This window comes from Staurois parvus, unplaced genomic scaffold (assembly GCF_062004578.1).
Source record: "Staurois parvus isolate SC_StPar_1 unplaced genomic scaffold, SC_StPar_1.0 ptg001018l, whole genome shotgun sequence".
In the NCBI taxonomy this organism is placed as follows: domain Eukaryota; kingdom Metazoa; phylum Chordata; class Amphibia; order Anura; family Ranidae; genus Staurois; species Staurois parvus.
In genome coordinates, this window is record NW_028318814.1 from 972 (window position 1) to 145,150 (window position 144,179).

Sequence of the window (144,179 nt, forward strand, 5' to 3'; positions counted from 1 at the left end):
GCCTCAAAAAATACCGTCACTGACTGCAATAGTGGGTCTCGCTTCTCTCAGACGGTGGGCCCAGTCTTGGGGACCCCCCTGTAGTAGGGAAATAATGAACCCTACCCTCACTGATTCGGAGGAAAAGGTCTGAGGCTGGAGGTCAAAGTATAACTGACAGGAGTTACGAAAGGCCCTGAATCTACTTCGGTCTCCGGAAAAACGTTCCGGTGTGGGGACACGGGGTTCTGGTGCGGGTAACAACCCCGGAGTCTTCCTAATGGGTTCCCTAGACCCCCTGGTAGGGGTAGCTAAGGTCTGCGTGCGTCTGTCCAATACCGTATAACCTTCCTGTAGGCCCCTAATTCCCAGTGTAAGGGTCTCCATCTGTTGACAGATGTCGTCCAGAGGGGAAGTTCCCCTTCCAGGCTCAGTCATGGCCGCAAGGTACTGTCAGGCTCCGCCCAACGGGATCTCTAGTGGTCCACGGCACGGGGTTTCCCAGGACGCGGAGTCTAAGTCCCAGTCTGCCTTTTCACCAGGGCCCCTGATGGTGGGGATGGACATGGTGCAAGACTGAAACCAGGTCGCGTCCCTGGGCACCCCTGGCGGTGGCAGAGGGGTCCCGCTGAGGGTATGTGCCCGGGTAGAGCCTGCTGTGAAGGGGATGACAGATCCCGATCCGAGCGGGATGGATGGGATGACAGATCCTGATCCGAGCGGGATGGATGGGCAGCTATCAGGAGTAGGCGAGGTCAGACTAGCCGGGTCGGTATTGTGCGGGCAGCGTGGTACGGGGGGAGTAAGCGGAGAATAGTCGGGGTCACAAGCCAGGTTCAGCAGGTAGCGGGCAGCGTGGTGCAGGAGGTCAGGCAGAAGGATGTTCAGGGACGAGCCGGGGTCAGAGCAGGAGAAGGTCAGCATAAACAGGACAGGCAGAGTTTGGCAACAAGGAGCGTACTTACAGGAACGAGACCTTGCGGCAACTTGGAGATGCACAGGCAGCTTTAAATAGAGCGCCCTGCTCTCCCATTGGTGCGGCCGCGATCACTACTGCGCATGCGCGGCCGCCCCGATCGCCGAGGATTCTGCGCTCGCCGGCTGGGACGGATCGGCGGTCTGCGCATGCGCGCGCCGCCGAGGACCCGGGATCCCTGACACAATGTATAATAGGATGTATATAATGATACAATGTATAATAAGATGTATATAATGATAGAATGTATATAATGATACAATGTATAATGGAATGTATATAATGATACAATGTATAATAGGATGTACATAATGATACAATGTAAAATGGAATGTATAGAATGGTGTGTGTGTGTGTGTGTGTGTGTATATATTGAAATATATTTTTAAATATATTGAATACGACCAAAATTGTAGCATTTAAAATATATGGCAATATATTTGGGAAAAAAATTAATTTCAAATATATTTTTCTTCTATATGGGAAAGAGCAACAAGTGAAAGGAATAGCATGTGCAGGGCCGTGGATAAGGGGGTACCACTAGTCCTCCTGTACGGGGCCCCGGCCAGCATGGGGGCCCAGGCAGCTGGGCGAAAGTGTGGGAAGGCACAGCCAAACAACTAGCATTTTCAGAAAGAGGTCAGCAACAGCAGCCCCTGTCTGACGACAGGTTCCCTTTAAAGCCTCCTCCCATATTCTCGCCTTTAGCACCGTGAATTTTGAAAGCAGATTTTGGAAATATGGTTTAATGTCGACGAATTTTAAGGACATTATAAAGATTGATGCTGTGGGAAGGAAAAAAAAAGATGATTTTTCTTTTCATGTTTACAATGCTTCCCGAAATACCATCCCTATTCGTCGCTTTTATGTTACTCAGCGCCGACTGGTAATATATATATATACGCGATGTGAGACGTGGTTTAATGGCGGCGTTATTTTGTCTCGCGTGACGCACGAGCCACAGTAAAGGCAAAGTCAGCTAAGACCGGGAAACTGATTGCGTGGCAATGAAATCGTGAAGTGTTTTAATCAACATTTTTATTGGTAATTCTTTTTATTATGATGATGTGATGATTTTTCTCACTCGCTGCCTTAAAATGAACATATTGAGATGTAAGGAACGGCGATTAAAGTTGCCTTGTTTCATTGTTAATTGCATCATACGCAAAATGCTTCATATCATAAAGTAAAAATTGGCGCTTTTTTTGTGAAAATGTAATTTTGTTTTTCTTTTTGAAAATTTGTTGTAATTTTTTTTTTTTTTTTTTTTTTTTATGAAACGTTGAATGATTCTAAACACTGTACTAATAATGAGTTTCCCCTGCAGTAAAGGGATGTGTCTTTTAGGACAGATATAATGTATTCATTAATGAATCATTCAAGGATCATGTATGAATTAAAGATCGAGTCCATGGAGAATGGAGATATACCAACTTAATCCTCCGATCCCCTCCATAAAAGACCAATTCATGTAGCTCCTGACCCCCCTTCCCCCACCGTCTAGCAGTCTTGTGCCGTGGACTGTTCCTGACATTATAGGACCCATAGACCTGTTGTGTACATGAGGATGTAAAGAACAGTCCACCCCTGGAAGGAGGGGAGCACTGTTTTCTGGTTGAGTAAAGGATCGGGTGAGTATACAGAGTTCTCCTCTTCCCTGGATGAAACAAGTGGTTGACCCGTGCAGTGCAGGCACAGCCCCACTGCATGGGAACCCTTTTTTTTCGCATGGAGTTGGGCTTTAAATGGCAACTGTACCTTCAGTACCAAATATGGGCTGATAGCCTGATATCATGTCCCCAGCATCCCTGTCACTTTGTTGGCCATATTAGTTCACGGATGTCACCAGCATCCCTGGCACTTTGTTGGCCATATTAGTTCAAGGATGTCACCAGCATCCCTGGTACTTTGTTGGCCATATTAGTTCAAGGATGTCACCAGCATCCCTGGCACTTTGTTGGCCATATTAGTTCAAGGATGTCACCAGCATCTCTGGCACTTTGTTGGCCATATGAAGTCAAAGATGTCATCAGCATCCCCGGAACTTTTTTGGCCATATTAGGTCAAAGATATCTTCAGCATCCCTGGCACTTTATTGGCCATATTAGTTCAAAGATGTCACCAGCATCCTTGGCACTCTTTTGGACATATAAGGTCAACGATATCACCAACATCTCTGGCACTTTGTTAGCCATATGAGGTCAAAGATGTCACCAGAATCCTCACCACTTTGTTGGCCATATAAGGTCAAAGATGTTGCCAACATCCCTGGCACTTTGTTGGCCATATGAGGTCAAAGATGTCACCAACATCCTCACCACTTTGTTGGCCATAAGCGGTCAAAGATGTCACCAACATCCCTGGCACTTTTTGGCCATTTGAGGTCTAATATGTCACCAACATCCTCAGAACTTTGTTAGTCATATGAGGTCAAACATGACGCAAACATCCCTGGCACTTTTTTGGTCATATGAGGTCAAAGATGTCGCCAACATCCTCAGCACTTTGTTGGCCTTATGAGGTCAAAGATGTCACCAGAATCCCTGGAACTTTGTTGGCCATATGAAGTCAAAGATGTCACCAACATCCTCGACACTTTGTTAGCCATATTAGGTCAAAGATGTCACCAGCATCACTGGAACTTTGTTGGCCATATGAGGTCAAAGATGTCACCAACATCCTTGCCACTTTGTTGGCCATATGAAGTCAAAGATGTCACCAACATCCCTGGCACTTTGTTGGCCATATGAGGTCTAATATGTCACAAACATCCTCAGAACTTTGTTAGTCATATGAGGTCAAAGATGACGCAAACATCCCTGGCACTTTTTTGGTCATATGAGGTCAAAGATGGCACCAACATCCTCGACACTTTGTTAGCCATATGAGGTCAAAGATGTCACCAGCATCCCTGGAACTTTGTTGGCCATATGAGGTCAAAGATGTCACCAACATCCTTGCCACTTTGTTGGCCATATGAAGTTAAAGATGTCACCAACATCCTCACCACTTTTTTGGCCATAGGAAGTCAAAGATGTCACCAGCATCCCTGGAACTTTGTTGGCCATATGAAGTCAAAGATGTCACCAACATCCCTGGAACTTTATTTTCCTGCATTCAATCCTAGCTCATTAAGAGGCCCTATATTACTTTTTTTTTTTTTTTTTTTTTTAATCTAAAGTTGATTGTAGCACAGCTCAGTTATATTTATTTCACCTTTGTATTTCACTGTTTGCCTGAAGTTCAGTTTGCAGGGCGCAGTTTACAATATTTACATATTTTTTATCCTTAGAAGAGCTTTTTTTCTGCCATCGGTAACTCTTTACAGCACGAAAGAAAAAAAAAAAGACAAAAAAAGTGTTTGTTGTGGCATTGCGGCGCTGTGTGACAGAGAGTAATGGGCTCGACCTTTAATTCATACATGATCCTGTCACACTGTAACAACAAAAGCATCTGGATAAAGGAGTAGGTCATCAGGACGCCCGGTGACAGACACAAAACTGGATGTCTACAAACTTCCAGGAAGACATCTGCCGTGCTGACGGTGGAAATTCTGCTATGCTGGCTTTGTAAATAATTAAAGCCGAACTCAAGACAGATGTACAAAACGTATTCCTTCATTCATTAACGTGTATCTAAATTCAATCACTGAAATCCGACGAAAGATTTTATATGTTAACAAAGTTCAAAAGTCATTTTCAATATTTGTAAATCTGTAGTTTTCATTAACCACTTCCAGTCCGGACACTAACCCCCCCCCCCCCCCCCCCCTTCCAGTCCGGACATTCCCCATCCCCCCCCTTCCAGTCCGGACATTCCCCATCCCCCCCCCTTCCAGTCCGGACATTCCCCCCCCCCCCCCCCTTCCAGTCCGGACATTCCCCCCCCCCCCCCTTCCAGTCCGGACACTTTCCCCCCCCCCCCCCCTTCCAGTCCGGACACTTTCCCCCCCCCCCCCCCTTCCAGTCCGGACACTTTTCCCCCTCCCCTTCCAGTCCGGACACTTTTCCCCCTCCCCCCTTCCAGTCCGGACACTTTTCCCCCTCCCCCCTTCCAGTCCGGACACTTTTCCCCCTCCCCCCTTCCAGTCCGGACACTTTTCCCCCTCCCCCCTTCCAGTCCGGACACTTTTCCCCCTCCCCCCTTCCAGTCCGGACACTTTTCCCCCTCCCCCCTTCCAGTCCGGACACTTTTCCCCCTCCCCCCTTCCAGTCCGGACACTTTTCCCCCTCCCCCCTTCCAGTCCGGACACTTTTCCCCCTCCCCCCTTCCAGTCCGGACACTTTTCCCCCTCCCCCCTTCCAGTCCGGACACTTTTCCCCCTCCCCCCTTCCAGTCCGGACACTTTCCCCCCCCCTCCCCCCTTCCAGTCCGGACACTTTTCCCCCTCCCCCCTTCCAGTCCGGACACTTTTCCCCCCTCCCCCCTTCCAGTCCGGACACTTTTCCCCCTCCCCCCTTCCAGTCCGGACACTTTTCCCCCTCCCCCCTTCCAGTCCGGACAATTTCCCCCCCCCCCCCCCCCCCCCTTCCAGTCCGGACACATTCACCCCCCTTCCTGTCCAGGCCAATTTTCAGCTTTCAGCGCTATCACACTTTGAATGACAATTGCGCGGTCATGCAACACTGTACCCATATTAATTTTTTTGCATTTTTTTGATCCATTATCCTCCCCAATCCACAGATCCAATCCATCCTGCGGGGATCGTCGGCTTGCTTTAAAACTTACCTTTTCGTGGAGCGGGTCCGGTGTCACTCCGTGCGATAGGTGTCACCCGGTGCGGAGCGCACCCCCCCCCGCACCTGCCTAGGGATGCCCCTCTATGTATTTTACTGTGTAGTCTCTTACTGTGCCCAAAGAATCCAATGCCTTTGCTGTCCCTAGCAGTTTCTTTTTCTTTTGTATCTACAGGATTTGGCACCAGGAAGCTTTTTTTTGGTATTTTTCTAAGTTTTGACACATTTCAACGTATTTTATTTGAAAAAGGTTTTAAATATTTTATTGTCTTGAAAAGAGATTGACTCATGCGTAATATACAAGCGAGGAGGGTGCCGCCATTCGGTGTCTTCGCCCTGAGCACTGGATGACCTTGTCCTGGTACCGCCTGCAGCTACAGAGGTCAATGAGGGACTGTTTGTTCAAAGTTTTACTGTTAGGATAGTTAGGTTACGGAAATACTTTAGTGTGCTCAGTCTGGGCGCAGGTTCACTTCAAGTTTTGGAGAGCGTGTGAAAGGGTTACAACCAGGGGTGGACTGACCATTCGGGCATTGCCCAAGGGCCCAGGGTCAGCAGGGGGCCCGGTGAGAGGCTCACTAAGCGGGCATCTGAGTATGCCCCCTGCCTGCAGACCCCCACAGCCACAGGTCAGGGTTGTGGGGAAGAGACCCTTGTCCCCATCAACATGGGGACAAGGTGCTTTGGAGGGGGGACCCCCCCCTCAAAACACCCCCCCCATGTAGAGGGCATGTGGCCAGGTATGGTTCAGGAGGGGGGGGCGCTCGCTCATCCCCCCCCCCCATTTCCTGACCTGTCTGGCTGCATGCTCTGATAAGGGTCTGGTATGGATCTTGGGGGGGGGGACCCCCACACCTTTTATTTTTACATTTTTGGCATGGGGGTTCCCCTCAAAACCCATACCAGACCTGTAGGGCTTGGTATGAATGGAGTGGGGACCCCACGACGTTGTTCTATTATTTTTAATGCCCTTTCTATGCAGCTGAGCTGCAATATGTAGGTGGGGTGTTGTGTGGGTGTGGCTTTGGCTTGAGTCTTTCACCTCTTTGCTGTGCTGCTGGAGTCAAATTGAAGAAGAGGAGACTGTGTGACTGGGGGACTGTGTGTTCAGGGGGACCGTGTTATTTGGGGGGACTGTGTGATTGGGGGTGATGTGTGATGGGGGACCTTTGATGTGATGGAGGAACCTCTTGTATGATGGGGAGCCGCTGATATGAAGGGGGACATCTAATGTAATGGGGGACTCTGACGTGAAGAGGGAACTCTGATGTGATAGGGGACCCCTGATGTGATAGGGGACCTCTGATGTGATGGGAGGACCTCTGACATGAAGAGGGAACTCTGATGTGATAGGGGACCTCTGATGTGATGGGAGGACCTCTGATGTGATAGGGGACCTCTGATGTGATAGGGGACCTCTGATGTGATAGGGGACCTCTGATGTGATAGGGGACCTCTGATGTGATGGGGGGACCTCTGATGTGATGGGGGGACCTCTGATGTGATGGGAGGACCTCTGATGTGATGGGAGGACCTCTGATGTGATGGGAGGACCTCTGATGTGATGGGAGGACCTCTGATGTGATGGGAGGACCTCTGATGTGATGGGAGGACCTCTGATGTGATGGGAGGACCTCTGATGTGATGGGAGGACCTCTGATGTGATGGGAGGACCTCTGACGTGAAGAGGGACATCTGATGTGATAGGGGACCTCTGATGTCTTGGGAGGACTTCTGACATGAAGAGGGACCTCTGATGTGATGAGGGACCTCTGATGTGATAAGGGACCTCTGATGTGATAAGGGACCTCTGATGTGATTGGAGGACCTCTGATGTAAAGAGCTCTGCTGTGATAGGGAGACTGCTGATGTGATGTAGACCTCTGATGGGAAGGAGGCTTCTGATTTGAAGGGGGGTCCTCTGATGTAAAGGGGAACCTCTAATGTGAATGGGGCTTCTGATTTGAAGGGGACCTCTGCTGTAAAAAGGAAACTCAGATGTGTAGGGAAGCTTCTTATATGAAGTTATTTTGTCAAGGTGATTGTGTGCATTGTCCCAGGCTCAGGAGTTGCATTTGTAGGCAGGAGTAGTCTACTTTCTCCACTGCAGGTGGCGCTCAAAGGCATCGGCATTGCAGGTGAGAAGAAATCAAGAGGAACATGGTTCCCCTATGGTTTCTAGGGTAACTAGGGAAGCTATCCGATTGGAAGCTACCTTCCCATGTGACTCTAGCAGCCATCTTGGGTCAGGCAGAACCAATTTAAGGTCCTGGCTCCCAGGTTTGGTGCACATTTCGGGTGTGGGTAGTGTAGGGACAGGTCACATGTCTGACAGGGACAGTGATTAGCGACAGAGAGAGGTTCCTGGTGAGTAGGGAAAGGATAGGGACACACATTCTACTTGGAGACCTCCCCACTTGAGTCTGGACTGGCCAGGCATTTGGCAGGATATGTTCCTTCTTGCAGAGCAGGCACCATCATGGCACTGCTAGGACCAGCATACTTTTAAAGAGTAACAGGACTGAAAAAAGTTTGAGAAAGGCAGATCTAAGGCACTGGCGTCTCTCAGGAGATTTGGAGTGAGATTTGTTGATGTCACTACTGTGCTGCTGATTGGTTTCCTTGTTGGAGATTTTGACATGAGGAAGCAAAGCCCTGCTTCTACCAAGCTGGCTGCCTCTATACAGAGACATAGTAACCCAGTAATAGGGAAAGGTCAGCTGCTGAGAGAGCACAGGAAAAATTTGTAACTCGTCCTCTGCCCTCTTTTTTTGGGGGGCACAGCCTCTAGAGTTCAGGTTCTCTTTAAGGGGGACACAAGGACTGGAAGGAAAGAACGAGCTCATAATACAGACAGCAAATGGAATCTGTAGACACAAATACAACACCTCCTGCGCTCAGGGACCCAGATCAGAAGAGGGCCGGTGGAACAATATATGAAAGTTCGTCCAAAACCGATCAAACACGAATCTGGGGAAGCTCGATACAAACTGTAGTGAAGAACAAAAACAAAGCGCACCGACCTTGCGCATTACCTCAGTAAGCAATCGCTACATTTATTGATTTAAGAAATATACTCACAAAAGTAGCAATATAAAAGGCAAAGAATCCAAAATCGAAGCACTGGATTAGGAGACACGTGCGAATCTCATTGAGAGGGGAGACCCTCATGGTAAAGCTGATACGTTTTCGAAGGGGGGTCCCTTCTTCCTCAGAGCTCTGGGGCAAGGGCAAGGTTGGTGCGCTCTGTTTTTGTTCTTCACTACAGCAAACGGAATCTAACAGACCCAGACAACGTGCGGGTGCACGAAACGCGTAAGGAGGAGCCAATAATGAGGTGACGTCACGCCGCCGGAGCAATGTGGCCATCTTTAACGTTGGATGGTTAGTTCATGCTGTTTATTCACTTATCCTATGTTTTTATACCTGGATGCCTTGCAAATACCTTTAATAAATGATCAAAATTACTACACTATGGGTGGGTATTTCTTTGCCTTGACTCCCTTGGGGAGTATTGATTTACAGACATCCACTATCCAGTCTCCAGAGAGGGAGTCTCTATTACACCCTGTGAGCTGCACCCTTCCATCCCTTAAGGGGAACTCTGGAAATTCCTGATTCATCATTTAAAGTCCCTTGATCCATCCATCCATCCATCATAAGAGGGAGTTTACTCTATACCTGACCCATTCCAGATGACAATTAGATGACATCAGGATATAATATTTAAAATGCGCATTATATTGCGCGTTCCGGTGAGTGCGCATATCTTCTATATCTGATTGCACAAGCACCGATTTCTGGATAACACAGGCAGGGGCGGACTGACAACTCATGGGGCCCCCGGGCAATAAGGGATCATGGGGCCCCTGTGTCCTTGCCCAAACTCAAAAAAAGCCTATGAAAAAGGTACCAGGGGCATCTCATGGGGCCCCCTACTAACCCTGGGCCCTCGGGCAGTGCCTGAGTTTCTAAATAGTCAGTCCGCCTCTGAACACAGGATACATATGAGCACCTAAAGTCACTTTATGAACTTTTTATATGTTTCATGATATTTATTACATAAGTTATATATGAGCATCTAAACTCATTTCATTAATTTTTTTATATGATTTATGATATTTATTTATACCTTTCACCGTTTCTTAACATTTTTAGCGCTGCGCACTCTTGTTTATATAGACTCAAAAAAAGTTTTGGCTGGAGTTCCACTTTAACAATAAAAAAAAAGTAATGTAAATTCACTAAAAATATAAGGAAATTTCTCTTTCTATCCATCAATTAACAGGCAAGCCTATTCTGTTGTGTGTATTCCCAGGAGAGAGCGGTCTATAGCCATCTCCAGTACATGCGCATATTTCCTGCGACTTTTGTATGCGGACAGTGAAAAGGCGGCTCGGGGAGCCAATGTCATTGTGTGTTTCTCTTCTCTCTAGGGCTCTGGGAGAGGACAGATAGAGGCTGCTCAGTATTTAACTTTCAGATAACCACACACAAAGTACATGCATTTCTCTCCCAGCTGCTGTAAGTTCAATCCACTTGTGCTGCGCGCACGTCGCTGTGCTCCACCAAATCTCCCGCTCTGCAGACCTCATTTACAAAATACAACAAAACTCCAATGTCACTAATTAAAAGGCGAAATACTCCACTGGTTCTGTTTTGTTCGGTATATGACAGCTCCCGAATAAAATGTCTTGTGATTTCCCCGTCTTTGAGAAATGCCTTCACTTCTTCAAGGAAGACGCTTGAACATTACTTGGATAATTCCAGGGACAATACGTACTAATGCGTCCGTAGGTTATCCTAATTAGAAAGACTTGTTTTCTGTTGTTCTATGAGCGTTCAATAGAATATTTGAGACAGCGTTCATCTGTTAAACTTAAAGGGCCAGTCCACCCAAAAGTGAGTCAGGTAGGATGGCTTCATGCACTCACAATTAACTGTGCCGGAGTTCAGTTGTCCCCATTCCTCATTCCCTTGTTGGACTGTACTCATACTGGGCTATAAGGAAGTGCTCCTGGACACACTTACATCATCACCTCTGCCAACCAGACTACTGCAATCTTCCATGTGGTCTCAGGCACGGTACACATACCTGTTCCTGGGCTTGGTTTGGAGCACTCACACTACACAAAGGAGCTGGACCAAGGAAATGGTTTGGAGCATATACACTACACTAATGAACCAGACCAAAAGGGGGACCAGTCCCTGGGCATGGTTTGGAGCACTCACACTACACAAACAAAGAGTACTAAGAGGGTGATTCGTGCCTGGGATTGGTTTGGAGCATCATCATCTCTGCCAACCAGACCACTGCAATCCCTGATCCACAAGTGAGCCGTGCCTGGGACCACCTCTTCCATGCGTTCTCAGGCACGGTACACATACCTGTTCCTGGGCACACTGTGGAGCACTCACACTACACAAAGGAGCTGGACCAAGGGGATGGTTTGGAGCACATACCCTACACTAATGAACCAGACCAAAAGGGTGACTAGTGCTTGGACTTGGTTTGGAGCACTCACATTATACAAAGGAGCTGGACCAAGGGGATGGTTTGGAGTACATACACTACACTAATGAACCAGACCAAAAGGGTGACCAGTGCTTGGACTTGGTTTGGAGCACTCACATTATACAAGGGATCTGGACCAAGGGGATGGTTTGGAGCACATACACTACACTAATGAACCAGACCAAAAGGGTGACCAGTGCTTGGACTTGGTTTGGAGCACTCACATTATACAAAGGAGCTGGACCAAGGAGATGGTTTGGAGCACATACACTACATTGGTGAACCAGACCAAAAGGGTGACCAGTGCCTGGGCATGTTTTGCAGCACTTACACTACAAAAAGAGTATCAAGAGGGTGATTCATGCCTGGGTTTGGATTGGAGCACTCACACTACACAAAGGAGCTGGAGCAAGGAGATGGTTTGGAGCACATACACTACACTACTGAACCAGACCAAAAGGGTGACCAGTGCCTGGGCATGGTTTGGAGCACTCACATTATACAAACAAAGAGTACTAAGAGGGTGATTCGTGCCTGGGATTGGTTTGGAGCATCATCATCTCTGCTAACCAGACTACTGTAATCCCTGATCCACAAGTGAGCCGTGCCTGGGACCACCTCTTCCACAAGGTCTCAGGCACGGTACACATACCTGTTCTTGGGCACACTGTGGAGCACTCACACTACACAAAGGAGCTGGACCAAGGGGATGGTTTGGAGTACATACACTATACTGGTGAACCAGACCAAAAGGGTGACCAGTGCCTGGGCAAGTTTTGCAGCACTTACACTACAAAAAGACTATCAAGAAGGTGATTCGTGCCTGGGTTTGGATTGGAGCACTCACACTACACAAAGGAGCTGGAGCAAGGAGATGGTTTGGAGCACATACACTACACTACTGAACCAGACCAAAAGGGTGACCAGTGCTTGGACTTGGTTTGGAGCACTCACATTATACAAAGGAGCTGGACCAACGGGAAGGTTTGGAGCACACACACTACACTGGTGAACCAGACCAAAAGGGTGACCAGTCCCTGGGCATGGTTTGGTGCACTCACACTACACAAAGGAGCTGGACCAAGGAGATGGTTTGGAGCACATACACTACACTAATGCACCAGACCAAAAGGGTGACCAGTGCCTGGGCATGGTTTGGAGCACTCACACTACACAAACAAAGAGTACTAAGAGGGTGATTCATGCTTGGGATTGGTTTGGAGCATCATCATCTCTGCCAACCAGACTACTGTAATCCCTGATCCACAAGTGAGCCGTGCCTGGGACCACCTCTTCCACAAGGTCTCAGGCACGATACACATACCTGTTCCTGGGCACACTGTGGAGCACTCACACTACACCAAGGAGCTGGACCAAGGAGATGGTTTGGAGCACATACACTACACTGGTGAACCAGACCAAAAGGGTGACCAGTCCCTGGGTATAGTTTGGAGCACTCACATTATACAAAGGAGCTGGACCAAGGAGATGGTTTGGAGCATATACACTACACTGGTGAACCAGACCAAAAGGGTGACCAGTGCTTGGACTTGGTTTGGAGCACTCACTTTATACAAAGGAGCTGGACCAAGGAGATGGTTTGGAGCACATACACTACACTAATGAACCAGACCAAAAGGGTGACCAGTCCTTGGGCATGGTTTGGAGCACTCACATTATACAAAGGAGCTGGACCAAGGAGATGGTTTGGAGCACATACGCTACACTGGTGAACCAGACCAAAAGGGTGACCAGTGCCTGGGCATGGTTTGGAGCACTCACACTACACAAAGAATACCAAGAGGGTGATTCGTGCCTGAGCTTGGTTTGGAGCACTTGCACTACACAAAGGAGCTGGACCAAGGGGATGGCGTGAAGCACATACACTACACTGGTGAACCAGACCAAAAGGGTGACCAGCGCCTGGGCTTGGTTTGGAGCACTCACACTACACAAACAAAGAGTACCAAGAGGGGGATTCGTGCCTGGGCTTGGTTTGGAGCACTCACACTACACAAACAAAGTGGACCAATAAGGTGAACCACGTGTCCAGGCATTGTTTGTAGCTCTCACACTACATAAGTGAAGTGGACCAACAGGGTGAACTGTGTCAGGATGTTGTTTGGAGCACTCACACTACACAAAGGAGCTGGACCAAGGGGATGGTTTGGAGCACATACACTACACTGGTGAACCAGACCAAAAGGGTGACCAGTGGCTGGGCATGGTTTGGAGCACTCACACTACACAAAGGAGCTGGACCAAGGGGATGGTTTGGAGCACATACACTACACTGGTGAACCAGACCAAAAGGGTGACCAGTGGCTGGGCATGGTTTGGAGCACTCACACTACACAAAGGAGCTGGACCAAGGGGATGGTTTGGAGCACATACACTACACTGGTGAACCAGACCAAAAGGGTAACCAGTGCCTGGGCATGGTTTGGAGCACTCACATTACACAAATAAAGAGTACCAAGAGGGTGATTCGTGCCTGGGATTGGTTTGGAGCACTCACACTACACAAATAAAGAGTACCAAGAGGGGGATTCGTGCCTGGGCTTGATTTGGAGCACTCACACTGTCAGGGATCCCCTCGATCCCCGCCGCGATGGTCCCGGCGCAGGCGCAGTATGCCGCCCTGTGCAGGGACTCGAGCACTGGGTCTGGGCCGGCCGCGGCGTTCGAGTTCGCGCATGCGCAGTAGAAGCCGCGGCCGCCCGCTGGGCACCAATGGCAGCGCAGGGCGGGATATTTAAACGACCCTGAGCTGTCATTCAGTGCCTTCTGGTCTTACCTGTATCCTGTATCCGTGAACCTGTGTATTGTAAGTTGCTGACCCGGATTGTACCTGACCTTGCTGTATTTCTCCTGCCCAGACCCTTGCTTTGCCTGACCTCTCTCCTGAATGCCCCCTATTGGATTTGACCTGCTGTTGCTGACCTGGCGTGTGACCCGACTATTCTATGCCCGCTGCCTTGTACCTTGCCGTCCTCTCTGTTACCGACCCGGCCCGTCTGACCTTGCTCATCCATCCATCCATCCCGTGCAGTGGGGTCTGCTGACCTCCTCATATCAGACTCTTCCCCGTGGGAGCCCTTGGCGCATACCACTACCACTGACGGACGCACCCAGTAGCCACGACCTGGTCTCAGGGGGCTCCAAGTCCATCCCCACCATCAGGGGCCCTGGTGAACAAGCACCCTGGGACTTAGACTCCGTGCGCTGGGGACGCCTACTCAGTGGAGTGCTAGTGGTACCGCCAGGCGGTCCCTTACAGTACCAGAAGGCCATGACTGAGTCTAGAGGAGGGCCCTCGCCGCTTGAGGAGATCTGCAGGCACCTGTCTAACTTGACGCAGGCCGTATCGGCCCTGCAGGACAGATGTCAGCAGATTGAGAATCACTTCCAGACCTGCACTATATCCGTTTCTGCCCCACAGGCCGCGGTCACCGCACCCCCGGCCGTAGCAGCCCCTGTACCGGTTTCTGGGGCATCCGCCCCACTCCCGGCGGCCGAACCCCGAGTACCCCTACCGGAACGGTTTCACGGGGACCGCACACGCTTCAGGTCATTCCGTGAGTCCTGTCTCCTCTATTTTGAGTTGCAACCACGAACCTTTGTGACTGAATCCGTGAAGGTGGGGTTCGTCATCTCCCTCCTGCAGGGTGAACCCCAAGACTGGGCCCATCGATTACGGGGAAAAAATGACCCTCACCTTAGCTCGGTTGACTTTTTTTTTGACGCAATGGCCATCCTATACGATGACCCACAGCGGGCAGCTTCTGCTGAAGCTACTTTGTACACGCTCCGGCAAGGCCGCCGAGCGGCGGAGGAGTACGCGTCTGAATTTAGGCGCTGGATGGGGGACACACGTTGGAACGAGTTTGCTCTCCTGCATCAGTTCCGTATAGGCCTATCAGAAGGCCTGAAAGATGAGCTCGCCCGGGTGGAGGTGCCTGAGACTTTAGAGGACTTAATTGTACTGACTATTAAGATTGACCGTAGACTGCGGGAACGCAGGTTGAGAGGTCCGGCCAGGGTCATGGAAATCCCTGGGGGCCATTTCAAGGGCCCAGTCAAGCACCTAGGCCAAACATCCAGAACCGGCCACCTGGAGATATCCCTGAACCTATGCAACTCGGCCTGGCGCGGCCTAAACTATCTCCAGAGGAACATCAGCGCAGACGATCCCAGAACCTGTGCCTCTACTGTGGTGAAGCTGGTCATATGGTACGATCCTGCCCGCAGAAACTGAGTAAGTGCACCTCTTCTTCCTTGTCCATTGGCAATGTTAGTCCATCCCAATACTTAGTGGTGCCCCTTTCCTTTCAGCTTCCGGAAAGGACCGTGGAAGTGTCGGCCATAGTTGATTCGGGGGCATGCAGCTGCTTCCTGGACATTAAGTTTGCTCACCAGCAGGGTATTCCTCTCCAATTGAAACAGAAGGGGTTCAATATTTATTTGGCTGACGGTTCCCGGATAAAATCAGGGGTGGTGAACCAGGAAACCCCCTCCATCGCCACTGTCATTGCCGGCCAGCACCAGGAACTGCTCCGCCTGGATGCTATAGCTTCACCCCTCTTCCCAGTCATTTTGGGGCTCCCATGGTTACGGGCCCATAACCCCCAAATTGACTGGGAGACCGGAGTAATTTCGTTCCCTTCTCCATACTGTCGGGTATACTGCCGCACTTCGGGCCCGGGGGTCCCCCAAATCCTCCTGTGCTCTGAGGGGGAAGCTGAATTAAAACAGGTAATCCCGGCAGCCTACCATGAGTTTCTAGATGTGTTCAGCAAGCGGGGAGCTGATACTCTACCCCCCCACCGCCCTTATGACTGTCCCGTTGACCTGTTACCCGGTTCAGAAATTCCTTTTGGGCGAATCTTCCCCCTTTCAGAGCTCGAATTGGGAGCCCTGAAGGAATATATCGAGGACAGCCTCCAGAAGGGGTTCATCCGCCCCTCCACTTCACCGGCGGGGGCGGGAATTTTCTTTGTTGAAAAAAAGGACAAAACCTTGAGGCCGTGTATCGATTACAGGGAGTTGAACAGGGTCACGATAAAGAACCGTTACCCACTGCCGTTAGTACCAGAATTGTTCCAAAGTTTAAAAACAGCAGTGGTTTTTACAAAGCTGGATTTGAGGGGAGCATACAACTTGGTTCGCATAAGGGAGGGGGACGAGTGGAAGACGGCCTTCCGCACCCGCTTCGGCCATTTTGAATATTTGGTCATGCCGTTCGGGTTGTGTAATGCTCTGGCCACGTTTCAACACTTTGTGAATGACATTTTTAGGGACTTCCTGGATGTCTTTGTTATCGTCTATCTAGACGACATTTTGATTTTCTCCCCTTCCTTGGGGAACACAGAATACATGTAGCGAGGGTATTGGGGCGATTGCGGCAGCATGGGTTGTACGCCAAGGCAGAGAAATGTTGTTTCGAACAATCCAGCATTACTTTCTTGGGCCTGATCATCTCCACCGCGGGGGTCGCGATGGATCCCCAGAAAGTCGCTGCAATACTGGATTGGCCTGAACCCACGGACAGGAAAGGCGTCCAACGGTTTATTGGTTTTGCAAATTTTTACCGAAAGTTCATCAAGAACTTCTCGGGTCTGGTCTCCCCCATTACTCAGCTAACCAAGCTGGGAACCCGGTTCAGATGGACACCTGAAGCTCAGAAAGCTTTTGAAGCCTTGAAGAAGTTGTTCACCTCGGCACCCATTTTGGGTCACCCAGACGCCGCCCTGCCCTACATCCCGGAAGTGGATGCATCGGAGAATGCGGTAGGTTCCATTCTCTCCCAGCGGAAGGGCACCAAGGAATTGCTCCATCCTGTAGCTTTCTTCTCACGGAAGCTTACCCCAGCAGAGAAGAATTATGATATCGGTGATCGAGAGCTACTGGCGATCAAAACGGCATTAGAGGAATGGAGGTACCTGCTGGAAGGTGCTATGCACCCCATCTTAATTTTTACTGATCGCAAAAACCTAGAATATCTGAGAACCGCCAAGCGTTTACGCCCGCGACAGGCAAGATGGGCACTATTCTTTTCTAGATTCAACTTCCACATTACGTACCGGCCTGGATCAAAGAACACTAAGCCAGATGCGTTATCACGTATGTACGAGGACGCCAAGGAGACCCCAGTACCCGACACCATCTTGTCCTCGGGAAACTTCTTGGCCCTTCAGTCGGACCTTCGTTCCAAGATAATGGAGGCATCCACAACCGTCTCTACCTCAGCCGGAGGGCTCCTCCAGAACAAGGGGGGACTCCTATGGAGGGAAGATCGGATTGTGGTGCCGGAGGAAGCCCGAACCCTGGTCTTGGGCCATTGCCATGACCACCCGATGGCGGGGCACTTTGGCCCGGAAAAGACCCTGGAACTTCTCCGACGCTCCTTCTGGTGGCCGGACATGGCTAAAGATTGTAAGGGCTATGTAAGGTCCTGTATCACCTGCCAAAAGAATAAGCCTTCCAGAAACAAAGTTTGGGGTCTGCTGCGACCCTTACCGATTCCTGAACGGCCTTGGCAAAAGATATCGTTAGACTTTATAGTCGAGCTTCCGCCATCACTAGACCACACAGCAATCCTGGTGGTCGTAGACCGCTTGTCCAAGATGGCCCACTTCATCCCGTTGAAGAAAACCCCCTCGGCAGCCGAGACTGCGCGAGTTTTCATTCGTGAGGTAGTAAGGCTGCATGGGGTCCCCGAAGACATTGTCTCAGACCGAGGAGTCCAGTTCACGTCGAGATTTTGGAGGGCACTGTGCAAAGCCCTGGACATCAAATTGTCCCTTTCCTCTGCATTCCACCCTCAAACTAACGGTCAAACCGAAAGGACCAATCAGACCCTGGAGCAATACTTGAGATGCTACACTTCATTTACTCAAGATGACTGGATGCCACTTCTCCCCCTAGCGGAATTCGCATACAACAATGCCCGTCACTCAGCGACGGGCCAGTCCCCGTTCTTTGCCAACTATGGGTTTCACCCTGTCTTCCTCCCGGATTTGGTCCCGGAATGCCCAGTACCAGCATCGCAAGACGTAGTAACGTTTTTCTCCACGAACAATAAGAAGCTTCAAGAGGCCATCAGTCGGGCCCAGGAAGACTACAGGAAGGCATTCAACAGGAAACGGAGGGGAGATCTTGTGTTGCGGCCTGGGGAGAAGGTTTGGCTAGCGACGTCCAATTTAAAGATGCTTTGTCCGTCGAAGAAATTGGGACCCAAGTTTATAGGCCCCTTCTGCATTAAACGGATGGTCAACGAAGCGGCCTACGAACTCGTCCTTCCTGACACACTCAAAATCCACCCAGTCTTCCATGTGTCTCTGCTGAAGCCAGTAATCCCAGATGCCTTCCCTGACCGAGAATCTAGACCCCCGGAAGCCATAACGGTCGAGGGTGAGGAGGAATTTGAGGTGGAATCAATCCTGAAGTGCCGAAGGAGGGGGGGCCAGGCCCAATTCCTAATCAAATGGAAGGGCTATGGCCCTGAGGACAATTCCTGGGAACCAGCCCAGAATGTCCATGCACCTAGACTTGTCCGGAGGTTCTTTCGCGATCACCCGTGGTGGAGAGATCGGGTGGGCATCCGGAGGTTGCCCGTAGGGGGGGGGCAATGTCAGGGATCCCCTCGATCCCCGCCGCGATGGTCCCGGCGCAGGCGCAGTATGCCGCCCTGTGCAGGGACTCGAGCACTGGGTCCGGGCCGGCCGCGGCGTTCGAGTTCGCGCATGCGCAGTAGAAGCCGCGGCCGCCTGCTGGGCACCAATGGCAGCGCAGGGCGGGATATTTAAACGACCCTGAGCTGTCATTCAGTGCCTTCTGGTCTTACCTGTATCCTGTATCCGTGAACCTGTGTATTGTAAGTTGCTGACCCGGATTGTACCTGACCTTGCTGTATTTCTCCTGCCCAGACCCTTGCTTTGCCTGACCTCTCTCCTGAATGCCCCCTATTGGATTTGACCTGCTGTTGCTGACCTGGCATGTGACCCGACTATTCTATGCCCGCTGCCTTGTACCTTGCCGTCCTCTCTGTTACCGACCCGGCCCGTCTGACCTTGCTCATCCATCCATCCATCCCGTGCAGTGGGGTCTGCTGACCTCCTCATATCAGACTCTTCCCCGTGGGAGCCCTTGGCGCATACCACTACCACTGACGGACGCACCCAGTAGCCACGACCTGGTCTCAGGGGGCTCCAAGTCCATCCCCACCATCAGGGGCCCTGGTGAACAAGCACCCTGGGACTTAGACTCCGTGCGCTGGGGACGCCTACTCAGTGGAGTGCTAGTGGTACCGCCAGGCGGTCCCTTACACACACTACACAAAGTGGACCAAGGGGGTGAACCATTCCTAGGCTTGGTTTAGAGCACTCACACCACACAAACGAAGTGGACCAATAAGGTGGACCAGTCCCTGGGCATTGTTTGGAGCACTCACACTACACAAACGAAGTGGACCAAGGGGATGAGCCACACCTAGGCATGGTTTGAAGCACATACACCACACAAACAAAGTGGACCAAGGGGGAGAACCGAGTCCAGGCATGGTTTGAAGCACTCACACTACACAAACAAAGCCGATGAGGGGAGTCTATAGTGCCCAGTCATGGTTTGGAGCACTCACACTACACATGTGAACTGGACAAGGAGGTCAAAGCACAGTTAAAATTGCCAGATTGAGTGCACCCAAATGCCCCTGATATTCCAAAAGCCAGCACCCCTGTTGAAATTTTCTAATCCCTCTTCCCAACTGGGATGTTTGGATATTCCAGCACGCTCAAGCCTCAAATTGGGTGAAAAGAATTAGAAGGGAGTTCTCCCATGGGTGAAGACCAAGCTGAAGCTGCTTCCTATGCTATTAACAGGGGCGGACTGACCATTTGGAAACTCGAGCACTGCCAGTAGGGGGCCCCATGAGATGCCCCTGGTACCTTTTTCATAGGCTTTTTTGAGTTTGGGCAAGGACACAGGGGCCCCATGATCCCCTATTGCCCGGGGGCCCCATGAGTTGTCAGTCCGCCCCTGGCTATTAAAGTGAAGGTAAAGTCAAAGATATTCACCTCTGCTCAAACAGTCCAGAGGTCCCTTGCTAGTACTCCCATCTTCTCCCTGGCTTCTCTCAGATCTTTGGCCAAGCTGGCCAGCAAGGGACAACGTCACTCCCTCACAGAAAACTGCAAACTGCTGGCATGTTTCTTTTATTGCAGAAGAGAAATCGCACGTCTCTTCTTCAATAAAGAGCTGATTGTTCGCAATTCTTCTTTTCACTTTAGTTCCGCTTTTGTACCCCACGTTCCTAAACAATAAACACCCGGCAGAGATTTTCTCTATTCATAACTAAAAGAATACTAGTTTTGAGTTTTGCCTACAGAGGCTGAAGCGTCGCGCTCACACAAGGCTCTGCCGTTTGCTTGTAATACACTTCAAAAGTTAAGAGCAGACTCTCCCGCAGTAAAACCACCATTAACATCCATCTTGGCGTTTCGCAATCACCTCCGCCTAGAGACGTGAATGCTGTTTTTCTTTTGTGTTCTTTGTAAAAAAAAGAATTGATTTCAATACAAACTAAATAGTCTTTTCAAAGCAAAATAAACAAAAAAAAAAAAAAGGAAGTGAAACCAAATAAGTCAGGGGAATGTTTTAGCAGTCAGAGCTCCCTAAATCAAATTTTGGTTCAAAGCTTGCGTATTGTCTGCAGTTCTGTTAATACGCGGGGGCACCTAGGGGAGTTGTCTTCGAGCGCAGTCAATCAAACGCGCATTTAGATCCTCCAACATCGCAGGTCATTCTGCAGGATCATCAGAAAATTCTGCAATCTGGGTTCTGACAGTCTAAAATATAAATGACAGTGATGACAGTCTTTTTCCAATATACAAGATTCCCCCAGCTGCCGTACTTTATGTTTTGCAAAAAAAAAAAAAAAAAACTGAACTGAACTAAACCGTGTTTTATTTTGTGTGACAAAACTTGAGCAAAGTTTGAAAGATCTCAATATTGTGTTCTAAGGTGGCAGTTTAGAATTAGGACAAAATTATTGTATTAACCCACATGGAAGAAAAATATATACGAAAGATATTTTAAAAATATTGTTCCCAAATATACTGTTATATATTTGAAATGCTACAATTTTGGCCATATTCAGTATATTTCAAAATATATTTCAATAAATATATATATATATATATATATATATATATATATATATAATGCATATTGAAATGCGTTTTTAAAAATACATTAATCTACATTTTTGGAATGCATTTACAAATATATGTTAAAATTATTTTTTTATATGTTAAAGAAAATCTGAAGAATATATGTTTAAAAATATATATTTTTAACCACTTCCTGACCGGTCATTGCATATAAACGGCCAGAAGGTGGCAGTGCAGGGTCGGGTGGCCGTCTATAAACGGCCTCCCCGCACCCAGGGAGCGCGCAGCACCGCGATTCGGTGCCCGCTGTGTCCGTCCGGACACAGTGAAACACCGATCGTCAGACGGGACCTCTGTACGAGGTCCCGATCATGTGATCACTGATTGGCCAATCAGTGATCACATGCAAAGTAGTAAGCAAGATGTCACTTGTGACATCATTGCTTACTACGTGTGAAATCTATGAATGATCACAGAGATCACATGGTACAAGGCTATTCACAGCAGCCTTGTACCATGTGACAAGCTGTGACCAATCACAGCTCACTCAGTACTTCTCAATGACTGCACACAGAGAGAAAGAGAAATGATTGCTTTTACATCCTATATGGGTGTAAAAGCAATCAGTATAAAAAAAAAACAAACAAATCATCACCCCCCACAAGTAGTACAGTGTCACCATACAGTGTCACTGTACTGCTAGGGTGACAGTATGTAAAAAAAAATAAATAAATAAAAAATAATAATATAAAAAAATAAAATAAAAATGTAAAAAAAATGTTTAAAAATTATAATTTTTGGTTATAAACTAATTTGGATTTTTTTTTTTTACTAAAAAGATAACGGAATACATTTTGGCAAAGATTTATGATGAAATATTATTTATTTGCAACATTTAAAAAAAAAACACTTTTTTTCAAAATTTTTGGACTTTTTCATTTACATAGCAAAAAAAATAAAAATCCCAGTGGTGAATAAATACCACCAGAATAAAGCTTTATCTCTGTCAAAAAAATGGTAAAAAAATTAATTTGGGTACAGTGTTGCATGACCGCGCAATTGTCATTCAAAGTGTGATAGCCCTGAAAGCTGAAAATTGCCCTGGTCAGGAAGGGGGTAAAAGTGTCCGGTCTGGAAGTGGTTAAAATATATTCTCCAGATTTTTTTTTAACATATAAAAAAAGTAATTTTAACATATATTTTTACATATATTTGTAAATGCATTCCAAAAATGTAGATTTGTATTTTTAAAGACACACAGTATATTTGAAATGTATTTTTTAAAATATTTTTCATATATTATGTAATAACGCATTTCAACATGAAATATATATATATAAATTGTAGCATTTCAAATATATGGCAATATATTTGGAAAGAATTTTTTTAAAATATATTTCAAATATATTTTTCTTCCATGTGGGAAAGAGCAACAAGTGAAAGGAATAGCATGTGCAGGGCAATGGATAAGGGGGTACCACCAGTCCTCCTGCACGGGGCCCAGGCCAGCATGGGGGCCCAGGCAGCTGGGCGAAAATGAGTATGATTGGCACGGTGGGGGGGTAATTACTGGAACCATTCCCCTGTGTGGTTCTCTCTGCAGCAGCTTCTTCTCCTCTCCCTCCCACTGGCTTTCAGCTGCCCCATACAGGGGATCATTTACAGGAATTGCTCCCCACCACCCCCCCCGCACCCATCACCCTCCCTGTGCACCATACAATTCCCCCTGCTGCCCAGGCCTCCCTGTGTGCCCCCACCCACACAGTGCTTCCGGCTTCCCTACTCTCCTTCCCAAGGACACCATAGGATCTGTCAGGATGGAAAGTGGGGGAAGGGTCCTGTAAATATGTCACATTTACCAGCCCCTTGCTTTCCTGAATGAACACAATAAGTGATCAGTACTGATCAATCACTGTGTCCATAACTGAAGCAGAGTGAACTGTGTTTGTTTTGGGGGGGGGGCCCTGTCAGGTTGCCTGTATGGGTCCCCATGGTTTCTAACAGCTGCCCTGAGCATGTGACCCACCCACCCCCGTCATAAACAGAGTTTTCCATAGGCATGAGCATGGGGTGTGTCGGGTGTGCCTGGGCACACCCTACTCACCCTTTAGGCTAGGTTCACATCTACGCGTTCCTGCGGGCCGCATTTTGCGTGGGGGCGAGAGCCCATTCATTTGAATGGACTCTTGTGCCCCGTGACACTCAGGGAAGAAGATGTGAACCTAGCCTAACGAAGCAAATTTCCCTCCTGCTTCAGTTTGTGAATGAACTGGAAGCCGCTCAGCACAGAGCACTTCCCATTCATTCACTTCCATGAACAGTGTGCACGAGGTCTAAGGTTCCATACACACTAGCAGAAAAAAAAATGTTTTTGACAAATTTTTGGGAGCAAAAAAAAATGCTAAACGCTACTAAAATGCTCCTAACCAGGGGCGGACTGACCATTCGGGTACTTGGGCACTGCCTGAGGGCCCGGGGTCAGTAGGGGGCCCCATGAGATGCCCCTAGTACCTTTCATAGGCTTTTTAGGGTGTGGTTTGAGTGTGGGTGAGGACACAGGGGCCCCATGATCCCCTATTGCCCGGGGGCCCCATGAGTTGTCAGTCTGCCCCTGCTCCTAACAGCTTTTTTCCCCTACATGTACTGTAAAAACGCTAATAAAACACTAACGCTCCTAAATGCTTCTAAACGCTACTAAAATGCTACTCAAACCTTGGCCATTCGTGTGTTCGGCGAGCGGGCTGTTCGCCAGCTGCGTGCCACAATGCACTGCGCCCTGACAGTGCATTGTGATTGGTCAGAGCAATGCATCAGACCACAGGTCAGGTGCAATGCTTTGGCCACTCAGCGCGCATGATGACGTCACAAGAGGGGGGCGGGGGTGACCCCCTTGTGACGTCATCACATTATTTCAGAATTGGCATCCCGGCGCAGCTGTCAGACGGCCCGGAGCTAAACATCAAGAGCGGAGCGGCTCTTTTTTTTTGCGGCGGTCATCGTGATTGACGTTGGATCTGCTTCGGGGGGGCATTTTTTTTAATTTTTAGTTTTAAATAAAGAACTTGTCAAAGACTGTCTACTGTCAATTTTTACACATTTTTTTTTTGTGAATGAGTAAAAGGTATTATATGTTCTGGATATGAGACGTTTCCAACAAATATGTTTAATCCTGTAGATGATGTCATCCACATGCAGAGTTCTTCTCTTTTCCCTGAGGAAGGAGTGGAATCACTCTGAAACGCATTGGAACATTTCTGCAGCTTTGTTACATCTATGATACCAATTTGTATCTTTTATGACCAGTCAAACAGTCATACTGGGTATCCTTATCATGTCATTTTCTGATTGTGATGCTTGTTTATGGCTCTGTATGATGTATTGTTTTGTATGTCTTTTTGTTATCACCTTTTTTGACAAATAAAATTTGTACTTTTTTAATACTTCTAGTACCTTCTAAACCTTTAAAGTCCCATTGTCAGGGGGTCTCTCCTTTTACCAATTGTTATATTGGGGATCTGGGGCGGACTGACCATTTGGAAACTCGGGCACTGTCTGAGGGCCCGGGGTCAGTAGGGGGCCCCATGAGATGCCCCTGGTACCTTTTTCATAGGCTTTTTTGAGTTTGGGCAAGGACACAGGGGCCCCATGATCCCCTATTGCCCGGGGGCCCCATGAGTTTTCAGTCCGCCCCTGTTGGGGACGTTGGCTTATAATCAGGAATTTTTCCCTTCTTTTCTTGCTTTGGTCTCTCCTTTTTCCATGTGTCCAAAGCAAATCCACAAAAGAACAGGACAACATAGCAGCTCCATGCAGATAACGTCCCAGCCCCAACCAAAAGATCATTTTAAACTCTTCACAAATGTGTGGCCTCCCGGTGTCTGGGCCTAGGTGCCTCCCGGCCGCACATTTGCGTTCTATTAAAAAAGAGCATATGTGTTGAGAGCGCGCGCCCTGCCCACTCCCAGTGCACACGTCCAGTACTCACGGAAAGGTCCCGATCTCCTCTTTCGATTGGGACCTTTCCCGATCATGTGACCGCCGTGCCTTCGTGTCACAGAGGTCACATGACCCTAAACCCCGCCCCGCCTCCTCGCTTCTGAAACCCTTAAAGGGTCGGGAGGCGCCGGCGTGAAGGGGTTAAAGGTTAGAGCAATGTGCCAATTATTCCCTCACCTGAAAAAAACACCTAAAGATTTGTTCAGTGTACAGTAATGCAGGCCATAGATGGGTCAAAAATCAGCCGATTTTTCGGCCAAAAAAAAAATTGGCCAATTTTCGCAACCCAATTTAGTGGGTTAATTGGTCAGTTGTTTTTCGGGGTTTTGCCACTTTTTTTTATCGGTAAAGTTGGAAAAAAATCGGCCAATGATGGGCAAATTGGCCAGTCGTTTTATCGATAAAAAATCTGCGCATGAGCCGTGACCCGCAAGAAAAAGAAGAAGAAGAAGAAGAAAAAGAAGAAGAATTCCAGTCTGCTATTATATTTTATATGCAAAGTATTGTGGTTGCAACAATGTATCCATTTGTATCCGAATAAAACATCTGTATCCGAAATGGATACAAATGGATACATTGTTGCAACTGCAATACTTTTTCATGTCAAATACAATAGCGGAGCTCTCTGCAAGGGACAGAAGCAGGGGCGGACTGACAACTCATGGGTCCCCCGGGCAATAGGGGATCATGGGGCCCCTGTGTCCTTGCCCAAACTCAAAAAAGCCTATGAAAAAGGTACTAGGGGCATCTCATGGGGTCCCCTACTGACCCCGGGCCCTCGGGCATGGCCCGAGTTTCCAAATGGTCAGTCCGCCCCTGGACAGAAGTAATAAAATGCCGGCCATAGACGGGACGAAAATCAGGTGATTTTTTTTACCATTGGTGGTAACATCAGCCGACTGAACGACCGATTTTTCTTTTTTTTAGACGGTTTTCGACCCGTCTATGGCCTGCATTACTGTATCACCACTGCCCTGATTATTGAATGGCAGGACTCCATGACGATCAGATGGCTCTGCATTCAGTTGAATCAGAAATTTGGCAAAAATGGATACCTACTGATTCAGTCATTACCGGTCCTTGATGGGAACTGAACCCAGGCCCCAACTGCTAACCACCGAGCCACCAAGCCATGTGCATCTAGGCGATTTCAAAGAAGCAAGGAGTGGAAATTCACCCTTGTGACAAGTATGTTCTCTGGGGGTTTCTATACCGTAAAGATTATACAGGTTTTTTTTTTTTTTTTTTTCTCCCAGGCTGTTAAAAAGAAAAAGTGAGAATAATGCCTGAACACATTATACTTTAAGGTATATTTTTAATTAAGGGGAAGAGCGCAATGCTGGGATAGAGCATCATAAAGCAGATAATTTTACAGCTGGATGGTCTCCCTCTGATGTACTTGAAAACCATTTTCAAGCGACATAAACTTTAACATACCGGTACATCTGCCTACCCACTAGATCCTACATGGAATTTAAAATTTAATTATATTAAAGTATTGTTACAGTGCGCATTGCAAGAATGTTAACCAAGTGGAAAGTTAACTAGTTGCGTGCGGCGCCAGCTCCCAGATTTCCTCGGCGCTGGAAAGGTCATCTTAGCAAATCATTTTCAGTTGGCGCTCGGTGTGAACCCGTCACTAAGTTAATTGTCCCACCGCTGTGTTTTGCCTGTAGAAAGAGCGAGGTGACATTTCTGCGAGCGGAAGATGCAAGTCCCTAATGAACTCTTTCGCTGCCATAGGGAAAGGGAATAACCATCGCTAGAGTAATCATCGTAACGCCACAGAGGTCTGATTATTAACAATATTATTAGCTGGCAGATTATTATGCCGGCAGATCATGCGGTGCCGGCTAATAAGGTCATTTCATTTATTTAGATGTATTTGTCAAGGCCAAAATTCAAAACTGATCACATGGCAATTAAACTGCAGATGATGCCCTTCATTTATACTTTTACAGGCTTATGAAATAAACATTTTCATAATGTCTGAAGGTGGCACATGCTTCGAAGAGACTAATCATTTTTTATGGGTTTCTCCCATTGCTTAGATCCATCTTGACCACCTGTAGCTTCAACATTTTCGTTTTCATGCTACTTTCAAGACTCCTGCCTTAGTTCAGGAGCCCAGATCCATCACTGGAGGCTTAGTGATGAATCTACCCCATAATGTTGAGGTACAGGAGGTTAGTTAAAAGGACAACCCTTTGAATCCTTTAAAACTGAGTAGCATATGTGTCTTGCTTGAAGCCCAGCTCAAAGGTTCTGTATCTAAAAGTCCAAGTTTATGTTTTTGCCCCTTTAAGTGTAGAATAAGGGTCCTATCTCTCCAAGTCCACACTTGGTGACTTGTCCCTCAAAGCCTAGATCGAGGGTTATGATTCTTGAAGCCCAGGTTAGGGTCTTGCCCTTAAAACCCAGATCATTGGTGACATCCTTTGAAGCACACCTGGGGGGCTTGTCCCTCAAAGTCTAGATCAAGGGTTACGACTCTTGAAGCCCAGGTTAGGGTCTTGCCCTTAAAACCCAGATCATTGGTGACATCCTTTGAAGCACACCTGGGGGGCTTGTCCCTCAAAGTCTAGATCAAGGGTTACGACTCTTGAAGCCCAGGTTAGGGTCTTGCCCTTAAAATCGAGATCAACGGTGACATGCTTTGAAGCACACCTGGGGGGCTTGTCCCTCAAAGTCTATATTGAGGGTTATGACTCTTGAAGCCCAGGTTAGGGTCTTGCCCTTAAAACCCAGATCAATGGTGACATCCTTTGAAGCACACCTGGGGGGCTTGTCCCTCAAAGTCTAGATCAAGGGTTATGACTCTTGAAGCCCAGGTTAGGGTCTTGCCCTTAAAACCCAGATCAATGGTGACATCCTTTGAAGCACACCTGGGGGGGCTTGTCCCTCAAAGTCTAGAACAAGGGTTACGACTCTTGAAGCCCAGGTTAGGGTCTTGCCCTTAAAACCCAGATCAATGGTGACATCCTTTGAAGCACACCTGGGGGGGCTTGTCCCTCAAAGTCTAGATCGAGGGTTATGACTCTTGAAGCCCAGGTTAGGGCCTTGCCCTTAAAATCGAGATCAATGGTGACATGCTGTGAAGCACACCTGGGGGGCTTGTCCCTCAAAGTCTAGATCAAGAGTCGTGTCTCTTAAAATTCAGCTCAAGGTTTTATCCCTCAAATCCCAAAGGTCCTTTCTCTTGAAGCTCAGTTTTTAATATTACTCCTCGAAGTTCAGATTGAGGGTCCTCGCCCTTGAGGCCTAGTTTAGAGTTTTTTGCCTCAAAGCCCTCATCTTGTAAAGCCCAACTGGGAGTCTTGTTCATCAAAGTCCAGATTAAAGGTACTTTCTCTCAAAGCTAAACCGTAGGTCTTGTCCTCCAAAGCACAAATGAAGGGTTTTGTCCGACTTCACTAACCTCGACTTGATGGCAATGCTCTTCAAACTTCAACTGGAGATAATATTACACATCACTTGCTAAGCTTATTATACTGCCCTTGAAAGGCCACTCTAAGTTATTGCCCATTATAGCCAAGCTTAAAGTGTTACTAAACACCGGACCCTGCATTCACTATATTCGCTCTCCCCGGACCCCGCAATCACTATATCCGCTCTCCCCGGACCCCACATTCACTATATCTGGTCTCCCCAGACCCGGCATTCTCTATATCCGCTCTCCCCGTACCGTGCATTCACTATATCCGCTCTCCCCGGACCGTGCATTCACTATATCTGCTCTCCCCGGACCCTGCATTCACTATATCCGATCTCCCCAGACCCTGCATTCACTATATCTGCTCTCCCCAGACTCTGCATTCACTATATCCGCTCTCCCCGGACCCTGCATTCACTATATCCGGTCTCCCCGGACCCTGCATTCACTATATCTGCTCTCCCCAGACTCCGCATTCACTATATCCGCTCTCCCCGGACCCTGCACTCACTATATCCGGTCTCCCCGGACCCTGCATTCACTATATCCGCTCTCCCCGGACCCTGCATTCACTATATCCGCTCTCCCCGGACCCCACATTCACTATATCTGGTCTCCCCAGACCCGGCATTCTCTATATCAGCTCTCCTCGGACCCTGCATTCACTATATCCGCTCTCCCCGTACCGTGCATTCACTATATCCGCTCTCCCCGGACCGTGCATTCACTATATCCGCTCTCCCCGGACCCTGCATTCACTATATCCGCTCTCCCCAGACCCGGCATTCCCTATATCCGCTCTCCCCGGACCGTGCATTCACTATATCCACTCTCCCTGGACCCTGCCTTCACTATATCCGGCCTCCCCAGACCCTGCATTCACTATATCTGCTCTCCCCAGACTCCGCATTCACTATATCCGCTCTCCCCGGACCGTGCATTCACTATATCCACTCTCCCTGGACCCTGCATTCACTATATCCGCTCTCCCCGGACCCTGCATTCACTATATCCGCTCTCCCCGGACCCTGCATTCACTATATCCGCTCTCCCCGGACCCTGCATTCACTATATCTGCTCTCCCCAGACTCCACATTCACTATATCCGGTCTCCCCGGACCCGGCATTCACTATATCCGCTCTCCCCGGACCCTGCATTCACTATATCTGCTATCCCCAGACCCCGCATTCACTATATCCACTCTCCCTGGACCCTGCATTCACTATATCCACTCTCCCCGGACCCTGCATTCACTATATCTGGCCTCCCCGGACCCTGCATCCACTATATCCGGTCTCCCCGGACCCCGCATTCACTATATACGCTCTCCCTGGACCCTGCATTCACTATATCCACTCTCCCCGGACCGTGCATTCACTATATCCACTCTCCCTGGACCCTGCATTCACTATATCCACTCTCCCCAGACCCTGCATTCACTATATCTGCTCTCCCCAGACTCCGCATTCACTATATCCGGTCTCGCCGGACCCGGCATTCACTATATCCGCTCTCCCCGGACCCTGCATTCACTATATCCGCTCTCCCTGGACCCTGCATTCACTATATCTGCTATCCCCAGACCCCGCATTCACTATATCCACTCTCCCTGGACCCTGCATTCACTATATCCACTCTCCCCAGACCCTGCATCCACTATATCCGGTCTCCCCGGACCCCGCATTCACTATATCCGCTCTCCCCGGACCCTGCATTCACTATATCCGCTCTCCCCGGACCCTGCATTCACTATATCCGCTCTCCCCGGACCCTGCATTCACTATATCTGGTCTCCCCGGACCCTGCATTCACTATATCTGGTCTCCCCGGACCCGGCATTCACTATATCCGCTCTCCCCGGACCCCCCATTCCCTATATCCGCTCTCCCCGGACCCTGCACTCACTATATCCACTCTCCCCGGACTTTGCATTCACTATATTTGCTCTCCATGGACCCTGCATTCACTATATCTGGTCCCCCAAGACCCCACATTCACTATATCCGCTCTCCCCGGACCCTGCATTCACTATATCCACTCTCCCTGGACCCTGCATTCACTATACAGTGCTGATTGGCCCTGTGCTGATCACACGCACCCTCCCAATAAAAAAAAAAAGCTCTCTAGCATTACACACCAAATTGAGCATGTGCATGTGACCACGGTTTCAGTCTATATCAGGTGGTCGTTTCAACAAGAAGAGGGGCAGAGAATTATTATTATTATTATACTTATACAGGATTTATGGCACCAACAGTCTGCTCAGCACTTTACAATATAACAGGAGACAATACAGCAACAATACAGTTCAATACAAGAGGGTTAGGAGGGCCCTGATCCTGGGAGCTTACAATCTAAGAGGGAGGGGCTAGTGGTACAAAAGGTAGTAACTGTGGGGGATGGACTGGTAGGAGGAGTAGAAGAATCCATTATTAGCTGAAGGTGGGATAGGCTTCCCTGAAGAGATCGGTTTTCAGAAATCGCCTAAAAGTGAGCAGAGTAGGCGATAGTCTGATAAATTGGGGTAGAGAGTTCCAGAGGATGGGGGAAGCTCTAGAGAAGTCCTGGAGATGAGCATGGGAGGAGACAAGGGAGCTAGAGAGCAGGAGGTTGTTCGAGGAGCGGAGAGTACGGTTTGGGAGAGAAGACAGGATCAAACAGCCTTTTTTTTTTTTACACAATGCGGAGGATTAACCCCTTAGGTTCCACAGTGAGTATAAGCGTGCTTTACTGCGCAGGTGTCAAACTGGCAGCCCCTCCAGCTGTTGCCAAACTACCAAGAGAGGCTGCGGGCTGCTTGATGATACGTAGAGCCTGACTCCCATTCCCAGGGATGTCCGGAGCTTTGAAGATGAGTGTCTTTCTCTCTATCGCCTAGGGCGGCATTTTTCAGGGGGGCAGCACCTCCTCCCAGAAGAAGGAATGAAAGAAGGGAACCAGGTAGTATCCAAGAGAGGCTGCGGGCTGCTTGATGATATGTAGAGCCCAGGGGCGGACTGACAACTCATGGGGCCCCGGGCAATAGGGGATCATGGGGCCCCTGTGTCCTTGCCCAAACTCAAAAAAGCCTATGAAAAAGGTACCAGGGGTATCTCATGGGGCCGCCTACTGACCCCGAGCCCTCGGGCAGTGCCCAATTTTCCAAATGGTCAGTCTGCCCCTGGTAGAGCCTGACTCCCGTTCCCAGGGATGTCCGGAGCTTTGAAGATGAGTGTCTTTCTCTATCGCCTAGGGTGGCATTTTTCAGGGGGACAGCACCTCCCCCCAGAAGAAGGGATGAAAGAAGGGAACCAGGTGGTAGAAGGCTTTCCCAAGTGGGGGGCAGGGGTGTTTTTGGTCAATCTCAGACTTGAGGGGGAGGGGGGTGTTGGTCGGTGTCCATTGGGGCAGACCATTTTTTGTGTTGCCTAGGCAAACACAAAACCCAAACACACCACTGGGCAAATGCCTTGTTGCCTTGTGGTAACACTTGAAGGGGGGGGGGGTGGGGGGGTAGTAGAAGGCTCTCCCGAGTGGGGGGTAGGGGTGTTGTTGGTCAATGTCAGACTTGAGGGGGGGGTGTTGGTCGGTGTCCATTGGGGCAGACGATTGTTGTGTTGCCTAGGCAAGCACAAAACCCAAACACACCACTGGGCAAATGCCTTGCTTGCCTTGTGGTAACACTTGAAGGGGGGGGAGGGGGGTAGTAGAAGGCTCTCCTGAGTGGGGGGCAGGGGTGTTGTTGGTCAATGTCAGACTTGAGGGGGGGGGGGTGTTGCTGGTCGTTGGTCAATGTCAGACTTGAGGGAGAGGGGGGGTGTTGGTCGGTGTCCATTAAGCAGACGATTTTTGTGTTGCCTAGGGCAGCACAAAACCCTAACACACCACTGGGCAAATGCCTTGCTTGCCTTGTGGTAACACTTGAAGGGGGGGGGGGATGGGGATGGGGGGAGGGGTGTTGTTGGTCAATGTCAGACTTGAGGGGGGGTGTTGGTCGGTGTCCATTGGGGCAGACGATTGTTGTGTTGCCTAGGCAAGCACAAAACCCAAACACACCACTGGGCAAATGCCTTGCTTGCCTTGTGGTAACACTTGAAGGGGGGGGAGGGGGGTAGTAGAAGGCTCTCCTGAGTGGGGGGCAGGGGTGTTGTTGGTCAATGTCAGACTTGAGGGGGGGGGGTGTTGCTGGTCGTTGGTCAATGTCAGACTTGAGGGAGAGGGGGCGTGTTGGTCGGTGTCCATTAAGCAGACGATTTTTGTGTTGCCTAGGGCAGCACAAAACCCTAACACACCACTGGGCAAATGCCTTGCTTGCCTTGTGGTAACACTTGAAGGGGGGGGGGGGATGGGGATGGGGGGAGGGGTGTTGTTGGTCAATGTCAGACTTGAGGGGGGGGTGTTGGTCGGTGTCCATTGGGGCAGACGATTGTTGTGTTGCCTAGGCAAGCACAAAACCCAAACACACCACTGGGCAAATGCCTTGCTTGCCTTGTGGTAACACTTGAAGGGGGGGGAGGGGGGTAGTAGAAGGCTCTCCCGAGTTGGGGGCAGGGGTGTTGTTGGTCAATGTCAGACTTGAGGGGGGGGGGGGTGTTGTTGGTTAATGTCAGACTTGAGGGGGGGGGGGTGTTGGTCGGTGTCCATTGGGGCAGACCATTTTTGTGTTGCCTAGGCAAACACACAACCCAAACACACCACTGGGCAAATGCCTTGCTTGCCTTGTGGTAACACTTGAAGTCCTGACAGCCCACATTAAGGTCGGGGCAAATAAGAATTAAAATTTTTTTTAAAAAAAAAAAAGAAAATAAAAGTAGAAACCGACGACAGCCACACAGGGTCCTGGCAATCTTCTTTTTTCTAAGGTCATTATTTTAGAAATCTTTTTCCACCTAACTCCGCCATTAAAACATCCAATTTATCATATCAGCGAGTTAATTTCGGTCCTACTGCGCACGGTGCCTTTAAGCTCATTAGTCAGTCCGTTGTTGCCTCAATCTTCTAATTTATAAGCAATTTTCTCCTGTTGCAGCTTCAGGAGATCAAGAGGTAAAGGGAATGAGGATTCGGGGCGAGCAATATTAGATTGCTTCTCGGCAGGATAGTGAAGGCATTAGCTATCAGAAATCATTATTATATATTCTCGTCAAAATATTAATTAAGCATACCAATGGGATTTCCTCATCACACTGTTCAAACAGGTGCTATTTACCAGCTAATTGTACATTACCATAACAAATGCTGTCTATTAAAGTGTTGCCAGTGGTTTGGCTGCTATATTAGCACCTGGTATTTTGATTAATCGTCGTCAGACGCGAAACGCTGCGAGTGCACCGGCTTTATTTGGCAGCTTTGTTGTTTTTTTTTTTATGAGTTTAGTGGTACATGCCCCAACATTGCTTATAGGAATAATTGGACAAGAGAGGAGATCTGCATTAAAAATACCGCCAGACTGGGCTTCAAAAAAAAAGATAATTGCTATAAAAAAAAAAAAATGCAGCCGGTACATTTTATTAAAAGGAATTCATCATTAGACAGAATTTAAAGTGGACCTTTACTCAGATGTTAACATACAGCTTTGTTTATTGGCCAGGATGAATACAAAGTATAATAGAAAACAGAAACACGTTCCCTTTCCCAGAGAAAATATGCTGCTCCAGATTGCCTCCTCCGGGCCTGGCCTTTAGTCATGTGACCTCTGTTTAAGGGGAGGAATCCTGATCCCCTCTCTCTTTAGCTACCATTAACTGACCAAAATTTTGGATATTTAGTTGTTTTTAGATGTAAAAATGTGAAGCTGCCAACAGGACTTAGAATCGCTTTGTAGGCAGGTGCAGTCTACAGTCTCCACTGCAGGGGGCACTAATCTATATTGCAGGAGGAATCTGAAGGAGATACCGGGTATGATGGGCGGCACGGTGGCTTAGTGGTTAGCACGTCTGCCTTGCAGTAAATGGGTCATGGGTTTGATTCTCGACCATGGTGCCTCCTGCATGGAGTTTGCATGTTTCCTCCGGGTACTCTGGTTTCCTCCCACACTCCAAAGACATGCTGGTAGGTTATTTGGATCCTGTCTAAATTGGCCCTAATATGTGTATGAATGTGAGTTAGGGACCTTAGATTGTACACCCCTTGAGGGTTAGGGACCTTAGATCGTACACCCCTTGAGGGTTAGGGACCTTAGATTGTACACACCTTGAGGGTTAGGGACCTTAGATTGTACGCCCCTTGAGGGTTAGGGACCTTAGATTGTACGCCCCTTGAGGGTTAGGGACCTTAGATTGTACACACCTTGAGGGTTAGGGACCTTAGATTGTACACACCTTGAGGGTTAGGGACCTTAGATTGTACACACCTTGAGGGTTAGGGACCTTAGATTGTACGCCCCTTGAGGGTTAGGGACCAATGTGAATGTTCAATATATATATATATGTGAAGTGCAGCACTTAAACTTAGAATTGCTTTATAGGCAGGTGCAGTCTACAGTCTCCACTGCAGGGGGCACTAATCTATATTGGAGGAGGAATATGAAGGAGATACCATGTATGACGGGCGGCGCAGTGGCTTAGCGGTTAGCATGTCTGCCTTGCAGTAAATGGGTCATGGGTTCGATTCTCGACCATGGTGCCTCCTGCATGGAGTTTGCATGTTCTCCCTGTGCTTGTGTGGGTTTCCTACCACACTCCAAAGACATGCTGGTAGGTTATTTGGATCTTGTCTAAATTGGCCCTAATATGTGTATGAATGTGAGTTAGGGACCTTAGCTTGTACACCCCTTGAGGGTTAGGGACTGATGTGAATGTTCAATATATATATATATGTAAAGTGCAGCACTTAAAATGATATATGAAATAGTCCACATAAATTAAATATATTATATGTCAACTGGATGTTGTTAGTCCATACGTGATAATCTGTGCAGGTATAGGTGAAATAACAGCAATGCTTCAGTGCTGGTACTCCAGAATAGTGGTGACCTATAAAGGATTTTAAAATGTCGCCTGTGAATAGAAAAAGATATGTTGTTTGTCACCATTGCGTGCGCAATTTTAAAGCTTGACATGTTTGGTATCTATTACTCGATGTCACATCATCTTTTATATTTTACAAAAAATTGGGTCATGTATTGTGTTCTATTGCACTACAATTCCTTCAATTTTTTTGCCCATAAAATTGCATTCAAAAAACCACTGAGCATATACCATGTGACATAAAAAAAATAGCAAAAACCACCAATTTATTCTTGAGGGCAGTAGTGGTGCTGCGCTAAATAATAATGATAAAAATATTCTCATATAGAACCAACTAATCAAAGGCACTAAATAAAGTTCATGAATAGACAATAAGTAAATGATATTCAAAGTTCAAAGGTGACTATAGTGCTCTGAAGGTGCCTGCTTCACTGGTAATCTGGTGCTTGTGCAAGTAATTGTGGAAAAATGGCGCACTCACCAGACGCGCAATTTGAATGCGCATGTAAATATATATCCAGATGTCCTCGGGATGGGCCAGGTGGTGGGGTATCTTCCCTCTGAAGGGTAGGTAGTATGTCAAAGGATTCCAGGGCCTTTAAGGGTTGAGTGGGTGCTGCTTCCTGGACAGGGGCGGACTGACCATTCGAGCACTCGGGCACTGCCCGAGGACCTGGGGTCAGTAGGGAGCCCCATGAAATGCCCCTGGTACCATTTATAGGCTTTTTTGTGTGTGCTTTGTGTGTGGGCAAGGACACAGGGGCCCAATGATCCCCTTTTGCCCGGGGGCCCCATGCGTTGTCAGTCTTGGATATACAGGAGATTCCCTCTCTGGGTACTGGGATGGATCTGTGTTCTTGAATGGGCGTCTGAAAATTAATACTCCGCCAGGGAGTTAAACAAGGAGATGCCCATAGTGTAGTAATGTATATATTCATTTATTAAGGGTTAAAAATACTCAGCATAAAAGTAAAACGATGCATCGGAAACAGATTAAAAGGATATGTCTTGACTAACCGTCCACATTCAAAGATGGCCGCCAGAGCTCCACGAGGCTCCGGCAGAGTGACGTCACAGCGTAATGCATTACGTGCGCACGCACGTCTGCAGTGGGGATGCCAATTAGCCTCTGCTTTAAAAAATGCATAATGTTTGGGGGTTCGCATGCATTTTATTGCAAAAAATGCTGATTTTACCATGTAAATAAAAAGTGTTAAGAGACGGCCTGGAGCTGAAGTGGATCTAGGATCTAGAGCCCGGATGTTTTTTATTTTTCTCTTTTAACTTCTCTAATGCCAGTTGGATGGCAGCTGAAATCCGAAACAGACACTTATGCAGGCCATGGACGGGTCGAAAATCGACCATTAAAAAAAAAAAACGAAAAATCGGTCATTCGATCAGCCGACGTAACCACCAACGATAAAAAAATCGGCCGATTTTCGTCCCGTCTATGGCCGGCATTTAATCCCATAATTACTTCTGTCCCTTGCAGAGATGGTGGAGCACACAGGGGAGCAATACCTAAGAAGAAGAAGAAAAGAAGAGGAAGAAAAGAAGAAGAAAAAGAAGTAGAAGAAGAAGAAAAAGAAGAGAAGAAGAAAAAGAAGAAGTAGAAAAAGAAGAAGAGGAAGAAGAAGAAGAAAAAGAAGAAGAAGAAGAAAAAAAGAAGAAGAAGTAAAAGAAGAAGAAGAAGAAGAAAAAGAAGAAGTAGAAAAAGAAGAAGAAGAAGCAGAAGAAAAAGAAGAAGAAGAAGAAAAGAAGAAGAAAAAGAAGAAGAAGAAAAAGAAGTAGAAGAAGAAGAAAAAGAAGAGAAGAAGGAAAAGAAGAAGTAGAAAAAGAAGAAGAAGCAGAAGAAAAAGAAGAAGAGGAAGAAGAAGAAAAAAAAGAAGAAGAAGAAGAAAAAAAGAAGAAGAAGTAAAAGAAGAAGAAGAAGAAGAAGAAGAAGAAAAAGAAGAAGTAGAAAAAGAAGAAGAAGAAGCAGAAGAAAAAGAAGAAGAGGAAGAAGAAGAAAAGAAGAAGAAAAAGAAGAAGAAGAAGAAAAAAAGAAGAAGAAAAGAAGAAGAAAAAGAAGAAGAAGAAGAAAAAAAGAAGAAGAAAAGAAGAAGAAAAAGAAGAAGAAGAAGAAGAAGAAAAAAGAAAAAGAAGGAGAAGAAGAAAAAAGAAAAAGAAGAAGAGAAGAAAAAAGAAAAAGAAGAAGGAAAAAGAAGAAGAAGAAGAAAAAGAAGAAGAAGAAGAAGAAGAAGAAGAAGAAGAAGAAGAAGAAGAAGAAGAAAAAGAAGAAGAAGAAGAAGAAGAAAAAGAAAACAAGAATTCCAGTCCGCTATTATATTTTATATGAAAAAGTCTTGCGGTTGCAACAAATGTATCCATTTGTATCCATTTCGGATACAGATGATTTTATCCAGATACAAATGGATACATTTGTTGCAACCGCAAGACTTTTTCATATAAAATATAATAGCGGACTGGAATTCTTCTTCTTTTTCTTCTTCTTTTTCTTCTCCTTCTTCTTCTCCTTCTTTTTCTCCTTCTTTTTCTTCTTCTTGCAGGTCACGGCTCATGCGCAGATTTTTTATCGGTAAAACGATCGGCTGATTTGCCCATCATTGCCGGGAAAATCGGCCGCAAATTTTCCAACATGCCTGATAAAAAAAATGTGCAAAAACCCCGAAAAACGGCCGACCAACTAACCCACTAACGGTGCGAAAATCGGCCGATATTTTTTTTCGTCTGAAAAATCAGCCAATTTTCGACCCGTCTATGGCCGGCATTTCCGCTACTCCATTTTTTTTTATCCTTCGGGCCCCAGTGGGAGCCAAGTTTTACTGCTTTTCACAGGACCGCCACGTATCATTTCTGTATTAACCCAAAATTCCTGTGAGAGCGCCATGACAGGCGCACAGTAATCACACGCAACGTGGCGTGACCCTATCAAGTCATCTTATCAGTGATTATCACCCTACAAGGCGCCATATGTTAATTGGGACAGAACACGTTTCCTAGAAAAAAAAAAAAAAAGGGAAAGCGTTGCTTTGGGGCACTGTGATTTGATTATCGCTCGCCTCTTGTCTGCATGGAGTCGGGAAAGCACTTGGAAACAATGCGCCGGGTCAAGGAGGAAGCAAGACAGACAGTGTAAGCTGCGCACACAACAGACACAAAATCAATTCTGATTCTCCCATACGCCTCCTTCCTGAACAACATTCCCATGGAGATCGCTGCCGCTACATTTTGAATAAAGATTATTTTTAACACTTGAATCAAATTCATCAACTTTGCACTTAGAGTATAACTCCTTTTCTTGAAAAAAAAAAATAAAAATAAAAAAAAAAACCTCTAGGTCAGACTTGTCAAACTCTGATGAAACAGTAGGCCACGGAATAAATCTTCATGGGGGGGAGGGGGGCCCACGTTATCTCTACTGAAGGCCACACCCATATGGAAGAAAAATATATTCAAAATATATATAGGATGAAAACGGCCTATATCCCCGTGCTCAAGAAATGGTGAAAATATTGGCAGACAAAATTAGAATAAAAATGATGAAACCAGTAATTAAATATTTGCTGCCGTGTTACATGACAAAAAAAAAATGTATAAACAGTGACTAAGAAAAGTACGCATCAACAGCGCTATGTCAAAAACACAACGTCCAATGGATATAAAAGAGTGGAAAAAAAAAACTTCCACCAAAAATAAATAAATATAAAATAAAATTAAATTAAAACTAAATTAAAATAAAATTATAATTATAATATACTCAGTTATATTTTAAATATATTGAAAAAAAATTATTCCCAAATATATTGCCAATATACAGTGGGGATCGAAAGTTTGGGCACCCCAGCTAAAAATTTGTATTAATGCGCATAAAGAGGCCAAGGAAAGATAGAAAAATCTCCAAAAGGCATCAAATTACAGATTAGACATTCTTATAATATGTCAACAAAAGTTAGAATGAGCAAAGGTACGTTTGGAGAAGAAGGGGCACAGAATTGAATGAAAAAAACCTCTGTCCAACTGTTAAGCATGGGGTTGCATCAATCATGCTTTGGGGTTGTGTTGCAGCCAGTGGCACAGGGAACATCTCACGAGTAGAAGAAAAATGGATTCAATAAAATTTCAGCAAATTTTGGATGGTAACTTGATGCCATCTGTGAAAAAGCTGAAGTTAAAGAGAGGATGACTTCTACAAATGGATGATCCTAAACACACCTCGAAATCCACGGGGGATTACATCAAGAGGCGTAAACTGAAGGTTTTTCCATGGCCTTCACAATCTCCTGACCTCAACATAATTGAAAATCTATGGATAGACCTTAAAAGAGCCGTGCGTGACAGACGGCCCAGAAATCTCAAAGAACTGGAAGACTTTTGTAAGGAAGAATGGGCAAAGATACCTCAAACAAGAATTGACTCTTGGCTGGCTACAAAAAGCGTTTACAAGCTGTGATACTTGCCAAAGGGGGCAGTACAAGATATTAACTCTGCAGGGGGCCCAAACTTTTGCAGACGCCATTTTTTTGTTTTCTGTTATTTTGAAAGTGTAAATGATGGAAATAAAATCTAACTTTTGTTGACATATTATAAGAATGTCTAATCTGTAATTTGATGCCTTTTGGAGATTTTTCCATCTTTCCTTGGCTTCTTTATGCACATTAAGCCAAATTTTTAGCTGGGGTGCCCAAACTTTCGATCCCCACTGTATTTGAAATGCTACAATTTTGTTGGCCCTATTCAATATATTTCAACATATATTTCAATAAATATATATATGTGTATATATATATATATATATATATATATATATATACTCTGCATGTTGACATGCATTTGTATTACAAAATGTATGAAAAATATTTTTAAAAATACATTTCAAATATATGGTATGACTTTAAAAATGCAAATCTACATTTTTGGAATGTACTTACAACTAAATGTAAGAATATATGTTACAATTACTTTTTCATATGTTGAGAAAAATCTGAAGAATATATTTCAAAAATATATATTTTTGAGAATATATTTTTTTTAAATTTCAACATGCAGTTTATATTTATATATATATATATATATATATATATAATTTATTTAACTATATTTTGAAATATATTGAATATGGCCAAAATTGTAGCATTTCAAATATATGGCAATATATTTGGGAAGAAATTTTTTTAAATATATTTCAAGTATATTTTTCTTCCATGTGGGCACCCACCTAATTCCAGAATAATATTATAATATTTGTATAATAACATGGGGCAGCACAGTGGTTAGCACTTCCGCCTGGCAGTACTCGGGTCCTTGGTTCGAATCCCAGCCACGGCACCGCCTGCCTGTAGTTTGCATGTTCTCCCTGTGCCTGCGTGGGCTTCCTCTGGGTTTCCTCCCACACTCCAAAGACATGCTGGTAGGTGAATTGGCTCCTGTCTAAATTGTCCCTAGTATGTGTATGTATGAATGTGAGTTAGGGACCTTAGATTGTACGCTCCTCGGGGGCGGGGACTGATATGAATGTACAATATGTATGTATATAAGTACCTGAAATAAATTAACCACTTTTACCCCCTTCATGACCGGGCCATTTTTTTTTTGCTGTTCGGCACTGCGCTACTTTAACTGTTAATTGCGTGGTCATGCAATGCTGTACGCAGAAAAAATTTCTATAATTTTTTCTTTTTTACACAAATCGAAAAGTATTGAAATGAAGAGTATTGCTATCCTTTGAGAAAGAATGTATGGGGTCAGCAGATGACCTGGACTTGGAACCATGGATGGAATTTTGGTCAACAACCGAGCTGGCAGGGCCATACTGTACTGTGATTGGTTGTCCATTTTTCCATAGGCACTAATGGAGAAGGTGAATAAGTAAAGAAAACGCAGAAAAAATTTCTATAATTTTTTTTTACATAAATCGAAAAGTATTGAAACGAAGAGTATTGCTATCCTTTGAGAAAGAACGTCCTGGACTTGGAACCATGGATGGAATTCTGGTCAACAACCGAGCTGGCAGGGCCATACTGTACTGTGATTGGTTGTCCATTTTTCCATAGGTACTAATGGAGAAGATGAACAAGTAAAGAAAACGCAGATTTTTTTTACACAAATCGAAAAGTATTGAAATGAAGAGTATTGCTATCCTTTGGGAAAGAATGTATGGGATCAGCAGATGACCTGGACTTGGAACCATGGTCCACTCTTGCCTGGATGGAACTCTGGTCAACAACCGAGCTGGCAGGGTCATACTGTACTGTGATTGGGTGTCCATTTTTCCATAGACACTAACGGAAAAGGTGAATAAGTAAAGAAAACGCAGACAAAATTTTTATAATTTCTTTTTTTTTTACACAAATTGAAAGTATTGAAATGAAGAATATTGCTATCCTTTGAGAAAGAACGTCCTGGACTTGGAACCATGGATGGAATTCCAGTCAACAACCGAGCTGGCTGGGCCATACTGTACTGTGATTGGGTGTCCATTTTTCCATAGGCACTAATGGAGAAGGTGAATAAGTAAAGAAAACGCAGACAAAATTGATAGAATATTTTTTTACACGAATCAAAAAGTATTGAAATGAAGAGTATTGCTATCCTTTGAGAAAGAATGTATGGGGTCAGCAGATGACCTGGACTTGGGACCATGGTCCACTCTTGCCTGGATGGAATTCTGCTCAACAACTGAGCTGGCTGGGCCATACTGTACTGTTATTGGGTGTCCATTTTTCCATAGACACTAACAAAAAAAGTGAATAAGTAAAGAAAACGCAGACAACATTTCCATAATTTTTTTTTTTTACACAAATTGAAAAGTATTGAAATGAAGAGTATTGCTATCGTTTGAGAAAGAATGTATGGGGTCAGCAGATGACCTGGACTTGGAGCCATGGATAAAATTCTGGTCAACAATGGAGCTGGCTGGGCCATACTGTACTGTGATTGGGTGTCCTTTTTTCCATAGGCACTAATGGAGAAGGCAAATAAGTAAAGAAAAAGGCACTAGGATAACAAAGTGCGGTGTTCTAAAATGTAATTCTGTGGCCATAATAACCAACGGAAACGGTGTCTCCCTGCAGGCTTCACAAATAGACGACTTTTCCGTAGTGTGGGAGAGGAGTGGAGCACCACCCAACTCAGCATAGGCCTCAGCTCATGGTCCAAGTCAACCATCGATCTGAGGTCTGTGGAGGAGTATCCATTACACTGGGGGATGGGAAGGGGGCCCATTAGGATTAAGGTCTTAATAAAAGTATTTTTATCCTTTAAGCAAGGTCCTTTCCCACAAGGCAAGAGTCAACCCATCGTCGTACGCCAAAACCACGACCCACAACAGACTATAAATGGATTAAATGTCATTTTATTTTTTTTTTCGTCTTCGGAAGAAAGCTTCGTGAATGAAATTAAACTGGCTCCAGAGGCCTGGACTTTCACTCTCTATTATAAAAGGACAAACAATTTTGTGTTGGCGTCCCAGAAGACGGCTAAAATTAGAGCGGTTTGAATGAAAGACTCAAAACAGTCCACCGGCTCGTTCCCATCATACATATGTACCAAGCTAGACAAAGGAGCGAACGCTCCGTCAGCCAAATCTCGGGGCCTCCTGACGCCGGCGAACAACAATTGGCTCGCTTCTCAGATCAATAACCCGCTTTATGCTTTGACCTCTTCGGTATATCCATTTTCATTAAGAAGGAAACCTTTTCTGCAAGGACGGTATCACTCGGGACATCCACAATTCCAGGATCACCATATGGTGACTATCTCAAAAAAAGCATGGGGGAACTCGAATGGTTTACCGGCTGAAAAAAAAAAAAACCTGTAATTGAAAAAGAAACTACTGTGTGTTCTTCTTAAAGGAAACCTCTCAGTCATTGGGAAGAAGGCAGCAGGGCGGGGCACGGAAGTCACCTTGTTGAAAATGGTTCACAGGTTCAATTTGGAGTAGAACTGGGGCCATGTCATGGGCATTCTAACATTTACATATTCATAATAGGCTCCTCCCATGACCTCCTGCTCTCTAGCTCCCTTGTCTTCTCCTCCCATGCTGGTCTCCAGGACTTCTCCAGAGCCTACCCCATCCTCTGGAATTCTCTACCCCAAGCTAACAGACTATCGCCTACTCTGCTCACTTTTAGGCGATCTCTGAAAACCTATCTCTTCAGGGAAGACTATCCTACCTTCAGCTAATAACCGAATCTTCTATTCCTCCTACCAGTCCATTCCCCGCAGTTATCACCTTTTATGCCACCAGCCCCTCCCTCTTAGATTGTAAGCTCCGAGGAGCAGGGCCCTCCTCTTTTCCCACTCCACTGGAACCTCTCCCTACCGCTAGTGCTGTCTCTGACACATGGGTATCCTGTCCCTACACTAGTCATGTCACCAATATTGTCTCCAAATATCACCCAAACCATACTCTCCGCACCTTGCATGACCTCCTACTCTCTAGCTCCCTTGTCTCCCCCTCCCATGCTGGTCTCCAGGACTTCTCCAGAGCCTCCCCCATCCTCTGGAACTCTCTACCCCAAGCTATCAGACTATCGCCTACTATGCCCACCTTTAGGCGATCTCTGAAAACCGATCTCTTCAGGGAAGACTATCCCACCTTCAGCTAATGACGGAATCTTCTATTCCTCCTACCAGTCCATCCCCCACAGTTTTACCTTTTGTACCACTAGCCCCTCCCTATTAGATTGTAAGCTCCCAGGGTCAGGGCCCACCTAACCCTCTTGTATTGAACTGTATTGTTGCTGTATTGTCTCCCTTTATATTGTAAAGCGCTGAGCAAATTGTTTGCGCTATATAAATCCTGTATAATAATAATAATAACAAGCAGTAAATGAGCTTTAAAACAAGACCTTATTGATCCCTGTTAGCAGTAAGTACTGTGGAGCAATTCATCCTAAAGTGAAGTCTTTTAGGTCCTGGCTCAGCAGTCAGCTTTCTTTCTTCTGCCTTTGCTGTAAAGATTAGAAGGCTGGCAGGCTTCAAAGTTTGCAAAGGGAAGGGTCAGGTTAGCTGAGATGCTGAGCCACTGCTGGGAGGGGGGAGCAGGGGAGAGCTGAGCTGCTGAGCCACTGCTGGGAGAGGGGAGCAGGGGAGAGCTGAGCTGCTGAGTCACTGCTGGGAGAGGGGAGCAGGGGAGAGCTGAGCTGCGGAGTCACTGCTGGGAGGGGGGTGCAAGGGGAGTTGAGCAGCTGAGTTACTGCTGGGAGAGGGTGCAAGGGGAGGTGAGCAGCTGGGTCACTGCTGGGAGGGGGGAGCAGGGGAGATCTGAGCTGCTGAGTCACTGATAAGAGTGAGGAATAAGGGGATCTGAACTGCTGAGTCGGTTCTAGCAGTGAAGAGCGGGCGGAGCTCAGCTGCTGAGTCGGTTCTGGCAGTGAAGAGCAGGGGGAGCTGAGCTGCAGAGTCGGTTCTAGCAGTGAAGAGCAGGGGGAGCTGAGCTGCCGAGTCGGTTCTAGCAGTGAAGAGCAGGAGGAGCTGAGCTGCTGAAAATGAAAGCGAACGTTTTTCTGCTTGAGGATACATTACTCCACAATGCCTACAGCTACAGAGGTCAGAGTGGACTTATTTTAAATCTAGAAACATTTTCAAAGCAAATAATGTATTGGAAAAAAAATCAATACTTCAAAGTAAACACATTACAGGAGAACCTAAAAAAAAAACTTGAAATCCTTTTAAAATGAACCCAATTTTACAACTTACTGAGGTTATCCTGAAAAACATCTTATGAATGCTAAACGACTTCCTAGGATCAGGATCATTACAGTAATCTGTCATTAATGGATTGTGCTTTAAATCCGTGAAATTATCTATGTAGCACATTACCGTCATTTATTTATAAAGCGCCCAATCTGCGGCGAAATATCCTGTGCGTGAAAGGCAGTAACAATTAACATACAAAAATATTAACAAACCGCTTTCAGAAATAAAAAAAAAAAAAAAAAAAAAGGACGGCACTCCAAGGAGATTACAATCAGATGGGAGAGAAAAAAAAAAAGACAAGGCGATGGTCGGAACGCGCCATCTATTTTGAGGGATAGAGGTTATCGCCTGTAAACGTGCGCTGTTGTCACTCTCTGCCTTGGCACGCTTTCAAAATTTTTAAATCTGCATATAAATTAAGCAAATTGCGATTTGGACCATTAATTTAGCGTGGGACGGGTAAATTGTCTCATTTCATTCTTAATGACAAAAGTCCTAAAATAGTGTGTATCTTCCTGGCTTGAATTTTTTTATTTTTTTTTATTTCATGAAATTTGAGAAAGTAACAGAAGGAAGCGATAAAGGATTTCTAAAGGGAAGAAAAATACAAAATAAAAAGACCACAAGTTGGGCGAACAAATGTTCAGTTTGCGTCTTTGGTTAGTAATCTACCGTGGTAATGAGTCTCGGGTTCACTTCCCACCATTGATACAACCACTGTACAGGATGACACAGTTTTAGATCCCTAGCACTCTCTATGACCAGTTTTTGGCCAATTAAAGGCATTTTTTTTTCATTTTGGATAGGGTAAAGGAGCCCTCCTACTGTGTGTGTATATATATATATATATATATATATATATATATATATATATTTTTTTTTTTTTTTTTTTTTTTTTTTTATTATTATTTTTTTTTTTATTCGTTTTCTTTTTTTCATTTTGGATAGGGTAAAGGAGCCCTCCTACTGTGTGTGTATATATATATATATATATATATATCATTTTTTTTACATTTTGGATAGGGTAAAGGAGCCCTCCTTTACCCTATCCAAAATGAAAAAAAATAAATAAATATATATATATATATATATATATATAGAAAGCAAAGATAAAAAGTGAGCGCTTTTCCAATAAGCAGCTATGCACTCAAAGCAACCAAAAAAAATTGAATAACAGAAAGAGCAGCGCTAGAATAGATGAAACATGATATGAATACATAATATTAAATGACCAATTTATTGGCTATAAATTAATTAAAAAAGTCATGAATCCAAGATTAAAAAAGTGTTAATATACAAGTGATAAAGTCCATAAAAGTGGCTATATGGTGAGCAAAATCCCCACTACTGCAGACCGGAGCCTGTGCCTTATAGTGATGGAAAAAATGCGCACTCACCGGACGTGCACTATAAAAGTGCAATATGAATGGGAAATCCTGGTGTCATTAAGTAGCCATCTGGGTCAGCGGATGGAAAGCCCCCTCACAGGATGGTAATGATCCAAGGATATAGGAAGGTAGTTATGCTCCTGGGGTGTCCAGAGTTCCCCTTTAGGAATGGAAGGGCGCTGCTGTCAGCAGATAAAGCAGGAAGCTCCCCCTCTGGATACGCTGATCGAAAGGGCGTCTGAAGAAATAATACTCCCCACAGGGGGTCAGAACAAAAAGATGCCCATAGTGTAGTAGGGTCAGATATATTTATTAATTAAGAGCAGGATGCATCCGAATGTTACAAGCAAAGCCAAAAAACAGTAAAGGACTAACAGTCCCTGAAAGGAAATGGCCGCCGGAGCTCCACGATGCTCCGACGGAGTGACGTCAACGGCGTGAGTCGGCTCCTCCTTACGCGTTACGTGCCAGGCACATCATCAGAGGGTGAGCCTGATTTCCCTTCACTTACTGTCCCATTCCCAAAACTGGAAGTGAGGGGAAAACCCTCCAAATTGAGAAAGGCCACCCTCTCCACTGATTGACAATGCTGCTGTCCAATGTTGGCTACGTTGTTCCTCCAGAGATACAATGGAGGGGTGGATGTAGCCATTGTAAGACAGGAGGTACTTATTGGCCGATCACCAGGTGAAAATAAAGGAATAAAAGCCTGAAAAAAAAAAATAAAATAATGCAGCCGCTACAACCAATCATTTGTAAGCGTTACAGTAATATATTACATTTTGATTTTTTGGGTTCAATTACCCTTTAACTGCTGCAGAGGGCCGGAGTCTACAAGCAGCAGGCTGAGCTCTATAATGCAGATTCCAAAAGATCTTTTTTTTGTTATTAAAAAAAATAAATAAATCCCCCTAAGCGACAGACAAAACCAGGTGATAGCTAATTAAAAAATTCTGGCTCTAATTAACAAATGGGACAAACACCGAGAACGCTGAAACCGCTAGTCTGGTAATCTGGGACGCTAGACGCTTCAGTGTTCAGCAGGGACCGGTGTACGTCAGTGGCTTCTCTCCCGCGTCGTATTGGCAGGAGTAACTCACCGGCGGTCTCAACGCCAAGCTGGAGTCAAGGCCACCAACGCAAAGGCTATACTCTGGAGAACATAATAAATATATAAATAATTAAATATAGGTTAATAAAAATGTTGGGTCAAAAAATAAATAAATAAATTATATATATATACACAGTATATATATATAATAAAATAAAATAATATTTTTTGACCCAATTTTTTCTGGCTGTTTCACCCCGTCTGGAGGTCTCAATGTCAGGCTAGAATAAAAAACGCACTAGCACGAAGGCTATGACCTGAATAATATACCATATAATCATAATAAATAGTAAATATAATAAATCATGTACTGTATACAATGTAAATATAATAAATCTATAAAATATAAAAAAAAGGAAATAATATTTTTTGGCCAAAAATTTTCTGGCTGTCCTTACTTTTCACCACGTACGGTGGTCTCAATGCCAGGCTAGAATAAAAAACACACTAGCACACAAAGCCACTAGCGCAAAGGCTATAACCTGAATAATATACCATATAATCATAATAAATAGTAAATAAAATAAATCATATATATACTGTATACAATTTAAATATAATAAATATATAAAATATAAAAAATAATAAATAAAACAATTATATTCAACCAAAATTGATCCTGGCTGTGCATACTTTTCACACTGCCTGACTGTCTCAATGCCAGGCTGGAATCAGAAGGCCCACTAGTGCAAAAGGCTATAACTTGGATAATATATCATTATTGACCAATATTTTTTCCTGGCTGTCTATACTTGTCTCACTGCCTGACTGCGTTAATGCCAGGCTGGAGTCACAAAGCCACCAGCGCAAAAAAGCGCAAAGGCTAATATAATAAATGTAATAATAATAATAATAATAATAATAAAAAATAATAAATAAATAAATAATAATAAATGTAATAATAATATAATAAATGTAATAATAATAATAATAATAATAATAATAATAAAAAATAATAAATAAATAAATAATAATAAATGTAATAATAATATAATAAATGTAATAATAGTAATAATAATAATAAAAAATAATAAATAAATAAATAATAAATGTAATAATAATAATATAATAAATGTAAATATACAAAAATGTAATAAATAAAATAATAATAGTAATCGAGCCAACTTTTTCCTGACTGTCTATACTTTTCTCACTACCTGTATGTCTTAATGCCAAGCTGGAGTCACAAAGCCACTAGTGCAAAAATGCCACGAGCGCAAAGGCTAATATAATAAATGCAATAATAATAACAATAATAATAATAAAAAAAAATAACAAATAATAATAATAAATATTAATAAATAATGTAATAATAATATAATAAATGTAAATATACAAAAATGTAATAAATAAAATAATAATAACTGAGCCAAATTTTTCCTGGCTGTCTATACTTTTCACACTACCTGTATGTCTTAATGCCAAGCTGGAGTCGCAAAGCCACTAGTGCAAAAATGCCACGAGCGCAAAGGCTAATATAATAAATGCAATAATAATTACAATAACAATAATAATAAAAATAAATAAATAATAATAATAAATAATAATAATAAATAATGTAATAATAATATAATAAATGTAAATATACAAAAATGTAATAAATAAAATAGTAATAATAATTGAGCCAACTTTTTCCTGACTGTCTATACTTTTCACACTACCTGTATGTCTCAATGCCAAGCTGGAGTCACAAAGCCACTAGTGCAAAAACGCCACGAGCGCAAAGGCTAATATAATAAATGTAATAATAATAATAACAATAATAATAAATAATACATAATAATAAATAATAATAAATAATGTAATAATATAATAAATGTAAATATACAAAAATGTAATAAATAAAATAATAATAACTGAGCCAACTTTTTCCTGGCTGTCTATACTTTTCACACTACCTGTATGTCTTAATGCCAAGCTGGAGTCACAAAGCCACTAGTGCAAAAACGCCACGAGCACAAAGGCTAATATAATAAATGCAATAATAATAACAACAATAATAATAATAAAAAATAATAAATAATAATAAATAATGTAATAATAATATAATAAATGTAAATATACAAAAATGTCTTAATGCCAAGCTGGAGTCACAAAGCCACTAGTGCAAAAACGCCACTAACACCAACGCTATAACCCTAATATAATAAATATAAAATATATAAAATATAATAAATAAAATAATAAAAATTTATGAAACTTTTTCTCGCACATTCTTTTTTTTTTTTTAGAATTAGTTTTTTTAGAATTTGTCTAATGACATTTGCACATGAGTAATCGATGGGGTTGATGTGAGCTGATGTATAACAATGCCGCCAATAGAAGAGATGGGATTCAACTTGCCAGCAACAAGGCAAAAGTGAAATATTAGCTTTGAGTCGAGTTGGCCTGGAAGTCGTTTTTGACTGCGAGAGGAAATGTCAGATTGGCAGCTCTGATCCCGGCAATGTGTGGAGTTTGGACGGTCTGCTATCCTCTAGTGGCCAATAATGCCGGAATTGGACGAGTAGATTCAGCGCTACGAACTGTGTATACATTCCATCACATTAATCCTACCCCTGTATTCGATGGAGCAGCGCATCGCCCTTACATATCTGTAGTTATTTAAAGCAGAACTCCAGAAAAAATGACAAGCCAAAAATAATTTGCCCATTAAAAGTAAAAAAAAAAATAAAAAAAAATTAAACCAGCTTTTGCTGCAAGAGTCACATTCCCCTGCAGTACTTATTGTTCTGCCACTAGATGTCCTTAGTCAGACGACCAGCATCTTTCAACCCACTCCGCCCCCAGCCGGTGACTGGACAGTGAAAGGAGAAGCAGCACATCAATGAGCTCATCTCTTCATCACTCTGCTCTCTCCTCCTATCAACGTGCTTTTGTCAGCACATGAAGTGATTGGCTCCTTGTGCTGCTTCTCTCTCTCCCACTTCAGCCCTGCTGTACAGCGATTGCAAGTGGCCTTATTCAGTTACTTACACTGCTCATATTTAAAGCTGATATCTGGCCACCCCTTCAGTCTTGCACAGATGTACCGGCTCCTCCCCTTCTGTCTTGCACAGGTGTTCAAGCTCCTCCCCTTCATTCTTGCACAGGTGTACCGGCTCCTCCCCTCCAGTCTTGCACAGGTGTACCGGCTCCTCCCCCTCAGTCTTACACAGGTGTACCGGCTCCTCCCCTTCAGTCTTGCACAGGTGTACTGGCTCCTCCCCTTCAGTCTTGCACAGGTGTATCGGCTCCTCCCCTTCAGTCTTGTACAGGTGTATTAGCTCCTCCCCTTCAGTCTTGCACAAGTGTACCAGCTCCTCCCCTTCAGTCTTGCACAGGTGTACCAGCTCCTCCCCTTCAGTCTTGCACAGGTGTACCAGCTCCTCCCCTTCAGTCTTGCACAGGTGTACCAGCTCCTCCCCTTCAGTCTTGCACAGGTGTACCAGCTCCTCCCCTTCAGTCTTGCACAGGTGTACCAGCTCCTCCCCTTCAGTCTTGCACAGGTGTACCAGCTCCTCCCCTTCAGTCTTGCACATATGTAGCGGCTCCTCCCCTTTAGTCTTGCACAGATGTCCTCTCCTGGACTGAAACAGCTTCCTCTGATGTCACTGCACACTGTGAGCGTCTCTCAATATGCATTGGAAGCTGCAGCAAGTCAGATAGAGCTCCGCCTCATTTCCTGGCTGGAGGAGGTCCATCACCTGAGGGCAGGCCGAGATTGGGACAAAAAAAAAAGCCCAGGCATTTTAGACTGAGCAGCCCCAATCCCAGGGACTCTTTCCTTGGAGCCTGGTGGCGGAATGCCAGGCCTGGTCGCAAAAATGACCTTTGTGTCCCTGGTGGTTCTGCCACTACTGTCAGTAGGTTTTGATTTTTAATTTAGTTTCTTTTATTATTTTTTACAATTTTGTATTATATAAGTTTTCATTTTTTTTTTTTTACATATTTTTTAGGAGCCCCTTTGGGGGGGTTTTGGTGGAAGGGAAAGAAAGAAAGAAAGCGAGAGAGAGAGAGAGAGAGAGAGAGAGAGAGGGAGAGAGAAAGAAAGAAAGAAAGAAAGAAAGAAAGAAAGAAAGAAAGAAAGAAAGAAAGAAAGAAAGAAAGAAAGAAAGAAAGAAAGAAAGAAAGAAAGAAAGAAAGAAAGAAAGAAAGAGAAAGAAAGAAAGAAAAAGAAAGAAAGCTGTGAAAAAGAGAAATGGAATGAAGGAAGAAAGAGAAAATGAAGATAAAGAGGAAATAAAAAAAAGAATAGAGGGGAAAGAGAGACAAAGGAGAGAAACATAGGGAAAGGAAAGGAAAGGGAAGGAAAGGGAAGGAAATTAAATGTGAAAGGAAATGGAAGGAAAGGAAAAGAAAGGGAAGGGAAAGGAAATGGAAGCAAAGGAAAGGAAAGGGAAGGAAATGAAAAGGAAAAGAAAACGAAAAAGAAAGGAAAGGAAAGATAAAAAAAGGGAAGGAAATGAAAACGGAAAGGAAAGGGAAGGAAAGAGAAGGAAATGAAATGTGAAAGGAAAGGGAAAGGAAATGGAAGGAAAGGAAAGGAAAGGAAAAGAAAAAGAAAGGAAAGGAATGGAAAGGGAAGGGAAAGGGAAGGGAAAGGGAAGAAAAGGGAAGGGAAGGAAAGGAAAGGAAAGGAAAGAGAAAGGAAAGGGAAAGGGAAAGGAAAGGAAAAGTGGGGGGAAGGAAAGGGAAAGAAAGAGGAAGGAAGAAAGCAAGCCTGGTCGCAACATTGACCTTTGTGACCCTGAAAGGAAAGTAAGAAAGAAAGAAAGAAAGAAAGAGGGGGGGGAGAGAAGACACAATACTTCCGGGGAGTGTGGGCGGGGCAGACACAGGAGGAACGAAGACTCGGTGATGAGATCTACAATACGGTTTGTAATAAAAACAGAAAGGTTTAATTTAAAACAAAAAATGAATTATCATGTTGATGGGGGGGGGGGATAGGAGAAAACACAGAAGGCGAAATATAAGCGGATTAGAAGCCCATTATTTGGGCTCTGGGGTCCAAAGTCGTATGACAAGTGGCACCCCAACTTTTCCAATGAGTACCATTAATTTCTGTACTACTTCAAGTCGCAGCGACTTGAAAGTAGTTCCTGCACTGCTTTGGTTCGACTTTCATGTGACTCGAAGGCCGTAGACTTCAATGTCGCACCTGAATATTATACCTCTTAGATTGTAAGCTCCCAGGATCAGGGACCCCCTAACCCTCTTGTATTGATCTGTATTGTCCCCCTTTATATTGTAAAGTGCTGACCAAACTGTATATATAAATCCTGTACAATAATAATAATTATACCTTCGACTTGCGTGCGACTTTGTACAGCAGAAACAATCATCCTTGCTCAAAGCCAAAGTCGCACTCATCCAAAGTCACATCAAGTCGCACTGTAAGCCCCCGGTCACATCGAGTGCGATTTGCATGCCAGGCGACTTGCGAGTCGCACCCTATTGGCCGCTATGAGAGCGGTCCTATCGGCGCGGTTCTGACTCGGTCGGAGCCGCACCGATTTCTAAAGTAGTGCCTGCGCTACTTTTGTTGCGATTTGCATAGACCTCTGTGTCAGATGTTTTGCAAATTGCGAGGAAAGCGGCAGGTCACCCGATTTTCACCGTAAGTCGCACGATTTAAAAATCGGCTTCGATGTGACTGGGGTGTAAAGTCGCAATGAAAATCGTGCAATTTTGAAGTCGCCCAAGTGCGAATGGCACCTTAAATTCAGCTTTATTTCTAGGAGGGGGAAACCAAAAAACAAAGTTTTATCATTTCTGAATTTGGAATTATTTATTGAACATGTTTACTGCATCAGCCTGTTACCCCCCCCAGTGAGCGTCGCGGGTATTTTTCTTTCCGATTACCCCTCTTGACAATGGCGCTGGCATCGAGAGGTCGCAGACGGGGGGCCAAGCGGAAGGTTCCCCTCCGGGGCCCCTCTGATAAATGATCCCCATATAGGGGCGGACTGACCATTCAAGGAGCATTCCGAGGGCCCGGGGTCAGTAGGGGGCCCCATGAGATGCCCCTGGTACCTTTCATTGGCTGTTTCATAGGCTTTTTTGGGTGTGGGTGAGGACACAGGGGCCCCATGATCCTCTATTGCCCGGGGGCCCCATGAGTTGTCAGTCCGCCCCTGTCCTCATTCATGTAATTATACCTTCACCTGTTAATCTGCAGCAAAGGTTTGGCTGGTGGAATGGCGGCGGCCCGTGTTGGCGAACGCATTACTCCACGCCTTTCGCCTGCAGACGCCGCCGCTAATCTCCAGACAGAGCGGGGGATGTGAGGTGCGACGGGGTTAATAACTTGGAAGGGGCAACCTTTTTACATGGTGTGAACCAATTCATGTGGGATTGTGGCCTGACCCCCCCGGGGCCCCGCCGCCTCGCCAGATACGTCCCGCGCTTAAAGGAGAATGCGACAAAAGATTAACCTGCAGGAAGGCTGCGAGTGATCGGCCTTAATCTCCGAACGCGTATTGTACTTCCGAATCGCAGCCATCGCTCCGCCGGCCCGGGATGGGCAGAGCCGCGCTTTAGTGGCGAAAATTGGAAACGCTAAAAGGAAAGAAAACGCAGAGAGAGGCGACTGAGATAGAAAGTTTGACCGAGATCGACACAAAGAAACAATGTATCGCACAGAAATCGGGGCGGGTTTAATAGGATGCAGGAGGAGATCGGTGTTCCAATCTCATCTGAGGAGTGAATTCTGATTGGTTGCTGTGAAAAGAGAGAGCAGAGCAGTGTGGGCCCATCAGGCTCCACCCACTACAGAACACTACAGGAAGGGGCGGAGACAAGACCAGTCCCCCTGCACAAGGAGAGAGAGCAGAGCTGTGGGAGGGGCTCATCAGGCTCCACCCACTACAGAACACTACAGGAGGGGGCGGAGACAAGATCAGTCCCCCTGCACAAGGAAAGAGAGCAGAGCTGTGGGAGGGTCCTGGCGGGCTCCACCCACTACAGAAAACTACAGGAGGGGGCGGAGACCAGACCAGTCACCCTGCACAAGGAGAGAGAGCAGAGCTGTGGGAGGGGCCCAGCAAGCTCCACCCACTACAGGCTGCCTGCACAAAACTACAGGAGGGGGCGGAGACAAGACCAGTCACCCTGCACAAGGAGAGAGCAGAGCTGTGGGAGGGGCCCATCAGGCTCCACCCACTACAGAAAACTACAGGAGGGGGTGGAGACAAGACCAGTCACCCTGCAAAATGAGAGAGAGCAGAGCTGTGGGAGGGGCCCGACAGGCTCCACCCACTACAGAAAACTATAGGAGGGGGTGGAGACAAGACCAGTCACCCTGCACAAGAAGAGAGCAGAGCTGTGGGAGGGTCCTGGCGGGGTCCACCCACTACAGAAAACTACAGGACTGGGTGGAGACAAGACCAGTCACCATGCACAAAGAGAGAGAGCAGAGCTGTGGGAGGGGCCCATCAGGCTCCACCCACTACAGAAAACTACAGGAGGGGGGCGGAGACCAGACCAGTCACCCTGCACAAGGAGAGAGAGCAGAGCTGTGGGAGGGTCCTGGCGGGCTCCACCCATTACAGAAAACTACAGGAGGGGGCGGAGATCAGACCAGTCCCCCTGCACAAGGAGAGGGGGCAGCAGTGAGCGGTCTTCATTCCAGGAAGTCACACGGAATGACGGCACAGATCCCCATCTTCGGGTGACTACACACGCATTGATATTTTTTATCCAATCGATGTCCAATTTGAACAAACCAATTGAATCGACCAAGACCTGGAAAGCCTCTCTTCCAACCATTTTAAACTGTGATCACATTCCATCAAACCGATTTTCTCAGCCAGGGTGGAATATTATCGATCATTTTGCATCCGAGATACTTTCTTCATGAAGACCATTGTATTTTGATCGATCAGATCATGTGATTATACAGTGGAAGCGCAAATGCGATCGATCACTTATGTTCATAAATCGGATCATAACTACCAATCGAAATCCACTCCCCGTGTGTGGCGTACGGGACGATCGGGTGGCCAGGAACAGACAATTATTCGGTTCAGGATAAGGATAGATCGGAGAAGGAAATAGACGAAATGTGTTTCACTTCAATTGGGTAATTACTTCCGTTTCGTTAAATTCGTTAAATTCATTTTCGGAATTTGTTTTGTTTATTCGTTTTCAGTTTCGATTCGAGTTCTCCGAATCAAATTCATTTTGACCGAATTCAGAAAATTTGAAGCGGCATTCGAAGTCGAATTTATTTACCTGATTCGGATGCGGCTGCCAACAGTTTTCACATCTGAGAATTGCGGTTCGGTGTGTTTACATTTCATATTCCGTCCTGAATGTGGATCAAATCTGAATCTCACTTCACATTTCGTGACGTCGGAGGATTCCGTTACATTGTTACTGTTGTGATGTGGAGTTCGGAAACATCCAAATATCGAAACATTTGACAGAATTCAGAACGAATCGCTCGTGACTAGAAGGAATCGATCATTTCTCGCCCAGAATAAAGCCGGACCTTTCATGTTGTAACATCGATCGAGCCTCCAGCAGACAGCAACAGTAGATCCCTTCCTTAACAATAGATCGACCCCAGGTGACAATAGACCCCCGTTCAGCAACAGTAGATCTTCCAGCAGCCAGCATCAATAAAGCCTCCAGCATACAGCAACAGTAGATCCCCCCCTTAACAATAGATCGACCCCATGTGACAATAGACCCCCAGTCATCAACAGTAGGTCTCCCAGCAGCCAGCAGCAATAGAGCCTCCAAAAGACAGCAACAGTAGATCCTTCCCTTTACAATAGATCCACCCCAGGCAACAATAGACCCCCCGGTCATTAACAGTAGATCTCCCAGCAGTCAGCATCAATAGATCCCTCCCAGCAACAATTGACCCCCCAACAACAATAGGCCCTCCTGCAACAATAGAGCCTCCAATCCCCCAGCAGTCAGTATCAATAGACCCTCCAGCTCACCCCAGCACCCCTTGCCATTAGATAGAGCTGGAGGTGCCGGAATGAACAGGAACGCACCAAAAACGCACAGAAATGTACCAAAAATGCACCGGAACACATGTTTCTATTTAAATTGAAGAAAAAAAGAGGGGGACAAATTAACTGGAATGTGTCAAAAATGCACCAAAAGTAGGTGATATGGGTGTCAATGTCATACTTCAGCGCTGGCAGTTCCGGTGCGTTCCGGTTGCAGAAAAAAAGTAGAACAGACGGCATTTTTCCTGCACAGAACTGTAACATCAAAAACGCACCGGAACGCACATGTCCCTATTTACATTGAAGAAAAAAAGAGAGGGGGAAAATTAAGTGAAATGCATAAAAAAACGCACTGGAAAATGCCAAAAACGCAACAAAAACACATTAAAAACGCGCATGCAAAAACGCGTCCGAAACGTATCTGGACTGAAAAAAAGAGGGGGAAAAATGGACTAGAACACATAAAAAACGCACTGGAATGCATAAAAAATGCACTGGAACGCACATGTCCCTATTTATATTGAAGAAAAAGGGGGAAAAATGAACTGGAATGCATAAAAAAACACACTAGAATATGCAAAAAACACACCAAAAACACGTCAAAAACGTGTGAGCAAAAACGCGTCCGGAACGCAGCTGGAGTGTGTTTCTATAGTCTGAACCGCCCCTAATATTTTGATGGCGAGTGATCAGTACCAGTCACTCACTGTGTTCATTCGCTAGTGAAGCCTAGTAAACTGTGTACCGATCACTCGATGTGTTCATTCGCCAGTGAAGCATAGTAAACTGTGTACCAATCGCTCACTGTATTCATTCGCTAGTGAAGCATAGTAACCGGTGTACCGATCACTCACTGTGTTCATTCGCTAGTGAAGCATAGTAACCGGTGTACCGATCACTCTCTGTGTTCATTCGCTAGTGAAGCATAGTAACCGGTGTGCCGATCACTCTCTGTGTTCATTCGCTAGTGAAGCATCGTAAACTGTGTACCGATCACTCACTGTGTTCATTCGCTAGTGAAGCATAGTAAGCAGTGTACCGATCTCTCGCTGTGTTCATTTGCTAGTGAATCCTAGTAAACTGTGTACCGATCACTCACTGTGTTCATTCAGGAAAGGAAGAGGCTGGCAAGTGTGATGTATTTATCGGACCCTTCCCCCACTCTCCATCCTGAAGATCCTATTGTGTGCTGGCAGCTACCTGTGGGAAAGAGGAGAGGGAAGACGGCAGCACTGTAGGGGTGGGGGGCACATGGGGGGTGCAGCAGAGGGGAAATGTATGGTGCACAGGGAGGGTGATGGGTGCAGTGGGGGCCAATTACTGTAACCGATCCCCTGTATGTCTCTCTCTGCAGCAGCTGAAAGCCAGCGAGAGGAAGAGGAGAAGAAGCCAGATTTCAGCTGCTGCAGAGAGAGCCATACAGGGGATCGGTTCCAGTAATAGCCTCGCCCCCACACCGTGCTGATCACCCTCCCCGCCCACATCCAAATCACCCAGCTGCCTGGGCCCCCCTGTTGGCCTGGGCCCCATACAGGAGGACCGGTGTCCCCTCCCCCCCCTTATCCACGCCCCCGGCCCTCAGTAACAACTGCAACCAGAAGAGTTTTTTACGTTTCTTTTTTGCACGCGAGGAAGATAACGGCGGGCACCGCGCAGGTTAAAAATGGCCGACCGGCTCACTTTAAAGTCCGCCTCCAGTCCTTCGCCAGCCTGCAGCAGCATCAATCTGCGCGTTCGGCACCGGAACAACGAAAGGTTAGATTTACAAATTTCTTCCTGGACAGAGTCGGCTTCTTAATTACCGCGAGTGCAAAGAATAAAAAAAAAATTAAAAATAAAATCTGCGGCACGTTTTAAATGCCACCTTGTTTAATTTTGTTACCGTGTTTAATACCATGAATAAATATGAGATTCCGCGCTCCGCGTTCATGACCTCTACTTTCTTCTAAGGAGTTTATTATTTTTACGGCCCTTCTGGTGCTTCGGAAACCTCTACGCCGAGCAAGAAGACGGAAAGGCTGCGGACCGCCGTTTTAATTCCCCCCGCCTTTTTTTTTTTTTCCACCAAACTATTTTTTTTTATTTTTTTATTTTTTTTTTTTTTATTAATATAATGTTATTAGGCGTTTTGCAACAATAAAATGTCTAAAAAAATAGCAGGGGATATGTATTTCCAATTCTCGCGCCAGTTTAACATTTGCCGTAATGTGGATGGCGTTCGCTCGCTTTTACAGACAAAAAGTTAGAGGATAAAATAGATGTCGTTAGGAAATATTGCGCCGGGATAACTGCGCAATACAACGCCACTTTGGGGGAACATTTAAAATGCTTTGATGGTCTTCAGAAACAGTTAAAAATGCAAAGCGACAATAAAATATTCATAATGATCAATATACAAAATAACACAAAAAAAAAATAAAAATGAAAACCGACAATAAAATAATCATACGAAATAACACAAAAAAAAAATAAATTAAATAAAATATCCTAAATATTTCCATAAATAACCCACCCTCTAAATATTTTTTTTTAGATCAGATTTTATTTTAAAATAATTTTTATATTTTATTATTATTCTATTACAGGAAATATTTAAATTTTAGCACCATTAAGACAAAAACCGCCACGCAGGGTGCAGTAATGTGGATGGCGTTCACTGTTATAGACAAAAAGTTAGAGGATAAAATGGATGTCGTTAGGAAATATTGTGCCGGGATAACTGCGCAATACAACGCCACTTTGGGGGAACATTTAAAATTCTTTGATGGTCTTCAGAAACAGTTAAAAACGCAAAGTGACAATAAAATATTCATAATGATCAATATCCGAAATAACACAAAAAAATTAAAAATGAAAAGCGACAATAAAATAATCATACGAAATAACACAAAAAAAAACTAAATTAAATAAAATACCCTAAATATTTCCATAAATAACCCACCCTCTAAATATTTTTTTTTTTAGATCAGATTTTGTTTTAAATGAATTTTTATATTTTATTATTATTATATTATTATACGCAGGGTGCAGTACAAAAACAAGAAATAGAATATTAATAATACATAATATTTAAACCAGAGTAAAAGAAAAAAAAATGCCACACTTGGAATATTTGTTAAATCAGACTTAAATGAAGACAAACCTACTTTGAGGGAACATTTAAAATTCTTTGATGGTCTTCAGAAATAGTTAAAAATGCAAAGCGAGAATAAAATAATCATAATGATCAATATACAAAATAACACAAAAAAACTAAAAATGCAAAGCGACAATAAAATAATCATACGAAATAACACCAAAAAAAACCTAAAAATGCAAAGCGACAATAAAACAATTATACGAAATAACACAAAAAAACCTAAATTAAATAAAATACCCTAAATATTTCCATAAATAACTCACCCTCTAAATATTTTTTTTTAGATCAGATTTTCTTTTAAATGAATTTTTATATTTTATTATTATTCTATTATTATTCGAAAGGTGTAGTACAAAAACAAGAAAAAGAATATCAATAATACATATTATTTAAACCAGAATAAAAAAAAAAAAATGCCACACTTGAAATATTTGTTAAATCGGACTTAAATTAAGACAAACCTACTTTGAGGGAACATTTAAAAATTCTTTGATGGTCTTCAGAAACAGTTAAAAATGCAAAGCGACAATAAAATAATCATAATGATCAATATACGAAATAACACAAATAAACTAAATTAAATAAAATACCCTAAATAGTTCCATAAATAACCCACCCTCTAAATATTTTTTTTAGATCATATTTTATTTTAAAATAATTTTTATATTTTATTATTATTCTATTACAGGAAATATTAAAATTTTAGCACCATTAAGACAAAAACCGCCACGCAGGGTGCAGTAATGTGGATGGCGTTCGCTTTAATAGACAAAAAGTTAGAGGATAAAATGGATGTTGTTAGGAAATATTGTGCCGGGATAACTGCGCAATACAACGCCACTTTGAGGGAACATTTAAAATTCTTTGATGGTCTTCAGAAATAGTTAAAAATGCAAAGCGACAATAAAATAATCATAATGATCAATATACCAAATAACAAAAAAAAACTAAAAATGCAAAGCGGCAATAAAATAATCATACAAAATAACACAAAAAAAACTAAAAATGCAAAGCGGCAATAAAATAATCATGCAAAATAACACAAAAAAACCTAAATTAAATAAAATACCCTAAATATTTCTATAAATAACCCACCCTGTAAATATTTTTTTTTTAGATCAGATTTTATTTTAAAATAATTTTTATATTTTATTATTATTCTATTACGAGAAAGGTTTATATTTTAACACCATTAAGACAAAAACCGCCACGCAGGGTGCAGTACAAAACAAGAAATAGAATGTCAATAATACATAATATTTAAAACAGAGTAAAAAAATTAATAAATATAAATAAATAATTAAAATAAATTAAGACAAACCTACTTTGAGGGAACATTTAAAATTCTTTGATGGTCTTCAGAAATAGTTAAAAATGCAAAGCGACAATAAAATATTCATAATGATCAATATAAGAAATAACACAAAAAAAACTAAAAATGCAAAGCGACAATAAAATAATCATATGAAATAACACAAAAAAGCCTAAATTAAATAAAATACCCTAAATATTTCCATAAATAACCCACCCTCTAAATATTTTTTTTTTTAGATCAGATTTTGTTTTAAATGAATTTTTATATTGTATTATTATTCTATTATTATACGCAGGGTGCAGTACAAAAACAAGAAATAGAATATCAATAATACATAATATTTAAACCAAGGTAAAAAAAAAAAAAATGCCACACTCGAAATATTTGTTAAATCAGACTTAAATTAAGACAAACCTACTTTGAGGGAACATTTAAAATTCTTTGATGGTCTTCAGAAATAGTTAAAAATGCAAAGCGACAATAAAATAATTATACGAAATAACACAAAAAAACCTAAATTAAATAAAATACCCTAAATATTTTCATAAATAACCCACCTTCTAAATATTTTTTTTTAGATCAGATTTTATTTTAAAATAACTTTTATATTTTATTATTATTCTATTTTGGGAAAGGTTTATATTTTAACACCATTAAGACAAAAACCGCCACGCAGGGTGCAGTCCAAAAACATGAAATAGAATATCAATAATACATATTATTTGAACCAGAGAAAAAGGAAAAAAATGCCACACTCAAAATATTTGTTAAATCAGACTTAAATTAAGACAAACCTACTTTGAGGGAACATTTAAAATTCTTTGATGGTAAAAATGCAAAGCAACAACAAAATAATTATAATGATCAATATACAAAATAACACAAAAAAACCCAAGTTAAATAAAATACCCTAAATATTTCCAGAAATAACCCACCATCTAAATATTTTTTTTTTAGATCAGATTTTATTTTAAAATAATTTTTATATTTTATTATTATTCTATTACAGGAAAGGTTTATATTTTAACACCATTAAGACAAAAACCGCCACGCAGGGTGCAGTAAAAAAACAAGAAATAGAATATCAATAATACATAATATTTAAACCAAAGTAAAAAAAAAAAAGATGCCACAATCGAAATATTTGTTAAATTGGACCTAAATTAAGACAAACCTACTTTGAGGGAACATTTAAAATTCTTTGATGGTCTTCAGTAACAGTTAAAAATGCAAAGCGACAATAAAATAATCATAATGATCAATATACAAAATAACACAAAAAAAAAACTAAATTAAATAAAATACCCTAAATAGTTCCTTAAATAACCCACCCTCTAAATATTTTTTTTTTTAGATCATATTTTATTTTAAAATAATTTTTATATTTTATTATTATTCTATTACAGGAAATATTTAAATTTTAGCACCCTTAAGACAAAACCTGCCAAGCAGCATGCAGTACAAAAACAAGAAATAAAATGTCAATAATACATATCATTTAAAACAGAGTTAAAAAAATGCCACACTCAAAATATTTGTTAAATCAGGCTTAAATTAAGACAAACCTCCACGCAGGGCGCAGTACAAAAACAAGAAATAGAATATCAATAATACATAATATTTAAACCAAAGTAAAAAAAAAAATGCCACACTCTAAATATTTGTTAAATCGGACTTAAATTAAGACAAACCTACTTTGAGGGAACATTTAAAATTTTTTGATGGTCTTCAGAAACAGTTAAAAATTCAAAGCGACAATAAAATATTCATAATGATCAATATACAAAATAACACACAAAAACTAAATTAAATTAAATACCCTAAATATTTCCATAAATAACCCACCCTCTAAAAAAAATTTTTTTAAATCAGATTTTATTTTAAAATAATTTTTATATTTTATTATTATTCTATTACAGGAAATGTTTATATTTTAACACCATTAAGACAAAAACCGCCACGCAGGGTGCAGTACAAAAACAAGAAATAGAATATCAATAATACATAATATTTAAACCAGAGTAAAAAAAAAATGCCACACTCAAAATTTTTGTTAAATCGGACTTAAATTAAGACAAACCTCCATGCAGGGTGCATATATATATACTTTTTTTATTTGCTTATGTATTTTTAAAAAATTTACATATATATATATATATATATATGTGCGTGTGTACAGTATATATATATATATATATATATATATATATATACATATATATATTTTATGTATATATATATATATACATATATATTTTTTTTTATATATATATACATATATATAAAAAAAAACTCACGTAAAAAAGTTTTATTGTTAAAACAATATGTCTAAAATAATAAAGGATGTGATTTAACAAATAATGGATATAAAAGTTGTATCTATTAGTAGCACCTGAAGTTCCGTGTTTTCCCTTTTTTGTTTGTTAATGTTTAGAGGGTTTTTTTCTAGGTATATTTCCTATGTATTTCTTTTTTTTTTTTTTATACTGGTTTAAATATTATGTACTATTAATATTCTTTTCTTGTATTTGCACCGTCGCCCTGCATGGCAGTTCATCTTAATGGTGTTAAAATATAAACATTTCCTGTAATAGAATAATAATAAAATATAAAAATTATTTTAAAATAAAATCTGATCTAAAAAAAATATATATATTTGAGGGCACTCCCACTTCCGACTTCCGCAGCGAAGTGACCCCGAAGTTCAGCCCCGCAGTCTCCTGGGAACGTTCACAGGTCCCAGGAGACTGCCGGACCAATCAGGGGGCGCGGCGTGACTCGTGCATGCGCAGTGGGCACCCGGCTGTCACACGTAGTAGAGATGCCGGCGCCGTGGAGGAGAGAAGAAGAGAAGGGACGGGTGAGAACATCGCTGGACCCCGGGACAGGTAAGTGCGCATTTATTAAAAAAGTTTTTGCAGCTGCTGACTTTTAACAAACACAAAGACAGCCGGAACTGCGCTTTAAGACGACCAATCAGGTTGGCACACTGCAGAAACGGATCCCAACGCAACACCTCGTAGGCGTGAACCTAGCTTGGCTCTACCTCCTCCCATCTCTTTAGCCTCCCCATCGGTCAATGAGACCACCGATTACATGGAGGACTCGGGGAGGGGGGGGGGATCGTGGTTTTACAGAAAAGATTTCCTCGTGACTTCAGCCGCCAATAACATCAGATTTACAGATCCTCTTCGCAGGTGATTTTTTTTTTTTTACTGAAGTTAACCTCTGCCCAGGGGCGGACTGACCATTCGAGCACTCGGGCGCTGCCCGAGGGCCCGGGGTCAGTAGGGGGCCCCGTGAAGTGCCCCTGGTACCTTTTATAGACTTTTTTGGGTGTGCTTTGAGTGTGGGCAAGGACACAGGGGCCCCATGATCCCCTATTGCCCGGGGGCCCCATGAGTTGTCAGTCCGCCCCTGCCTCCGCCTATGTATTTTTTTTTTTTTCGATCTCGTGTTCAGTTTGAATTGTGCAGATTTGCGGCAATTTTACTTTCAATCTCCAACTATCGTCCAACCCCGTCCATGAGTATTATAATAAAAGTACTATGAAAGCCTCCGAGGATCCGATGATCACAGCTAGCGCTTGCAGCCGACTCCTCTGATCAGTAATGCTAATCTGTCCCACTCGCTTCTTTACGTGTAAAATCGGCGCTATTCACTTTTTAACACCCCAGATTTTTTTTTTTTCCTTTCAAAGAAGATAATTCAATGTAAGAGACGGTCTTTATTATGAATAGCAATTTGATACTTTTCTTATTACGATCCTGCGTCGCATATTAAACATTTACTGCACTTTGAGCGGCGGGAGTTCTACGTGCCGCGTTTATTATCTCTGGATTACACAGCCGATGCACATCTGCAAACAAAGAGGACCCGTCGCCCTCTACCGATCGCGGTTAACCCTTCGCTGCGCACGCGGCGTGATACAACACGGCTTATATACCCAACAAATACAAAGAGACACTACAGGGGACGTCATGAAGTATACGTCCTCGCGCACGCGGGACGGTTTTACATTTTTTGGGGCTTTTGATGTTTTTTTCTACAGCCAGTAAACCCCCCAGCGTGTTCTCCTATATGTCCATGCACCAGGGGCGGACTGACCATTTGGAAACTAGGGCCCTGGGTCAGTAGGGGGCCCCATGAGATGCCCCTGGTACCTTTTTCATAGGCTTTTTTGAGTTTGGGCAAGGATACAGGGGCCCCATGATCCCCTATTGCCCGGGGGCCCCATGAGTTGTCAGTCCGCCCCTCCCATACACACATAGACCAGAACCAGGGGCGGACTGACCATTTGGAAACTCGGGCACTGCCCGAGGGCCCGGGGTCAGTAGGGGGCCCCATGAGATGCCCCTGGTACCTTTTTCATAGGCTTTTTGAGTTTGGGCAAGGACACAGGGGCCCCATGATCCCCTATTGCCCGGGGGGGCCCATGAGTTGGCAGTCCGCCCCTGACTGGAACAGAGGTGTCCCTAGGGTTGGTGTCACCCGGTGCGGTGACACCCCCTACGACGATCCCCGCAGAATGGATCGGATCTGTGGATTTAGCATAATGGATCGGTGCCTGATCCATTATGCTCCCCAATCCACAGATCGTGGAGCGGGTCTGGTGTCACCCTGTGCAGTCGGTGTCACCCTATGTGGGCTGCACCCCCCCCCCCCCGCACCTGCTCTGGGACGCCACTGGACTGGAATCAACTATTTTTTGGCTTTTGACATTTTTTTCTACAGCCAGTAAACCCCCCCAGGTGTCCATGCACACATAGGCTTTAACAGGGGCGTCCCTAGGGTTGGTGTCACCAGGGGCGGACTGACAACTCATGGGGCCCCCAGACAATAGGGGATCATGGGGCCCCTGTGTCCTTGCCCAAACTCAAAAAAGCCTATGAAAAAGGTACCAGGGGCATCTCATTATGCTCTCCAATCCGCAGATCCCATCCATCCTGCGGGGATTGTCGGCTTTCTTTACAGCTTACCTTTTCGTGGAGCGGGTCCAGTGTCACCCCGTGCGGTCGGTGTCACCTGGTGCGGGACGCACCCCCCTGCATCTACTTTGGGACGCCACTGGACTGGAATCAATGTTTTTTTGTCTTTTGATGTTTTTTTCCACAGCTAGTAAACCCCCCAACATGTTCTCCTAGGTGTCCGTACACACATAGGCTTTAACAGGGGCGTCCCTAGGGTTGGTGTCACCCGGTGCGGTAACACTTGGTGACACCCCCTCCGACGATCCCCGCAGAATGGATCGGGTCTGTGGATTGAGCATAATGGATCGCAGTCCGATCCATTATGCTCCCCAATCCGCAGATCCCATCCATCCTGCGGGGATCGTCTCCATGCAACCTATACGGGGTGACACCGGACCCGCTCCACAAAAAGGTAAGTTATAAAAAAAGCCGACGATCCCCGCAGGAAGGATCGAATCTGTGGATTGAGCATGATGGATAGGACTCTGATCCATTATGCTCAATCCGCAGATCCCATCCTTCCTGCGGGGATCGTCGGCTTTCTTTACAACTTACCTTTTTGTGGAGCGGGTCCGGTGTCACCCCATGCGGTTGGTGTCACCTGCCTTGGGGCGCCACTGGACTGGAATCAATGTTTTTTGTCTTTTGACGTGTTTTCTACAGCTAGTAAACCCCCCAGCATGTTCTCCTAGGTGTCCATACACACATAGACTGGAATCAACGTTTTGTTTGGCTGGGATATTTTTTGACTGGAAAAAAGAGCCCAGAACTAGCGGGTTTCTAGAGGAGTTTTTTTAGCTATAAAAACGCTCTAATGCTGAAAAACGCGGTAAAACGCCGTAAACCGGTGTTTTTGGACATTTTTTGACCATACATGGGTTTCCTGTGGGTATTCCAGTGTCCTCCCACATTCCAAAGACATGCTGTTAGGTGGATTGGCTCTTCCATCATTGGTGTCAGTGGAAGAAATAGTGCATCATTGTTGGTGTCAGTGGGAGGAATAGTGCCCCATTGTTGGTGTCAGTAGAAGGAATAGTGCCCCATTGTTGGTGTCAATGGAAGAAATAGTGCACCATTGTTGGTGTCAGTGGAAGGAATAGTGCACCATTGTTGGTGTCAGTGGAAGGAATAGTGCCCCATCATTGGTATCAGTGGGAGGAATAGTGCACCATTGTTGGTGTCAATGGAAGAAATAGTGCACCATTGTTGGTGTCATTAGAAGGAATAGTGCACCATTGTTGGTGTCAGTAGAAGGAATAGTGCCCCATTGTTGGTGTCAATGGAAGAAATAGTGCACCATTGTTGGTGTCAGTGGAAGGAATAGTGCACCATTGTTGGTGTCAGTGGAAGGAATAGTGCACCATTGTTGGTGTCAGTGGAAGGAATAGTGCACCATTGTTGGTGTCAGTGGAAGGAATAGTGCACCATTGTTGGTGTCAGTGGAAGGAATAGTGCACCATTGTTGGTGTCAGTAGAAGGAATAGCGCCTTGTATCCTTCAGAGGAATAGGGCCCCAAGTTCCAGTTAAAGGCTGGCAAAGGGCCCCTGGGCCAAAGTGTGGAGACCTGTGCTCTAAGACTACTCTCACGCTGCTCCATGGTAAAAACACATATGCATTTTTTGCCACATTTTTACCATGTTTTTATTACGGTTTTTCAGGGGGCGGGGGGGGGGTTTCTCAGAGATTCAGTTATTGATATTTTATCAAATAACTAAGCTCCCAGGATCAGGGCCCTCCTATCCCTCTTGTATTGAACTGTATTGTTGCTGTATTGTCTCCTGTTATATTGTAAAGCGCTGAGCAAACTGTTGGCGCCATAAATCCTGTATAATAATAATAAATCCTGTATAATAATAATAATAATAAGATTAATAATAATAATAATAATAATAATAATAATAATAATAATAAATCCTGTAAAATAATAATAATAATAAGATTAATAATAATAATAATAATAATAATAATAATAATAAATCCTGTAAAATAATAATAATAATAATAATAATAATAAATCCTGTAAAATTATTATAATAATAAATCCTGTATAATAATAATAATAATAATAAAAAATCCTGTATAATAATAATAATAATAATAATATTAATAATAATAATAATAATAATAATAATAATAAATCCTGAATAATAATAATAAATCCTGAATAATAATAGGTTGATTTTGTTTTCAGAGATTCAGTTATTGATATTTTGTCAAATAAGTGGATTTTTTCAGAGATTCACTTATTGATATTTTATAAAAAAAAAATTTTTTTCCAGAGATTCAGCTATTGATATTTGATCAAATAAATTGATTTTTTTCTTCAGAGATTCAGTTATTGATATTTTATAAAAAAAAAAAAATTGTTTTTTTTTTTCAGAGATTCAGTTATTGATATTTGGATTTTTCCTTAAAATAAGAAGGCTAATGGCACCTTCCATACAGGGGCGGACTGACAACTCATGGGGCCCCCGGGCAATAGGGGATCATGGGGCCCCTGTGTCCTAGCCCAAACTCAAAAAAGCCTATGAAAAAGGTACCAGGGGCATCTCATGGGGCCCCCTACTGAGCCCGGGCCCTCGGGCAGTTTCCAAATGGTCAGTCCACCCCTGCTTCCATACCATAAACACGCAGTGGAATTCCCACCACCAGACGCTGCACTCACTGCGACGACCGGCACCTTTCTGAACATCCCGGCTTCCTATGGCAAGGAAGTCTCCATGTTTTTAATTTGGAAAAGATTGGTGCTCTGACTTTTTATTCTCACTGGAGCATAGCCTTACATGGAGGAGTAATACCGTAATTATTATCGGTTTTAACAATAATAGCCCGTGTCCTCTACGACTTTTAACACGCTTAGATATATTTAGCTAATAATCGGCAGCATTACTGGGTGACCTTATGCTATCCCTGCTCTCTTATTAAACTGTACGTTATAAATGTTACAATGGCGCAGAGCAGAATGCGAAATATTAATGGATAGATATATTTTTTTCCTCTTAGCCTTCTAGAAGAATCACATTTAACCCAAGATTTCTATACAACAAAATGTGGAATTTTAACCACTTCCAGTCTGGACACTTTTAACCCTTTCCTGTCCAGGCCAATTTTCAGCTTTCAGCGCTACTTTGAATGACAATTGCGCGGTCATGCAACACTGCACCCATATAAATTTTTTAGCATTTTTTTGAGACAGATAAAGTTTTTTTTTGGTGGTATTTATTCACCACTGGTATTTTTATTTTTTTTGCTATGTAAATGAAAAAGTCGAAAAATTTTGAAAAAAAGTGTTTTTCTTATAAAATTTTGCAAATAAATAACATTTCAGCATAAATCTTATTCCGTTATCTTTTTAGTAAAAAAAATTAACCCAAATTAGTTTATAACCAAAAATTCTAATTTTTAAGGCTGTAAAAACAATCATTTTTCCTTCACTCTGGCTGCATTTCTGCAGCTATTGAGAAATACTGTGTGAGCTGTGATTGGTCACAGCTTGTCACATGGTACAAGGCTGTTGTGAATAGCCCTGTACCATGTGATCATTCACAGATTTCCCACGTAGTAAGCAATGATGTCAGAAGTGACATCTTGCTTACTACTCTGCATGTGATCACTGATTGGCCAGTCAGTGATCACATGATCGGGACCTCGCACAGAGGTCCCGTATGACGATCGGTATTCCACTGTGTCCGGAGGACACAGCAGGCACTGGATCGCGGTGCTGCGCGCTCGCAGGAAGCGCGCACAAGCAAGGGGTGGGGAAGCCATTTATAAACGGCCACCCGACCCTGCACTGCCACCGTCTGGCCATTTATATACAACGACCGGATAGGAGGTGGTTAAGTGGAATACAGTAGTAATATTCCAGTTTTGGGTTCCTGAAGCATGGGTTTTACTCTGGTGGTGCAACGGAGTCTTGAAACAATGGCTGCTTTGTGACCGATCACTGTCAAACCTCCCACGGTGGGCATCCTTGGCACCATTTTGTTGGAGCACATGTCAAAAGGGAAGTTGCAGGATCGCTGTGTCTCTCCCGGCATCAGGCCTGGCCTGTTTCTGAACCGGAGACAGACAATGGAACTTGACACTTCGGCGCTCAGAAATGGTAGAGGCACCCATCATATTGCTACAAAGGTTTGCCAGAGTAGAGCAACTCAAATTGAAAGGGTAGCTCCTCAAATCGGGGAAACCCAATGCTATAGGGACACAAACAGAGAGGGTGCAAAGACCGAGGGCATTATAGAAAGCACTTGGCCAGGGGACTAAAGATGGCTTGTAAGTCCCACTAAACCAATGCCTACCCCCCATCCTTAACCTAGGTAACCACACTGACAACAAATGGAGTCAATAGCCCAAAACCGGCCTTTTATTACAACCATCAATAAATAAATATTTTTTTTAAATAACAGAAAAATACGTTTTTTCAAGGTCCCAATAGGCATCAAGAAAACAAATACCTGCTTAACTAGGCCTCCAGCCGCAACACCACCGACTCGGAGACACCACCGCAGATACCCCACCGGAACAACTGGAAGCCGTACCTCAGACGGGTTCCTACAAAGTGCCTTTTCTTGTGCCCACCCTAACCAACGAGGACCTTGCACCCCGCCAAATGTCCCCCAGCACCAATATGGCACAACCACCACCAAGACAGACCATCAAACAACATGCGGGCGGGAGGAGCGTTTGCACTGTGAAAACTCTCTTCAGACTGAAAACCCCCCTGCCACACCCTGTAAGACCACCCTTCGTAGCTCCCCCCACTCCTTCCTTAACTATTTTGACTCCCCCTTATGCTAATGGGACTCTGCCTCTCCCAACCCCCATTAACCCCTGTCATGCCAGCCCTTCGTTCAGGTCTTCTTTCTTCTTACTCCGAGCCTTCCTTTATTACAAGTAAGGAAGATATAAATTATACTCACAAGCCAAGTGGGCTGATAGCACAGAAAACAGACAAGTCATGGGATAAAGATGTCCGCAACTCAAACTGGTGAATGGATGACTTATGCCAGTTGACGCATTTCGGGAAACTGGCCCCCTTTCTCAGAGCCATGGCTGGTGGCATCCTCATCTCTACCCTCCTAAAAACTTTCCCTTCCAATAAGCAGCCCCTTTGAGAGAGGACACAGAAAGCCAAAGTCCAGTTTCATCTACACTATATTGCCAGACGGATTGGCCCCGCCCTCCAAATCATGTGATTCAGGTGTTCCAATCCCCTCCATGGACACAGGTGTATACAATCAAGCCCCTAGGCATGCAGACTGCTTCTACAAACATTGGTGAAAGAATGGGTCGCTCTCAGGAGCTCAGTGACTCCAATCGTAGTCCCGTGATAGGTGGCCACCTGTGCAATAAGTCCATCCGTGACATTTCCTGGCTACTAAATATTCCACGCTCAACTGTTAGTGGGATTATAACAAAGTGGTGCTCTAAAGCATGCGTCTCCAAACTTTGGAGACCCTAGGGTTCCACAGAACCCTCATTGAGAAACCTTGCTCTAATGCATGGGTCTCCAAACTTTGGAGACCCTAGGGTTCCATGGAATCCTGGTTGAGAAACCCTGCTCTAATTGCTTGAACTCTGTCCAAATTCTGAATTACCACACTAGTTGAATGTTGATATCTGCCTGGTTGAGAAACCTTGCTCTAATTGCTTGAACTCTGTCCAAATGCTGAATGACCACACTAGCTGAATGTTGATATCTGCCTGGTTATTAATTCTGATCCCTGGTTGAGAAACCCTTCTCTAAGGCATGGGTCTCCAAACTTTAGAGACCCTAGGGTTCCATGAAACCCTGGTTGAGGAACCCTGCTCTAAGGCATGGGTCTCCAAATTTTGGAGACCCTAGGGTTCCACAGAACCTTGGTTGAGGACCCCTGCTCTAAGGCATGGGTCTCGAAACTTTGGAGACCCCAGGGTTTTACGGAACCCCAGTTGAGAAACCCTGCTCTAATTGCATGAACTCTGTCCAAATGCTGAATTACCACACTAGCTGAATGTTGATATCTGCCTTGTTGAGAAACCCTGACTAAGGCATGGGTCTCCGAACTTTGGAGACCCAAGGGTTCCATGGAACCCTGGTTGAGAAACCTTGCTCTAATTGCTTGAACTCTCCAAATGCTGAATGACCACACTAACTGAATGTTGATATCTGCCTGGTTACTACTTCTCAACCCTGAAAGTTGATATCTGACTGGTTGAGAAACCTTGCTCTAAGGCATGGGTCTGCAAACTTTAGAGACCCTAGTTTTCCACGGAACCCTCATTGAGAAACCTTGCTCTAAGGCATGGGTCTCCAAACTTTGGAGACCCTAGACTTCCACGGAACCCTCATTGAGAAACCTTGCTCTAAGGCATGGGTTTCCAAACTTTGGAGACCCTAGGGTTCCACAGAACCCTGGTTGAGAAACCCTGCTCTAATTGCTTGAACTCTGTCCAAATGCTGAATTACCACACTAGCTGAATGTTGATATCTGCCTGGTTACTAACATAATGGGTGGGAACAGGAGATGTTTCGGACTGAGGACAGCTTCAGATAGGCCTTATTAGCATGCTGATTACTGGCCAGGACAGGAGGCGGGGCAGCAATACAGAGTTCGTAGGACCACAAGCTTGGATAAGCGTTGTCACCCTTCTTGCGCAGCGACCAAATGGGGCCCGTTTGTCCATACGGGGACGTTCTTTACTCTCGAAATCTTTTGGCATTTAAACCTTTTTTGCCTTGGATATGTTTTGTCTGCGCGCTCAGCTGTCTGCCCGGAGCTGCCCTTTAAACACGGACTCGTTATGGCCGCCGGAATCGACGTCTCGCTCCTACGTGCCCTCTTGCATCATTAATCCGGCCGCACATATCATCGCTGTTAAAAGCTGTCAGAAAGCGGCGATTTGAATGAAAGCATGGGAGAGATGATGACAGAGAGAACCTGGGTTGAAGCCCTTCCACCCAGTGAAGTGTGTAATAGGAGCCGGCGTTGGCACCTGCTACATTCCCGGGTCATTACAGCCATATGGGACTGGCAGCCAGAATACGCGGCATCAGTCAGAGGCTGTATGAACCATTTCACGAGGCGTAATTGCTTGAAATCAATCCCGGCGAATGAAGCACGGCAATTTCTGGAACAAATCTGTCTCTTCATAACGCAAATTAACCCATCGGTTCAGCGTCCGCGCAGGTAACAAATGCGCGGGTGCTCGTGCCGCCGAACGCCGGGAGCCGACACTTCACCGCGAGAGGAGTCGTTTTCGGGTAGCCCGTAGCAATCGTCCAGATGGGGGTTTTTAGTTTATGATGATTAAAGGGATGTGGTTGCTAGCGGCAACACACGTGTGCGTCCTTCAGCTTCCCATCGATCGATGGAACGATCGCCTCCTACCAACCAGTCACATTAAAACCTGCGATGGAGAAAGGCAGCTGTGCAATGAAGGTTTGCAACCCGCCCTCGTTCAGAAGGATGCTGGATGCTGTTGTTCACCTCTGTACGCCCCCTATGGACCAGAGCGGTTTTTACATTTCTGCTATGGACCTGTTTTTCGGCAATAACTTTGTCATTGGTTGTAGACCTCTGAAAGTCCTTCAGACTTTAGAGGGGGGCTGGACTGCGGCCAGTGGGACTAGAAAATGTTCTGGAGTTGGTAACGATGCTCCATCATTGGTGTCAGTGGGAGGAATAGTGCCCCATCATTGGTGTCAGTGGATGGAATAGTGCTCCATCATTGGTGTCAGTGGGAGGAATAGTGCCCCATCATTGGTATCAGTGGGAGGAATAGTGCCCCATCATTGGTGTCAGTGGGAGGAATAGTGCCCCATCATTGGTGTCAGTGGGAGGAATAGTGCCCCATCATTGGTATCAGTGGGAGGAATAGTGCCCCATCATTGTTATCAGTGGGAGGAATAGTGCCCCATCATTGGTGTCAGTGGATGGAATAGTGCTCCATCATTGGTGTCAGTGGGAGGAATAGTGCCCCATCATTGGTGTCAGTGGGAGGAATAGTGCCCCATCATTGGTGTCAGTGGGAGGAATAGTGCCCCATCATTGGTATCAGTGGGAGGAATAGTGCCCCATCATTGTTATCAGTGGGAGGAATAGTGCCCCATCATTGGTGTCAGTGGGAGGAATAGTGCTCCATCATTGGTGTCAGCGGATGGAATAGTGCTCCATCATTGGTGTCAGTGGGAGGAATAGTGCCCCATCATTGGTGTCGCTGGGAAGAATAGTGCTCCATCATTGGTGTCAGTGGGAGGAATAGTGCCCCATCATTGGTGTCAGTGGGAGGAATAGTGCCCCATGGTTGGTGTCAGTGGAAGGAATAACGCCCCATCATTGGTGTCAATGGGAGGAATAGTGCTCCATCGTTGGTGTCAGTAGAAGGAATAGTGTCCCATCATTGGTGTCAGTGGGAGGAATAGTGCTCCATCATTGGCCAGTGGGAGGAATAGTGCCCCATCGTTGGTGTCAGTGGAAGGAACAGTGTCCCATTATTGATAGCAGTGGGAGGAATAGTGCTCCATCATTGGTGTCAGTGGGAGGAATAGTGCCCCATCATTGGTCTCAGTGGGAGGAATAGTGCCCCATCATTGGTATCAGTGGGAGGAATAGTGCCCGATCATTGGTGTCAGTGGGGGGAATAGTGTCCCATCATTGGTATCAGTGGGAGGAATAGTGCCCCATCATTGGTGTCAGTGGGAGGAATAGTGCCCCATCATTGGTATCAGTGGGAGGAATAGTGCTCCATTGTTGGTGTCAGTGGGAGGAATAGTGCCCCATCATTGGTGTCAATGGAGGAAATAGTGCTTCATCATTGGTATCAGTGGGAGGAATAGTGCCCCATCATTGGTGTCAGTGGAGGAAATAGTGCTTCATCATTGGTGTCAGTGGAATGAATATTGTTTCATCATTGGTGTCAGTTGGAGGAATAGTGGCCCATTGTTGGTGTCAGTGAGAGGGACAGTTCCCCATCTATGGCATCAGTGAGAGGAACAGTGCCCTATCGATGGTGTTGTGACAGAAATAATGCCCTAAGGGCCAGATAAAGGCAAGCAAAGGGCCACATCTGGCCCCTGGGCTGCAGTTTGAAGACCCCTGCTCTATAGTCTGTACTTGCCTCAATCCAAAACACCTAGTGTGATTTCTGTCTCCTCTCTCATTGCTCTTCATGAGTTCCTCTTGACAGTCTATGATGATACCAGACAATCCTGGGACATGGCCACACTCCCCTCCCTCCAGCACTCAACAGGTGATTGACAGCATCAGCTGTCCATGTTTCCCTATGAGACTGCATAGAGGGGGTGTGACCATTCCCTTCACGCAGGTCTCAGATTAAACTCAGCTTTCTGCTCTACGCTATGCAGTATGTGACATGAGATCCCCACACAACCCGCCTTCTTGAGTTCAGAAAAGTGATAGGAGATGGAGCTCCAACACACCGCCTGTGATTGATAACCTCAGCTCTGTGTTCTGTGTGAAAGAGGGTGTGTCCCTTCCCTCCAATCAGCTCTCTCTGAGCTCTGCAGAATGTAACTTCAGCTCCCTGCCCTCTGCTTTCTGTATTCTCAGACAAGTTGTATAAATTCTGCACTTTGGCTGTAGATGAAAGATTACTGCAGATAAACAGGTACAACCTTTGTAGGAGGATTTCTTTAATAGGCTTTACCTCTTAGGCAGCCATTTTTACTTTGGATAGTTGCTATGGAAATAGGGCCAGATCTAGCCTGTCTGATGTGGGGGTGCAGTAAAAAATGTCAGGGGGCAGAGGATGGGAGGTCAGCAAGGCAGAGGACAGGAGTCACTGCTGGTAGAACAGAGGACAGGGGTCACTGCTGGAAGGGCAGAGGACAGGGGTCACTGCTGGAAGAGCAGAGGACAGGGGTCACTGCTGGAAGGGCAGAGGACAGGGGTCACTGCTGGAAGGGCAGAGGACAGGGGTCACTGCTGGCAGGGCAGAGGACAGGGGGCACTGCTGGCTGGGCAGAGGACAGGGGTCACTGCTGGCAGGGTAGAGGACAGGGGTCACTGCTGGAAGGGCAGAGGACAGGGGTCACTGATGGAAGGGCAGAGGACTGGGGTCACTGCTGGCAGGGCAGTGGACAGGGGTCACTGCTGGCAGGGCAGAGGACAGGGGTCACTGCTGGCAGGGCAGTGGACAGGGGTCACTGCTGGCAGGGCAGAGGACAGGGGTCACTGCTGGCAGGGCAGAGGACAGGGGTCACTGCTGGAAGGGCGGAGGACAAGGGTCACTGCTGGCAGGGCAGAGGACAGGGGTCACTTCTGGCAGGGCAGAGGACAGGGGTCAATTCTGGCAGGGCAGAGGACAGGGGTCACTGCTGGCAGGGCAGAGGACGGGGGTCACTGCTGCCAGGGCAGAGGACAGGGGTCACTGCTGGAAAGGCAGAGGACAGGGGTCACTGCTGGCAGGGCAGAGGACAGGGGTCACTGCTGGCAGGGTAGAGGACAGGGGTCACTGCTGGAAGGGCAGAGGACAGGGGTCACTGATGGAAGGGCAGAGGACTGGGGTCACTGCTGGCAGGGCAGAGGACAGGGGTCACTGCTGGCTGGGCAGAGGACAGGGGTCACTGCTGGCAGGGCAGTGGACAGGGGTCACTGCTGGCAGGGCAGAGGACAGGGGTCACTGCTGGCAGGGCAGAGGACAGGGGTCACTGCTGGAAGGGCGGAGGACAAGGGTCACTGCTGGCAGGGCAGAGGACAGGGGTCACTTCTGGCAGGGCAGAGGACAGGGGTCACTTCTGGCAGGGCAGAGGACAGGGGTCAATTCTGGCAGGGCAGAGGACGGGGGTCACTGCTGGCAGGGCAGAGGACGGGGGTCACTGCTGCCAGGGCAGAGGACAGGGGTCACTGCTGGAAAGGCAGAGGACAGGGGTCACTGCTGGCAGGGCAGAGGACAGGGGTCACTGCTGGCAGGGCAGAGGACAGGGGTACAGCTCTTTCTTCCATCCCTGCACTACACATAGCCTGGGCACAGGCAGCAGTGCTCTTCCACCTCACAAAATTAAATCAGTATAGTGTCAGGCTAGGGCAGTAAAGTATCTGATTAGGGTAGTATAGTGGCAGGTTAGGGTAGTATAGTGGCAGGTTAGGGTAGTATAGTGGCAAGTTAGGGTAGTATAGTGGAAGGTTAGGGCAGTATCGTGGCAAGTTAGGGTAGTATAGTGGCAGGTTAGGGTAGTATAGTGGCAGGTTAGGGCGGTATAGTGGCAGGTTAGTGAAGTATAGTGGCAGGTTAGGGTAATATAGTGGCAGGTTAGGGCAGTATAGTGGCAAGTTAGGGCAGTATAGTGGCAGGTTAGGGCAGTATAGTGGCAGGTTAGGGCAGTATAGTGGCAGGTTAGGGTAATATAGTGGCAGGCTGGGCAGTATAGTGGCAGGTTAGGGTAATATAGTGGCAGGTTAGGGTAGTATAGTGGCAGGTTAGGGTAGTATAGTGGCAGGTTAGGGCAGTATAGTGGCAGGTTAGGGTAATATAGTGGCAGGTTAGGGTAGTATAGTGGCAGGTTGGGGTGGTATAGTGGCAGGTTAGGGCAGTATAGTGGCAGGTTAGGGCAGTATAGTTGCAGGTTAGGGCGGTATAGTGGCAGGTTAGGGTGGTATAATGGCAGGTTAGGGCAGCATAGTGGCAGGTTAGGGTAGTATAGTGGCAGGTTAGGGTAGTATAGTGGCAGTTAGGGCAGTATAGTGGCAGGTTAGGGTAGTATAGTGGCAGGTTAGGGTAGTATAGTGGCAGGTTAGGGCAGTATAGTAGCAGGTTAGGGTAGTACAGTGGCAGGTTAGGGTAGTATAGTGGCAGGTTAAGGTAGTATAGTGGCAGGTTAGGGCAGTATAGTGGCAGATTAGGGTAGTATAGTGGAAGGTTAGGGTAGTATAGTGGCTGGTTAGGGCAGTATAGTGGCAGGTTAGGGTAGTATAGTGGCAGGTTAGGGTAGTATAGTGACAGGTTAGGGTAGTATAGTGGAAGGTTAGGGCAGTATAGTGACAGGTTAGGGTAGTATAGTGGCAGGTTAGGATGGTATAGTGACAGGTTAGGGCAGTATAGTGGCAGGTTAGGGCAGTATAGTGACAGGTTAGGGTAGTATAGTGGCAGGTTAGGGCAGTATAGTGGCAGGTTAGGGCGGTATAGTGACAGGTTAGGGTAGTATAGTGGCAGGTTAGGGAAGTATAGTGGCAGGTTAGGGCAGTATAGTGGCAGGTTAGGGTAGTACAGTGTCAGGTTAGGGCAGTATAGTGTCAGGTTAGGGCAGTATAGTGGCAGGTTAGGGTGGTATAGTGACAGGTTAGGGTAGTACAGTGTCAGGTTAGGGTAGTATAGTGGCAGGTTAGGGTGGTATAGTGGCAGGTTAGGGCAGTATAGTGGCAGGTTAGGGTGGTATAGTGTCAGGTTAGGGCGGTATAGTGGCAGGTTAGGGTGGTATAGTGGCAGGTTAGGGTAGTATAGTGACAGGTTAGGGTAGTACAGTGTCAGGTTAGGGTAGTATAGTGTCAGGTTAGGGCAGTATAGTGGCAGGTTAGGGCAGTATAGTGGCAGGTTAGGGCAGTATAGTGGCAGGTTAGGGCAGTATAGTGACAGGTTAGGGCAGTATAGTGGCAGGTTAGGGCGGTATAGTGGCAGGTTAGGGCGGTATAGTGGCAGGTTAGGGCAGTATAGTGTCAGGTTAGGGCAGTAAAGTAGCAGGTAAGGGTTAGCTTTAGGGGGCCACAACTAAAATCTGAGGGGGCATAGCCCACACTTGTACCCCCCTAGATCTGGCTGTGTATGGAAAACATGTTCACATCAAACAGGAACAGATAATGAATTGTTTGTTGGAGTCGTCACAATTGCATCAGAACAGACATGGAGGTAAGCTTTACAATAGCAACTCCAGACCCCGCCACGCGATCGTTTCCCTCCAAGGAAGAGCCTGCGAGTCGATATTTTTGACTGATTTGGGTAATGTGACTGTAAGACGGCCAACAATTTGCTGACTTCATAATCCTATAAGTGCTCCTCTTGATTGAATTGGCAAGGCCTTGCAAGAGGAAATCAACATTTATTTTGACCCGCAAATTAATTTTGGCCACTTGAATTAGCAAGAGTTGTACAAATTTTGCTCTTGTGCTAAATTGTTTTCTGTTCTTCACCTTCCCAGTGTACTCCAATTAAAGCCGAACTCCGAGCAAGCAACTCGATCAACAACTGAAATGATAGATATGTGCGATTCAGGAACTGTGATATCAGCCAACAGCCCGTTTCGTAGTCCAGTCATCCCTGCCAGACAGCAGAATGGTCACCTCCAGTGCACTTATATGGTACAGACTGGTCACAGACACGCCCACGTCTGCTGACTGCCCAATGAAGGCTCCTCAGCACACTGGGGAGAACCCCCCTGCCGCTCCTCCCTCCTGTAAACGCATAATGATGTTAGACCTACTGCAAAACCCAACCCTGTTTACATCACCGGCTCACCAGTGCTAATGTAGATTCCGGACTCGCCCTCCATAAAGGCTGTAAAAGCAATCATTTCTCCTTCTCTCTGGCTGCATTCTTGCAGCCATTGAGAACTACTGTGTGAGCTGTGATTGGTCACAGCTTGTCACATGGTACAAGGCTGTTGTGAATAGCCCTGTACCATGTGACCTCTGTGATCATTCACAGATTTCACACGTAGTAAGCAATGATGTCAGAAGTGACGTTAGAAGAAGGGGACCATCCTCCTTTGTGAATGTGGCAAACGTTTTGAACCCCTTGTCGCCGGCCAGAGCCGGTGCCTAAATGGGTCGTTATGAGTCTGGTAGGAGGAGATGTCACATTGTGATTGGCTACGGGGTGCTGATGTCATCAGGAGCCTGGCCTGCTAGCTCTCAGACATTCGCTAGTTGACTGTGAGCTGTTGGGGACACCCACATGGAAGAAATATATATTAACCACTTCATGTCCAGACACTTTCCCCCCCTTCCAGCCCGGACACTTCCCCCCCCTTCCAGTCTGGACACTTCCCCCCCCTTCCAGTCTGGACACTTTCCCCCCCTTCCATTCCGGACACTTTCCCCCCCTTCCAGTCCGGACACTTTCCCCCCCTTCCTGTCCGGACACTTTCACCCCCTTCCAGTCCGGACACTTTCACCCCCTTCCAGTCCGGACACTTTCACCCCCTTCCAGTCCGGACACTTTCCCCCCTTCCAGTCTGGACACTTCCCCCCCCCCCTTCCAGTCCGGACACTTTCCCCCCTTCCAGTCCGGACACTTTCACCCCCTTCCAGTCTGGACGCTTTCCCCCCCTTCCAGTCCGGACACTTTCCCCCCCTTCCAGTCCGGACACTTCCCCCCCTCTTCCAGTCCAGACACTTTCCCCCCCTTCCAGTCCGGACACTTTCCCCCCCTTCCAGTCCGGACACTTTCCCCCCCTTCCAGTCCGGACACTTTCACCCCCTTCCAGTCCGGACACTCTCCCCCCCTTCCAGTCCGGACACTTTCACCCCCTTCCAGTCCGGACACTTTCCCCCCCTTCCAGTCTGGACACTTCCCCCCCCCTTCCAGTCCGGACACTTTCCCCCCTTCCAGTCCGGACACTTTCACCCCCTTCCAGTCTGGACGCTTTCCCCCCCTTCCAGTCCGGACACTTTCCCCCCCTTCCAGTCCGGACACTTCCCCCCCTCTTCCAGTCCAGACACTTTCCCCCCCTTCCAGTCCGGACACTTTCCCCCCCTTCCAGTCCGGACACTTTCCCCCCCTTCCAGTCCGGACACTTTCCCCCCCTTCCAGTCCGGACACTTTCACCCCCTTCCAGTCCGGACACTCTCCCCCCCTTCCAGTCCGGACACTTTCACCCCCTTCCAGTCCGGACACTTTCCCCCCCTTCCAGTCCGGACACTTTCACCCCCTTCCAGTCCGGACACTTTCCCCTCCTTCCAGTCCGGACACTTTCACTCCCTTCCAGTCCGGACACTTTCCCCCCCTTCTAGTCCGGACACTTTCCCCCCCTTCCAGCCCGGACACTTTCCCCCCTTCCAGTCCGGACACTTTCCCCCCCTTCCAGTCCAGACACTTTCACCCCCTTCCAGTCCGGACGCTTTCCCCCCCCCCTTCCAGTCCGGACACTTTCGCCCCCTTCCAGTCCGGACACTTTCGCCCCCTTCCAGTCCAGGCCAACTTTCAGCTTTCAGCGCTATCACACTTTGAATGACAATTGCGCGGTCATGCAACACTGTACCTATATAAATTTTTTAGCATTTGTTTGAGACAGATAAAGCTTTATTTTGGTGATTTTGGTGGTATTTATTCATCTCTGGGATTTTTATTATTTTTGCTATGTAAATGAAAATGTCCAAAAACTTTGAAAAAAAGTGTTTTTTTTTATATAAAATTTTACAAGATTTATGATGAAATAAATCTTGGCCAACATTTATTCCGTTATCTTTTTAGTAAAAAAGAAAAATAACCCAAATTAGTTTATAACCAAAAATTATAATTTGTAAACATTTTTTTTTACACTTTTATTTTATCTTTTTATATTATTATGTATGTTTTTTTTTTTTACATACTGTCACCCTAGCAGTACAGTGTCACCATGGTGACACTGCACTACTTGTGGGGGGTGATGAAGTTTTTTTTTATTTTTTTTACATTGATTGCTTTTACACCCATAAAGGCTGTAAAAGCAATCATTTCTCATTCTCTCTGGCTGCATTCTTGCAGCCATTGAGAACTACAGTGTGAGCTGTGATTGGTCACAGCTTGTCACATGGTACAAGGCTGTTGTGAATAGCCCTGTACCATGTGATCTCTGTGATCATTCACAGATTTCACAAGTAGTAAGCTATGATGTCAGAAGTGACAACTTGCTTACTACTCTGCATGTGATCAATGATTGGCCAATCAGTGATCACATGATCGGGACCTCGCACAGAGGTCCCGTACGATGATCGGTGTTCCACTGTGTCCAGAGGACACAGTGCGCACTGGATCACGGTACTGTGCGCTCCCAGGGAGCTCGCACAAGCAGGGGGCGGGGAGTCCGTTTATAAACAACCACCCGCCCCTGCAGTGCCACCATCAGGCCGTTTATATACAACGGCCGGATGGGAGGTGGTTAAAAGAAATTTAGCAGTTTCATGTTTTGCTGACAATATTTTGTACTGTTTTTAATTTTTTTTATTTTGGGGGGGGGGGCTCGTCTTGCCTTGGGCGCAAAATAGTCTAGCACCGGCCCTGCGCCCAAGAGGCGATTTACTATGGATCCCGTGACTACAGGTACACTTTAAATAAACTCAATGCTCTCTTTTGGGAAGGAGTGGACACGTCTTAGGAAATTGGTGACACTTGTCTTTTTACTTCTGATACATAATCTGAAAATGTAGACTGTCGCATTAACATACCTCTCATTAAATCCACCATTATGGCTTAATACCAAAAAAGATAGAAATGATTTATTTTCGGTTAGATAAGCATTTTCAATCGAACTGAGCATTCCCGTTAAGATCTACAATTGTATGATAATGATACTAATGTAGTAAATTAATTCAAAAAAAAGGACGATTGTTTTCAATCTTCGTGAAAGCTCTCTTGGTTAATCCAAATCTAACGACACAGGAAATGAAAATTCCCTTAATAATGAAAAGACAAAAGTTATGGATTGCCCCATTTTACCTGGCAATTTAATAATTCATCAATTAACTTTACAATTAATTATTTAATGCAAAATACAGGGACAGCGTATTCGCTAAAAATGTAAATGAGTCTTCTTGGTATTATTTTAGTGAGAATTTAGAAAAAGTGATTCCATTTTTCGCCCTTTTTTTTCATTATTTTATGAATAGATTTAAATTTTTAAAAAAATAAAGTTCGTAGGACTTGTGTGATACTTTGCCAACTCACAAAAGCAAAAATTGTCTGTAAAATGTAACTGTTAGTAATTTAAAAAGTTAAAAATACACATCTAACCTGCAGTTAGGGACAAGATGATTGTACATGGATGTGAGCTACTTGCATTCAGGGACCGTCACTGATTCCTAACCGCAGGTAATCGCTCCCGGTGCAATTACTTCCAAACACCGGCGGACAGCTGTGGACAGTGTCTGCACTGGTGTGCGCAGTCTATGGCATTAAGGTGTGCACCACGAAGCTCAAACGCACATGTGTGTGTGTGTGTGTGTGTATATTGGACAGTGTCAACAGGGTAGTGGGCTGTGTTAGAAGGGCAGTAGATGGTGTCAGTAGGGCAGTGGACAGTGTCAGTAGTGCAGTGGACAGTGTCAGTAGGGCAGTGGACTGTGTCAGTAGGGGAGTGGACTGTGTCAGTAGGGCAGTGGGCCGTGTCAGTAGGGCAGTGGGCCGTGTCAGTAGGGCAGTGGGCCGTGTCAGTAGGGCAGTGGACTGTGTCAGTAGGGCAGTGGGCTGTGTCAGTAGTGCAGTGGACTGTGTCAGTAGGGCAGTGGGCCGTGTCAGTAGGGCAGTGGGCCGTGTCAGTAGGGCAGTTGACAGTGTCAGTAGGGCAGTGGACAGTGTCAGTAGTGCAGTGGACTGTGTCAGTAGGGCAGTAGGCTGTGTCAGTAGTGCAGTGGACCGTGTCAGTAGGGCAGTGGGCCGTGTCAGTAGTGCAGTGACTGTGTCAGTAGGGCAGTGGGCCGTGTCAGTAGGGCAGTGGGCTGTGTCAGTAGGGCAGTGGACAGTGTCAGTAGTGCAGTTGACTGTGTCAGTAGGGCAGTGGGCCATGTTAGTAGGGCAGTGGACTGTGTCAATAGGGCAGTGGACTGTGTCAGTAGGGCTGTGGACTGTGTCAGTAGGGCAGTGGACTGTGTCAGTAGGGCTGTGGACTGTGTCAGTAGGGCTGTGGACTGTGTCAGTAGGGCAGTGGACAGTGTCAATAGGGCAGTGGGTGGTATCAGTAGGGCAGTGGACGGTATCAGTAGGGCAGTGGTCATGTCGGTAGGGCAGTGGACGGTGTCAGAAGGGCAGTGGATGATGTCAGTAGGGCAGTGGATGGTGTCAGTAGGGCAGTGGATGGTATCAGTAAGGCAGTGGTTATGTCAGTAGGGCAGTGAACAGTGTCAGTAGGGCAGATATTGTTGTCAGTGGGGCAGTGGATATGTCAGTAGAGCAATGAACATATCAGTAGGGCAGAGCTTGGTGTCAGTAGGTCAGTGGACAATGTCAGCCAGTAGAGCAGTGGACAGTGCCAGTTTTTCATTTGTATTATTTTATGATTAAGGTGTGCCCAGGTACACAGCCTGTCCGCACGCCTATGACTCTCAGCTTGTTATTGCTTAGTGGCCACAACTCTCCGCACACGCCTGTGCTCACAACATACTAGCCACACCCTGAACAATTTGATTATGTTTATGAGGCCTAATATTGGTGGTCAGTGGAGAAGAGACCCTTTAGATTGGTGGTCTTTGGGAGAAGGACTCCTATACACTGGTGGTCAGTGAAAAGAATGCCTGATTATATTGGTGGTCATTGCAAGACTGCCCCTTAAATTAGTAGTCGAAGAGAGACCAACTCAAGCAACCCCTAAAAACCTCTAGAGGAACCTTGGTTGGAAAAAAATCTGGTCTACACATTGAGGACTTCTTTTTTTTAAATATCCTATCTTCTTATTCAGAAGGTGAGAAAAAAAGCTTTAAAAAAGAATGCTGAAATACTTGGTGGTCAATGATGAATTTCCTCCTAACAATGGTGGTCAGTGTAGTGCACCCTTATATCGATGGTCAGTGGAGAAATTCCCCCTGCACTAGTGATGAGTGAAAAAGTGTTTCATTATATTGGTGGTCAGTGTAGTGCTCTCTAACATTGGTGGTCAGTGAAAAAGAGACCCTTAGAGTGATGGCCATTGGGTGAAGGACTACTATACACTGGTGGTCAGTGCAAGAATGTCCCTTAAATTGGTGGTCAAATGAGACTGACTTGCCCCTGCCTATTGCTCAAGGAACTCTTAGCAACCTCTGGAGGAACCCTGGTTGGAAAAAATCTGGTCGACAAATTGAGGACTTTTTTTCTGACTTATCTCATCATTCAGGAAGTGAGAAAAAAAGAAGTTTTCAAAAAAAATGTCCAAATTTAATGGTGGTTAGTAAAAAAGAGACCCTTTAGAGTGGTGATAATTGGGAGAAGAACTCCCATGGTGGTCAGTGTAGTGCTCTCTAATATCGGTGGTCAGTGAAAAGGAGACCCTTAGAGTGGTGGCCACTGGGAGAAGAACTCCCATACACTGGTGGTCAGAGAAAATAAATACTGATTACTTTGGTGGTCAATGCAAGCATGTCTCTTAAATTGGCGGTCATGTGAAAGACCAATCTACCCATGCTCATTGCTCAGGGAACCCCTAGAAACCTCTGGAGGAACCCTGGTTGGATAGAAATCTGGTCTATGCAATGATTTTGGCTAGAAATAGGTGTAAGGTAAAAAGAGATTTAGAAGCTTGGTCTTCCTCAAACAATAAAAACGTTGATACAGGGTTTAACCCAGCAGTGCCAACCCAAAACTTCTATTTTCAGAATCCAAAACTTCTATTTTACGAATCCAAAGCTTCTATGTTACAAATCCTTGAAGTCCATGTTTTGGAGGTCAAATGAGACCGATTTGCCCCTGCCCATTGCTCAAGGAACCCTTAGCAACCTCTGGAGGAACCCTTAGCAACCTCTGGAGGAACCCTGGTTGGACAAAATCTGGTCTACAAATTGAGGACTTTTTTTCTGACTTTTTATCTCAGCATTCAGGAAGTGAGAAAAAAAAAGCGTTCAAAAAGAATGCCCAAAGTCAATGGTGGTCAGTGAAAAAGAGACCCTTTAGAGTGGTGATCATTGGGAGAAGAACTCCCATGGTGGTCAGTGTAGTGCTCTCTAACATCGGTGGTCAGTGAAAAAGAGACCCTTAGAGTGGTGCCAACTGGGAGAAGAACTCCCATACACTGGTGGTCAGAGAAAATAAATAATGATTATTTTGGTGGTCAATGCAAGCATGTCTCTTAAATTGGTGGTCATATGAAAGACTATCTGCTCATTGCTCAGGGAACCCCTAACAACCTCTGGAGGAACCCTGATTGGAAAGAAATCTGGTCTACGCAATGATTTGGCCAGAAATAGGTTCAAGGTAAGAAGAGATTTAGAGGCCTGGTCTTCCTCAAACAATAAAAAGGTTGATACAGGGTTTGACCCAGCGGTGCCAACCCAAAACGTCTATTTTACGAATCCAAAACTTCTATTTTACGAATCCAAAACTTCTATGTTACCAATCCTTGAAGTGCACATTTTGGTGGTCAAATGAGACCGACTTGCCCCTGCCCATTGCTCAAGGAACCCTTAGCAACCTCTGGAGGAACCCTGGTTGGAAAAAATCTGGTCTACAAATTGAGGACTTTTTTTCTGACTTTTTATCTCATCATTAAGGAAGTGAGAAAAAAAAAGCGTTCAAAAAGAATGCCCAAAGTCAATGGTGGTCCGTGAAAAAGAAACCCTTTAGAGTGGTGATCATTGGGAGAAGAACTCCCTTGGTGGTTAGTGTAGTGCTCTCTAACATCGGTGGTCAGTGAAAAAGAGACTCTTAGAGTGGTGATCATTGAGAACTCCCATGGTGGTCAGTGTAGTGCTCTCTAACATCGGTGGTCAGTGAATTTTTGCTAACCCAAAACGTCTATTTTACGAATCTTTGAAGCCCACATTTTGGTTGGAGAAATCATTCTATTTTTCCTGTGTATTTTGCATCTGCGCATGCAGTAGAAAACCATCCCTATCCTGTTTATTTTTCTTGTATCTCCGAAGATTTCTCCATCCGGCACGCTTCCACGCGCAAACGGCACGCGGTGCCATAGACGGCCGGCTGTGCCTCGGAATCACTCTACATGATTAAAACACACTTGAATGTGACATTGTTTTTTTTTTTTTTCTTCCTCCTTTCCCGGGTTTTTCAGTGCTTCCCCGGTCTCTGGAGCATTGCTGTTCCGGCAAAATTCAATCTGAATGGAAACATGATGGGGATGTAGCTGCGGATGAGATGTCAGCTGCTCCGGGCCCCAGACATGATTTAGAGTTGGCATGTCAGCATAATATTCTAATAAAATTATTGTTTAGACAAAAACCCGCCGGTAATAACTTAAAGATGGAGCTACTTGTTGCCGGGAATATCCATAGCTGAAAATGGAAAGACGGTTATGAGGAGGATTTGTTTTTGTCAGGTAAAAGGGAGAAAGAAATCAAATGAAAAGATGGGAAGACGGCTGGCGGTTTTTTATTTCCTAAAATAAAATGAGGCATTTACGTGACGGCGTTGGCAGAGGTGGGGGAGGGGGGATGTATGGTTATTTCTTATCCAATTATATAGGTGGAAGGTGGGAATCAGATTACATGTAGGCCAGTGATAGACACAAACTACAAGGGGGGCTGCGTACATGAGCACCATCCCCACCCCCACCACCCCCACCACCACCTCGCCATTCATCATTGTTGACCGGCTTGTACATCTACAATATTGTCACTTCCTGGGCCAATGGAGCCAGAGCTATACCACAGGACATATGCGTATATTTATAAAGATGTGTACAGGGGCGGACTGACAACTCATGGGGCCCCCAGGCAATAGGGGATCATGGGGCCCCTGTGTCCTCGCCCACACTCAAACCACACCCAAAAAAGCCTATGAAAGGTACCAGGGGCATCTCATGGGGACCCCTACTGACCCTGGGCCCTCGGTCAGTGGCCAAGTACCCAAATAGTCAGTTCGCACTGCCTTCACCCTCTTGGGCATGGAGGTCACCAGAGCTTCACAGGTTGCCACTGGAGTCCTCTTCCACTCCTCCATGACGACATCACGGAGCTGGTGGATGTTAGAGACCTTGCGCTCCTCCACCTTCCGTTTGAGGATGTCCCACAGATCCTCAATAGGGTTTAGGTCTGAAGACATGCTTGGCCAGTCCATCACCTTTACCCTCAGCTTCTTTAGTAAGGCAGTGGTGGTCTTGGAGGTGTGTTTGGGGTCGTTATCATGTTGGAATACTGCCCTGTGGCCCAGTCTCCGAAGGGAGGGGATCAAGCTCTGTTTCAGTATGTCACAGTACATGTGGGCATTCATGGTTCTTTCAATGAACTGTAGCTCCCCAACAAAAGTGAGTCCACCCCTAAGTGACAAGGTCCAAATTGAGCCCAATTAGCCATTTTTCTTCCCCGGTGTCATGTGACTGGTTAGTGTTACAAGGTCTCAGGTGTGAACGGGGAATAGGTGGGTTACATTTGGTGTTATCACTCTCACTTTCTCTTATTGGTCACTGGAAGATCAACATGGCACCTCATGGCAAAGAAGTCTCTGAGAAAATGAAAAAAATAATTTTTGCTCTACATAAAGATGGCCTAGGCTATAAGAAGATTGCCAAGACCCTGAAACTGAGCTGCAGCATGTTGGCCAAGACCATACAGCGGTTTAACAGAACAGGTTCCACTCAGAACCTGGAACCATGCCCTGTGGTCTGATGACACCAAGATAAACTTCTTTGGTTCAGATGGTGTCAGAAGTGTGTGGCAGCAACCAGGTGAGGAGTACAAAGACCAGTGTGTCTTGCCTACAGTCCAGCATGGTGGTGGGAGTGTCATGGTCTGGGGCTGCATGAGTGCTGCAGGCACTGGGGGGCTACAGTTCATTGAGGGAACCATGAATCCCAACATGTACTGTGACATACTGAAACAGAGCATGATCCCCTCCCTTCCCTGCCTGCCACAGGGCAGTATTCCAACATGATAACGACCCCAAACACACCTCCACGACCACCACTGCCTTGCTAAAGAAGCTGAGGATAAAGGTGATGGACTGGCCAAGCGTATCTCCAGACCTAAACCCTATCGAGCATCAAACAGAAGGTGGAGGAGCGCAAGGTCTCTAACATCCACCAGCTCCGTGATGGCATCATGGAGGGGTGGAAGATGGAAGGTGGAGGAGCGCAAGGTCTCTAACATCCACCAGCTCCGTGATGTCGTCATGGAGGAGTGGAAGATGGAAGGTGGAGGAGCGCAAGGTCTCTAACATCCACCAGCTCCGTGATGTCGTCATGGAGGGGTGGAAGAGGACTCCAGTGGCAACCTGTGAAGCTCTGGAGAATATCTGAAGAATATATTTTAAAAAATTTTTAAATATATACCTTTAGGAAAATATATTTACATTTACATTTTTTAGAATATGTTAACCACTCCGCATCGGCTCCTCCCGGCCCTTTTAAGAGTTTCGGGAGGCGGGCGAGGTTTTAGGGTCATGTGACCGCCGTGATTCGCGTCACATGATCGGAAAAGGTCGCGATTGCAAGGGGAGATTGGGACCTTTCCGTGAGTCACGGACGTACGTGTCGGGAGCGCTCTCAGCACATATGTATTTTCTAATGGCACGCAAATATGCGGCCGCTCGGCGTCAAGGCCCAGATGCCGAGAGGCCGCATATTTGCGTGCGCTGGGCGTCAAGGGGTTAAAATATATTAACGTAGGTTAATATATCTTAACCCCTTGACGCTGAGTGTAATTTGGAATGCATTTACAAGTATATTTAAAAATCTATGTTTAAATGCATTTTTTTTAGATGTTCAAAAATATCTGGAAAATATATTTAATAAAAATATATTTTGAAATATATGCCTTTGGAAAATATATTTTAATTTACATGTGTGGAATACATGTTAAAATATATTCGCGTAGGTCAATATTTTGTAAATATATGTCGCATGTTTGTTTTTTTTTTTCTAAATATATTCTCTCCATCACTACTAGCAACGCCACCATCTCTCCCACCCCACACGCCAAAGTCCTGGGTGTCACCCTGGACTCCCACCTCTCCTTCCTACCCCACATCCAACTGCTATCTAGATCTTGCAGGCTCCTCCTCCGCAACATCTCCAAGATACGTACATTCCTCACCCCGGACACCACCAAACAACTCGTACACTCCCTCATCATCTCACGCCTGGACTACTGCAACTCCCTTCTCACTGGCCTACCCAAACGAACGCTATCCCCACTCCAGTCGATCCTAAACTCAGCGGCTAGACTCATCCACCTCACCAACCGCTCCACATCTGCCTCCCCCCTCTACCAATCCCTTCATTGGCTCCCGATTGCCCAACGCATCAAATTCAAACTGCTAACTCTGACCTACAAAGCCATTCACAACGCCGCCCCAAACTACATAACTGACCTGATACCCAAATACCACCCTACCCGTGCCCTCCGCTCCTCACAGGACCTCCTACTCTCTAGCTCCCTGGTCTCCTCCTCCCACGCCCGATTGCAGGACTTCTCCAGGACTTCCCCCATCCTCTGGAACTCCCTACCCCAATCCATCAGACTGTCACCTACCCTCCTCACCTTCAGGTGCAACCTGAAAACCCTCCTCTTCAGGGAAGCCTACCCCAACCTCACCTAACAACTAACCTCCTCCACTCCTCCCACCACTCCATCCCCCACAGCCTTCTCCTCCTGTACCACCTTCCCCTCCCTCCTAGACTGTAAGCTCGAAAGAGCAGGGCCCTCGAACCCCTCGTGTATTGTATTGTTACTGTCTTGTCTCATGTTCTGTCCCCCTCGCTACTGTACAGCGCTGAGCAAACCCTTTGGCGCTATATAAATACTGTATAATAATAATAATAATAATAATTGGAAATATATTTCTCTTCCATATGGGTTACCCTGCAACAAAATTTAAAGCTGAACCCCGGGCCGATATAAAAGCTACACTTGCCCTCCTGAAGTTTTACCCCTCCCCCTTCCTGACCAGGCCATTTTTTGCGATACAGAGCTGCGTTACTTTAACTAAAAATTGCGCGGTCATGCAACGCTGCACCCAAATTAAATTTACGTCCTTTTTTTCCAACAAATAGAGCTTTCTTTCGGTGGTATTTGATCGCCTGTTTTTAGATATTATAATATAGATCACATATTATTTTTTTTCTAACTATATTGGAAATATATTTCTCTTCCGTGTGGGTTGCACGCTATAGTCTGCGCGGTAACGCGCGCATTTTACTGCATGTTGCGGTAACGTGTGCATCGATGGCGGCAGCAGTGTGAACAGGCCCTGGAAGATCCTAAAACCAGATTTAACCAGCCTACCCATGAGCCTTTGCGGCGTAGTCTCGCTGACGCGGCCTTTCCGTGTATGAAGCGCCCCGCAGCAGTGACAAGCCTTGCTATTGTAACGTCCTTGACGTCTCTTCCCTTCCATTACCACCTCCCATAATTCCCTGCCCTTTATTAATACCTGAAAACACATTATAAGCTCGCTTTTTACCTAGAAGCCATTTTAGACAGACGCAATTTATCAATATATTATTATGTGTCAGCAGGCTAAGTACTATGTAGATTGCTGCGCTTTTTTTTTTTTTTCTTGCTTTTTTTTTTTTTGAGAAGCGGTTCAATTTGAAAGCATCTTCCCATATAAGCCGTTAATTTTTCTATCAATCCCTGGAGAAAATAAATAAATAAAAACAAAAGCGTCTTTGGATAGAGAGAGAGAAAAAAAAAAACATGGCGTGTGATATTTATCACGCGTTTCACACTTTTCGAAATGCATAAGCAATTACTCCCGGCTTAACCCCGGCCGCCATTTATCAGGCGGTGATCCACTTGCCAACGCGCATTTCCAAACAAGCATATATCAATTGTGAGTGTAGCGCTGACGCGTGGCGGGGGGACGGCGAGAGCGCAGATGATGACAATGGATGTGACTTCCCTGCCAGCTACTTTGTCAAAGGGGCTGCCGTGTCTGAAGGAGGAAAAAAATACAGGTGACTGTACAAAAAAAAAAATAGTTCTGTTGTCTGTTCCCACGTGGAAGAAAAATATATTTTAAAAATACATTCTTAATATATTCTTCCCAAATATATTGACATATATACTACAATTTTGCCCGATTTAATATATTTCAAAAATATATTTCAATAGATTTGTACATTTTTAATATATTCTTCCCAAATATATTGACATATATACTACAATTTTGCCCGATTTAATATATTTCAAAAATATATTTCAATAGATTTGTACATTTTTAATATATTCTTCCCAAATATATTGACATATATACTACAATTTTGCCCGATTTAATATATTTCAAAAATATATTTCAATAGATTTGTACATTTTTAATATATTCTTCCCAAATATATTGACATATATATACTACAATTTTGCCCGATTTAATATATTTAAAAAATATATTTCAATAGATTTGTACATTTTTAATATATTCTTCCCAAATATATTGACATATATACTACAATTTTGCCCGATTTAATATATTTAAAAAATATATTTCAATAGATTTGTACATTTTTAATATATTCTTCCCAAATATATTGACATATATACTACAATTTTGCCCGATTTAATATATTTCAAAAATATATTTCAATAGATTTGTACATTTTTAATATATTCTTCCCAAATATATTGACATATATACTACAATTTTGCCCGATTTAATATATTTCAAAAATATATTTCAATAGATTTGTACATTTTTAATATATTCTTCCCAAATTTATTGACACATATATACTACAATTTTGCCCGATTTAATATATTTCAAAAATATATTTCAATAGATTTGTACATTTTTAATATATTCTTCCCAAATATATTGACATATATACTACAATTTTGCCCGATTTAATATATTTCAAAAATATATTTCAATAGATTTGTACATTTTTAATATATTCTTCCCAAATATATTGACATATATACTACAATTTTGCCCAATTTAATATATTTCAAAAATATATTTCAATAGATTTGTACATTTTTAATATATTCTTCCCAAATATATTGACATATATATACTACAATTTTGCCCGATTTAATATATTTCAATAGATTTGTACATTTTTAATATATTCTTCCCAAATATATTGACATATATACTACAATTTTGCCCGTATTTAATATATTTAAAAAATATATTTCAATAGATTTGTACATTTTTAATATATTCTTCCCAAATATATTGACATATATACTACAATTTTGCCCGATTTAATTTATTTCAAAAATATTTTAATAGATTTATACATTTTTAATATATTCTTCCCAAATATATTGACATATATACTACAATTTTGCCCGATTTAATATATTTCAAAAATATATTTCAATAGATTTGTACATTTTTAATATATTCTTCCCAAATATATTGACATATATACTACAATTTTGCCCGTATTTAATATATTTAAAAAATATATTTCAATAGATTTGTACATTTTTAATATATTCTTCCCAAATATATTGACATATATACTACAATTTTGCCCGATTTAATATATTTCAAAAATATATTTCAATAGATTTGTACATTTTTAATATATTCTTCCCAAATATATTGACATATATATACTACAATTTTGCCCGATTTAATATATTTTAAAAATATATTTCAATAGATTTGTACATTTTTAATATATTCTTCCCAAATATATTGACATATATACTACAATTTTGCCCGATTTAATATATTTTAAAAATATATTTCAATAGATTGTACATTTTTAATATATTCTTCCCAAATACATTGACGTATATTTCAAATACTACAATTTTGGCCGTGTTCAATATATTTCAAAAATATATTTCAATATATTTGTGAATATATTTTTAAAAATATATTCAGAACGCATGCTGAAATATATATCAAAGTGTCATTTGGAATGCATTTACAAGTATATTTAAAAATCTATGTTTAAATGCATTTTTTTAGATGTTCAAAAATATCTGAAAAATATAGTTTAAAAAATATATTTTTAAATATATGCCTTTGGAAAATATATTTTAATTTACATTTTTGGAATACATGTTAAAATATATTCACGAAGGTCAATATATTGTAAATATATGTCGCATGCATCATTTTTAAAAAAAAATATATTGGAAATAAATTTCTCTTCCATATGGGTTACCCTGCAACATAATTTAAAGTTGAACTGCATGTGATCAGCACAGGGCCAATCAGCACTGTCCAGACTGAGGTCAAGGGTCCTGCATCCTCCTAGAACAGAATGAAAACTCCTCCTACAAGCTCTAACCAGTGCTCTTCTGGACACTGATAGAAGTCACAAGACTGCTATATACTGCTGATGAGAAAAGGGATTTAGCAGTTTATACTAAAATAATTGCATTTTCATGTTCTGTGTACTGTGGGAGAGCGGATATAGTGAATGCGGGGTCCGGGGAGAGCGGATATAGTGAATGCGGGGTCCAGGGAGAGCGGATATAGTGAATGCGGGGTCCGGGGAGAGCGGATATAGTGAATGCGGGGTCCAGGGAGAGCGGATATAGTGAATGCGGGGTCCGGGGAGAGCGGATATAGTGAATGCGGGGTCCAGGGAGAGCGGATATAGTGAATGCAGGGTCCGGGGAGACCGGATATAGTGAATGCGGGGTCCGGGGAGACCGGATATAGGGAATGCAGGGTCCAGGGAGAGCGGATATAGTGAATGCAGGGTCCGGGGAGAACGGATATAGTGAATGCAGGGTCCGGGGAGAGCGGATATAATGAATGCGGGGTCCGGGGAGAGCGGATATAGTGAATGCAGGGTCCGGGGAGAGCGGATATAGAGAATGAGGGGTCCGGGGAGAGCGGTTATAGTGAATGCGGGGTCCGGGGAGAGCGGATATAGTGAATGTGGGGTCCGGGGAGAGCGGATATAGTGAATGAGGGGTCCGGGGAGAGTGGATATAGTGAATGCGGGGTCCGGGGAGACCGGATATAGTGAATGCGGGGTCCGGGGAGACCGGATATAGTGAATGCGGGGTCCGGGGAGACCGGATATTGAGAATGCGGGGTCCGGGGAGACCGGATATAGTGAATGCGGGGTCCGGGGAGACCGGATATAGTGAATGCGGGGTCCGGGGAGACCGGATATAGTGAATGCGGGGTCCGGGGAGACCGGATATAGTGAATGCGGGGTCCGGGGAGACCGGATATAGTGAATGCGGGGTCCGGGGAGAGAGGATATAGTGAATGCGGGGTCCGGGGAGAGCGGATATAGTGAATGCAGGGTCCGGGGAGAGCGGATATAGTGAATGCAGGGTCCGGGGAGAGCAGATATAGTGAATGCGGGTCCGGGGAGATCGGATATAGTGAATGCGGGTCCGGGGAGATCGGATATAATGAATGCAGGGTCCGGGGAGACCGGATATAGTGAATGCAGGGTCCGGGGAGAGAGGATATAGTGAATGCGGGGTCCGGGGAGACTGGATATAGTGAATGCGGGGTCCGGGGAGAGAGGATATAGTGAATGCGGGGTCCGGGGAGAGCGGATATAGTGAATGCAGGGTCCGGGGAGAGCGGATATAGTGAATGCAGGGTCCGGGGAGAGCGGATATAGTGAATGCAGGGTCCGGGGAGACCGGATATTGTGAATGCAGGGTCTGGGGAGAGCGGATATAGTGAATGCGGGGTCCGGGGAGAGCGGATATAGTGAATGCGGGGTCCGGGGAGAGCGGATATAGTGAATGCGGGGTCCTGGGAGAGCGGATATAGTGAATGCGGGGTCCGGGGAGAGCGGATATAGTGAATGCGGGGTCCGGGGAGAGCGGATATAGTGAATGCGGGGTCCGGGGAGAGAGGATATAGTGAATGCGGGGTCCGGGGAGAGCGGATATAGTGAATGCAGGGTCCGGGGAGAGCGGATATAGTGAATGCGGGGTCCGGGGAGAACGGATATAGTGAATGCAGGGTCCGGGGAGACCGGATATTGTGAATGCAGGGTCCGGGGAGAGCGGATATAGTGAATGCGGGGTCCGGGGAGAGCGGATATAGTGAATGCAGGGTCCGGGGAGAGCGGATATAGTGAATGCAGGGTCCGGGGAGACCGGATATTGTGAATGCAGGGTCCGGGGAGAGCGGATATAGTGAATGCGGGGTCCGGGGAGAGCGGATATAGTGAATGCGGGGTCCGGGGAGAGCGGATATAGTGAATGCGGGGTCCTGGGAGAGCGAATATAGTGAATGCGGGGTCCGGGGAGAGCAGATATAGTGAATGCAATGTCCGGGGAGAGCGGATATAGTGAATGCAGGGTCCTGGGAGAGCAGATATAGTGAATGCGGGGTCCGGGGAGAGTGGATATAGTGAATGCAATGTCCGGGGAGATCGGATATAGTGAATGCGGGGTCCTGGGAGAGCGGATATAGTGAATGCGGGGTCCGGGGAGAGCGGATATAGTGAATGCGGGGTCCGGGGAGAGCGGATATAGTGAATGCAGGGTCCTGGGAGAGCGGATATAGTGAATGCGGGGTCCTGGGAGAGCAGATATAGTGAATGCCGGGTACGGGGAGAGCGGATATAGTGAATGCAGGGTCCTGGGAGAGCGGATATAGTGAATGCAGGGTCCTGGGAGAGCGGATATAGTGAATGCAGGGTCCGGGGTTTAGTAACCCTTTAAGGGGGAAGGCAGTTGAACCTCCTCAACCGCCCATTTTTAACGCCCTCCCAACCTCACATCTATACTTTGCCTTACAGTAGACCGCTGTCCTGATTACCTGTTGGATGCGGTTCGTCCTTTAACCAATCGCGCGTTTCGAAAGAGAACGCAGCGTGGCATTTCCCGCACCCGACCGTCAGCTCCTTCCACCACGTATTTAGCGAGAAGCGAAGTCACCATTAGGCTGGAGGAGACTGCAAGGGGGCAAAAAACATTCTGAAAGCCCTCACCTGCGATTTGCGTCAACATCTCTCCCGCCGCCGAGACGGCAACGCGATGATAGGAGCTGATTAGCGGGAATGATGGACGGGCGATCTGGCGCGGGAATCGCGGCGTCGTGTTATTAAAATAGAATTTTATAAATCTCCGTGTGACAATTCCTTTTTTATTAATTTCTCCGAAGCAGAAATTAGCCCGTCTTTCCAGCCACGAGCATAAATACGGCGGGCTGCGGCTCGCCGGCGTACTCGTACCATTCATTTTTTAATATGGAAAGCCGTCTGATGTGAAGTCGCCGTTTAAACGACGCCAATTAATTTTCGTGGTTAAAAAAAAAGTCTAAACAAACTTCAAAACTAATTGCAGATAGTCCTTGACCGGCCTGGAGGGCTTTCATCCTGCTGGAGGATTCGCGTCTCGGCGGAGAGAGCGGGGGAGGGGCATTGTCATGTCTCGGATCAGGCTGCTTGGAGGAACTCTACGGTGTGCGGATTCCGATGGTTAACCAGGGCAAGAGTAGACACTGGAGGGGTCCTTTGAGTGTCACATTCTTACTGTAGGCATTACAGTTGAATCGTGTTGTGTAGCCGCCTCCTCCTCTCACCTTGTCCATTCACAAAAAGCCTTGCATTCTGTTCACAGAATGCAAGACGCTCTGTGAATGGACACGGGAAGAGGAGGAGTGGGTGAAACATCTGATCTCCCCTTGTCCATTCACAGAGCATCTTGCTTTCTGTGAACAAAATGAAAAACGTTCTGTGAATGATCTCCCCTTTCCCATTCACAAAACAACCCATTTTCTGTTCACAGAATGTAAGCCATTCTGTGAATGGACAAGGGAAAAGAGGGGGAGATAAGTGGCAGGGAATTGATCTGATCTCCCCTTTCCTATTCACAAAACAACCCAAATTCTGTTCACAGAACGCAAGCTGTTCTGTGAATGGACAAGGAAAGAGAGGAGGAGAAAAGTGGCAGAGGACTGATCTGATCTCCCCTTTCCTATTCACAAAACAACCAAACTCTGTTCACAGAACGCAAGCTGTTCTATGAATGGACAAGGAAAGAGAGGAGGAGATAAGTGGCAGGGAATTGATCTAATCTCCCCTTTCCTATTCATAAAATGTCCTGCATTCTGTTCACAGGTCTGATCTCTCCTTGTCCACGCACATAACTTTTTGAATTCTATTCACATAATTCAAGACATTCTGTAAATGGACAAGGGAAAAGAGAGGGAGAAGAGTGGTGAGGAATTGATCTGATTTCCTATTCTGAAAATGTCTCGCATTCTGTTGACAAAATGCAAGCCATGCTGTGAATGGACAAGGAGGGGGCAGGGAATTGATCCGATCTCCCCTTGCTCATTCACAGAACATCTCGCATTCTGTTCACAAGCCGTGCTGTGAATGGACTGGGAGGGGGGGGCAGAAAATTGATCTGATCTTCCCTTCACAAGACATCTCGCATTCTGTTCACAGTTCTGCGAATGAACAAGAGAAGAGGGGAGAGTTGGGTGGAGTGAATGTTCCTAACTTCCCTTGTTTTTATGCTGAATGTCTTCCATTCTGTTTACAGAATGTGAAACGTTCTGCGAACGGCGAAGAGGAGAGCAGGAGAGAGGAGGGGCAAGGTGTATTGTTCCCACTGCTCTGTGGACTACAGAACCCCTCCACTCTAGGAGATGGGAAATAGTTTTGTTGACCTGTCCTAAGGTGACAACGCTGCGCCTCCATAGATACAGTGGAATGAGTGAGCGTTGTCACCCTAGGACAGGAAGTGTGTAACGGGTGGGGTCACCAGGTGAAAAAAAGAGAAAAAAGGGAAATATGTTTGTCAGTTTTTGGATAGCGGGAAAGGATTAGACCCCTGAGAGATCTGTTGTTGCTGCTGGGGGTCCATTGTCCATTGTTTCTTGTGCAGATCTACTGTTGCTGAGGTGGTATTTGGTTGCGAGGGTCCATTGTCCATTATTGCTGAGGGGGGTCTATTATTGGGTGTGGGAGTTATGCTGCTGGGGGCATCAATTGTTGAGGGAGAGGTCTATTGATGCTGGCTGCTGGGAGATCTGTTGTTGTTGCTGCTGGGGGGTCTGTTGTGGCTGATGTGGATCTACTGTTGCTGAGGTGGTATTTGGTTGCGGGGGTCCATTGTTGCTGAGGGAGGTCTATTGTTACTGGGGGTGGGGGTTATGCTGCTGAGAGGATCAATTGTTGCTATGAGGGATCTATTGTTGAGGGAGAAGTCTATTGATGCTGGCTGCTGAGAGATCTGTTGTTGCTGATGGGGATCTATTGTTGCTGATGTGGATCTACTGTTGCCGAGGTGGTATTTTGTTTCGGGGGTCTATTGTTGCTGAGGGAGGTCTATTGTTACTGGGGGTGGGGGTTATGCTGCTGGGGGGATCAATTGCTGGTGGGAGGGATCTATTGTTGAGGGAGAGGTCTATTGATTCTGGCTGCTGGGAGATCTGTTATTGCTGCTGGGGGGTTTATTGTTGCTTATCTGGAGATACTGTTGCTGAGGTGGTATTTTGTTTCGGGGGGAGAGCTCTATTGTTACTGGGGGTGGAAATGTATACTCCGGGGGATCAATTGTTGCTAGAGGGGATCTTTTATTGAGGGAGAGGTCTGTTGATGCTGGCTGCTGAGAGATCTGTTGTTGCTGCTGGGGGTCTATTGTTGGTGATGTGGATCTACTGTTGCTGAGGTGGTATTTTTCTGCAGGGGTCCATTGTTGCTGAGGAAGGTCTATTGTTGCTGGGAGGGATCTATTTTTGAGGGAGAGGTCTATTGATGCTGGCTGCTGGGAGATCTGTTGTTGCTGCTGCTGGGGGGTCTATTGTTGGTGATGTGGATCTACTGTTGCTGAGGTGGTATTTTGCTGTGGGGGTCCATTGTTGCTGAGGAAGGTCTATTGTTGCTGGGGGGATCTATTATTGAGGGAGAGGTCTATTGATGCTGGCTGCTGGGAGATGTGTTGTTGCTGCTGGGGGTCTTTTGTTGCTGAGTGGGTCTATTGTTGCTGAGTGGGTCTATTGTTGTGGGGGATCTATGGTTGCTGACAAATTCCATACAAATTATCACAAAATGATACTTGGTTCAGTATTCTCTAAAAAGGGGGCGGGGAGTGGAACGAAGGGGCAATGCTGAAAAGTGGGGTAGGGGGCGGAGACAAGGAGTGATTTAGAAAGGTGGAAAAAAAGCCCTGGTGGTGGATCTCTGTTACTGCAGGAATGGCGGATGAGTATTCTCAAAGTCCTGCACATATTGTACTATTGCCATGGTTGCAAAATTTAAATTTTTGTATTTTACAGATTTTATTTTAGGAACTTTCAGGAACAAAAAGAAAATCCTACAGCCATCCTAGCGGCCTCCCTGACCCTCTTACCCATAATCCCCTGCTGTGTGATCCTGGCCTGTAGTCCCATCATTATCCCGCAGGAGGGTTAACATGCTGAACCAACATAGAGACCGCTTTCCTTTTCTTTTTTCCGCCCCCTCAAATTCTGCAAACCTGGAGATGTGACATTCAGTAGAGGAATCTTCAGAAGCCTTTCCAAATCAGAAATTATATTTCCAAAAAAAGTGCTCAGCCGTTCCGGTACAACCCGGCGTGCCGTGGAGACGGGGCGCCGCGGGAAAACGATATTTCTATGTAGGACCCGGCCCAGAACTGGAAGAGCGAGACAGTAAGGAGCATTGTGTGCGCCGGTGAATGCACGCCGCTCGCCTTTCCACGAAAATTAATGAAAGGCATTGTCGCCGGCGGAATCGCATTGTGAAGCGCACCGGGCTCTGCGGCGAGCATGGCAGAATCCTCCTGGGCACTGCGAACCAACCCCCCCCCCCTTCTCCCAGGAGAACGCCGAAACAAAACGCTTTACCGCCGTCCCCATTTGTCACTCAGCTGGACGATCGCTTCCTCCATAAATCTCCAACGACAAGTTATTAAAAGTTATCCAAAAGATACATTGTATTTATTTCTTGTTAGGATTCGGGATTAAAGAGGAACCCCGCCGCACACAGAACTGGAATCTGACACGGCTGAAGACAGAAGATACAGATAGAAAAATGACACTTTTGTTTGTATTACAAAAAATAATAATAAAAGGGTTCCAGGGATTCGGAATTCCAGGTTTAAGGTTTGCTGCACATTGGTTGAAATGTTTCAACGGAGGAAAAAAAATTATATATATAGTCCACTGCCCTACTGACACCGTCCACTGCCCTACTGACACCGTCCACTGCCCTACTGACACCACCCACTGCCCTACTGACAACGTCCACTGCCCTACTGACACCGTACACTGCCCTACTGAGACCACACACTGCCCTACTGACACCACCCACTGCCCTACTGACACCGTCCACTGCCCTACTGACACCACCCACTGCCCTACTGACACCGTCCACTGCCCTACGGACACCACCCACTGCCCTACTGACACCACTCACTGCCCTACTGACACCGTCCACTGCCCTACTGACACCGTCCACTGCCCTACTGACACCGTCCACTGCCCTACTGACACCACCCACTGCCCTACTGACACCGTCCACTGCCCTACTGACACCGTCCACTGCCCTACTGACACCGTCCACTGCCCTACTGACACCACCCACTGCCCTACTGACACCGTCCACTGCCCTACGGACACCACCCACTGCCCTACTGACACCGTCCACTGCCCTACGGACACCGTCCACTGCCCTACTGACACCACCCACTGCCCTACTGACACCGTCCACTGCCCTACTGACACCACCCACTGCCCTACTGACACCGTCCACTGCCCTACTGACACCACCCACTGCCCTACTGACACCGTCCACTGCCCTACTGACACCGTCCACTGCCCTACTGACACCACCCACTGCCCTACTGACACCGTCCACTGCCCTACGGACACCACCCACTGCCCTACTGACACCACCCACTGCCCTACTGACACCACCCACTGCCCTACTGACACCACCCACTGCCCTACTGACACCGTCCACTGCCCTACTGACACCACCCACTGCCCTACTGACACCGTCCACTGCCCTACTGACACCACCCACTGCCCTACTGACACTGTCCACTGCCCTACTGACACCACCCACTGCCCTACTGACACCGTCCACTGCCCTACTGACACCGTCCACTGCCCTACTGAGACCACACACTGCCCTACTGAGACCACACACTGCCCTACTGACACCGTCCACTGCCCTACTGACACCGTCCACTGCCCTACTGACACCACCCACTGCCCTACTGACACCGTCCACTGCCCTACTGACACCACCCACTGCCCTACTGACACCGTCCACTGCCCTACTGACACCACCCACTGCCCTACTGACACCGTCCACTGCCCTACTGACACAGTCCACTGCCCTACTGACACCACCCACTGCCCTACTGACACCACCCACTGCCCTACTGACACCGTCCACTGCCCTACGGACACCACCCACTGCCCTACTGACACCACCCACTGCCCTACTGACACCACCCACTGCCCTACTGACACCGTCCACTGCCCTACTGACACCACCCACTGCCCTACTGACACCACCCACTGCCCTACTGACACCACCCACTGCCCTACTGACACCGTCCACTGCCCTACTGACACCACCCACTGCCCTACCCTACTGACACCACCCACTGCCCTACTGACACCGTCCACTGCCCTACGGACACCACCCACTGCCCTACTGACACCGTCCACTGCCCTACTGACACCACCCACTGCCCTACTGACACCACCCACTGCCCTACTGACACCACCACTGCCCTACTGACACCACCTACTTACACCGTCCATGTTTTTATACCATTTAAAATGTTTATTTATGTTTATTTATTTAATTATAAAAAGAAATTGATATTATTATTATCATTTATGTATGGAATATACATAGAATAAGGTTTGAAGTGCATTGTTTAAATGGTGGGAAATATTTCTTTATAATATATATTATACAGGATTTATGGCGCCAACAGTTTGGTCAACTCTTTACAGTATAACGGGAGACAACACAGCAACAATACAGTTCAATACAAGAGGGTTAGGAGGGCTATTATTATTATTAATTAATTATAAATAATAGTAAGAATAAGAATAATATAAAATGTATTACATATATTTTTTATTATTTATTTTTAATAATATTATTATACGTATGGAATATACATAAAATAAGGTTTGAAGTAAATTTTTTTAAATGTTTTAATGGTGGGAAATATATATTTATAATATAATACATAAATATATTATTATTGTTGTTATTATTATTATTATTAATAATAATAACAATAATAATAATAACAATAATGATGTTAATAATATAACATTAATTCTATATATTTTTATTATTTATTTTTAATAATAGTATTATATGTATAGGAAATACATAAAATAAGGTTTGAAGCACATTGTTTAAAATGTTTAAGTGGTGGGAAATATATATTTAGAATATAATATAATAAATGTATTATTATTACCAACAATAATAATAATATAACATGAATCCTATATTATTATTATTTGTCATTATTTATTATTATTATTATTATTATTATATTTATGGCATATACATAAAATAAGGTTTGAAGCACATTAGTTAAAATGTTTAAATGGTGGCAAATGTATTTTTATTTATTTTCATATTTTTATTACATTTATAAATCAATATAATAAAAACAACAAAAATACATATACATTGTTTTTATGTTATTATTAATAATAGTTATATATATATAGTTATTATTATTAATATTATGAAAAAGAATTATAATAACAATAATGCTAATAATATAAAATAATAACACAGCTATATATTTTTTGTGATATATATTAATATATAATTATATCACAGTCCTCCCCAGCCTGTGCCTGCTTTTCCCTCCAGAAGGACAGCACCATCCTGTTTCAGGGATCATCCAGGGTTGGCACTTTTTACCCTGACAGAAATGATGGTCATGCAAGTCCTGGTGCCTGAGCGCCATATGTCTGACACAGATCAGCCCCTGCGGCAGCCTTTCACTTTGTGAAATGAGACAAAGTTACAATGTGTTGTCTGAGTGATCTCTGGGGAAGAGGAATGCTTCCTGCTGCGTGCAGCAAACTGGTGACATCTCAGCTTAGGCAAAGTCACAGAAAAGATGCTCAAGGCTTTTTAAGGCTTCAAGGTTGTTGGAAAATTCTAATGCTGTTGTATATTGTAACATAAAAATGTTTATGCAGATTATATTGTAAAGTGCTGAGCAAACTGTTGGCGCTATATAAATCCTGTATAATAATAATAATAATTATTATTATTATTATATATTATATAATAATAATTTTTATAAAAATAAAAAAAAAATAATAAACTGAATCCAAAACTTTAGAGTTTCCCTTTAATATTCACAGTAATAATCGTGTGATAAGATCACGAGCGCTGAATGTTTTACCAAACTGCATCCCCTGCTGAGCGCTGGTTTAGCGCGCAGAAACGTCACCTCCCTCCTTACTGCCGGGCTCTCATTGATGGACATTCAAAGCAAATAAAAACATTTGAAATGTATTTCCCGCGATCTGCGTTTGTTACTATTCAGGAATCCTGGCTGTGATCAGAACATAAACTGGGATGTGTTATCATTTCTTATTTGTTTACAAAAAAATATATATAATATATATATATATATTTATATATATGTATATATATTATATATATATATATATATATATATATATACAACCCCCATTTTAACTATTCATTCAATAAAAAATACTATATTATTATAATTTATGTATGGAATATACATAAAATAAGGTTTGAAGCACATTGTTTAAATTGTGGGAAATATTTCTTTATAATATAATATAATATAATATTATATATATATATATATATACAGTCATGGCCGAAATTGTTGGCACCCTTGATATTTCTCCAGGAAATCATGTATTTCTCACGAAACGTATTGCATTAACACATGTTTTGCTATACACATGTTTATTCCCTTTGTGTGTATTGGGACAAAACAAAAAAAGGGAGGAAAGAAAGCAAATTCGACATAATGTCACACAAACCTCCAAAAATGGGCTGGACAAAAGTATTGGCACCCTTTCACAACTGCGGATAAATAAGAATGTTACAAGCATGTGATGCTCCTGTAAACTCACCTGGGGCAAGTAACAGGTGTGGGCAATATAGAAATCACACCTGAAAGCAGATAAAAAGGAGAGACGTTCACTTAACCTTTGCATTGTGTGTCTGTCTGTGCCACACTAAGCATGGACAACAGAAAGAGGAGACGAGAACTGTCTGAGGACCTGAGAACCAAAATTGTGGCAAAATATCAACAATCTCAAGGTTACAAGTCCATCTCCAGAGAACTAGATTTGCCTTTGTCCACAGTGCGCAACATTATCAAGAAGTTTGCAACCCATGGCACTGTAGCTAATCTCCCTGGTCGTGGACGGATGAGGAAAATTGATGAAAGATTGCAACGCAGAATAGTCCGGATGGTGGATAAGCAGCCCCAAACATGTTCCAAAGACATTCAAGCTGTCCTGCAGGCTCAGGGAGCATCAGTGTCAGCGCGAACTATCCGTCGACATTTAAATGAAATGAAACGCTATGGCAGGAGACCCAGGAGGACCCCACTGCTGACACAGAGACATAAAAAAGCAAGACTACAGTTTGCCAAAATGTACTTGAGTAAGCCAAAAGCCTTCTGGGAAAACGTCTTGTGGACAGATGAGACCAAGATAGAGCTTTTCGGTAAAGCACATCATTCTACTGTTTACCGAAAACGGAATGAGGCCTACAAAGAACAAAACACAGTACCTACGGTAAAATATGGTGGAGGTTCAATGATGTTTTGGGGTTGTTTTGCTGCCTCTGGCACTGGGTGCCTTGACTGTGTGCAAGGCATCATGAAATCTGAGGATTACCAAAGGATTTTGGGTCGCACTGTAGGGCCCAGTGTCAGAAAGCTGGGTTTGCGTCCAAGATCCTGGGTCTTCCAGCAGGACAATGACCCCAAACATACGTCAAAAAGCACTCAGAAATGGATGGCAAAGAAGCGCTGGAGAGTTCTGAAGTGGCCAGCAATGAGCCCAGATCTAAATCCCATTGAACACCTGTGGAGAGATCTTAAAATTGCTGTTGGGAAAAGGTGTCCTTCCAATAAGAGAGACCTGGAGCTGTTTGCAAAGGAAGAGTGGTCCAAAATTCCGGGTGAGAGGTGTCAGAAGCTTATTGATGGTTATAGGAAGCGACTGATTTCAGTTATGTTTTCCAAAGGGTGTGCAACCAAATATTAAGTTAAGGGTGCCAATACTTTTGTCCAGCCCATTTTTGGGGTTTTGTGTGACATTATGTCATATTTGCTTTTCTGCCTCTGTTTTATATTTGTTCCAATACATACAAAGGGAATAAACATGTGTATAGCAAAACATGTGTTAATGCAATACCTTTTTGTGTGAAAATACTTGATTTTCAGGAAAATATCAAGGGTGCCAACAATTTCGGCCATGACTGTATATATATATATATAATTATTATATACAGGTATTATTATTATTATTATTATTATTATTATTTATTATACAGGATATATATGACACTAACAGTTTGCTCAGCACTTTACAATATAACGTGGAGACAATACAGCAACAATACAGTTCAATACAAGAGGGTTAGGAGAGCTATATTATTGTAATTAATAATAAAATAATAATATAAATATATATTGTAATAATATAAAATAATAATATAAAATTAATTACATATATTTTTTATTATTTATTTTTAATAATATTATTATATGTATGGGATATATGTAAAATAAGGTTTAAATACATGTTTTAAAATACGTATAAATACGACATAAAGCCGATTAAAGAGGAAATAACAGCATAAATCCTGCAAATGACGCGCTAATGTCACACGTGAGATTTGATTTTTTTTTCCCACACTTAGGGCTGATTCTATATTTAAAACCGTCTGTGTGGCTTTCTGGGAATAGGTGTCACAGTATACAGTAAGCGCTGCCTATTGTTGGTGATAAATAAGCCGCCCGTATCCCAAAGCTCAGATGTCAGTTTATTCCCTGTAATGTTGTAGAGGAACACTTAGAATGTTCTGAAATAGAACGCGGCGTATATAGATCCTGTATATAGGATAAGGAGGCTGCTACCTGGGAACCACATGGATCAGGGGTTCTCGTCCACACTGAGACCGGGGCCCCACAAATTTCTTCCAAAATTGTCCATGACCCAATAGTTACAAAAATAACCGTCTATACTCCTAGATTTGTAAGCTCTGAGGATCAGGCCCCTCCTATCCCTCTTGTATTGAACTGTATCATTGCTGTATTGTCCCCCTTAATATTGTAAAGCGCTGAGCAAACTGTTGGCGCCATATAAATCCTGTATAATAATAATAATAATATAATAATAATAAATCCTGTATAATAATAATAATAATAATAATAATAATAAATCCTATATAATATAATAATAATAATAATAATAATAATAAATAATGTATAATAATAATAATAATAATAATAATAAATCCTATATAATAATAATAATAATAATAATAATAATAATAAATCCTATATAATAATAATAAATAATGTATATAATAATAATAATAATAATAAATCCTGTATAATAATAATAATAATAATAATAATAATAATAATAAATGTATAATAATGATAATAAATCTGTATAATATATATAATATATATTAATAATAAATAATGTATAATATTAATACTAATAATAAATCCTGTATAATATAATAATAATAATAAATAATGTATAATAATGATAATAAATCCTGTATAATAATAATAATAATAATAATAATAATAATAATAATAAATCCTGTATATATAATAATAATAATATAATGTAAAATAATGATAATAAATTCCTGTATAAATAATAATAATAATAATAATAAATCCTGTATAATAATAATAATAAATAAATAATAATAATAATAATATTCTCAAACTACAAAAGTATGGGAATGACAAAACTGAAATTCTAGAATACTCTGGATGGGGATGGGTGTCACTTGTGGTGGTGGTGGAATGTTACGAAGGTGGCTTCAGGAGGCTTGGTGGTTATAGAGAGAGCTGAGGGTATCTGTGGGGTCTCTGGAAGGGGGCTGTGGGTCTCTTCAGCAGGCCAGGGGCTTTCTCGTGGTAGAGTATAGTGGACTGCAGGCACTGGGGGGCATTGCGGGACACTGTTGGAGGTTGTGGGAACTGTGGGGGGCTGGAGGCTCTGCAGCAATCTTGGAGGCACTGTAGGGCACTATGGGAGCTGAGGGGTGCAGTGGACTACTGTGGGAGGTTAGGAGGCACTGTGAGACAGTACTGGAGGTTGGGAGATGGAGGCTCTGTAGCAAGCTAGGAGGCACTGTAGGGCACTATGGGAGCTGAGGGGTGCAGTGGGCTACTGTGGGAGGTTAGGAGGCACTGCGAGATAGTACTGGAGGTTGGGAGATGGAGGTTCTAAAGAAAGCTAGGGGCACTGTAGGGCACTATGGGAGTTGAGGGGTGCAGTGGACTACTGTAGGAGGTTAGGAGGTACTGCAAGACAGTACTGGAGGTTGGAAGATGGAGGCTGTGTAGCAAGCTAGGAGGCAATGTAGGGCACTATGGGAGTTGAGGGGTGCAGTGGACTACTGTGGGAAGTTAGGAGGCACTGTGAGATAGTACTGGAGGTTGGGAGATGGAGGCTCTGTAGCAAGCTAGTAGCCCCTGCAGGGGGCTGAGGGGAACTGTAGGAGGTTGGGGGGCAATGTGTAAGGTTGGGTGACACTGCGGGAGTGATCTCCTGGAGCTTGGGGGCACTTTGGCGAGTTGATGGGTGCGGTTGACCACTGTTGGAGGTTAGGAGGCACTGTGGGACACCATTAGAGGCTAGGGGTGCTGTGGGAAATTTAGCAATCAGGTGTGATTGCTAAATCATGTCACATTTTGCTAAAATGTAGCAAGCTAGCAACACTGCAGGGGACTAGGGGGCACTGTGGGAGGTAGGTGGACAATGTGGAGGCTAAGTGCTCTCAGGGTTCCTGGGGTGCTCTGTAGAAGATTGAGGGACATGGTGGACCACTATGGGAGGTGGTGTGACACTATGGGAGCTGGGGGACACTGTGGGTGGTTAGGGCAGTGGTCCCCAATCTGTGGTCAGAGTCACGCGTCGTCACGGAGGTCACATGATCGGGAAAGGTCCCGATCGAAAGAGGAGATCGGGACCTTTCCGTGAGTACCGGACATGTGTGCTGGGAGCGGGCAGGGCGCGCGCTCTGTGTACATATGTCCTTTTTTAATAGAACGCAAATGTGCGGCCGCTCAGCGTCTAGGCCCAGACGCCTGGTGACTCTGACCAAATCAAAGCTGCGCAGTAGGAGTGAACCAAACATTTACCACTCCACTTATTTGCCACTTTCCTAAGTTAAAAAAAAAAAAATTCTGTGAAGTTAAATACGGAAGAATTTGGTCCGTCGTCACGTGACACGGCGAGCAATCACCAGATGCGCTACGGTATAATTGTATGATATCCATGACAATGTTTCACACGTGTTTCCCTTTAATACAATTCAGCCTATACAAGCCCGACGCATCGAGGGTAGAAAAGCGCATTTTTCTGTAATCAAGCTGATAACAGATCAAATAGGATTCACGCGGTATCAGAATGACTGAGACAATCGGAATGATGGGCTCATTTTCTATGTTGTCCTCGTTGGAGATGGATTATTTCACTAAAAAGGATTAATAAATTATTGCGAGAAAGACAAATAAATGGGAAGCGACGACGGCGAATCGCGTCTTGATTCATCTTAATGTATCAGTGATCTTCAGAAAGTCGACGACGCGGCCACCTTCATCCCTCTAAAGGAACGGCGGCGGAGATGTCTCAGATTTTTATTTCTGTTCTCTGCTATAAAACACGATTGAACACGAAGTTTATTTTTTTTTTAATCAGGTGATCAAGATGAAATAACTGGAAATATTACATATTGAAATGTCATATAGCTTGCATCCAACGGGTGACCAAAAAACGTTTTTTTTTTTTTTTCCTACAATAGACCTGAATAGCAGGAGAGATCAGTTTACACGCAGAGCATAACTTAGAGGATAGCTCCCCTCCCTCTCACCTAGCAGACGTGTATAAATGACACCAGGCATGCGCGTGCAGCCGGGGGGTGACCAGGCTTTCTGAGATCCACCTTTTCCCCTCCAGGCTGACAAACACATCAGCTCAATTTGCAAAGCTCTGCATGCATGCTTGTGGGCAAACTGTGTATAACTGACTAACCCTGACAGTTCCATCTCTGCTAGGTGGGAGTGCCTAAGTCGTACTGGACTATATTTTTCACAGCTCAGTTTGCAACCGACTGCCTGCATGCTTGCGGACAGCCTGTATATAACTGACTAACCCTGACAGTTCCATCTCTGCTAGGTGAGAGCACATAAGCCGTACTCAAGTGTATGTTTTACAGCTCAGTTTGCAATGGACTGCCTGCATGCTTGCTGACAACCTGTGTGTAACTGACTAACCCTGACAGTTGCATCTCTGCTAGGTTAGAGCACATAAGCCATACTCAAGTGTATTTTTTACAGCTCAGTTTGCAACGTATTGCCTGCATGATTGTGGACAGCCTGTGTATAACTGACTAACCAAGTGCATTCTATGTGTACATTAACATGAAGCATGTGAAAACCTCCCAAATTGCTGAGTTCAAGAGTCTCCAGTGAAGGACACTGTTAATATTCCATTACACATAGACATTGTAGACCATGGTGATCTTCCAACCTTCCTTGGTAACAGTTTGGTGAAAATCCTTTTCTGTTCCAGCATGGCCCCTGTGTACAAAGCCAGCTCCATAATGACATGGCTGGACCAGTTGTATGTGGAGGAACTTGAGTGTCCTTCACAGAGCCCTGACCTCAACCCTACGGAACACCTATGGGATGAGTTGGAACTCTAATGGTAAGCCAAGTTCTTCTCATCCAGCATCAGTACCTGACCTCAAAAATGCTCTTTTAGATGACTGGGGTTCTAGCCTTCCCTTGTGCTTCTAGTCTTGTGGTCTCGGAAACGTCCTTTTCAGTTCCACCATGACTGTCTTCAAAGCCAGCACCATAAAGACATGGCTTGATGAGTTTGGTGCAGAAGAACTTGAGTGTCCTCCACAGAGCCCTGACTTCAACCCTACGGAACACGCTTGGGATGAGTTGGAACTCTAATGGTGAGCCAGGTTCTTCTCATTCAACATCAGTATCTGACCTCAAAAATGCTCTTTTGGATGACTGGGGTTCTAGACTTCCCCTGTGCTTCTAGTTTTGTGGTCTCGAAAATGTCCTTTTCAGTTCCAGCATGACGGTCCTCAAAGCCAGCTCCATAAATAGATGGCTTGGTGAGTTTGGTGCAGAGGAACTTGAGTGTCCTCCATAGAGCCCTGACCTCAACCCTACTGAAAACCCTTGGGATGAATTTTGAAGCTGATTGTGAGCAAGGTTTTGTCATCCAACATTAGTCATCTCCTTCCAGGCTCATGACAAAAAAAAACTCTACCATTAATTGTAACTCTGCATGTAAAGCACGCATCTGGGAGTCCAAGAAAGGCTCATCCCACTTCAAACTGATACCCTATGCAAGCCAACGTATGAGGACCACTCTCCAGATAAGTGAGTTCAGGTGTGTCCCATAAGGGTATTGTTAAAAGTACAACATGCAAAGATACTGTAGACAATTTTGCTCTTCAAAACCTTGTGGTAACAGTTTCGTGAGGACCCTTTTCTATTCCAGCATGACTCTGCCCCTGTGTACAAAGCCAGCTCCAAAAAAGACATGGTTTGACCAATTTGATGTGGAGGAAATGGAAGGACCTATCTAAATACATGGCTTGATGAGCTTGGTGCAGAGGAACTTGAGTGTCCTCCACAGAGCCCTGACTTCAACCCTACTGAACACCTTTGGGATGAAATCAAATGCCGATTGTAAGCTGGGTCTTCTCATGCAACATTAGATCACGAAAACGACTACGAACAAAAGTTATCATTAAAGCATACATCTATGAGCCAGGTTCTTCTCCCTCAACATCAGTATCTGACCTCGAAAATGCTCTTTTAGATGACTGGGGTTCTAGTCTTCCCTTGTGCTTCTAGTCTTCCAGCATGACTGTCTTCAAAGCCAGCTCCATAAATACATGACTTGATGAGTTTGGTGCAGAAGAACTTGAGTGTCCTCCACAGAGCCCTGACCTCAACCCTACTGAACACCTATGGGATGAGTTGGAACTCTAATGGTGAGCCAGGTTCTTCTCATTCAACATCAGTATCTGACCTCAAAAATGCTCTTTTGGATGACTGGGGTTCTAGCCATCCCCTGTGATTCTAGTTTTGTGCTCTCGGAAACATCCTTTTCAGTTCCAGCATGACTGTCCTCAAAGCCAGCTCCATAAATAGATGGCTTGGTGAGTTTGGTGCAGAGGAACTTGAGTGTCCTCCACAGAGCCCTGACCTCAACCCTATGGAACACCTTTGGGATGAGTTGGAACTCTAATGGTGAGCCAGGTCTTCTCATCCAACATCAGTACCTGACCTGACAAATGGGCACAAATTCCCCCCGACACCCTCCAAAATGTTATGGAAAGCCTTCTTCTTAGAAGAATGGAGGCTGTTATAAATACAAATGAATGTTCAGGTGTCCATGAATGTTTGGAGCTAATGCTTACTTGTCCTTAGGTGTCCTTGGAAGTGACAGGTACACTTTACCACCTGCTCAATGTATGTGTGATTACATAGATAAACCAGCCGGCCATTTTTGAATCTGGGAAGCCAATGTAAAATGAATCCTGATGGCAAATACCCAGATATGAACCGTCGGTTTTGTCTGGAAATATTTTTTTTTCCTTTAATTATCGTTTTCCCGACCAGCTCAGGTTGATGAAAAAACAAACTTTAGCTGCTAAAAAACTACGCTGCAGATCAGCATCAAACGCCGACCGCGAGACACATCCAGGAAACTCACATCAACCACCACATGCCCTGAAAACACAGCAAACCCCAATTAGCACCCAAAGCCGTTAACCAAAAAGGTCCAAACGGAAAGCTCAAAGGGGAGATTGTCATAGACGGTCCTGTTTTCACTCCCAGCATGGGACGCTCTGAGCTTCTGATAATTGAGAAAATAATAAGATTTAAATTCAGTGAAATAGAACGATTTTATATATCTGCTCTGCTTTATATTTTATTTATATATATATATATATATATATATATATATATATATATATATATATATATATTTATTTATTTTTTTTCTATTTTATATTATAAATATACAGCATACAACACTTTTTTCCAGCGTAAAGCATAAATCATGTTGCCCGTTTACTGTAAATGCACATAAAATAAAATTATAATATAATCCGTGCTGTACAAGAAAGTGTTTTTTTATCCTTTTATTTAACTTTTATTTGATTTTCTACTATAAAAGGAACAACATGTTTATAAAAATAATTCCCGTATACACATTCTATAATACCCCATTATACCACCCCCCCCCCCCCCGCGCCCTCTTTCCCCCTCCCCCCAAACCATGTTTAAAAAAAAAAAATATATATATATATATATATTTATATATTTTTTTTATATTTTATATTTTAAATATACAGCATACAATACTTTTTTCTAGCGTACAGCATAAATCATGTTGCCTGTTTACTTTAAATGCACATAAAATAAAATCATAATATTATCAATGCTGTACAAGAAAGTGTTTTTTTAATCCTTTTATTTAACTTTCATTTGATTTTCCAGTATAAAAGGAACAACATGTTTATAAAAATAATTCACGTATACACATTCCATAATACCCCCCCCCCCCCCCCGCACGCCTTTTCCCCTCCCCCATCCCCTGTTTTTTTTTTTATCATACTTCTATAACAATAATAGCAGGTATATAAAATATAAAACAGAGCAAGAAAAAAATAATAATAAAAATATATATATATATTTTTTTTTTTTTTGCTCTATTTTATATACTTTTTATCTATCTACTATTGTTATTATTATACAGGATTTATGGCGCCAACAGTTTGCTCAGCACTTTACAATATAATGGGAGACAATACAGCAACAATACAGTTCAATACAAGAGGGATAGGAGGGCCCTGATCCTGGGAGCTGACAATATATATATATTCCTAGATTGTAAGCTCCCAGGATCAGGGCCCTCCTATCCCTCTTGTATTGAACTGTATTGTTGCTGTATTGTCTCCTGTTATATTGTAAAGCGCTGAGCAAACTGTTGGCGCCATAAATCCTGTATAATAATAATAATAATAATAATAATAATAATATAATAATAAATCCTGTATAATAATAATAATATATAAATACTGTATAATAATAATATATAAATCCTGTATAATAATTATATATATATATAATTTTCTTTGTTTTTTGCTTTATTTTATATTTTATATATTTATTCTTTTTTCTTTTCTTTTTTTTTTTGCTCTATTTTATATTTTATATATCTGCTATTATTGTTACAGAAGTATGATAAAAAAAAAAAAACATTTTCTTGTCCAGCACGGACTATATTATGATTTTATTGTACGTGCATTTAAAGTAAACGGGCAACATGATTTATGCTTTACGCTAGAAAAAAATATTGCATGCCGTACTTTTCTTTTTTTAGCGCACGCCATCGCAACGCAGTGCTATGAACTGTCCAGGACATTTTGCCTTGTCTGGAGGTGGCACTGCACTGGATCAGTGCCCAACGCAACCCTACTGCACCGGAGGTGGACAAGCCCTAAGGCAAAGTCACATGACTGGCTCTCCTCCAATTACAGAGCTCCCGTCATGCTTCACCGCAGACGTCACACTTTGGGGTGGATTTACTAAAACTGGGGTGTGCAAAATCTGGTGCAGCTCTGCATGGGAGCCAATCAGCTTCTGACTTCAGCTTTAGACATGCGCAGAACAAACAATGTGTTTAGTTTTGTTTCGTATTGATTTGTTAAGTTACTCATTTTGTTTTGTTGCATTGAATGGATCCAGATTCATTGTGAAAAATAGCTGGTTCTATTCTATTCGAAATTCAAATTTCGGAAAATAGTTATATTCTTTTCATTGTATACTAATCTTTTTCTTTTCTATTCTATTCTTTTTTATTCAATTCATTTATTTTCTATTCTATTTGGTTCTGATTTACTCTATTTTATTCTATTCTATTCTTTTTGAAATTCGAATTTCGGAAGATGGCTATATTCTTTCTGTTTTATTCAATTCTATTTTTTCTTTTTTATTCCATTCCATTCCTTTATTTTCTATTCTGTTTTTTTCTTTTATTTTAGTTTCTACTCTATTTTATCCATTTCCATTCAATTATTTTCTGTTTTATTCTATTCTGTTCTTATTGTTTCTATTTTATTATTTTATGTTCTATTCCTTTCTTTTCTTTTTTATTCTATTCTATTCTTTTCTATTCTATTTTATTCTGTTTTACTCTATTCTGTTCTTATTGTTTCTATTTTATTATTTTATGTTCTATTCCTTTCTTTTCTTTTTTATTCTATTCTTTTCTATTCTATTTTATTCTGTTTTACTCTATTCTGTTCTTATTGTTTCTATTTCATTATTTTATGTTCTATTCCTTTCTTTTCTTTTTTATTCTATTCTTTTCTATTCTATTTTATTCTGTTTTATTCTATTCTGTTCTTATTGTTTCTATTTTATTATTTTATGTTTTATTCCTTTCTTTCTTTTCTTTTTTTATTCTATTCTTTTCTATTCTATTTTATTCTATTCTGTTCTTATTGTTTCTATTTTATTATTTTATGTTCTATTCCTTTCTTTTCTTTTTTTATTATATTATTTTCTATTCTATTTTATTCTGTTTTATTCTATTCTTTTCAAAATTAAAATTTTGGAAGACAGCTATATTTATTTTATTCTATTCTATTCAAATCTATTCTATTTTTCTATTTTATGAGAACTGCCCCCCAATGAGAGCAAAAATGAGAACCAGAAAAAAAAAATAACTCATTTATGAACCGAGCTTCCTGTAACGATTGTTCCTAAAAAAGGCTTTTTACGTTCGACCCGAAAGCTGATGTCGAAGTTTTTCTGCCATAAAGTACAAGCAGCAGCGTACTAATGAAGGTAAAAGGCTGTACTTGCGTCACGTTCCTTATGGCATGTTTTTTTATTCTCAAATATCATATTTTTGGTAAAGTCCATTAAAAAAAAATCAATTGTTGACCGATCTCTGTTTTCTATGACATTTCCCCCTTAATAGCAGTCCTTAGCAGCCAACTCCCGTTGCTCCTTTCCTTCATTTAAGGCAAATTTCTCTTTCCAGCAGAAAATGTGAAACTTGAAACTTCTTTAATCCACGCCACCTGCAATCAGGTCTTTCCACGGCCGGACAACGAGTAATCGGCAAGAGGATCAATGGTAATTACAGCGGGGGATGGTCTAGAAAGATGGTTCCTACCTTGTTTTAGGGGAGGTCGTCAGCCATTCTTCATGTTTTTCAAATGTTATCAAGTAAGCTGCAATTTCCTGAAAAAGAAGAAGAAGAAGGAAAGGTTACAATGATAACTTAGATAGACAACATTGTTACCTGGAATATACTCAGCAAAGAGATCAAGAAGGTTATCACGATCAAGACACCAAGTGATGTCACTACTGCAAAACGATTGGTGGTGTCACTGCCCTGTGCGTGGTGTCACACCTATAAAATCTCTACAGAGCAATGATGGCATTCCTATAAAATAGAGGTCTCCAGACTTTCTAGACAGAGGGCTAGTTTATTGTCCTCCACACTGTAGGCTGGGCAGATTGGTGGTCAGCAGTATTAAATAAATTACAGTAGGTCAGCAGGAGGAGGAATAGTGTCCCATCATTGGTGTCAGTGGGAGGAATAGTGTCCCATCATTGGTGTCAGTGGGAGGAATAGTGTCCCATCATTGGTGTCAGTGGGAGGAATAGTGCCCCATCATTGGTATCAGTGGGAGGAATAGTGTCCCATCATTGGTGTCAGTGGGAGGAATAGTGTCCCATCATTGGTGTCAGTGGGAGGAATAGTGCTCCATCATTGGTATCAGTGGGAGGAATAGTGCCCCATCATTGGTGTTAGTGGGAGGAATAGTGTCCCATCATTGGTGTCAGTGGGAGGAATAGTGTCCCATCATTGGTGTCAGTGGGAGGAATAGTGCCCCATCATTGGTATCAGTGGGAGGAATAGTGTCCCATCATTGGTGTCAGTGGGAGGAATAGTGTCCCATCATTGGTGTCAGTGGGAGGAATAGTGTCCCATCATTGGTGTCAGTGGGAGGAATAGTGCCGCATCATTGGTGTCAGTGGGAGGAATAGTGCTCCATCATTGGTGTCAGTGGGAGGAATAGTGTCCCATCATTGGTGTCAGTGGGAGGAATAGTGTCCCATCATTGGTGTCAGTGGGAGGAATAGTGTCCCATCATTGGTGTCAGTGGGAGGAATAGTGTCCCATCATTGGTGTCAGTGGGAGGAATAGTGTCCCATCATTGGTGTCAGTGGGAGGAATAGTGTCCCATCATTGGTATCAGTAGGAGGAGTAGTGCCCCATCATTCGTACAAGTGGGAGGAAAAGTGCCCCGTCATTGGTGTCAGCGGGAGGAATAGTGCCCCATCATTGGTGTCAGTGGAAGGAATAGTCCCCATCCTTGGTATCAGTGGGAGGAATAGTGTCCCGTCATTGGTGTCAGTGGGAGGAATAGTGCCCCATCTTTAGTACGAGTGGGAGGAATAGTGTCCCATCATTGGTGTCAGTGGGAGGAATAATGCCCCATCATTGGTGTCAGTGGGAGGAATAGTGCCCCATCATTGGTGTCAGTGGAGGAATAGTGCCCCATCATTGGTGTCAGTGGAAGGAATAGTGCCCCATCATTGGTGTCAGTGGAAGGAATAGTGCCCCATCATTGGTATCAGTGGGAGGAATAGTCCCCATCCTTGGTATCAGTGGGAGGAATAGTTTCTTGTATCAGTGCAATGAATAGGGCCCCAAGGGTTGGAAAAAGACAAGCACTGGGCCACATCCCGGCCACTGAGTCTGATTTGGAGACCATTACTATAAAATATAACATATCTGCATACCTGGGAACTTTTGTAAATCAGTGGGCCTGAGAATGGGGGGGGAACAGTTGACTGAACAAAGGACTTTCTCCTCAGCACGGCGCCCATCTAGGAATGAAGGCAGCTTCTCCTCCTTCCTGCCTCTGGTCATGTGATGTGACAGTCTGCCCTCACTCCTCAGTGGTTTTGGGCAGTGCCAGGACAAGGTCATCCAGCACCCAGGGCAAAGATACCAAACTGCACCCCCCACCCGGTTTATGATGTGCAAGCTTAAGCAATCCTACGCCCCAGCAGTCACTCGCCTGTCAAAATCACTGCCACTGTCACTACTCCTTGTAACAGAAGGAAGGCGCCCCCATCCCTACAGTAAACCATTGCGCCCAGGGCAGCCGCCCCTTCTGTCCACCCCTTGTCCCAGGCCTGGTTTTGGGTAACGAGAAGCAGGATTGTTCTCAGTGGGAGCCCCCTCTCCCTGCTCTTTTCTACTCATGCATAGGCTGCCATTTTAGGGAGAAGAGAATCCCCCCTCCAGCATCCATTGCAGCCACTGCTCTGCTATCACTCCTGTGAGTCAACAAGCAGAGAACTGGGCTTGGACCCTAAGGAGTCCTTGGCCTAAAGCTCGCCGTACAAAGCTGGCCATACAAAGCTGGCCATAGAAAGCTGGCCATACAAGGCTGGCCATACAAAGCTGGCCCTACATAGCTGGCCATACAAAGCTGACCATAGAAAGCTGGCCCTACATAGCTGACCATAGAAAGCTGGCCATACAAAGCTGGCCATACAAAGCTGGCCCTACAAAGCTGGCCCTACAAAGCTGGCCAAACAAAGCTGGCCCTACAAAGCTGGCCAAACAAAGCTGGCCATACAAAGCTGGCCCTACAAAGCTGGCCCTACAAAGCTGGCCCTACAAAGCTGGCCAAACAAAGCTGGCCAAACAAAGCTGGCCCTACAAAGCTGGCCCTACAAAGCTGGCCAAACAAAGCTGGCCAAACAAAGCTGGCCCTACAAAGCTGGCCCTACAAAGCTGGCCCTACAAAGCTAGCCATACATCAGATTCCTCTATACACACAAACAAGGTGGATGGAGGATTCCCACTGCCCCCCTCGCCAGAACGTTGTATTCTGGCGGTGGCACCCACTGTTGTCACAATACACCAATCAGCTGCATCCACTGATCTAGGGAAAATTTCCAACACATCCCTTGGACAGAAGGTGATCAAATGATCAACTTCTGTCACGCAGGCAAGACCACACACTAAAATTCAGTTGGCCAGTTTAAGTGAAAAACTGGAACCTCCCGTTGAAAGCCTGCAAACACAAGTTTGCTTTCAAGGCCACCTACACTGGTAAGTGGTGGTAGCCATGTTGGGCTACCGTAGATAATTCTGATCCATAGCTTAAAGTGTATGTCCAGCCAAAAATCCTTAGCTTTGGATAGTATGGAGAAGGCTTAGGACCCTTTTCGAGTTTCTGCTGCTATCTGAAGCTCCTTTGAAGAGATTTACCCTCACTTCCTGAACTGCTAACATTTCACCAGAAAGGAAATGAGGAGAAATCAGAAAAAAATGCTTTTCTTTATAATACTAGAACCCTAATCAGGCCTTTATTGCTGGATAAGGGTGGGGTTCCGCCTTTATACAGGTATATTTGTATTCACCCCGATGCCCAGTGGTATTGGTGATCCATAATCGTGTTATTGAGCTCTCCTATATGTTAAAGCGCCCCTCGCTTACATCGGGCTGCACATTATCTGGCTCACAGCGCGTTTATTACTGCAAACATTAACCTTGAATCGGAGGAGGTAGAACCAGACGGCGCCCCGAAAAAGAGCACAGCTCTTACAAGTCAGAGTCAGGAGTCCGGGCATGGCTTGCCTCGGCTCATTGACTTGGATTATGCTGAGTTAGACCTTCTGCCTCCTGTTTGGCAGACATGTCTGTGTATTTGTCAGTGATATATATTTTGACAATCTAGTGAGCCTTAATGTTTTTCTTATGTTCGCTGTGCCGTTCAAGTGCATAGCCAATGATCCAGTAAAGTATTTAAAGGCCGAGCCAAGTTTACCTCCAAAAATTGCTGAAAAATGAAAATTCTGTGCGATAATTATGAAAAATTAATAGATTAGTTAATAACTAATGTCAATAGGGAGAAAGAGCAGAAAAGGGATAGAAAGAGAAAGAGGAAGGGGGAGGCAGAGAGATGGGGGAGGGGGAGAGGAAAGAGAGAGAGAGAAGAGAGGGGAGAGAAAAATAGAGAGTGAGAGAAACAGAGAGAGACAGAGAAGAGAGAAAAATAGAGAGGAGGGGGAGAGGGAGGGAGAAATAGAGAGAGAGAGAGGGGGGGAGACAGGAAAGAGAGAAAGAGAAGAGGGGAGAAAAACAGAGAGACAGAGAAGAGAGAAAAATAGAGAGAAATAGTGAGGAGGGGGGGGGGCGGAGGGAGAAAGAGAGAGAGAGAGAGAGGGTGGGGGGAGGGAGGGGGAAGAGAAAGAGAGAAGGGGGAGAGAGGGGAGAGGGGGGGAGGGGGGGAGTGAGGGAGAAATAGAGAGAGAAAGAGAGAGGGGGGGTAGAGAGAGGGAGAGAGAGGGGGAAGAGAAAGAGAGAAGGGGGAGAGAGGGGGGAGGGGGAGAGATAAATAGAGAGGAGAGAGGGGGGAGAGAGGGAGGGAGAAATAGAGAGAGAGAGGGGGGGCAGGAAAGAGAGAAAGAGAAGAGAGGGGGGAGAAACAGAGAGAGACAGAGAAGAGAGAAAAATAGAGAGAAATAGAGAGGAGGGGGGGGGAGGGAGAGAGAGAGAGAGAGAGAGAGAGAGGGAGAGAGAGGGGGAGGGGGAGAGAGAGGGAGAGAGAGGGAGAGAGGGAGAGAGAGAGGGAGGGAGAGAGAGGGGGGAGAAGGGGAGAGAGGGGAGAGGGAGAGAGAGGGGGGTGAGAGAGAGAGAGAAAGAGAGAGAGAGAGAGAGAGATGGGGGGGTAAATAAAGAGAGAGGGGGGGGAGAGAGAAGGAGAGAGAGGGGAGAGGGAGAGGGGGGGAGTGAGGGAGAAATAGAGAGAGAGAAAGAGAGAGCGAGAGAGAGGGAGGGAGGGTGGGAGAAATAGAGAGAGGGAGAGAGGGGGGAAGAGAAAGAGAGAAGGGGGGGAGGGGGGAGAGAGAAATAGAGAGGAGAGAGGGGGGAGGGAGAAATAGAGAGAGGGGGGGAGAAAGAGAGAAGAGGGGAGAGAGGGGAGAGGGATAGAGAGGGGGGGGAGTGAGGGAGAAATAGAGAGAGAGGAAGAGAGAGAGAGGGGGGAGAGAGAAAAATGGTGAGAGAGAGAAATAGAGACAAAGAGAGAGAGAGAGAGAGGGGGGGAGAATGAGAACAAAAGGAAAAAATAGACACAAGAAATAAATAGAAAGAGGGAAATAGGTGAGAGAAAGAGAAATTACAGAGAGAGAGAGAGAGAGAAAAGAAAGGGACGAACAAAGAATAAAAGAAAGACAGAGAGGAAGGAGAGAGGGGGGGAGAGAGAGAAAGAAAGAGACAGGAAGGAGAGAGGGGGGAGAGAGATAGAGCGAGAGAGCGAGAGAGAGAGAGAGAGAGAACAAAATGAAAGAAAAGACACATCAAGAAATTAATAGAAAGAGGGAAATAGGAGAGAGATTACAAAAGATTACAAAAGGAAATAAAAGAGAAAGTAAGTGAATGACTCTACATCGGGGTTTCTCAACCAGGGTTCCATGGAAGCCTAGGGTTCCTCCAGAGGTTGTAGGGGTTCCTTGAGCAATGTACAATTTCTGTCCCTCAGATAAGTTCCCACTGACACCATTGATCTCTTTGGCTATCTGTAAGGGGGAATTCTTCCCACTGACCATCATACTAATGAATCGTGAGTTGTAGATGAAGTCATTTTTAGCCAGGGTTCCCTGAGATAGGAAAATTATTTCAAGGGTTCCTCTGTGTTGAAAAGATTGAGAAAGGCTGGCCTTACAATAACCCATTTATACTGCCTGATAGGCGGCCTGTACACCCACCCAGTGTGAGAGTGAGGACACCCCCTTCCCAGTCCATCCCTTCCTTTTTTAGGTGTTATCTGATTATTGTTGAATCTTGAACATTACTTCTGCAATATAAATTATCTATACTGTTGTATACATGGTGGACTTTTCAGCTCACGTGGAACCCACCCACCAGAACCTTGACATTTATCAATGTATGAATGACAATGAAGAACCGATGCTTTTCTGTGTTATACTGTATGTTATTTGATACAATGTATACTGTAGCCATGACAATAAAGTACTTTCTTTGTTGCTACGTTGCAAACATCAGTTTGTGGTACATGACATACTTTGTTATTAATTTTATACAGGAAAAAAAAAGCAAAAAGGAGAGCAAAAAATAAAGAGAGAATAAGAGAGGGGTTGAATAGAAAGATGGAGCACAAGTGAAGAGAAAGGAAGGAGGGAGGGAGGGAGAGAGGGAGGAAGGAAGGAAGAAAGAAAGGAAGGGGGTATAATTTTATACAAGAAAAAAAGATAAAAATGAAAGCAAATAGGAGAAAGAGAGAAAATAAGAGAGGGACAAGAAGGATGGAGAAAGAAAGAAAGAAAGAAAGAAAGAAAGAAAGAAAGAAAGGGAAATGAAGGAGAAATCAAAGGTAGTAAGGCAGGGGATGGAGGGAGGAAAGAAGAAAGAGAGAAAGAAAAGGGGATATAATTTTATACAAAAAAAAAATATAAAAAAGGAAAAGAAGGAAGGAAGGAAGGAAAGGTAGGAAGGAAGGAAGGAAGGAAGGAAGGAAGGAAGGAAGGAAGGGAGGGAAGGAAGGAAGGAAGGAAGGAAGGAAGGAAAGGAAGCAAGGAAGTATAATTTTATAGAAGAAAAAAAGGTAAAAATGAAAGCAAATAGGAGAGAGAGAGAATAAGAGAGGGACACGAAGGATGGAGAGAAAGAAAAAGAAAGAAAGAAAGAAAGAAAGAAAGAAAGAAAGGGAAATGAAGGAGAAATCAAAGGTAATGAGGAAGGGATGGAGGGAGAAAAGAAGGAAGAGAGAAAGGAAGGGATACAATGTTATACAAGGAAAAAATATAAAAAGGAAGGAAGGAAGGAAGGAAGGAAGGAAGGAAGGAAGGAAGGAAAGAAGGAAGGAAGGAAGGAAGGAAGGAAGGAAGGAAGGAAGGAAGGAAGGAAGGAAGGAAGGAAGGAAGGAAGGAAGGAAGGATGGAAGGGTGGGTAGGAATAGAGGGAGGATGGAACCTCATGTTAGGTAATAGTAATAAATATTTTGGCCTAGGGAAATTACAACAAACACAGCACACTACAGCCCTGCATGATCTTTCATCCTCCACCAGCAGAGGCAGCAGGTCTGAAGTCTGGTAGTGAATACGCTCTGTTTGTACCATTGCAGGTTCAGCATTCATTTGAAGACTCATTCACGTTTATCTGTTCCATTGCAATGTATAAATGCATTCACCTTACCATACATTATGACGTGTTATATATGCCCTGCCAACACATCGCAACCAATGAAAAACGTCCATGACCTTTTTTAAAATGTCAGCGTGTCACAACACATGATATATGTGCTGTGTTGCTTTGTGTCCTACTGTACGATGCATTGGGGTGTCAGAAACAACGGGAGAGATTTGCTAAAACTGAAGAGGGCAAAATCTGGTGCCGCTCTGCATGGCAGCCAATCAGCTTCTGACTTCAGCTTGTTCAATTAAACTTTGACCATTTGGCTGACCATACACTATACAATTTTCATCAGATTTTTTGGTTTTGATTTACCAAATACCATCACCAAACAACACTTTCAATTGTATCCAATTAGGAAGGCTCTTGCACTGCATATTTGAAGGTAAATCTAAAGGAAATTGGACAGAAATTGGACAGAAAATTGTAAGAAAATTGTATTGTGTATGGCCAGCCTTTGTCCTCATGCTCACTGGAAGTTTTCACAGCGGCTGTTTGTGGCTTTTGGCGTTTTTTGTATACAGCTATTAAACCCCCCAGCATGTTATCCTCGGTGTCCATACACACATAGACTGGAATCAGCGTTTTTTGGCTGGAAAAAACCCCCCAGAAGTAGCGGGTTTCTAGAGGAGTTTATTAGCTGTAAAAATGCTCTAACGCTGGAAAACATGGTAAAACGTGGTAAAACGTGGCAAACCACTTTTTCTGAGCAAACAAAAAATTATTCCTTTTTTAAAAAAATACTAAAAACGCAGCAAACCAGCGTTTTTGGACTTTTTTCATGCAAAAAAAATTAATCTTTTTTTAAAAGATGCTAAAAACATGGCAAACCAGCATTTTTACACTTTTTTTAGCAAAAAAAAATCACTCTTTGTTTAAAAAAATACTAAAACAGCGTTAAACCAGCATTTTGGACTTTTTTGAGCAAAAAAAATTATTATTTTTTTAAAAAAGGCTAAAAATGCGGCAAACCAGCATTTTTGGTCATTTTTTGAGCAAAAAAAATTATTCTTTTTTTACAAAAATGCTAAAAACGTGGCAAACCAGTGTTTTTGCACTTTTTTTGAGCAAAAAAAATTATTCTTTTTCTAAAAAATGTTAAAAATGCGGCAAACCAGTGTTTTTGCACTTTTTTTTAGCAAAAAAAATTATTTTTTTTAAAAAAAAGGCTAAAAACCCGGCAAACTAGCGTTTTTGGACTTTTTTTTAGCAAAAAAAATTATTCTTTTTTAAAAAAAATGCCAAAAACGTGGCAAACCAGTATTTTTGCACTTTTTCTGAGCAAAAAAAATGATTCCTTTTTTCAAAAAAATGCTAAAAACGTGGCAAACCAGTGTTTTTGGAGTTTTTTTGAGCAAAAAAAAATATTCTTTTTTTAAAAAATGCTGAAAACGCAAACGCAGAAAAATGCAAAAATGCTTAAAAACCCATAAAAAACTTAAGTTTTTAACGCAACTTTTCACAGCTACCAGCGTTATTAAAACGCCCCGTGTGCGTGGAGCCTAAAACCTGCAAGCCGATTGGCACCAGATTCTGCACCCTCCAGTTTGAATAAATCGACCTCAATGATTGGCAAAGCATCATAGACAGTGGTATATTTGCTGCCCTAGGCAACACAAAAATTTTCTGCCCCCACAACCAACACAACCCCCCCCCCCTTCCCCCTCCTGTGGAGAAAGCCTGACATTGACCAACAACACCTCCAACCACGGGAGCCTTCCACTACCCCCCCCCCCCCCAGCGATAGAGAGATGCTCATCTTCACAGCTCCGGACCAGGGGCGGACTGACCATTTGGAAACTCGGGCACTGCCCGAGGGCCCGGGGTTTAGTAGACGGCCTCATGAGAAGCCCCTGGTACCTTTTGCATAGGCTTTTTTGAGTTTGGGCAAGGACACAGGGGCCCCATGATCCCCTATTTCCCGGGGGCCCCATGAGTTGTCAGTCTTCGGACATCCCCGGGTAAAAGAGTCAGGCTCTACATACACCATCAAGCTGCCCGCAGCCTTACTCGGACCCCACCTGGTTCCCATGGTGTCCCTTCTATCATCCCTTCTTCTGGGGGGAGGTGTTGCCCCCCTGAAAGATGCCGCCCTAGGCAAGTGCCTTGTTTGCCTTGTGGTAAATACACCACTGATCATAGAGCCGGCATATCACCATGCATTGTAGTAACGTACGGTAGTGCGTGTATTTGCCGTAGCACAGAGATGTGAATAGGCCCCCGAAGGTCACACTGGCTATATCAAGCCTTCACGCCGCCGTAGACCTCAGAAGATCCAAAACGAGCGGCACACACACACGCCGGATCTCCCCACCCCAGAGCCGAGCCGGATGGTAACTTCACACACTTTCTCTCTTCTGCTGAGTGCGAAGCAAAGTCATCGAGCTTTGAGGAGAGAGAGAAGCGGAACACTTGGACACCTGAAGGTAAATTAAATATTTATAAACACAACAACATCTTTGCAGATGGAATTACTGATTTATTAATAATTTCCATAAAAAGCCAGTGGGTGACATCCACATAAGTCATATCTTCTGCTTTCAGGCATGATTCAGCCCATTAATTCCAGATCTGGATTGGGCGCGTCTGATTCGCTAACAGAAAATTGCCAAAGCCTGACGTTTAATTTAAAGGGGCTGGAGCAACGGAAGGTGACAAAAACGGATTTACACCTTAGGACGGGGGTGGGCAACTGTGGCCCTCCAGCTGTTGGTGAACTACAAGTCCCATCATGCCTCTGCCTTTGGGAGTCATGCTTGTAACTGTCAGTTTTGCAAATGCCTCATGGGACTTGTAGTTCTACAACAGCTGGAGGGCCACAGTTGCCCATCCCTGCCTTAGGAGGCTGCGGAAATTAAAGTTCCTGAAGTCTAAGAAGTTGCTCCAGGCAATAGGGGATCATGGGGCCCCTGTGTCCTTGCCCACTCTCAAAGCACACCCAGAAAAGCCTATAAAAGGTACCAGGGGCATCTCATGGGGCCCCCATTGCCCGAGTGACCGAATATATATATTCTACACACAGTATGTATATATATATATTTATTTATTCAAATATATTTTGAAATATGTTGAATACGGCCAAAATTGTAGCATTTCAAGTATATGTCACTATATTTGGGAAGAATATTTTTAAAATATGTTTCAAATATATTTTTCTTCTATATGGGTTAAGTGAACAATCTGAAGTTGGAAGCTGATTGGCTGCCATGCACAGCTGCACCAGATTCTGAGCGCTCCAGTTTTAGTAAATCCCCACCAACGTTTCCATCCGCACCCGCCCCCCCCCTCCACACACCCACACCCACCTACAGAAGCCACCAAATCTTGCCAGAGTGCCTAACCCCTCATCACCCCCGTGTTCCCATTACTGCTGCCCTAGGCAATGCTCCAGCCACCAGCAGCATCCAGCCGACATACATGCCCAGGGGCGGACTGACAACTCATGGGGCCCCTGGGCAATAGGGGATCATGGGGCCCCTGTGTCCTTGCCCAAACTCAAAAAAGCCTATGAAAAAGGTACCAGGGGCATCTCATGGGGCCCCCTACTGACCCCGGGCCCTCGAGCAGCGCCCGAGTTTCCAAATGGTCAGTCCGCCCCTGTACACGCCCTTAGTGCCCGGAAATACTAGAATGAACCGATCAAAAACCAGGTTCTTGTCGAACGGCACAGCCGAGATCACAGATTGAGCCGAGATGTAAATGACTCGGAGACTCACAATATGGTTTGCAGTTATTTCTCCGCAATTACATTAACATACTTATGGGTGGTAGGCGAACATTACATGGAAATCGGCAATTCCACTTCATTGATAAGCTGGCTAATAGTCAGTTCCAAATGAAGTTTGGCAGGTTCGCGATCGTTAAAAAAAATCTGAACGGGCTCCCGGGCTCTGATAAAGTTGGGGATAATAGCTTTTTGGGACAACAGAAGACCACAAAGGAAGAGGGGGTGGGGGGGTGTTGGGGGGGGGGGGGACTACCAACAAAGCTGAGAATTGCGCTGATTCAGAAAGTGCAAGTTTGCATTTAGTACAAATAGCAGAATTATGCAGAACGATCGTTCTTATTACTAAAATCCATTACGACTCCACGTTTCCATTCCGTCCTCTGAAGGACACTTAATGAAAAGCATCTCTGAATGTCAAAAGCTGATTATTTGACTACTATATCTCTCTGTAAGTGAGGAAAAATGGAGCCGCGCTACTTATGGGTGAAGCTAAATCCACAACGACGCAATAACTGCTGATAAATGAGCGAACAATCACAAAAAAACAAAGTAAAGTGAATACTCCGCATAAAACGAGTGCCAAATGTGCGCAATAATATCTACAGGAGAGAATCCGCAGCGGTGTAACAAGTGGGAATGGCGTGATCCAGGGGTGTCCCTAGGGTGGGTGTCACTTGGTGCTCAACACTTGGTGACACCCCCTCCGACGATCCCCGCAGGATGGATCGGATCTGCGGATTGAGCATAATGGATCGGAGTCCGATCCATTATGCTGCCCAATCCGCAGCTCCCATCCATCCTGCAGGGATCGTTGGCATGCAACCTATACGGGGTGACACCGTCTCCAAGAAAAGGTAAGTTGTAAAAAAAAGCCGACAATCCCCGCAGGATGGATCCGATCTGCGGATTGAGCCTAATGGATTGGAATCCGATCCAGTATACTCCCCAATCTGCAGATCTCATCCATCCTGCGGGGATTGTCGGCTTGCTTTAAAACTTACCTTTTTGTAGGAGAGATCAGTTAACCCCGTATAGGTTGCAAGCTGACGATCCCCGCAGGATGGATCGGATCTGCGGATTGAGCATAATGGATCAGAGTCCGATCCATTAAGCTCCCCAATCTGCAGATCCGATCCATCCTACGGGGATCGTCGGCATGCAACCTATACGGGGTGACACCGGACCCGCTCCAAGAAAAGGTAAGTTGTAAAAAAAGCTGACGATCCCCGCAGGATGGATGAGATCTGCGGATTGAGCATAATGGATTGGAATCCGATCCATTATGCTGCCCAATCCGCAGCTCCCATCCATCCTGCGGGGATTGTCGGCTTGCTTTAAAACTTACCTTTTTGTAGGAGAGATCAGTTAACCCCTATAGGCTGCAAGCTGACGATCCCCGCAGGATGGATGGGAGCTGCGGATTGGGCAGCATAATGGATCGGATTCCAATCCATTATGCTCAATCCACAGATCCGATCCATTATGCTCCCCAATCCGCAGATCCGATCCATCCTGCGAGGATCGTCAGCTTGCAACCTATACAGGGTTAACTGATCTCTCCACAAAAAGGTAAGTTTTAAAGCAAGCCGACAATCCCCGCAGGATGGATGGGATCTGCGGATTGAGCATAATAGTTCAGAGTCCGATCCATTATGCTCAATCTGCAGATCCGATCCATCCTGCGGGGATTGTCGGCTTGCTTTAAAATTCACCTTTTTGTGGAGAGATCAGTTAACCCTGTATAGGTTGCAAGCCGACGATCCCCGCAGGATGGATCGGATCTGCGGATTGGGGAGCATAATGGATCGGATCTGCAGATTGAGCATAATGGATCGGAGTCCGAGCTATTATGCTCCCCAATCCACAGATCCCATCCATTCTGCGGGGATTGTTGGTTTGCAACCTATACGGGGTTAAATGATCTCTTCACGAAAAGGTGAATTTTAAAGCAAGCCGACAATCCCCACAGGATGGATCGGATCTGCGGATTGGGGAGCATGGTGGATCGGACTCTGATCTATTATGCTCAATCCGCAGATCCGATCCATCCTGCGGGGATCGTTGGCTTGCAGCCTATACGGGGTTAACTGATCTCTCCACTAAAAGGTGAATTTTAAAGCAAGCCAACGATCCCGCAAGATGGATCGGATCTGCGGATTGGGGAGTATAATGGATCGGACTCCAATCCTTTATGCTCATCTGATCCATCTGATCCGTCAGCTTACTATTACACAAAGATAACATGAATAAATACAAAATGCAGTTTTTAAACAATGATTTCATTTATTGAGGGAAAAAAGCTGTCTGGCTCTATATGAAAAGCTGTCTGGCTCTATTGCCCCCCCCCCCCCTTTGCTACATCATTAATGAACTGTGATTAACCACATTTCTTTGGATTTCTGATTACTGACAGACCTGTTGAATCAAGAAATCACTTACATAAAAGATGTCTGACAAAGTGAAGCACGAGTTTCAGAAGGCAGCTATATTCTATATTATTCTATTCTATTTTATTCGATTCTTTTATTTTCTATTCCATTCTATTCTATTTTATTCAATTCTTTTATTTTCTATTCCATTCCATTCTATTTTTTTCTATTCTTTTATTTTCTATTCCATTCCATTCTATTTTATTCTATTCTTTTATTTTCTATTCCATTCCATTCTATTTTATTCTATTCTTTTATTTTATATTCTATATGGACAAAATAAAATAAAGGAGAAAAGGCTAAAAAAAGATAATGAATGCAGTCACCGGATTTTTTTTTTTTGGGGGGGGGGGGATTTAGATACACTTCAATAAAGAAAACACTGAAAAAGAGAAACAAAATAAATGAAACTACGACGCACACACAAGGCCACGGAAAAACGCTTGACTACAGGAAACATGCACTTATGCAGGCTGCAGACGGTTTGAAAATCGGCCGATTTTTTCATCCAAAAAATGAAACATTGTTTGTTCTGTAATCTGATGTTGCCACCAATGATTTCGAAAATCGGTCGTTTTTCACGAATTCTGACCGATAAACGAAATGAGTAGGAACTGTGAAAATCGGCCGATGCCATTGCCCCACTAACAGTGCGAAAATTGGCCGATTATTCTTTCGAACGAAAAATCGGCTGATTTTCGAACCGTCTATGGCCTGCATTAGGCACACAGGCGCTGAATTTTTAGATGGCGCCCAAGGTCCCCGATTTTGAATGCTGAATTATACACACAAAACCTTGCTGACCGTTTCCATTGATCTTATCCATTCCTTAGTCATTTCCAATCAGGGGTGGACTGACAACTCATGGGGCCCCCGGGCAATAGGGGATCATGGGGCCCCTGTATCCTTGCCCAAACTCAAAAAAGCCTATGAAAAAGGTACCAGGGGCATCTCATGGGGCCCCCTACTGACCCCGGGCCTTTGGGCAGTGCCCGAGTTTCCAAATGGTCAGTCCGCCCCTGTTTCCAATACATCGGGAGGTTGGTTGGTTGGGAAGAAAAAAAAAAAAAAAGAAATGTGACTTTTTTTTTTTCTTTTGAAAATTCATTACCGGAGTAAGCCGAGGGTATTCTCACAAGTGTATTACCTCTCCCGTCTGTTTCTATCTCGGAGTAATTTCTAATCAGAAAAAAATAAAATGAGAGCCGTTAAGACCCGGAGTCATGGTGTGAAGTCTCTTGGAGGTTGGATGGAGGTAATTGTGAGATCATCCACATAATATTTCCTAAGAATGATGTGTCCCCGGGGACTCCGGTTATTGTATGCTCTATTGAATATCTGTTCAGTGCTGGTCACAATGTCTGACCTTGCAGCCGGCTGACTGTTAATTTTCTTTCTAAATCACGGAAAAGAGGGAGTTAAAGATACACTCCAGCCAAACCTGAAGATTAAGCCTTTAAATACAGCTTGGCCGCCAATGGCTCTGGATTTTCACCTAGAGAGGGGAACCAGGTCACCCCACTGACCAAAAATGGCCTTCGTTGTGGGTGGTTTGGCATTATGGGACTAGCCGCTCCTAAAGCTGGAAACAGAATAAAATAGAATATACCTGCCTTCTGAAATTCAAACTTCAAAAAGTTATGTGTGTTTACGTTTAGAAGCGTTTTTTAAAGCTATGCACAGGAGAACCTCCCAAATGCCCAGAATGCACTGAAAGGTGGTAGATTATTAACTATTTCAGACTGTTTCAGAGAAATACAGAGTGTAGAAGCAGAGACAGCAGTATGTGTTGAGATTAGGGAAAGGTGTCTGGTGGAGGGAGTCATTAAGGCCACCTGGCAGGGGGTCTTCATGAGGAATTTGAGGTGGAAATGGTCATTAACATATCTTTTGTTTCCAAGGGTGGGAGAGGTCTGAGGTGTGAATGGTCATTAACATAGCTTTTGTTTCCAAGGGCGAGAGAGGTCTGAGGTGTGAATGGTCATTAATATATCTTTTGTTTCCAAGGGTGGGAGAGGGCAGAGGTGTGAATGGTCATTAACATATCGTTTGTTTCCAAGAGTGGGAGAGTTCTGAGGTGTGAATTGGTAGTTAACATATCTTTTGTTTCCAAGGGTGGGAGAGGTCTGAGGTGTGAATTGGTAGTTAACATATCTTTTCTTTCCAAGGGTGGGAGAGGTCTGAGGTGTGAATGGTCATTAACATATCTTTTGTTTCCAAGGGTGGGAAAGGTATCTGGTGGAGGGAGTCATTAAGGCCATCTGGCAAGGGGTCTTCATGAGGAATTTGAGGTGTGAATGGTCATTAACATATCTTTTGTTTCCAAGGGTGAGAGAGGTCTGAGGTGTGATTGGTCATTAACATATCTTTTATTTCCAAGGGTAGGAGAGGTCTGTGGTGTGAATTGGTCATTAACATATTTTTAGTTTCCAAGGGTAGGAGAGGTCTGTGGTGTGAATTGGTCATTAACATATTTTTAGTTTCCAAGGGTGGGAGAGGTCTGAGGTGTGAATGGTCATCAACATATCTTTTGTTTCCAAGGGTGGAAGAGGTCTGAGGTGTGAATTGGTCATTAACATATCTTTTGTTTCCAAGGGTGGAAGAGGTCTGAGGTGTGAATTGGTCATTAACATATCTTTTGTTTCCAAGGGTGGGAGAGGTCTGAGGTGTGAATGGTCATTACCATGTGTGACAAGCTTGGTAGGAACATCCTGTGTTCAGTGTTTTGTTCATCTGAGTACATTGAAAACACTTTGCATGCATTTTTCATGATGAAAAAAGGCTCTGGACAGCATCGGGAACTAGAAAAATTAAAAAAAATTCAAACACAAACGCTTGTAAACGCAATTTGCCGCGTCTAGCTACGTTTACAAGCATATTGCGTTTGAAACGCTGAGAATATCGACTACTGAACGCAAGTTTTGTGCATTCAAAAAAATGACTGTAAACTCAAATGCCTGTAAACGACTGTAAACAACGATGTGTACACGGACACATAGGAGAACATTAGGGAGAGTTTAGGAGCTGCTGAAAAAAATCGCTGAACAGCTCCTAAATGTGAGTTTATCAGCTGCAGTGTACATGAGCACTTATGCTGGAAAAAGCGGCAAAACGCTGTAAAACATGATAAAACGCCGCAAACTTGCATTTTTGGACTTTTTTGACCAAAAAAAAATGTTTTTTTGGTCACAAAAATGCAAACGGAAAAACGTGGGAAAACACTGCTAAACGTGGCAAAACTGCACTAAATGCTAATCCCCAAAACACTAAAAGAAGCTGAAAAACTCACGTTTTTAACGTGACTTTACACAGCTAGTTATCAAAACATCCCGTGTGTGTGAGGGCTGAAAGGGACTCTGGGGCAGGTAGGAAGGGGCTAATCTGGTGGTGGTGGTGATGGTGGTGGTGATGTGGTGGTGGTGATAGTGGTGGTGGTAGTGGTGGTGGTGGTGGTGATGGTGGTGGTGGTTATGGTGGTGGTGATGGTGGTGGTATTGGTGGTGATGGTGGTGGTGGTGATGGTGGTGGTGATGGTGGTGGTGGTGATGGTGGTGGTATTGGTGGTGTTGGTGGTGGTGGTGGTGGTGTTGATGGTGGTGGTGATGGTGGTGGTGGTGGTGATGGTGGTGCTGGTGGTGGTGGTGATGGTGGTGGTGATGATGGCGGTAGTGGTGATGGTGGTGGTGGTGCTGCTGATGGTGGTGGTGATGGTGGTGGTGGTAATGCTGGTGATGGTGGTGATGGTGGTGGTGATGCTGGTGATTGTGGTGATGGTGATGGTGGTGGTGGTGATGATGGTGGTGATGGTGGTGGTGGTGGTGATGATGGTGGTGGTGGTGGTGGTGATGGTGGTGGTGATGATGGCGGTAGTGGTGATGGTGGTGGTGGTGCTGCTGATGGTGGTGGTGATGGTGGTGGTGGTAATGCTGGTGATGGTGGTGATGGTGGTGATGATGCTGGTGATTGTGGTGATGGTGATGGTGGTGGTGGTGATGATGGTGGTGATGGTGGTGGTGGTGGTGGTGATGATGGTGGTGGTGGTGGTGGTGATGGTGGTGGTGGTGGTGGTGGGAGTCAAGAAAAGTAACTTTTTGCATTGGAACCTTCATATTTGAGATCCAACGAATATAAACCTTCAGCTCATTATACACAAAAACATCGATCCGCGAAGAGCCGCGATGAAACCTTGTAGACGTATTTAGTCGAAGTATTTAGGAAATGGAGCCCCACACCTGATTAAACAAAGATAAAGGTCTCATCAGCTACATAATATCGTTTATGCGCGCAAAATAGCGGCCGGCCTTGTTCAGCAAACGAAAAGAAATGTCAAATCATTTCATTTCCGTTCACCTCGACAAATACTGCATGTATGTTAACAAGATGATTCAAAAGCATTTCCCAATGAGGCTGTAATGAGCCCATTTTCAATGCACATCAAAAAGATTCTGCTCGAGCTAAACGACTTCCACTCACACCAGTAATGATATGCAGTGGTACTCCGGCAGAACTCCTAAGATCTATCCTCTACATATGTAGTACGGAGGTGCCGAGTGACGGCGCAGGAAACCGACTACTATAAACAGCGCTCTCTAACCAAGCTTAATGCAGAGCGGATGAGAGGGACCAAAAAGGACAGCCTTCAAAAAGATCGACCGTTGAAACTCTATGGAAACCCCAACAATAAACCTTTTTTTATTTGCTCTATTTTTGTCTGTTAAAGCTGGACGCTAGGAAGATCCAAATGACCCAAATGAGAGAAGTCAGAGATTATACCAAAAGGAGGGGCAACAGACCGAATTCTAAAACCGCCTGACTGATTCGGAAGGCCCTCTAATGCGTTTTGACCGAAAGCCAGGCAGATATAAACAACCCAAATGAGAGAAATCAGAGATTATACCAAAAGGAGGGGCACCAGACCGAATTCTAAAACCGCTTGAATGATTCGTAAGACCCTCCAATGAGTTTTGACTCAAAGCCAGGCAGATATAAAGGACCCAAATGAGTGAAGTCAGAGCTTATGCCAATAAAAGGGGCACCAGACCGAATTCTAACACCCATTTGAATGATTCACAAGACCCTCCAACGAGTTTTTGGGGAAAAAAATGACCCAGCAAATGTAAAAATAGTCATCTACTTTCTGGCTCTGACCCCTGCAGATTACCACCTTCTGATCCAACGTTGGTCCTCTTCCGGGATGAATGACGCTCGGTCTCCTCATATACGAGGAGTTGGGTCCACTTCCGGGATGAATGACGCTCAGTATCCTCATATACAAGGAGTTCGATCCTCTTCGGGGATGAATGACGCTCGGTATCCTCATATACAAGGAGTTGGATCCTCTTGGGGATGAATGACGCTCGGTATCCTCATATACAAGGAGTTGGGTCCTCTTCCGGGATGAATGACGCTCAGTATCCTCATATACAAGGAGTTCGGTCCTCTTCCGGGATGAATGTCACTCAGTATCCTCATATGCAAGGAGTTGGGTCCTCTTCCGGGACGAATGTCGTTCAGTATCCTCATATACAAGGAGTTGGGTCCTCTTCCGGGATGAATGACGCTCGGTATCTTTATATACAAGGAGTTGGGTCCTCTTCCGGGATGAATGATGCTCAGTATCCCATATACAAGGAGTTGGGTCCACTTCTGGGATGAATGACGCTCGGTACCCTCATATACAAGGAGTTGGGTCCTCTTCCGGGATGAATGACGCTTAGTACCCTCATATACAAGGAGTTGGGTCCTCTTCTGGGACGAATGTTGCTCAGTATCCTCATATACAAGGAGTTGGGTCCTCTTCCAGGATGAATGACGCTCGGTATCTCATATACAAGCAGTTGGGTCCTCTTCCGGGACGAATGACGCTCGGTATCCTCATATACAAGGAGCTGGGTCCTCTTCCGGGATGAATGGCGCTCGGTATCCTCATATACAAGGAGATGGGTCCTCTTTCGGGATGAATGACGCTTGGTATCTTTATATACAAGGAGTTGGGTCCTCTTCCGGGATGAATGACGCTCAGTATCCTCATATACAAGGAGATGGGTCCTCTTCCGGGATGAATGACGCTTGGTATCTTTATATACAAGGAGTTGGGTCCTCTTCCGGGATGAATGACGCTCAGTATCCTCATATGCAAGGAGTTGGGTCCTCTTCCGGGACGAATGTTGCTCAGTATCCTCATATACAAGGAGTTGGTTCCTCTTCCAGGACGAATGTCATTCAATATCCTCATATACAAGGAGTTGGGTCCTCTTCCGGGATGATGACGCTCAGTATCCTCATATACAAGGAGTTGGGTCCTCTTCCGGGATGAATGTCACTCAGTATCCTCATATACAAGGAGTTGGGTCCTCTTCCGGGATGATGACGCTCAGTGTCCTCATATACAAGGAGTTGGGTCCTCTTCCAGGATGAATGACGCTCAGTATCCTCATATACAAGGAGTTGGGTCCTCTTCCGGGACGAATGTCGCTCAGTGCCCTCATATACAAGGAGGTTCATTTAAAGGGGACCAGGAGCTCCTCACAGAGACTTTGTTACTAGTCCATGAAGAGACTGTTGCCACTCTGGAGGGAGTAGAATGTCCAGAATCCCAGAGTTATTGTTGTAATCAAGTTGTAGCATCCCATATTCCCCTAGACCAGGGGCGGACTGACAACTCATGGGGCCCCCAGGCAATAGGGGATCACGGGGCCCCTGTGTCCTTGCCCAAACTCAAAAAAGCCTATGAAAAAGGTACCAGGGGCATCTCATGGGGCCCCCTACTGACCTCGAGCCCTCGGGCAGTGCCCGAGTTTCCAAATGGTCAGTCCGCCCCTGCCCTAGACCCTATCCAAATTGTTTAACCCCAAATAAAACAACAAAAAACAAGCCAATGGACTGGTTACTGACTCTGCGTGAAAGTTGGAAAATGCGTGTTGCCTGGCTGTGCAGGAACAAATCCAGCGGCTCTCAAGGTGGTGGTGGGGGAGGGGGGATTGGGTACCGCTACACTCACTTTTCTAGTTACAAATAAAACATTGAAACAAGACTACAATTTGTTTCTTGCGGCATTAGATGGTTTTCGGGTCCCGGAACGCACCGTTCTACAAAGATACAGCCACTTGAGCTGTAAGAGTTACAGAGTGAGAGGGCTTCATATCATCTACCTCCAAACAAATGAAAAGGGAATTATTTGGAGTTCTAAATAGCTCGGCAGTAATAAAAAGTTATGGAGTTTCCAGCCTGAGCTCGTATCGCCGTACCTCCTAGAATATTCTTGTTACTGTAATTGCAATAGATTAAGCGTCTCTGTGGTTTACAGCTTTAGAACGTACATTACACCCGGCTTTTCCTTTTTGGGATCTATTATCATCTTGTTAGCAATGCTGTAAGTCACACGCAATAGGCGAGGAGGCCTTCTAATGAGAACGCAGATAAAAAGGATAGAAACGCATTGTCTAGAACCCTACGGCCAGGGGGCCACATGCGGCCCTTCAGTCGTGTAGCCCTCATGCCTCAGCGGCATTCACTGGTTTTCTTGGTTAAGTCTGTACTCAGAAACAGTGAAGGAAATATTGATTAGACGGTACATGCAGAGGCGTCCCTCGGGTTGGTGTCACCCGGTGACACTTGGTGACACCCCCTCCGACGATTCCCGCAGGATGGATGGGATCTGCAGATTGAGCATAATGGATCGGAGTCCGATCCATTATGCTCCCCAATCCGCAGATCAAATCCATCCTGCGGGGATTGTCAGAGGGGTGTCAGCAAGTGTCACCGCACCGGGTGAGACCAACCCTAGGGACGCCTCTGCATGTACCGCCTGAGAGCGACCCATTCTTTCACCAATGTTTGTAGAAGCAGTCTGCATGACCTGAATCACATGATTTGGAGGGGATTGGAACACCTGAATCACATGATGTGGAGGGGATTGGAACACCTGAATCACATGATGTGGAGGGGATTGGAACACCTGAATCACATGATGTGGAAGGGATTGGAACACCTGAATCACATGATATGGAGGGGGTTAGAACACCTGAATCACATGATATGGAGGGGATTGGAACACCTGAATCACATGATATGGAGGGGATCGGAACACCTGAATCACATGATATGGAGGGGATTAGAACACCTGAATCACATGATATGGATGGGATCGGAACACCTGAATCACATGATGTGGAGGGTATTAGAACACCTGAATCACATGATATGGAGGGGATTGGAACACCTGAATCACATGATGTGGAGGGGATTAGAACACCTGAATCACATGATATGGAGGGGATCGGAACACCTGAATCACATGATATGGAGGGGATTAGAACACCTGAATCACTTGATATGGAGGGGATTAAAACACCTGAATCACATGATATGGAGGGGATTAGAACACCTGAATCACATGATATGGAGGGGATTAGAACACCTGAATCACATGATATGGAGGGGATTGGAACACCTGAATCACATGATATGGAGGGAATTGGAACACCTGAATCACATGATATGGAGGGGATTAGAACACCTGAATCACATGATATGGAGGGGATTAGAACACCTGAATCACATGATATAGAGGGGATTGGAACACCTGAATCCAACGATTTGGAAGGCGGTCCCAATACTTCTGGCAGTATAGTGCGTGTCATTTTTCATTTTGCCCATAGCTCCACGTTAAGCCGCCACAACCTCCGGAGAGTGTTTTTCTCCCACATAGGAATGACTGTGAACTCCGTCTGCCTCCCTATTAGTTAGCACATTGCTCCGGCGTGGATCCTGACGGCCTGGTTAGGATTCGAGTCACAGAGCGAAGCTGTACATCACCGCGGCTGCTCTTCGGGAATATTTTTTCTCATTCTTTTTTTTTTTTATTTCTAATCTTCAGAGGTAGAAATCCTTGTTTACTGTTCCATTCCTCAGAGATAAAAGGCAGAGGTGAGATGAACTTGATTAAATCTCCTACTTGAAAACTGACCAAGATAAGACGCCGGCGAGGGCCTACATTTTGATATTAAGAAATGAACGACGGCTTAATATGATCGGGAAAAGTGACGTCTGAATAAAGAGCGCCAGATGAAATCAGAGAGAAAAAAGGAGCTCGGCCCTTATTCAGTGCGGGGGGGGGGGGGAGAGAAGGCTCGGTATGCGCCTGCGGGAAAGGACCTTCTGAGTTCAGCGGTGGAATCCAAGAGAACATTGCATCCCTATGGGGTGGTCCACCCAAGACTGATTGTTCAGTGTTTGGTAGATGGTGGCTTCAGATGATACACAGAGATGAAATAGCTCCTCCTACATGAGTTGTACCTGTTTGTGATGGGAGTGACTTTGGGTGGGGGGCCCCTGGAACACAGCTCATGTTGGAGGGGTGGGGAGACCCCTGTCTCAGCTCCCCATATCCCTCCTATGTGTAAGTCACCCTGTGCCTGTTAGGGGTACATGGTGGAATGTCCTGATATTGTATAGACATGTATAGGTGGGGTGTGGGGGGTTCATTGTTTACTGCCATGTGGTGCATCCCATTGTTCTATTGTGTCTTGCTTGGGAGCAAACTATTATGGGATGTATGTGTTTGTGTATTGGCTTGGTGGGGGGTGTCTGCTGATGTGTTTCTTGTTGCTAGATTTGGTTTGCTTTGCCCTGTGTCCTTATGCAGGGAGGGGAGAAGTGTTCCCTTGAATGTATATATCTTGTGTCTGTGTTAAAATAAAGCAGTCTATTTCCTGGTTTCGCTCAAGAGTGGTGTCCGTGGATCTGTGTTCGGACAGGGAAGCGGGAGTCTAACAGAATAAACCCTAGTGCAGTCGGGGTCCGGTTCCGCTACACTGTTTATCTCAGATGATACACAGAGATGAAACAGCTCCTCCTGCATAAGTTGTACCTGTTTGTGACGGGAGTGACGGAAGGGGGGCCCATGGAACACAGCTCACGTTAGAGGGGTGAGGAAACCCCTGTCTAAGCTCCCCATATCCCTCCTATGTGTAAGTCACCCTGTGCCTGTTAGGGGTACAGGGTGGAAGGTCCTGATATTGTATAGACATGTATAGGTGGGGTGTGGGGGGTTGTTCATTGTCTACTGCCATGTGGTGCATCCCATTGTTCTATTGTGTGTCTTGCTTGGGAGCAAACTATTATGGGATGTATGTGTTTGTGTATTGGCTTGGTGGGGGGTGTCTGCCGAAGTGTCTCTGGTTGCTAGATTTGGTTTGCCCCGCCCTGTGTCCAAATGCAGGGAGGGGGGTTGTTCTCTTGAATGTTTATATCTTGTGTCTGTGTTACAATAAAGCAGTCTATTTCCTGATTTTACTTCAAGTGGTGTCCGTGGATCGGTGTTCGGACAGGGAAGCGGGAGTCTAATGAAATACCCTAGTGCAGTCGGGGTCCAGTTCCGTTACACTGTTTATCTCAGATGATACACAGAGATGAAACAGCTCCTCCTACATAAGTTGTACATGTTTATCTCAGACAATATGCAGAGATGAAACGGATCCTCCTACATAAGTTGTACCTGTTTATCTCAGATGATACACAGAGATGAAACGGATCCTCCTACATAAGTTGTACCTGTTTATCTACAATGATACACAGAGATTAAACAGATCCTCCTACATAAGTTGTACCTGTTTATCTACGATGATACACAGAGATTAAACAGATCCTCCTACATAAGTTGTACCTGTTTATCTACGATGATACACAGAGATTAAACAGATCCTCCTACATAAGTTGTACCTGTTTATCTGCAGTGTTCTCTTCTCTACATCTGTCTACATCTCTACATAGGGCCCCCTACTGACCCCAGGCCCTGGGGCAGTGCCCGGGTGCCCAAATGGTCAGTCCGCCCCTGCCCGGGAATAAGAGTCAGGCTCTGCATATACCATCAAGAAGCCCGCAGCCTCTCTCAGATCCCACCTGGTCCCTGTGCTGCATGTGTCCCTCACTGTGTGTAGCACTCACAGGTCTTGTCCCTCCCACAACCTGTGATTGGACAGAAGAAGCAGCAGACCAATCAGCTTGTCTCTCTATTACTTGGTCCAGGGGCGGACTGACAACTCATGGGGCCCCCGGGCAATAGGGGATCATGGGGCCCCTGTGTCTTCACCCACACTCAAACCACACCCAAAAAAGCCTATGAAAGGTACCAGGGGCATCTCATGGGGCCCCCTACTGACCCCGGGCCCTCAGGCAGTCCGCCCCTGCCCGGGAATAAGGGTCGGGCTCTGCATACACCATCATGCAGCCTGCAGCCTCTCTCAGATCCCACCTGGTCCCCGTGCTGTGTGTGTCCCTTCTTCCATCCCTTCTTTCGGGAGGCGGTGCTGCCTCCCTGAAAAATGCCACCCTAGGCAAATGCCTTGTTTGCCTTGTTGTAATACACCCCTGTATGTAAGGCCGGCATAACTATGTAACCAGGGGCAGACTGACAACTCATGGGGCCCCCAGGCAAAAGGGGATCATGGGGCCCCTGTGTCCTCGCCCACACTCAAACCACACCCAAAAAAGCCTATGAAAGGTACCAGGGGCATCTCATGGGGTCCCCTGCCCGGGAATAAGAGTCAGGCTCTGCATACACCATCGAGCAGCCCGCAGCCTCTCTCAGATCCCATGTGGTCCCCATGGTGTGTGTGTCCCTTCTTCCATCCCTTCTTTCGGGGGGCAGTGCTGCCTCCCTGAAAAAATGCCACCCTAGGCAAATGCCTTGTTTGCCTTGTGGTAAATACACCCCTGCATGCAGGGGTGGACTGACAACTCATGGGGCCCCCGGGCAATAGGGGCATCTCATGGGGTCCCCTACCGACCCCGGGCCCTCGGGCAGTGCCCGAGTTTCCAAATGGTCAGTCCGCCCCTGCCTGCATGTAATTATGCAACAAGAGATTGATACATGTCTAATTCAGGTACATATACTGCTCATATTAATAACAAAGAACAATGAATGAACCCAGAGCTGCCTTCATTTGTATCTTTTATATCTGCCTGGAGTTCAGAGAAGCCAGAAAAACAAACACAAATACGGCAAAACAACGCGAAGACACGTCCTATCCGTGGTAGCCGACGTTAATTGAATTTCAGGTGGATATATTATTACTAAATCCAAGAACGCACTTGAAAATAAACTAGAGCCCATCAGATGGAATGTAACGGGAAGACGGCGGTGTTGTATAATAAAAAAAAAAAGAAAAAAAAAAGGAAGAAAAAATGGCTTGGCAGTTTTTTTGTTTGCAGAGTGACAGATCATCCGGAGAGTCGCAGTGAGCGGCGACGGCGGCAGGGGCTAAAAGATTGCCGTAGTTCAGACTTGTCAGGATGAGCGGCGAGGAAGTGTGATAGAAGGAGCTCTTGAAGGGGCCCTTATACAGGAATAACAGTGATGAAGAAGACAGTTATGCATAGAAATGGAGGAGAAATAGGGAATCGCTCTGATGAAGAGGGTATCTTTGACGCCGGATTTAACACCCATCTCACCCACAACAATCTGACCTTTACCGTTCAATGAATATTTAAGACGGAAGAAGCTGTGGAGACTGAATGAAACCAAACTTATTTCTCTCCATACGTGAAAATGCGGGAAAAAAATAAGTTGAGGAAGAATGGTTTAAAGGAAAGATGACGCCACGGAAGAGACTTTATAGAGAGGACTCGAGTGAGAGCCAAAGGGTGCCATTCACTGGGAAGTACGCTGCCTGCTTGTACAGCTTGTCCAGCGCCCCTCAAGTTCCAATGGCTAACCTAATGATGGCACTTTCTCAGGTGATCCTCAGTTCTATCACCGCCCCTAAAGTCTCACCAATGGCTATCTTAACGATGAAACCTTTTCAGCTGGTCCTCGGTCCTATCAGCACCCCTCAAGTCACACCTATGGCTAACCTAATGATGGCACTTTCTCAGGTGGTCCTCAGTTCTCTCACCGCCTCTCAAGTCCCACCTATGGCTATCTTAATGATGAAACCTTTTCAGCTGGTCCTCGGTCCTATTAGCACCCCTCAAGTCACACCTATGGCTATCTCAATGATGGCACTTTCTCAGGTGGTCCTCAGTTCTTTCACCCCACCTCAAGTCCCACCTATGGCTATCTTAATGATTAAATGTTTTCAGCTGGTCCTTGGTTCTATTAGTACCCCTCAAGTTCCACCTATGGCTATCCTAATGATGGCACTTTCTCAGGTGGTCCTCAGTTCTATCACCACCCCTCAAGTCCCACCTATGGCTATCCAATGATGGCACTTTCTCAGGTGGTCCTCAGTTCTATCACCACCCCTCAAGTCCCACCTATGGCTATCCTAATGATGGCACTTTCTCAGGTGGTCCTCAGTTCTTTCACCCCACCTCAAGTCCCACCTATGGCTATCTTAATGAGGGCACTTTCTCAGGTAGTCCTCAGTTCTATCACTGCCCCTCAAGTCCCACCTATGGCTATCCTAATGATGGCACTTTCTCAGGTGGTCCTCAGTTCTATCACTGCCCCTCAAGTCCCACCTATGGCTATCCTAATGATGGCACTTTCTCAGGTGGTCCTCAGTTTTATCATCACCCCTCAAGTCCCACCTATGGCTATCTTAATGATGAAACATTTTGAGTGGTCTTTGGTTCTATCAGCACCCCTCAAGCCCCTCCAATGGCTATCCTACTGACGGCACTTTCTCAGTTGGTTCTCAGTTCTTTCACCACCCCTCAAATCCCACCTATAGCTATCTCGGTGATTAAAAGTAGAAAGGACTCGAGTGAGAGCCAAAGCGTGTTATAACGGCCATTGACTGGGAGGTACGCTGCCTGTTTGTACAGCTGGTCCTCCGTCCTATCACCACCCCTCAAGTCAGACCTAAAGCTATCCAAATGACGGTACTTTCTCAGATGGTCCTTGGTTCTGCCAGTACACCTCAAATTCCATCTATGACTTTCTTAGTGTTGGCACTTTCTCAGCTGGTCCTCGGTCCTATCACCACATTAAGTCCAACCGTTGGCTATCTACACAAGATTTCTGGCAGGATCAATTTTTTACTTTTCAGAATCAGTTAAACCTTTTTTTTTGACCCATGTTGCCTGAAGAAAAGAAGCTGCCTAATATTTATGCACACCTTGGGATAGGGTGTTGATCTCCTTAGGCCACACCCTCCCTCATTACACAAATACACTTCACCTGATATGCTTAAATCCAATAAGTTTATACAGCTTGGAGTTGGACAATATGCATAACAATGATATTAAAACTCACTTGCCTAATAATTGTGCACACAGTGTATACATATATATTCAGCTACACTTATTTATTTATTTATATATATATAAACTGCTCAAAAGAATTAAAGGAGGTCTCGGAAAACCCATCAGATCTCAATGGGGAAGAATCTCCTGCTGGATCTCTATACTGATATGGACGGGGTAATGTGTTAGGAACGTAAGGACGCCCCATCGTTTGATGGAAATGAAAATGATCGACCTATAGAGGACTGAGTTCAAAGACTCCCC